The 116,268-nt window shown below is 38.8% G+C and overlaps 2 protein-coding genes across 3 annotated transcripts; one reads left to right on the top strand and one right to left on the bottom strand.

Moving 5' to 3' along the window:
* Nucleotides 1–1,608: 1,608 nt before the first annotated feature.
* On the bottom strand, nt 1,609–7,134 carry ASTE1 (asteroid homolog 1). Of its 2 annotated transcripts, XM_080340344.1 has the most exons (5): nt 6,048–7,134; nt 5,718–5,963; nt 3,560–3,770; nt 2,445–2,640; nt 1,609–2,171 (listed from the first exon to the last, which is right to left on the bottom strand). In XM_080340344.1, exons 1-5 carry the CDS (start codon nt 7,029–7,031, stop codon nt 1,877–1,879), a joined length of 1,932 nt encoding a protein of 643 aa, XP_080196470.1. In that variant the 5' UTR covers nt 7,032–7,134; the 3' UTR covers nt 1,609–1,876. The 2 variants fall into 2 exon arrangements, with proteins under 2 accessions (XP_080196470.1, XP_080196469.1); XM_080340343.1 differs by having other exon boundaries at nt 5,718–7,134.
* NEK11 (NIMA related kinase 11) lies at nt 7,092–98,231 on the top strand (the record flags this gene model as incomplete). The annotated part of the gene is made up of 16 exons (XM_080340345.1): nt 7,092–7,222; nt 10,697–10,952; nt 28,351–28,516; nt 33,368–33,486; nt 39,430–39,494; nt 39,994–40,120; nt 47,671–47,820; nt 47,903–47,981; nt 48,484–48,569; nt 52,440–52,559; nt 54,603–54,696; nt 55,545–55,683; nt 73,207–73,334; nt 78,736–78,796; nt 84,527–84,623; nt 98,033–98,231. The coding sequence occupies exons 2-16, from the start codon at nt 10,783–10,785 to the stop codon at nt 98,229–98,231; spliced, it is 1,800 nt and encodes a 599-aa protein (XP_080196471.1). The 5' UTR covers nt 7,092–7,222; nt 10,697–10,782.
* Between the last annotated feature and the right edge of the window lie 18,037 nt (nt 98,232–116,268).

Genomic DNA, 116,268 nt, shown 5'->3' with positions numbered 1-116,268 from the left:
ATGAGGTGTATTTCATTTTATCAGCAACAAAGAACAGCTGAATTCTGCATTGAGAACACAGTTCCAGTAGAGTAATCCTTGATCATCAAGCTTGCACTCTCAAATGTATTCTCAAAATACGATGTGATCATAGCTGCCTTTTTAATCCAAAAGTGGATAAACTTTCTGACTAATTCAATATACTGCTGCTCAGCAAGTCTCAAGAATTTAAGTTCTCCAGCATTTTCCCAGTGGGAGATTAAATTCAAAGTAACTTAAGATTTCTCTTCTCACAGCACTAACAAAGTGGAATCAAAGATGCCTGTGTTTATATACCTAAGACTTTTTAAATGTGACTATGATTAAAAACCATAAGGAACTATAAGCTTGGTGAAATTAATCACGTGGGATCATCATGGATCAGAGGATGATTTGGATGATTAAGGATGTAAGTTTTGGTTACTAAAATCAAGAACTTTAACCCCTTTCAACTTAAATTTATCTGATGGAAACATGATTTTGAATACTGCTGCAAATAGAAGTCTTTTCAGAAATGGGGTTGTTAAGTTCTAGTAACTTGCTCCATGTTTGGGCATAGGTGCCATCTGCTGGTAGTTTAGTAAGTTGCAGTTTTCATACTGGAAGATGAAAACTACTTCAAAAGTAGTTTCCTCATGAATGTAATAGATGTTATAAATCTATTCTCATCGAATATATTATGGGAGTATCAGGACTCAGCTGTATGATATCAGAGACCCTTCCTGTAGATTACAAGATCTACTGAGTTAGTTCCATGTGAATAATTGTCAGACCCAAGATAAAACCAGGACTGAGCACACGATGCAGGAATCAAGCTTGAATTCTGGTAAGTAATGGGTAAAACTTTAGTGATTAAAGGTGGGAATAATGATTTTCTTGAATGTAAGTCGTCTATGGATTCTTGAGGAGAAAAAAACAAATGTAATAATTAGATTTTGCATGGGGAAGGCAAATGGAGACCAAACAGTTTCATAAGAAAAGCATTTATGTACATTGACTAGTATTGCTGGAAAGTTAGCTAATACAAAGCACTGAGAAATACTGATCATGTAGGATTTTTTTTTTTTTTTTTTAGTTTAAATTGGTTTTTAGTATTACCATGTTTGTCAAGTAACTTGGTGTACATCAGGTCATGTTAACTGGTCTGTTAATTTTGGTATAGCCTTTAGAGAAAGGTAGTTGACTCAAAGGATGCCATTTTGGTAATGGCAGATAATCCTGCACAATTACTCTGAATGAGCAAGCCTGCTGTCACTTGCTACCATGTGATAGCTTTGTGTATGCACAGAAACATTGAACTCTTGCTGACATACCAAAGGCAGGGGAAACAGAAGCTGAAGTTTCTGAGTGTAGTTCAGTGCCTACAATAGCTTTGCTCAATGACAGCTAAGTATCTCTCTCCAAAAGTACAAATGCTTTACCTGTGAAGACCAATTCTACAATATTTTTAAACTTGGCAATTTTCATTTTAATCTGATCTGTAAGACTGTTACCACTGTGTTCCTCAAACACAAACTTACTCAGATTTTTTTGAAGTTGGAATTGTTCAGGGAAATGGAGGGATAGACAACCATAAATGCTTAGGAAAGGAATTCCTCTAAAGTAGTCCTGAACGATTTTCCTCTTATTTTTAATTAGACTGATAACTTAAAAGAAAAACAAAACACCACAACTTTTATATAGCACTTCTTTTATAAGAGTGTTAGTTACAAAAAATAAAAAAATCTCTGAAGCAAGAATTGTTGGTAAAGATTGAATCAGGAACTAGTGTGAAAACAGCTGAGCAAATTTCAATACGGTCACATATTTGAATGTAATTTCTTCCATCTGGGTGGCATTTATTTTGGGAATAACCTTTTCAGTCATCCACTCCAAGTGATGCAAACCTATTAACATTGCATAAATGCTGAGTTTCTGGTACAGCACACCTGCTGGCCTTTTTTTTCTTATTAGATGCTTTCTTCTTTTTGCAGGACTCAGACTTGGTCTTGGTCATCTTCTGAAAGAAGTCTGGAGATACAGTTGACTCCACTGTATTTAACAAAACCTGATAAAGCTGAGACATTTTTGGAGATAAACGAAACAGGTTTTCCACTGAAGGTGTTGATTTAAGCTCTTGATACAGTCTGTGCACAAGGGTCCCGCTGTAAAGCCTGCTCAAGGAAGGAGAGAATCCTCATTTAGAATTGTACCTCAGCAGGACAGGTATAGAAACATGCTGCTTCGTGGAAAAAAACACGATCTTAATTACATACACAATCCAAAGACACCTAGTCTACTCTGTTTTTCCCATATTATTATCTTTTAAGAAGGGAGCTGGAATGTAGTAAAAATGGCAAAGGGTGTCTGACACAGAGAATAAAACAACATATGAACACATTACATCAGGGGCTTGTGTGGAAAGCAGATCTCTGAAACATCCTTACCGACTTATGTCTGGCTCAGAGAGGGGAGTGCCAAGTAGCTGGTTGAGGTACAATCCCATCTGAAGGCAGCACTGCCACTGGCAAAAACTGTGTGCAGCATCTAAATCAAAGCCTTGATTTTGCAAGTTCTTTTCCTTCCATTTTAAAAATTCATTATATGCAACTTTGTCATCTTCAGCACATAAAACTCTTGGATCTAGGTTATAAATAAAAAGCAACATGCAAATAAGTGTTCTGCTGTGAACAGCAGGAAAGGTGTCTGCAATGCCTAGGTTTTCAAACCTCCATTTCTATTTTGGGAAGAATTAGTAATGTTTTCAAGTGTTTCAAACTGAACTTTAAGACATAAAATTGAGTAAAAAGTAAAGTATGAATATCCATGAGGATCTGAAATTGTGAAATCAAGAATTCTATTTCTTAGGTAATTTGCCACATTGTCTGCAAGTGGATCAATTCCAGACAAGATTTCCATCGCACTCCCATCCATTTGGGAAGCGGGTGGCAACCATGTCAGTTCAGTTTCTATAAACCAGAACTAAAGAAGCTATAAAGCCCTGGCATGCGTAATCATTGCCATCAAATGAAGGACTCCTACAAGAAATGCCACCATAACTCTAATAGGTATAAATATTACTAAAACAATTTCTGTGATAATTTAGTACTTTCAGATTCTCGCAAGGCACAGGCAGATAAAGGGTGCCTGTGCAACCCAGCATTTTTTAAGTACACAGGATTTTAGAAAAACTCATGAGAAAAAAAATATCAGAATGCATCCATAGTTGTTATTTTCTTGGTGCATAAGTATGCTAAGCTTATTTTATGGTAACTTTTCTATCTAAACTAATGTTTTAGTCCTAAAGAAAGCATTTAGAAATTCAAATTAATGTTTTAGAAGATGGCAAAGTACTGCTTTGCCTATATAAAATGTTAAATTGATGGCTGGCACTGTGTCTCTGCTCTCTATCAATGCAAAGAATATGACACCTCGGGATACAGAGTAAATCACTACTAATTCATTTGAATTTGGACAACTTGGCATAAATGAGGAAAAGTGAATTATGGTATAGATTTTCATAGAAGCTGAACATCTAAAATTGTATTATTTGGAGACATACCTGGCTCATTTGTTATCCTGTGCAGTTCTCCAGATACTATCATTAGAAGTAAAGCCTTTAATTGATGCAACTTAACTTTCGGTTCTGAACAACGTATCCAGTAACACGTTACAGCAACAGGGAGCTGTAAGTGACTGGGGATGGATTCTAGGAAACTCATTTTCACTCCAAGAGTCTCCAGCAAAAGCATCTGACGATGTGACATGGGAACCTGAAAATAAATTTAAAAATCAGAGTAGAAAAATAACAGTAAGATACTTTACTTGCTGTGAGCAGTTTCCAAAAGGCAAATAAGCTTGTGTTTAAACTAGCTAGGACCTTCATGTTTTTGATTAAAAATTATTTAAGTTTCACAGATATTTTGAACAGGAAATACTTTAAAAATACTACTTACGCTTTAAAAACCACAATTAAACGCTAGGTAGAAGGATAAAAGTCATTTTTTACAATTGCCTGAAGTTGGATTTTAAGAGGTTTCAGAATCTTCTTTAAATCAGGTGACTTAATTTAAACTTCTATTCAAAGCTGACTCACTTGATAGATTTTGTAACCATAATGCATTAAAATTCACTTTGCTATGGTAAATATATAAATACATATATAAAAAGTCACTCTGTGCCTCTTAGAAGTTACCCTTGCTTTGTGAGATGTAATGGTGATGTCTGTTCTTGATATGTTGAAAACACCTGTAATCTCAATGAAAACTAAAGCATGAAGCTTGCATTTTTCACCTGCAATGTATTAATTCCTAGCACATGTTCCATCTTTGTGCTATTTAACTTATAAAAAGTGGTGTTATAAGCTCTGTCTGTAACTTCATGCATGCAGAGAATCACAGCATGCTGTTTAATTGTAATCAGAGTGCTTTGTGAACCTCTATTACAATAGTTTTGCCTATTCTTGGGCAGACATGTCCACAGTAGAAGATAAACTGAAATCAGTTTTGCCTAGAGCACTTTAAATGCAGAATAACCTTTATTCTTCTAACCTTTTGTGTTGAATTGTTTAGTAAGGAGAGTTGTTATAACAGAAAAGCAAATTCATTAAACAAACCGTATATATACGGAGGGCAAATTAAGGTGTCATTAATGCTTCTTAAAAGCCCAAAGCATCATTTTTCAAACTCTTAAGTGTTTGCATATTGCTCATTTAAAAGGCCTGTAACAATAAACCTGTATAAAATAACCTGTACGTAGGCCTTTGGATCCATAGCTACCTGTAGCATTTAATGGTCGTAGTAGTGACAGGCTTGGTTCTTACATGAAACAGCCACCAGCAAGTGATAAAAACAAACAGCACAGCCCCCATGTACTAATGTGTTAACAGTTCATCTGAAAGCAAGAATGGAGAGAGCACGTGACTTAAATATGCAGTATTAAAAGACAAGAATTGTATTTCTGGATGTTTCAGAAATTACTGCATACAAAACCTCAGTTATGCAACTTTGAGAAGGGGAGATTACTTTCCATTCACAGCAACAGTTACAGTCTTAATCATTAGAATTTAAAGGATTGCTAATGGTGACTGGAACTAACCTAGTACAAATGTTAAAAGGAAAGTACAGACTTTCCTTTGATAACAAGCTGCATTTTAGATGCTGTTCTGTCTGGCAAGCAGCAGGGGTCCACGCTAGCAGGACACATACTTGCAGCAGGTAGAATTGCTGAAAACTGCAAGATTCACACATAAAATAATGGTGATTTTTAGTAAAAAAAACCATGGGGCAGATTTTGTTTCAGAACAGTGCTCTGAAACATCCATAGCTTGACCAATTCTAAACTAAGTATAGTAGTTTCAAATTACACTTTTCTAAATTTCATGAAACAGAGTTCTTTCCTAGAATTATAAAAGCGTTAGTGTAATAGGATGAAAGAAGGCTTAGAATGGAAAAATCAGGCAATACTATATAAACACACAACCAACTCTTCATATCATTGGTCTTGGTACACTTAGGGGGGTGGGGCCAAAGATAAAGCAATGTCTGTAGCTTCTCCTGTATCACAGGCCAAGCTCTGAGCCCTGTAGGTACCTCTGTATTAAAAGTTATTTACAGAAATGGCTTAGTTCAGGTATTACATTTAGCGACTAGTTGGCAAATGTGAGTCCCAGCTATTTTTTGTCACTCGTTAAACACTGATCTGTTGTGACAACCATTTACCTCCATTAACTTGTCCAAAAGAAAATGATCATCACAAAAGTCTGTGGGTAGGCTTGCTGCTTGAACAAATGTTTTTTTAAGTGTCTTTTGGAGTCTGTCAAATTCACATATAACTGGCAGCTCGTTGGTCTGCTTACTTGGAGAAGCGGCTTCAGTATTGGGCGACCCTTTCAGTAGCAGTCCATAGATAACTTGTCGAATGGGCAAAGCTGTGCTATGTGCACTAGGTCTCTGCATATTCTCCACCTGAACATGGAGGAAGGTACTTCTTAGTATCAGGGCATCGCTGATGAAGGGGGCCAGCTTACCTTTCGCCAAAGCATCGCGTACCCACTGCGGTAGGTCTGCTTTCCTGGCAGCCTCGCACTCATACTTCCCACTCTGAAAGAAGTCCTCGAGGTTCGCCTCAGAGGGAGCATAGTCCTCCATGGCGGTGCACAGAAGCGCCCTTATTTCTTCCCTCTGGTGTTTCCTAAGGTACTTCAGCACGCTGTCCACAGCCTCTGCCGGCTCGGCGAACTGCGCCAGCCAGCCCAGCAGCCCCCGGAGGCGGCCGTGCCTGCCGCCCCTGCCCGCCGCGCAGCCCCGCGGCAGGGGCGCCTTGCTGAAGAACGCCTCGAGGGCGGCCAGCTCCAGGTAGTCGTTGCCGTTCATGACGGCGAAGAGCGGGAGCAGCCTCCTGTCCAGCTGACCGAAGTGCCGGCAGAACCTGGCCGCGGAGAAGCAGCGGGCGGGCACGTAGCAGCCCTGCGGCCCGTCCCCCGCGCACACGCTCTGCCACTGGAAGTGGCTCAGCGGGCAGTAGCCGCCCGCCAGGTCGAAGACGCAGAAGTCGCTGTCGAGGGAGAGGACGGGGCAGCCCCAGCGGTTGGCCAGCCCGGCGATCTCCCGGTCAGCCTCGGCGAAGCACTGCACGAAGGGCACGCCCAGCCGGCCCAGCGCCTGCACGAAGGCCTCTCGGGCCAGCAGCGGCACCAGGCAGCCGCCCTCGCCGCGGGAGAGCCCGTGGGCCGCCCGCAGCCGCTCGGCGGCGCGGCTCCGCAGCGTGGGCAGCTTCCTGTCCTCGGTGCCGCGCCCGCCGTCCAGCACCACGAAGGGGGCGACGCGGCAGGCCCGCAGGCTGCCGAAGAAGTCGCGCACGGCCCCCGCGAAGAGGTCGTAGTCGCCGCCGCGGCGGAAGTCGGCGGCGGAGGCGAAGCAGAGGCGGTGGTAGAGGCTGCTCCCGTCGATGACCAGCTTGGTGTCCCGCACCCGCAGCTCGGTGAAGAACGTCTCGCGCTCCTCCACGAAGCCCGTCAGCCCCTGGACGCCCATGGCGGCACCGGGCCGCCGGAAGTGACACTAGAGCGACAGGTGGAGCCCTCCAATCAAGGGCTCTTCTCTTCCTCTTCCCGCCCACTAGCTCTCTGTCTCCTAGCGACGGGGCCGCAAACACGGGCCTGGCGGAGCGCTCGGGGCGGGCGGCTTCTCCGCGCAGCTCGGCTCGGGTCCCGAGGCCGGGCGAGGTAGGAGGTTGTGGCCGCTTCCTCTTTCGCCCCGGGCTGGCAGCGCCCTGCGTTATGCTGTCCCAAGGGGAGCCGGGGGATCCTGTGGGACGGTGGTCCCCGCCGCCCCGGCGCCCCTCTCACCCTGTCGGCCCTGTGGGGCCGGGCGCGGGAGGGGTGAAGTCTGTGGGAGATCGCTAAGTGTGCCGGGCAGAGGGGCCCCGGGAGCACCGCCTTGCCCGGAGGGGTGAGGAAAGCGGCCCGGATGGTGCCAGGCTGCCCTCGCCTGTCTGTGTGAGGGCAGCTGGGGGATGAGGCAGGGACACTGCACACCTATGGGTGCCTCCAGGCACTTGGAGCGGGAATTTTGCATCTTACGTGGTCTATTAACGACGTAATAGCATCTCTGGGGTTATCCTAGGGGATCTCTGCTTCCTGAATGTGTGACAGGTTGATATTAATTAGCCTCTTTGATAGCTGAGTACATTTGACCTTGTTTTGCTGCCACCTGCAGGATCCTTTGCTACCGACACTACTCATAAAATCTTAGGCGTTCTCTGGGAGCAGCAAAAAACTGAAACAACTGAGATGATGTTAATTTAGACTTGGTTAAGTTTATAAAGATGCTGCAGAAAATAACAGTTAAACTAGTTCCCATGAATACATCTCCCCCCGCCCCAAAAAAAAGTTTAAAGGAGTATGCCAGTAAAGTAATTGGCAGGAAAAATGTCAAAGTAGTAAATACTGAGAATATTTGCAGTTTAAATATAAAAATTCTGGAAGGAGTAGGGGGCAGCAAACATTGACGTAGCACAGGGGTTCTTAAGGAATACAAAGAAAACCTGATAGAATAGGAAAATGGCCTTGATTGGCAAAGATGGGTTTATCCTGGCGGCAGAAAATGTCAGAATATGTTAGCCATTGCTGAAGAAACCTGAAGGCTACATAAAGGAAATTAAAATCAGTATCTTTCTTACCTAAGCAAAAGAAGGCCAGGGGAAGAAGTGGAAGTGCTGTGCATTTAGCACACTTAGGTGCAACTGTGAAACCCTAAACAATAACTTTGCTTTCACTTACGACAAAAAAGAGGGAGGAGATTTAGATACTAGCCAAGGAAGAAGGAAAAATGGAAGTGATCCAGACAATGTAATTGCATTAGTTTGGCATTAATAGCCTGTCAGGCTCTGGAATGGGGCTTGGAAGGGGCGGAGAAAATTAAGAACATAGACTGTTTACCAGAATATTACCAGATAGAGTATACTGTGATTTTTGAGGAAAATGAGGCTGGAGAGTTGATTTCTTTGAGATATCTCTAGTTCTTCTGAGCTTTAATGAAGCAATTGATGTTCTGTTGTTCAAGAAGTACCTGCTCAGTGGGAAAAGATGGACAATGGTAAAAAATACAAGGAATGTTGGGCTAAAGGTTTGAGTGAGGTAAGAGAGGTTGCCAGTTCATATACTTCTTGAAGAATCAGTCAGTCTTGTGGTTCAATCAGGCTCTAGAGTCTATTAACTCTTCCAGGGTATTTCTTTCAAATACAGTGGCTTAGCAATCCATCGTTTCTGTGCCATTAAATTGTGCCTGGGGCACCAGAATGGCAATCACTGGCCCCTACCTTATAACACTATTCAGCAGTAGATATCAGAGCATTTCACAAAGTTATATCATAGTTCTTATCGTTGCTATATATAGAAGGAAATGAAAGTGTAGAGAGTAGCAGGTAGGAGGCAGGACTGGAAATAAAGCACAACAATTAGGCTACTTGATCTGAAGTGTGATATTGTGGTGTGTTTTCCTAGGGCCCAAATAAATATGAAAATGTGAAGGTGAGCATTGTTGAGTGATTCTTCTCCAGTAAAAAGGAACAGATAGCTCAGCAGTTCTTGTAGTGTAGCTATTTCTAAAGGTCATGTATTTCAAAGCTATTCTATTTGGAATTTATGAAGGCATCCATAAAACAGCAACTTCCTAGGAGAATAGAACAGTAAATTAAAAATATGTAATGGTAATTTCATATTTTCTGGAGTTCCTTTTCTTCACCTCCTCTCCCCCATACCTCAACATGATCCATTTATGCTTCTTCAGACAGAATCAGGAGTGCTTTTATTTAAAAAATATACAGGATTTGTATCATTAAGATAGCTTGTAGTAATTAAAATTTGGCTGTGTTTCATAACATAGTGACACTTCAATGTCAGGCTCTTTGGTACAATGTGAGAGCAGCTCAGCAGATGAGTATTTAAACACTGTGCACGCACGTGCACACAGGCACACACACACACACAGAGTTGTTGTAAGATACAAATTCGTAATCTTTATTTAAACTCTGCATTTATTAGGAAGTGAAGACAGTGACTTGGAACCAGCAGTTATACAGCTTCGAAAATTAAGCAATTTGTCTTTTCCAAAACAAATGACAAAGAAAAAAGCATTTTGATGTGCTCACATTGACATTAAAATGCTATGGTGAACCAATGCAGTGTAGGCACACTGCACTGGAGCAGGTAGTGCTGATGGAGTGATAGTAGTAGTTGCACTGACTGTAGGATCTTGCAATGTTTCTATTTGTTCCAAAGGATCCTCAAGCACAAATGGTGCAGGTAGCATTATATAAAGGCAAAGTAATGAAGGCTATATTGTTTTGTTATGTGCAGTGAAGCACCTACCCTTTATCATTTAGTCTGAGGAAGCCTGAGTAAACAAAGCTATTCTAAATTCATGTTCAGTTATAGAAAACCATAGTTTGCCTTTACGTTCTCTATGTTTGCAGAATTAGCACCTCAATTAGACAAGAACTTCAAGTCAGAGTTAAATTGTTAGAAAGGTAGGTCAAGAAAGAATTATTACAGTGAAGGAGAAATGAAGAAATTTTGGGAGAATTGGTTTTTATTGAAAGTCTTTTAGACTTGTGGGTAGCCACAAAGCTCTTAATTTGCAGAAGAGTTTAGTAGTGAATCATACAGAAGCTGTGAGGTCAGCACTGAAACAGATGGTGAAATCTGAGGGGCAAATGAAAGAGCAGAGAAAACAGCTTTGTAGTTACTGGTGGGAGTGAACTCAAATTATGTGTGGAGATTATGCTTCAGTATATACAAAACTCATGAAACCTGTATCCTGACATGCAGGTATTTTTAGTGTCAGGTACCATGGTGGTAAAAAGACAGGTGATAAGGAAGAGTGCCTTATCTAGGGGAACTGTCAGGTGAAACACAGGTATAGCACTTGAACATTTAAAGAAATGAATGTGTGGAATTTCATTTCCCTCATGTTATCAGTTCAGTGAATTCATCTAAGGTTGTTTTAGAGGAAGGCTGACTATATCTACTCGTTTTTTGGAGTTTCTTTATCAAGTCCGCTGCCCACATCGTAGCAACTAATGATTCCACTTAATTTGTGTTTTGCTGCAAGCTGGGCAATATAAACACTGCTAGAGAATTAAATGAAGATTTTAATAAGAATAATATATTGACAAATAATTTTTTTTCTATTTCAAGTTTTTCCTGTGAATACCCACAGAAGAGAAAAAGGATTAGAAAGCTACATTCTAGAGAAATTTGTGTAGTTCCTGTTACACAGAGAAATGCTGAGATTTCAAGAAACTGCTAAGCATGCCACTGTTGCCAGATATAATTCTACTTGCTCAGATGCTATGATTGCAAGAAGATACACTATTCGGAGGAAACTTGGCAATGGAAGCTTTGGAAGTGTTTATCTGGTTTCTGACAGAAAAGCAAAACATGGAGAAGAATTGTAAGTAAACACTTCACATAATTGAAATAAAAATGTTTGGAACATATTTCTTGCATTGTAGATGTTTTCTTTGTATTGTGTGTCTTATCTCACAGTTTGGTGTTATGTTGCAACCTTAACTGTTTAACTGATTGAGGACATGAGAGAGGAGCAGACTTTACACTGACTCAGCATTTCACCTGAATCTGGATTTGTTCAAAATAATTTATGCAACATGCCTATCTTACTATACTTTTATCTAAGTCCTTTTTAATTTACTTGTGCAAGACAGAGTGGAGGTAGATAGAAAATCTCAGACCCTCATCTCCATAGTGATGATCTCCACACCTCTCAAGCTTTCTAACAAATAATAAAACCAGTAAAGATACATATAACTTACCTATTCCCCAGTGACATACTTTGGACAAGTTGCTAATATATGTGCTGTGGAAAAGACCCTTGTATTTACTCAGAACCGAGGTCAATTTTATCATTGTCCTGACAAGAGGCAGGGCTAAGGTGTATGCCAGGTTTCACAAATTTGCTCCTCTTGTTTGTAACAAATTTGTTTGTTAAAGGCTTAAAGCTTTATAATTGCTAAGCTTTCATTGCGTAATTATGTCAATATATATGTGTGTATATTTGTATAGTTTATTTTTGAGGTCTTTGTATTTTATAGATAAACTCAATTCTTGAAGTTCTTTCTACTTACTAAGTAGCAGGCATTTACTTTCCATGCCATGCTTATCCAGCTTCACGAACACGATATTTTTATTTTTAAAAAATGTGGAAACAGAGAATCCTTAGTTGGATCAGTGTCTAGCTCTATAATGCTTCATTCAGTTACACATGCCCATTAAAGCATGGAATATTTAAAGGGAGCATGAAAATGTCAGAACTTCTGAATGTATTGAATATATCTTAATGGACTTTCCTCCTAATTTCTGATGATTTCTTATTTATTTACTGTAAGTAGGTTTTTTGATAACACTTAGTTGGGTGCTTTCAGGAATCGATTCTGTGTCATTGTAAGGACTCAGATTGTGGGAGGAGTCTCAAAAGAAACTGTACTTTATTGATGTCCTATTTTTTAAATGAAACCTGGGAAGGAATAGATACAGAAATTCCAGTAAACACCTTTCTGTTTGCTGCATATCTGACACCGCCTTGTAAGTTGCCAGCAAATCTTGATTTTTTTTATCTTATTTTTTCTACCTGTTGAATTTGGACAGGTCTCATCAACTTGGTTGATAAACCCTTCAGGATTCTGAAGCTGCAAAGGCAGAAGAACATTTTCAGAGTATTGACATTGCTGTGTGTTAGTTTGAAGTTGGGAACCTGGGTAATGCATCACTGGCTGGACTTCCTGTTGTGTAGAATTGTGTTTGTCTGTTGGTTTGATTTTTACATCAAGTGAAATTTAAATGTGAATATTTTTGGTTTTATCTGATCAGATTTGTGAGACTTTTTGTTTAAAGTCTGAACCATCTGGTCAATGTGCTTTTCAGCCAGATATACATTTTTCCTTTAAATATGGGGGTCTATTGGTCCTTATTGATGGACACATTAATGAGCACTTATATGATAAAAGAGCTTTTTCTGGTTCACTTGTGCCTCACTTTTGCTATTTATGACAATGCATTCTTGGCAATATTGCTTTAATAAATGTGCAGCCAAGACATAATTCTTTTGTTTGTTTTCCTTCTACATAAATTTACAGCTTCTCAGATCCTTGGATTAGGGTTAGAGGCTACTAAGCCCTTAGTTTTTTCTAGCTGTCTTATAAGACTCTCGGATTTCTCTCAGACTTGACTATGCTTTTCTGCAAACGTGTTCTTTAATGAAAACTTTCATCAAAAACAAGAGAAACTATTTTTCATTTTCTGTTGGAAAAAATTATCATGCAAATAGGGTGACAGGAGCTCCCTGAGCTTATAAAGCTCTTCAGAATTCAGCTATTACTGAACTCAGAATATTAACATTATGGTGAAACATGCCTCTTCACACATTTGCTGCTGTAGCACAAGCTGCCAAAACTCAAAACCAAATAATATGTGCTTTGCATTTAAGTGGTTAGTATATCTATTTTTTTCCTTAAGAATTTTTCTTTGAGAACTTTAATTCAGAGTGCTGAGTGTGTCCTCTGCCATCCTCAGGACAGAGGCTGAATATCAAATGGCTTTTTTTGTTGTTGTGGTTGTTGTTTGTTTTATCAGTCTCTTTTTGTGACTACAACAATATTTAACAAGCCCAAATGCTGGTGTAATACAGTAGTTCATCCTTTCAGCACTAGGTGGTACTTGAGTATCATAGTTATTCTTCATTCCTTCTGAGCCTCAAATGCAGATTGAAGAGGAGATTCCCCAGCTTTCTATAATTTATATGTTAATATATTACAAAAATACTGATCTGGATGAACATGAAAGCTCATGAGAAAGAGTGTAGATACATTATTTTATTTAAAAATACTTGTTTCTTTAGGTGGTAAAATATACCAGAAGTCACATTCTCAACACTACTTTCAAATCAGAAAATAATCTCTTATGGAACTGTACTGGTTACTGGTTTTGTCATACTTTCCATTGGGAAGTAGATATTTGCTTTTGAATGAACAATTAGGTGGTTACTTTTCTTAATCTTCAAAAAGAATACTTTTAATACAGCTCTGAAAGCACTTTGGCAGAAAAAAAAAAAAAAGGAATTGAGATATTTAGGTCATAAATGACCTCAGCAGAATTAGAAGTCTGTTTGTATTGTTTCATATGCGATCTAGAACATGCTGAGACAAACGTCATATACAGCATGAACTCAGCCACTGATGGTTTCCTGAATGTTGGTATAGTCTAAAGCACTGTGAAAGAGCATAGGAATAAATCGTAAGAATACAAATTCCCAAGAAGGATGACATCTTGGATATTGGTACAGAAGCCATCCAGGGATATCTTTTTCCATTTTCCGTTAGTGCAATGTCCACAGAATGAGTTAATGCAGAGACTAGCAATAGTTATGTAATTTCATGTATGCTCAGCAAAGCTTTTGCATTCTTTTAGAAATAGTTTTTGGGCATACTTCATTACCCTTCAAGGATCTTAGCTGTCGACAGCCAAGTGTTATGCACAGAGTTGCTTCACCTGGGGGAAAGAGTTGAGTATTTGGGGTATGCCTCAACTTAAGAGATTTATTTCCTCGTAAAACTCTCCACACAGAGCTGCTCAGGCCAGCAGCGCCTCCCTCTCTTAGAAGTACATGCTAGCTTCATGCTGACCTCCAGTTCTGTGTATGGATGGAATCAGGATGATTGACTTTCTGAAAGCACACTAGATCAGAGACATCCACTGTCATATGGCTGAGTTTCATACTCTGTAAATAATAAGGTTATGAAGTAGTACTACTGTAGTAGCATATGTAGGTTTCTGACTATAAGTCCCTCTTAAGTGTTATATGACACATTCCTTATCTGTTGCTTTAACTTCCTAATTTGTGTTTTTTGTAAATTATATTTTCTGGCAATCATATATGTTCACAGTCCTTTGTGACTTCTGTAATTTTGCCTTCTTTTTTATTAGATGACTCTGAAAGCTTTTTTCATTTTAATTTTGCACTCCACCCTGTCTCAACTGGAAAATTACGTGCTGCTATAAACAGCTGTGAGTGAGAGGCATAGCTAAACACCTGAATGTCTGAGCCAGGAAAATCCCTAGTCATACAACATCTTCTTGTGGCAATGAACTCTGTTTTCCTTTAGAAAATAATAGTTGCAAGTCATTGTGTATTCTTAAATATGCTTTCATAGGTTCTGCTCACATTTAAGTTTACTAAGCAATAGCTTCTCTGCTTGTATTGCTTGTGTTTTATGTTTTTCCAAGGTGTATTATCCACAGTGGAGAGGGAGAAAGCCAAACCAGTGATTAGTATTCTGGAGTGAGATGGTACCGCCATGAGGTTATTTCAGACTGGCTATTAGACTTAAGGATCGTGCTTACATTATTCTCAGCTACCTGCTTTGTGCAGATGTGATGAGTAACTTTTCCAAGTTTGATAATAATTTCCTAAAAGGAAAGGTGCAAGTTTTTGATTTGAGATAGGAAGTTATGCCATCTGCTATACCGCTTCTAGAAGGTATAGAAGGTATCATCCTGTTGGATGATTCTTACTGAGTATGACAGAAGGTTAAACATCTCACAGACAGAAGTTCCTGCAACTTACATGAAAAGAGGCAGCAGAGTAGAGAACAAAATGAATGCTCTCATAAAGAGAAAGACCAGAATCTGTGAGACTTGGCACTATGAAAGAAGTTTCTCATGTACTAGGCAATCCACATAGGAGAGATATCATCAGTTTCTTCCAGTTTTGGAAGAAACTATGGTCAGAATTTATATCATCTTAGACTCTAAAGTTAGTTAAACACAAGAGACATGTTTGTACAAAAGCAAGCTTTTTAGTTCCAGTTTACACAGAATGGTTTGGTTTGTGTATTATTTGATGTTTTCTCTGTCAGGTATTTGCAAATCTTCTTGTTTTGAGCTGGGTACTATATGTTCACTAAAACTGAGATTGGATTGCTTAGTGTTGACACTGTCTTTCCATTCTAGTGGTCTCTAAAATGAGCTTTGGCAAATCTTTAATTTAAATTGCAAACTGATTTAGCTAATATGGAACTGGAGTCCAAATAAGGATAGGATTGCTCCTGCAAATATTTGCTGTGTTTTTTAATCTTTTCCTGGCTTTGAATTTAGACATGATAGATGGGGATGCACATCCCTAGTTGCCCATTAGTAGTTTCACAAATTTTAGAGGCTTTGGGTTTGGCTGTTTTAAGAAGAAAAAACAGTAGCTTTAATTTGGGTAAAAACTACTTCTTATGAGTTTTTGTTAATTTCCCCTTGATCTTTTGTGAAGTTGTACCAATAATGAAGTTGGGCCTCAGTGTCATTTTTTTTTTCTTTACATTTGTATAATTCAATGTCACTAGCAAAGGATAAACAGTGCGACTCAGTCGCTTTTCTAGACCCGTGACTGCCCACTATGCAGTGCTGTCTATTAAGAATGACTCTTAGCATGTGTTTAGCACCTTTACCATTCTGGGATCTGAAAGCACTTTTCAGAGCTATGAAGTATTTTTATCCAGTTTGTGAATGGGCAATAAACAGGTTAAACAGTTCACTTGTGTTCATGTAGCAAGTCTGTGGAAAATAACTGGGCCAGTAATAGAGAAATTATTCCTTGATATCTGAATCTTGCTAAATATTAACAAGACCTTTTAGTTATGCTGTAGATGCGCAGTCCTCATCTAGAGCCTAATACCGTGAGGGGCAGTTCTATAGTTTGAAAACAAGCTGTTCTGCATGTGCGAAGAAAGAAGCCTGGTTTGTAGACTTGCATCTTCTGTTCCCTGAACTTACCACAAGGTGCTCTACTTGTTCAGTACACATTGTGACAGCATTCCTTTTCCTGGAATGCCCCCTGTTTTCTTCTGCTTCCCCTATTCATAGCTCAAACTTCTCTCTCCCTTCTTGTATCCCTCCAATATTTGTATTTTCCTTCTGTATTCCCTAATTAGTGGTTGGAAGAGAGACAAGTCAAGCCATGGTGGTCCCTGAGCACGTGCACAGGTGAGATGATCGGTACACATACACTGGCCATTTGGCAGCTCAAACAATGTGTAATTTTTGAGATCCAGAGGCCACTATGATTCTTGCACTTTCTACTTAGATAGTTCAATAGGGTCATCTTAAGATCTGTGAAACTGCTGCTCTTCTGACAGATTTGGTTGAAACTGGATGGTAGCTCCTGAAGCTGAGTAGTGATTGCTAGACAGGCAATTTTTTCCTGGGTAGACAAGGCTACTAAACCTTGGACAACTGGAAAAAATTGGAAATGCTGGTGGGACAATGAATTCTGCAACTTTCCAGTGTAGTTAATATTTAATATCTACCTTCAGGTCTTTGCTAACATGTAATATGTAGATGCTTTGAAGCTTATTAGATCTTATTTGATAGGAAATTCAAGTCACACCTATACGTGAATACAATGCCAATTTTGTTGGCAAAGTTACAAATGAAACTTACTTAGCAGCTCTGTAGTTATCAAGCCAGTACTGTCTTATAAAACTCTACCATCTCAATGATCTGTTAAAATGCTATCTCTTCTGACAAAGAGAAGGAAGCATTTCAATATTGTGCCTAGGAAACATTGTATGACTTTTGTAAATTAAGTGTCAGTGGAGCTTGCAATTTACTGGTAAATTCAGAGAAGACTTAATTTAATTTAAAAGTTGCCTTCAAAATGCATGGCATCTGCAGGGCTTTGGTTTGGTTTGGTTTATTTTTTTTGTTTGTTTTTCCCCAGATTCTTGACTTGCATATGATTTTGCAAAAATCTGTCTCAATTTTTGAAGACTTTGCTTTTGTTTCTTGACATCATGGACCTAGACCTACCCAAAATAATTAGGTACCTTGGTTTGTATAAAGAAAGTAGCAGGATTATACCAGCAATTTTACAGCAAACAGTAATATTCCTGCAGTCGCTTCTATCCCAGTCCCCCCGAGTAGTTTATCAGTTAATTATAAAAGGTAATTATGGTTAAAGACAAAGTCTTTTGTATCAGAGATTTCATTCAGCAGTAGTCTTGAAGGGCAGTGCTATCACTTATAGATAATGAATGTCCTAATCAATTGTGCCAAGTGAAGTTCTGAGTTAAGTTTGACTAATTCATAACCATGCATGGGCAAGCAGCTGCAGTACGCAGTAGGCAATAGGGGCTTCTAGTTCATAAATATTCACAAGGTATTTATATATCCCTGCGGTGGAAAGCACACGCTGTGAAGTGCCGAACTCCCTGGACTGCTCCTGTATGGGGTAATTGTGGGGTGTCAGCTCAACTTCTGCGTCTGACTTGCATTATACCATTAATCCAGACTCATGCTATGATTCCTTGGAAACTGTGGACTTAGCTGAATAATTTAGCACATGACTTTCAATTATTTATGGCTTCTTATAACAAATGAAATAAAATCTAAAGGTGGAAGAGTTTTGTAATTTAGGGATATCCAAGCGACAATCAGCAGATTGCTGTGTCGTCAAATCCCTGTTTGCTGCCTGTTTGCTTCCCTGAAGGTATTCCAAGGGAATGGTTGTTTGATGCTGAATTGATTAAAACAGTAACAAATTACTCCCTGCCAGTTGTTGTGTGCATATTCATCTAGTAGTGCTCTTTGCCCTTTTTGTTCTCCCTCATTTAATAATAAAAATTAGAAATTAAAACTAGAATCTGTTGGGTCATTTTAGTTTTGTGAACGGATATTTGTGATCTCCTTGGAACCTGAACGAAGGTGTGGTTCCTGTAGGACCTTCCTGATCACTGCTTATTTTTAAATAAACTTTTCTTAGTGAACTATCTTTGGCTTGGTTCAGTCAAGTGTGCCTCTTCTTTGTGTAAGGCTCAGTCTACCACATATCAACTGAGCTGGCTACTAAGGTGCAGAGTTGTTCTTGGCCTCCTATAAGAGACAAGAACGTTGACAGAGAGATCTTGCTGATTTAGCTAGAGCAGTTTGAGAAGTTCGCCTTCAGGAGCTTTCCACTTGCGTGGCTGAGCAGGACTTTCATCCTGAGGGTGGTGAAACACTGGAATGGGTTGCCCAGAGAGGTGGTAGATGCCCCATTCCAGGAGACATTCAAGGCCAGGCTGGACGGGGCTCTGAGCACCCTGATGTAGTTGAAAATGTCCTTGTTCATTGCAGGGGGGTTGGACTAGATGATCTTTGAAAGTCCCTTCCAACCCAAACTATTCTATGACATTCTGTGGACAATGCTACAGGAGACAAGACCGAGCTAAGTGTCAAAGTCTTTGCTGAAACCTCTGTAACAGGGACTGATGCCCTTGTGCCTTCATTTAAGAGTACACCGGCCAATGGAGGTTTGACAGAGTGAAACTGGGTGTGTTTGGTTTCAATTTTGGTAAGCAGTTGCGACTATGGCCACAATTGTTTCAGATAATTTCTAGCACAGATCATTATTGGTCCAGAGGCCAGGTTGGCAGCACTGGAGTCATTCAAAGCAGTTCTCACTGGAGACTGTGTGGGAAGGTGCATCAATCCCTACCTCCAGCCTCTGGTCGGTGCCCAGTTTTTCCTGTGGCTCAGCATGGCACTGGAGGGCTACTCCTGGCCTTTGGGACATGGAGTTAAGGACCTGCAGACCTCCCTTGGCAGTGGCAATGTGACAGTGCTGAAGTACAGTGCAGGTACAGAAGGCAGGAGCTACCGTCAAAACCCACTACAGCTCTGCGTTCCTCTCTCCAGTTAAGCTTTGCTTTTACACAGCTACCCCAAAGCTATGAAAATGCATACACATGCATCTTTGCAGAGGGATACTCTGCTGAAGTCAGTAGAACAGCAGAACTGATTGTTACAACACACAGGAATCCAAGAAATAGACAATCTCACACTGGAACTGTTTAGAGCTCAGTGGAAGGAGTTTGGGAAGTCCCTGTGCTGGGGAAGTCTCCAGTGGGGACTGCAGGACAGCTTGACACCGAAGCACAGATGTGAGATTTTATCCTGCCCATACTGGTGACAGGTTCGGCAATTTAAAGCTACAGCTATCCTGTAGACCTTCGCACAAACAATTCCTGAGTTAAAGTTCCTAGTTCCCTCATTTTCAAAAAATGTAAAACCTATATTCTGTGGGTTCTTGGAGATCAAAGGATGAGTATTCAGAACATCTCAGGACCTTTCATTCTGCTGGTGTAACATAGATGCCTGTGAAAATCCTCGGTAGCCATGTCTGATTCAACTTTTACATCTGCTTTTACACCTCTCCTTTTAGTGACTTTCTGTGACTAAGTAACCTACTTCTTCATTTTCAGTGGGATTTGTTGATTTGACTGGAGTGTATTCTAACTTCTAATTATTTAATGTACGTGAGTGGGGAGGCAGAATTCCTTAAAGAAAATATTGCTTGGGTTTACTCTAAATCTCATCCCCCCACAGAGCTGAGCTCTTGGGAGCTCAATGCTGCAGCACCTGCTACATTTGGATCTTACATGCACACAGTGAGTGATGCTCATGGATAAGTTAATTGTTTTTTCAAAATGTTTACAAGCAGTGCTTTCAACATGGAGCAGAGAATTGTGCTTAAGGCATTGTTGGTAAATGACTGCCATGCACCTCAAAGAATCAGAGGCAGAATTTAATGATTTTGTGATTAAGCAAATGCCTTGAGATCACTTCTGTCTCATTCATTTTGTTGAAACTGATGTTTAGCATTTATGCATTTGCAAGCTAGCAGTAGTAAGAAAATGGAGAGGTACAGCATTATTACTTTAGATTAAACTGTGACTACCTGCCTCAAAGATATAGTGTGTTTTTGCAATATTTGAATATGCCTGTCTATTGTATTTTGTTGCAGTTTACCCTTGTTGGCAAAGTGTTTTAAGTCTGCATCAAGGATACCATAGTTTTTTCCATGCAGTGCGAGACTTCTGGTTGCATTCAGTACATTTTAATTAGAAAACTGCTGCAGTGAGTGGAATGAATTCTGGACTTTCTGATTTGCTGGACAGTCAGTGTATTTTTCCTTCTCTCTCTCTTTTTACTTTTTTCTTTTCAATTGTGCTTACACAATGCATTAGTAAATGTAATTCCTACTTCACTGTTTCTCTTACATGCATGGTGTGCCCTTCATGTGTTCTAAAATAACTTCTCAGTGTTGCTGGGTAGTTGCTGTATTTTTGAATTGCACATGTTTCACTGATTTCTAAGAGCACAGTATCATACTCAGGAGGGCTAGAAAGTATTATAATATTTAATAGATGTTACACTCAATTAATTTCCTCAGTATTGCTTGATACCCTTTGCCTTTGATTGCAGACTATTTAGTAATATGCTTTTGTAAAGCCATAAACTATCCTTTAATCTCTTTCTCCCCCTGCCTCTACCCCTTTTTTTTGGTACCATAGATAATTCAATACATATCAGAAGCAAACACTGAAGGAGATGCCTGCTGGAAAGAGACATGTGGGAAGAGTGAGTTTTCTCATTAAAGTTGCAGCAATTAGTATTTAAATTACTTTTGGGAATTAGTTCCACTGGAGGGACAATACTATTGACATAAATATCCTTGCAGTGTTGATAGGAACATAATTTTGCTTACAAATATATTTGCGTTCAGGAAAGAACCAATTAAATTCTACATAAGGAAATGTTTTAGTTGAATTTCTATGGAATACATTCTTATAGCGATTATTAGTGTGTCTGGTTTCCCCTCACAACTTCATGTTCTACAAAATTGTATTGTTTTCTGTAAATGGATTCATATAGATCAGGTGATATGAAGAAGGTCTTTCTTCAAAATTTCTAATTGAAATTGATTTCAAAATTTAAACTCATTCCTATACAAGTGCAATTCTTTTTGGCAGATGATGTAGCCTGAGGCTGCAAGTTGAAAAAGTTTAACATGGCAATTGTAGAATGCTTAATCATATTATAATGCTTGAAAACAAAATGCTGCATCCAAGCTTCAATTCTCTAATGGTATCTCCTTTTCCTGAAAGGGAACATTAATTAGCAGAGAGCAGTTAACAGTGAAATGTATCAAGTATGCGTAATGAAATCGCAATGGAGAAATGCCTGGTTTAGATGATTTGCTGTTTGATGGAATTAAGTCTTCAAAGATCAGAGAATAAACAAATTATTTACTCCTTGTCAGATTTCTCTCTCAAATTCCATTTAGGTTAGTGGCAGCATGACATTTAATTACATTCTTAAACAACACTAAGCTGTAGAAAAAAGTATAAATGAACAGTAGATGGTGATAATGCAACACAGAAAGTATAGCTAAGAAAAAGGTACATTCACAGGTATTTAGTCTGTACTCTGTACTAATTTCTAATAGTTTTCCTGGGTAAACACAAATTTCTTCAGTCCAATCAGAGTCTATTAGTATTTGATTTAGAGCTGAAATATATTAATAGACTATAAATGTAATTACATTTTATGTTTTTATTTCAGTCAAGGAAAGTTTCAAAAATGTGGCTTTAGAGGAAAATTCTTCCTTTATTAATCAATGTCCTTTTTTTTTTTTTTTTTGTACTTTTAATCAGTGTAGATGGCACCCAAAAATGTCGCAAAGAATTATTCAAAATAAATACATTTGAATATCTAAATAAATGCTAATGTCTGCTTTTGTGAAGTAGTAATATGGCTTGCTCTGTTCTGTGAAGGATAACACAAGTACTCTGCTTTGCTTTATAATTATTGACTTTTTTCCAACATTGGCACATATAGTTGACCCAAATTAATTTGAAATATGCCCCTTTGTATATATGAGATTTTGCTCAGTGCAGAAGAAAATGATAAAAGCTGTATTCCTTGAAGCTAATTTATTTCAACAGTGTTCACTTTCATGATCTTGTCCCAGAAAACATATTCTCATTTCTTTGGGATACTAATTAGGAACTATTAATTTTCAAATAACCATAAACTCTTTACGTCATGAGCTGAACTGTTCAGTGTTAGTGAACATGTTAGAGAATTTGAAAATTAGATATCTCTGAAAATGTTTATAAGTGCTATAATTGTGACTTGCTGATGGAAATGAAATGTGAATCATCTGTTTCACTTATAAATTTACGAAATCTCGTCACCACTCAAAGATATTTAAGCACTGTTAAATTCTTTAAAGTGCTTATTCAGAAAATGAAATAATATTTAATCCACCTACAGATATTATAGTGTTCAAACAGTGATTGAATTCTTGGTGTTTAACTCAGGGATTAGTTCTTGATGTTTATGAATGTTCGTGAATAGCATGAATAGGCTATTTTGAAGGACAGTAAAAACCAATCATTGATTGTTATGGCTTTACCAATAAGTCAATAGTATTCATGAGAATGACAAAAGAAGCCCAGCATTTGAGGTAAGGAATTGTGCAGCAATTCTTAGGTTTGAAATGGATTTATGGCTTGAGTAGTAAATTAGTAACAGCCATGGGAATGATAAAAGGAGCCCACCATTTGATTTAAGAAGTTGTGGAGTAATCCTTAGGTTTGAAATGCTTTGGCTAATAAGTTTGGCTAATGAGTAAATAAATGTATATATATAAGTAGGAATAGCAAACAGCACTCATTTGTTTTTCATTGGAAGTGTGTAACGTTGATTTTCCCACAGAAATCAAGTGCTCTTAATTTACTGTGAGTGTTTTTTTCATTGACTAAAACTAAGTAGTCGTTCTAGGTAGGACTGATTTGTATATGCTGACTTGTTTTCATTTCATGGTCTCACCAGCTCCTTCTTTCTGTAACAGCTATATGAATGTCTTTAAATTATCTGAGCATGCAGATCATGGTGCTCCAAATATAATGGATAAAATATAAAGAATAATTATTTGAATTTTTGATACTAAGCTGTAAACTGCAGGAAAGCTGGTCACTGACACTAGGCAGAGAAATCTGGTTAAGATTATTAGTAACAGGATAGCTGTATGTAGACAGATAAGGACAAGGTGAAAATTAGAAAATAGAACTAGAGGAAGAACCTAGGTGAGGGAAGTAGATTCCAGGCAACAGGGTGTCATATAAAATCAGTAAAGTATCTTAATTGCAAATAAAACTGGATGCGCAAATGTGCAAACATGAGAGGTCTGAAAGGAAACATAAGGAAACTGTAATGCTTGACAGAGCAAGTAACTTTACATGAGGATGCTTTGTGTACACAGTAGAATGTCAATTCAAAGGGAATCTGTAATATCCGGATGTAAACTGTACAGAAAGGACAGTTAAAGTTGGGGGCAGGCAAGACTATATATTAAAAATTAGATTCCAGTAATATTTTTGTTGTGGAAGCTATCAATAGAAATTTAAAATTATTATTTTTGAACTGCGCTGCCAGCTGTAATGTGCAAATCTCATCAACTCTGTGATAGTCTACAAAGCCACTGACTGTGAGAAGCAGTAGTGATGAGTAACTTTGTCTTGTCTGCATGCAGATGGTGTCCTTTTTACAGAATTTCCCAAACAAGCAGTTTTAATATGGTGGCAGCTGGTTGTACAGACCGGACTTGTGCACCAGGGTTGTTGCCTGTTCTTCCTTTTGGTCTCTGTTTGTAGTATCATACTTTCTCTGTTTGCTGTTCGATAAATAGAACTTAAGAGATTATTAATTGGACAGGCACTCCTTTTATTTTATTTTTATGACCAATTTCAGATCCAATCACAGACAAGGTGAAACATTTTTACAGTTGCAAGTGGTCCTTGTAATGAGGAGTTACCAGGGTGAAGAGGTAGTGCTACAAAGGTCAGAGGGGATAGAAATACAATATGCAGTTATGGGTTATGCCACAACTCTCCATATTCAAGTCAGGATGACTTGGAAATATAAACTATGTGGAATGATAAATTCCCAGATTTGCACACTGATTACCTACTAGCAGGCCTTGCTTATGTCAGGCTGCAATTAGCTGAACTACTGCCTGTGTAAAATGAAGTTTCTTTTTAATTAAAGCTTTCAAATTTTGATCATATGTTCTTAGAGAACACCCTATCTGTGGTAATAAAGCCTATTTATTCGTGACATTTAAAGAGTTACATTTCTTTTACTTCATTATCAGCTAGCAAATGTACCTAGTCAGTAATTCCTTGTGTGGTTTACTCAATAAGCGGCGTGTGATTTGAGAAGGGCTGTCTTCTTTTAAGAATTGCATCCAATCCAATAAAGCAAATTATATAATAATAAAGTATGTCATGAATGTAAACAAATACCAGATGGGTTTAGAACATTTAGTTTTAGATCAGTGCAAATAGACTGAAATAAACACCCCTGTGGCATATTGTCAGTCCCTAGTAAAGCTCAACAAAAGGATTCCCACCGGGTGTTCATATCCTGGAGGATTCCACCTTGGTGCTTGTTTTCTCTTGTTTTGAGTCTTGCTCTGTTTATCCCCATTTGCTCCACATTATTGCACTTTTGGACATGGTGTGCTGGCCTGGCTGCGTGTCAAAGCGTGACCAAGCAAGCCAGTGAGATTTGGCTGACGGAAACCAGAAGATGTTCCCGGGCAAGGTCTGTGAGCCCACTGAGGGCAGCTGCTTTCCACAGCGTGGGTAGTAGGCTTGTCTCTTGGGGTTTTTTTTCCCTACCCTTGCGAGGTGGATAGTGTTACCTGTACCAGATCCAGCTTCCTGCAGGGTGGATGTAAATAGGGACAGCAGGCGCTTTTTACACTTAAGATGCGAATGCATTCACTAGAAGACTCTCTCAGTTGTAGTCAGTTCAAGATCAAGTTCAGGGTGTCTTTGCACTATTAAATTGCAAGGCTAGGGTTTTTTTTCCACACAGTTAAAATCTTCTGTCCTGTAGTTAGGATACCTGCTAACACTTCTGTAACAGTTTTCTAGTTGTGTTGCTCACTGACATTTTATCTTATTTTTAGAGGTGAGGTGTAGTGGTGGACTTGGCAGTGATACTTGATGGTACTTAGCGGTTGGACTCAATGATCTTAAGTGTTTTTTCCAGCCTAAATGGTTCTATGATCTGCTTATGTGTTGGTGTTCTAAATTAAGTGGAATTTATAATAATAAATAAATGAGTATATATGTTTTAGCATTATATCAAAAGGAATAGCTTTAAGTATTGCACTTGGAGGGCATCCAGATTTTAGTGGTGTTGCCTGGTTTTCTGTATGCGCTACCTAAATCTATGATTTCTTAGTTCATGCAAACAGTTTTTGACCTTTTAAATCCTGCCTAATACTTGAGTCCAAGTGGCAGAAAATATAGGGGCAGGTTTTGTGAAAAAACTTGACTTTCAGATGGACCTGTATACTCCAGATGGAGTCTTGACAAAATCTTAACAGAAGAATCTATTATTCCCAATATCCGTACTAAATGTTCATGTCACATGCTTCAAAAGGTTTGTTTAAAATACTTCTTGTTACCTAACTCTATGTTTCTAAACTGTTCAATGCCTGCAGATTTTCGACTGATGATGCACAAGTACAATTCCTAAATTATGAGCGCTCATATCTTACTCTTTATTATATACCAACCTTAAAATGCAGGTCAGATCATATAAACAGAAACACCTTGTCTCTTTCCAAGTGTAGAGCTGGATTATCTTGGTCGAGGGGAAGTGCAGTCAGGATTGTTTAGCTAGGAAAAGTTAGTTGTTTTCTTATGATTACTAACCTTTTTTTTGGTTAACTTATGGGTCTATTGGCCTATTTGACATCACCAGGGATGCCAAATTTGAGTTATATTAGGAGTCCTCTAAATCACAGAAAGTGCCCATTTTAGCTGCCCATTAGGGTATAAGTTACTTCTGTAAATACTGAAATGGTGTAGAGTGAATTTAAGCATTCTGTAAGTTTTTTGTGTATTGAGAAGTATAATTGATTTACATAGATGAAATTCTGACTGAAGACCTTTAGCTTCACTGTTTTTCTTCTAAAGTTATCAGAAAAGAGCCACTTTAGAAGGGGAGCTATTCTTCATTTTCTCTGTGAGACATCTGAGACCCTGCCGTAACTTCTTTGTCAGTATTTAATCAATGGAGGGTTTTTAAAATTTGTATTTTTAAGTGCATTTACTAAAGTAGATACCAAAAGCTTTGCAGAAAATATGAAGTTAGGTTGTCATCTTGAACTCAGTGAAATCAAACCTTATCTACATACAGAAACGGTACAGACATATACCAGTGGCATGCAGATATGCCTCATTGCAATTACACCACAAAAGTTTTCTTTCTAGCTGCAAATGGCTTCCAGTTCTGGGTATGAATTAGCATTGTGTTGCAGAAAACTGATACCTTATTTACGAAATACATTTTCCTGATTTGCTCTTCTGGGAATGAATTCAAATAAGAAAAACACCTGTCTTGTTGTCTGACAGCTGATGACAGCATCAAAATCACTGAGTGACTAAGATGACAACCTATCCCTACGCATCAACACATCAGGCTTTTATTGCTGTCTTGGGTATACAAGAAACTTGTAATCAGTGGTGTTTATTCTGTTTGTCAGTTCTGTGGTATGATCTGTACGAAGGAAGGAATAATGTCCCCATGTCAACTGAAGATGAGAAGATTGCAGCAAGCATTACCTGTCTTCAGAGTACAAAATTTGTCTGTAGAGATGCAGACAAATCAAATGGCATGTTTTTTCATCACACTGCCAGATGGGGATTAGGCAAGTTTATATAAAAAGTCATGCGTTGTTAGTCAGAAACTGTTGGCTGAGATTTAAGAAGAAATTTTCTTATGCAGAAATACAGCTTTTATTCCTTAGATCAGGTGAATTACTATGCTTTTATTGCTGTCATGTTTAACAACCGTGACTTTAGAACCATGCAGTATTGAATGGGAAATTACTAGAAGCCCTGTGAAGATATCGCTTCAGTGTGGAACTTACGCTCCGTGTATTCAAAAATTATTGGGAATTCATCACTGTTTCAGTAAAATACCATGATATTCTCTAACAGCCTCAAACGACTCTTTCAGATATAGACCAATGATCCATTCTTCAGCAGCTGGTAAAGTAGCTGGAAATGGCATGCCTCTGTGTGATGTGTTCCTTTTTTAAACATTTCATCAGGAAGATCCCAGCAAAGTATCTTTCCTCATAGTGTCTTGCGTTAAGGGTTTATTCCAGGACAGGTTGACAGTAAGTTCCCCAGCTCCAGGCACCATGTAGAGCTAAATCTGAACCCCGAATTCTGCTGTAACATATTTGCATTTTAATGTTCAGGAATGTGAAAAATCTCTTTAATTATTTAGCCTTAGGAGATTTAGGGCCTCCTGGAACAATTTGGAGTTCTTTGAAACAGTGGAATTAGGCTTCAGCCACAAATCCAGAGTTGCACTTTCCACTTAGGGGTTCAGGTGAAGGGCAGACTGATCTTTAGGAAAAAAATCAGTGTCCTGATTTTATCACCAGAAAAACAGGCAGAGGGGTATTACACTGTGTGTGATTTTTCTCATGCTTCCATGGACAGACTTCAGCAGAAGAAGCAAAACCAAACAGTTCCTTGCTACTCCATATTTAATGTCTGAATCTTGAGCATATGCTCTGAGTTGGTTTGAAATCACTTAGATTTGTTTTTTTTTATTTATGTTTACTGTTATACAGTAATCCATAGCACTGGAAACATGTCATGGAGAAAACAGTGCACTAGGGAATTAGTAGGGAAAAATACTTCAAAATAGTATTTTTAAATGTTGTTTAATTGCTATGGTAACTAACATATTTATTTGGATTTTAATGTGTTCTCTTTGTTTACCCATATTTGCCTCATCATTTCATGTTGCCAAATTCTTGGTTAATGTTATTAATTTACATTTAAAGAAATTATTATGCTTTTTAAGCATTATGTAACTTTTCTATTTTTCTGTTTTTACTAATATAAAGATTTTTTGTTTTCCTCTAGAAAGGTTCTAAAGGAAATCTCCGTTGGTGACCTAAAGCCTAATGAAACAGTCGAAGCAAATATGGAAGCACAATTACTGTCCAAATTAGATCATCCAGCCATTGTCAAATTTTATGCAAGCTTTGTGGAGCGAGACAGTTTCTGCATTATCACTGAATACTGTGAGGTGAGACTTGCAGATTACTTTGAAGAAACTTGACAGAATGCATGCGTTGAAATATGGTCTTAAAAAAACCCTAGCCCGGTTTTCTTTAATGTTTTAGTTTGAATTTTTCTCTTATTTCTTACTTGTATCGCCTGCTACTTGTTAAGCATATTTAAAACAAGCAATATTACCTGCTCACATGATACTCCTAGCTCACAGACAAACCAGAGAAAATGAATTTTTAAATACAAGTTCATTTAATTCACTATAGTCACTATTACAAGAATAGTATTACTCAGAAAGGTTTTACCGCCTATGTAAGAGAGGATGAAACTGGGAGTACAGGGGCATGGCATGAAATCTGATGTAAATGAGGAAGGGAAAAGTCTCTTGTGATTTGGAGCTGATTGCAAGAAGCTTAAGCCTGCTCATATGGATGATGAGTTGGGCAGGAGCATTGGCTTTATGAAGTGGAGAACAGTGTGAGTCAAAGATTAGAGTGTAGAGGATAGGACAGATATTAAAGCAGGATATACTACAGTCGTTACCAGGTTTTTTTACTTCAGCATTTGGTTTAAAAACATATTGCTGGAATCTGTCTTGAGGCTTTAAAATAAGAATTTATACATATTTCAGCCAGCTTTTGAAGAGTTTATATAAAACAAGTGCCTACTTTGTATTAAAAATAGATGTGCTGCTTTTAAAAATATAATCAGTTATACATACAGTGATCTTCTCATGAAACTGTGAAACAGACTTTTCAGCTGTGCTCTGCTAGACATTTGGAATGCTTTGGAAGCTAATGACCCTGGACTACTGGGTTACCTGTCCACCAATCAGACTTGTCTTAACTAATAGCATTTCTTCAAGCATTCAGCTTTGCTGTGAATAATTAAAGAAGTAGTATTCCGGCCATTCATTGCTTCCTTGGAACCTTTCTTTGATGACAGTTAAATGCCTATTTATTGCTGGGATTTTTAAAAATTAAATCTGAAATTCTGTTATGCAATCTGAATATTTGTTCACATATTATTCTAGCACCCATGTAGAAGTTCTTTGCATTATTCCTTGAACGTCAGACAGCTGGGGCTTGTTGGAAATGAGGTATTGCTGACTGACTCTCTGTGGAAACCCAGAGCTCAGGACTGAAGAATTACTCTAAGTGCCCAGATATTCCTGTGCACAAGATTAATTTTTCTCTCTACCAGTGGTAGAAAGTGGCCCAACACTAGATCAGCTAAACCTGTAGGAACTAAGTTGTTTTGGACCCTGTTGTCCCTTAAACTAACCTCGGGGTGCCTCTGTGACATTTGGCTATGCAGTTGAATCTTTTCAGTTTTGAGTCTTCTAGGTCAGGTCAGAATGACAGCGGGTCCACTAGGATGTGCTTCTGACTTTTTGCAAATGGACACACTACATAGAATCATTGCGTTTAAGCAATTATGAATGTTCAGACAAGAAAAGTACAAAGCAAGGTTTTGCATAGTGCTATAAGATTTCTTCTCTATTTTAGCAGAAGTATGTATGGAAGGCATACTTTTGTATTTTCTTATCTATAACTTGCCTTTGTATGTGGGATCTTGCGTATGTTTGTATGGGATCTTTTTACCTAGAAGATGCCTGTTTAAATTGCACATAAATTGAGACGGAGAAAAATATATTGCTACCTGATCCTTGTTTGGAAGTTTAGTACATTCAGTTTCTCATGCATAGATTAATTACCAGATTGGCAGTAATTGGCAGTCATGGGCAGAATCAAAACAAAGAATAAACATTAAGTTGGCATGGAAACAGAACTACACTCTGAGTCTTATTCTGTTTTCTCTAAAGTACTGTGACTTATTCATTAGCCACAGTACTTTGTTCATTCTTGCATGAGTAGCACAGAGCGAGCCTCCAATGCAGCTGCTCCGTGCTATACCTGTCCTGTGAGCAAAAGAGAACATTGGTGTCCGTTGCTCAGCTCAACATCTTTAATTATAACTTCATTAACTCAAAATTATAGAAAAGAAGTATATGTGTTCTGTTTTGATCTTCTTGTTGAGCTTCTTTGGCAGTTTTGCTGAATCAAAATCTTGTGGGAAATATAAACATTGTCAGATAAATCAGATTTCAAACAAAATTGCCTTTGTGAACCTTGGATTTTATTTCGTAACATAAATTAGACTTCAATAAAATACAGTTTTCACAAAGTAGTTACTTGCATTGTTTTAATAGATCATAAACCAAAAGTAGTTGTACTTTCCCTCAGACAATTCTTTCTGTCTCTTCACTGTGGTCTCAGCTGTGATGTGAGTATACATACACTAAGGATATCTGAGCAAAAGGAACAACTAATGCAATCAGTGCCCGTTCACAAGATCAGCTCTAGATGCTAAGCTGTTTTAAATAAGTTACTGGTATATTTGATACTCTTGACATTTAAATAAAAACTGCAGCTTCTGAACTCTGTATGTACTTAATTTGTTAAATTCCTTAGGAACTTCATTACACCGACCTTCCAAAATGCAAAATTGGGTTAACAAATTTCTTCAGAATTTCGTGGCGGCAGTATTTCAGCAAATCTTTTATGATATGTTTTTGTTTTCCTTTTTTAGACACAAAATCAAGGTTAAATTAATTGTAGGACATTAAGAACAGTCTTCTCTGCTTGAAGGTAAAAAGCTGTACAGTTACTTGAGGGCACGTGTAGTACTTTATCCAACTGCTTTTGTTCTCTTTAGACCTTCTGAAGGAAATGTCCCCCAACTTAAGAAAGTATTCACTACCCTAACTCTGTAGGTCCTACACTTCTTTGCACATTTTATGTGCACATTTTATGGCAATGTGTGATTGTGAGAGGGGACATATTGGGACAGGGAAAAATGGTGATTAGAGCCTGCTGCACTTCATGTGTCCTCACCTGGATAGTATGTAGTCCCTTGAGGCCTGTAGCCAGCTGATACCTGTTTGAGCAGCCCGTGAGACTTGGGCTGTTGCTACAGTTGGCTCTGGATGGTCTGGGGCAGCTGTCTGGAATAGGTGAGTCATTATTTTCAAGGTGCATGAGTAGGCTCAGACACAGCCCATCTGGTTGCCGTGCAGCAGAGTATCCAGCAATGCTTTTTCTTTCCTTCCCCTGCTCTGCTGCAAACAACCACAGGGAAGCTGTTGAACATTTGGAGTTGCAAAGGGGAAGCAGCTACTGAGAGCTCTGAGTTCCCAGAAGAGCTTCTCTCTGGGCTACAGTGGGGAGGCAGATGGAAAGCTGAAGCCGTATTCCCTTCCCTAGTGAATGGGATGATTCAGACATTTCAATTAAGATATTGCAGGGCATTGTCAGGGAACACTGTTTTGATATATGACAAAACATATTTTCTTCTTTTTTTTTTAACACTCTTACTCTTGAATGTTATAACTTGGAACCTCAAGGACCATAGAAATTACTGTAAATTCATGTTGGAGTACAGGACAGAAATATATAGATCTGCAAGGACAGAACCTCCTTATTTTGTAGCACTGTCGTGTTTGAAATTGAAAAACAAGAATTGCTGAGGAGGTCATAAAATGTTGAGGGCCAGCTGTGCAAAGAAGGGAAGGGTTGATGATCAGAAATGGTGGTACAGGTACACTTGTACAGGTTGAACTATTTTCTTGTATATGGCATATAAAACTTCTGATTTTATGCAGAATGGATAATGCAAAAGTAGTGATTTATGGAGGATAAGCTGTTCTAATGTAAGGTAATTAGTCACTAGAGTACAATGAGACTCACAGTCCCTTTTCTCTGGGATTAGTTACCTCAACACAGCACTGGCCACTAATATGCATTCTTGTAGACAAAATCCATTATTTTATTATTATTTTACAAACCGGATAAACAACAAGCTGACAACCATCTGTCTATTTTTTAGCAAAATGAACGGTTTTCACATGTCTCCTCAAAAACCTCTTTCATCGTGCTACGGTTCAACTGATTTTTCCAAATGTCTGAGTTACAGTTCTCAATTTGTCTTTTTCAGTATATGCTTTCTGTTGTTTGTTTTTTCTTTTTTCTTTTTCACTGCCTACTGTGTGTCATATTGCTCCATTTCTAGTGTTCAAGATCAACTGTAGTTTTAATGAAGTATTTACAATAACACATGCTACAGATTCTTGAAGCTTTAATTCTCCTTTGTTTCTGGCAAAGGTGAGTTTGGAAGAGGGGCAAAGTATAACTAAAGAGACTGTATTTCAATTCTTAAGAGAACAGTATGGTTTCTTGGATGCTGACATGGTTATTTCAGCATAATAAATGAGTGTGTCCCTTTACAGTGCAATGCTTGACTTAAGTGGAAGTGCTGTTCCCAAATTTTTGAACTTATTTGAACCAGTCGAGGCAGATTCATTTTACTTGATTTAGATGTCAGTCATTGCAGGCCATCATCATAAACCTTTGCAGAGAAACAGCATTTCTACAACACAATCCATCCCTTCCTAAGGTAGACAGCTAGACGTGAGGATAATCGCACTGTACAGGTGCCTGTTCTTCTGTGTTCACTATAAAGGAAGGTTGAGGTGATCAGCTTGGATGCACAGGTCTGACACTGGGTGACATGAAATGAGAACAGTTGAAAACTTTGATGATAGTATGTAACACTAAGAGAAAAATGACCTACTTTCCCTGTGCAGCCATACTGCTTGATCTAATTTTGATCCTCGATCCCATTGTGATCCTCTGTTGTGTATGCTTTTGGTGCCGTCAGAGTTCAGAATTCACGTGTAAGTGTTAAATTTATAGGGTATGTGGTAGGGAGCCTGAAAGTCTAAGAAAGTGGAGTCCTGTATTTTAATAGAGAAGAACATATTTAAAAACTTACTTTAAATGTACAAATATGTTGTGATATTTTTCAGGGTGGCGATCTAGACTTAAAAATTCAAGAATACAAAGAATCTGGGAGGATATTCACCCAAAGACAAATACTAGACTGGTTTATACAGTTGTTACTCGGAGTCGATTATATGCATGAAAGGTATAGTAATTTAATATGAGAGCATTTAGCTTGGGAGGGGAGTGAATAGTTGCAGATATTCAAACAGAAATGAAACTGTATGGATTGTCTTGTACTGGTATAAAGTCCTGTTCACCAATCTGCTGTCGTATACATCATATACCTAAAGTGTAATTAATTATCTATCCTGCAAAAACATAATGTATTATATCTTTTAGCAATACAGTGGTATATGTTTTTCTGCATTAGATACACTTTTTTGAAGAGCCAAGTGAAAAATTTAGCACATCAGGAACAGTTCAATTGTTAGAATAAAATGGATTACAGGGTTAAAACAAAGTGAGCTTTTTCAAGGGGAGTCAACAGGATCTCTTGAAGGTATTTAATGTGAAGAATCCGATATATATGCTTGATGTACTTCCACTAAAATCAGTGAAGTTACATCCATACATTATTTGAAAACAGACATTACTTTCAAGAGGACCTATAAAATTGCTGCAGGTCATCCTGACAGTGATGTGTGGAGATCACACTTGATTTGAGCAGGGACAGATACAGGTCAATACCTACCTGGTCATCTCTATGGGTGTATTTCTTGCCTGTAATGTCACTTAGGCAGGCTGACTCAAGTTTTAAATAGTTCCCTCATTGCCAGTCTACCAGACATGTGCACAAGCCCTGTCTGGTCCCCTTTCCACATCATCCAGCGTTGTCACCTTTAAAGTAGGTGGGACTATTTAACATGGTTTGAGGACTTAGTGCTGTGCTGATCCGGGAGCCAATGGCCAGGCACGCTGCATCCTGCACTGATTGCTGAAGAACAGCTGAGCAAATGGGAAGACCAGGTTCTTTTCCCAGCAGCTTTTCAGGAACAGTGAGCCAGTCAAAATGAACCTGCCTTTCAGCAACTTCTCCTTTCCTGTCTCCTCCCTGTTGCTTTTGCCTATTGACAGCTCTGAAATGTCACATTAATGAACAAGACAGAGAATCCTTTCTAAAGAGTGTTGTAGTGCAAAAGTCCAAGATTTTTCATCCTGCCAAACTGAACTATTTGAACTATTATTCCTACTGAACTTTTAGCAATAAGAATGTCATTGCTGCAAGGACTGGCTTAGCAGAGGCTAAGAATGCTTGTCTGTAACCACCTGCATGTTTTGGGCAAATGAGCTAATATGCCTAAAATGATGGCCTAAATTATTAATACAGCTGGAAGGGAGAAGATGTTTACATTTGAAAAGTAGGTTGCACGCAGAAACTGAAGATGAGAATTCAGTTCTTTTCAAACTGAATGTAAACTGGAATCCATAGTCTGCTATCCTGCATGAGTACTCTGAAAACAAGGTTATTATGTACTGGTTGAAGGTGAAAACACCAAATTGCTGTAGCTGTTTCAGATATTTTTCACAGCAGGGCTTGAGCCAAATTTGGTCATCTGAACTTGAGTTGCAACAGAGCAGTAGGTATAGTCACTAAGACCAACCATTTCTGAGTCGAGCTGGAGTACATGGGATACCTTTGACCTAAACTGGTAGATGCCTAATGAGTTTTTGCACCTATGGTGTCAGACTGTAGCAGAAGAAGAGCAGAGTGAATTGCTGGCCAGGATTCAAAAGCAAAATGCAAATTTATCAAGGGCTGGTACCTGATGAGCCACCCCCACAAACTGCAGTGCTGGGTGTCCAATGAAGGCAGCTCTCTTGGATGCTGTGCCCTTCAGCATTTACCTCAGGTGGAAGAGACGGGGCAAATGAAATTTAAAATCCTGACCAACCCGTGGGTTGGGGTTTTTTTTCCCTTCTCAAACTCCAATTTAACAATTTATCACTAAAAGTTTGGGTAATCCGGAAAGTCCACTTTTGGTGGAATCTTTTCTTTAATGTACATGTTTAGAGGATGAAGACTAATGCAGAATAATAATAACACTGCAGATGGACTAGATGATCATTGTAGGTCCCTTCCAACTGAACTGTTCTGTTTTATTGTATAAATTGATTCTTTTTGTCTTTCATTTTCTGTAGTTCCTCATGCCTCTTTTATCTCTTGTTTTCCCATATGTCCTTTTTGTCTACTCTTCTCTCTATTTTTTTCTCATCTCCTCCTTGTTCTCAAATAAATCTTTAAAAAAAACCTTATCAATAAACTTTATTTGGTAAATATGTTTGTTAAATTACTGGGTTTCCTGAAAAGTAGTTTAATTCTCCAGAAAGCAGCAATTTGATCTTCCAAACAGCATTTCATTTTCTCTCTTTGAATCGTAGCTATTTAATAGCACCTCTCCCGACACATACAAATGACTTGACAATTTTATTTTTGTTTGCATTTCCTCTATTATATTATGTGTTATTTGACTATATGCACATTAGAAAATTTAATCTTTATCTTACTAGTTTGTAGCCAAACAATAGATGAAATGGAAAAGGTTAGGCTTAAAAGAATTTAATACTACTTAGAGAAATTAATTTGAATTATTGAAACATAATAACAGCCCTCTGTTTATGTGTAGAGAAGTCACACATAATCTCTTCTCTACTTAGATGGAAAAAAGCTGTAATATATGTCTGAACTATGTTCTAATGCAAATAAAACTTTGCCCTAGAATTAAAAGCTTCAAGTGTTCATTACCTGTGAGCTGGACTTCCTTGTGCCATTCCTTACAACATCCACTTGCTGTAGATGGGAGTTTTTATTCCAAAGCAGCAAAAATTCTTATTTATGGTTTTAGACATAGACTATTCACTTTCTTGTCCTTCTTGCACAGCTTTCCTTGAACTTCTGCAATTTTTGAAAAGTCTTATGCTGGAAGCTTATTTTAAACTCGGACTTCTTCACCGCTCGAGATTGTTTTTGTTTTCCTGTGATAATAAAGGTTATACAGATAAGACATTCCTGTCTTTTACTTATGCTTCATAAATCCCAAAGGGGGTATGAATATATTATGGTCATTATGCAATCTACTGGCTATTTTGCATAATTGAAAGGATTTTTTTAATTTTAAACTTGAAAGCTAAATTATCTAGGATTAAATAGGTTCATTCCTCATCTGTCATTGATATAACCAGAGAGGGAAGTAAAGGAGCAGCAATGTATAATAGTTCAGTGGTTTTGTCTAGATGGGGACAGCATGAAACCATCATCTAGTATCTCTGGCACATTTGTAGCCTATTACATATCAGTGCACAAAATTGATTCCCAAGCAATCAGGCAATGAGGCCATTGATTCATTTAACCTCAATTTGAAGAAAGCTGACCATTATGTTATCCATCACTTTGCTAATCTTTATGAACAATATGCCAACACAGAGATTTTTATAAGGTTACAGCTTATGCAAAAAAATCTGTTGCTTTCACTCTACAAGACAGCAGGCTTTGCTCAAGTACTTTATCTGTCTTTGCTAGTACAGGGTTCAAATTTAACCAGAACTTTGTATTTCTCTTCAGATAGAGGAAAGAGAAATTAATTACTGAACATTTCATAGCAATAAACTGCTTCATCTTAAATCAGCTTCACTTGCTGGTGTCTTGCAGAGGAAGCTTTATTTAAGGAGGCTGCCCACTGCTCAGTGCTTTGTGCTGCTTTTTCCTGGCTCTGAGACAGGAAGCAGGTAGTCTATAGAACATAGGCATGGGTGTATTTATTGACCAAATTTGAAACAGTCTCTAAGTATTAATTTCTATGCAAAATATCAATAACCACTTCACTGACTCTCAAGTTATACTAAGTTTTACTGGAGTCCAGTTAATTCATGTTACTTTTATAGGTCAGTCTCTTGTTACAACAAAAAGTCACACTCTTTCTTAAACTGTATTTACAGTGCATTCTCAATATTTATGTCTTACTAGAATTAAAGTAGGCAAGGTTTCAGCTTTTAACTTGTTTGTCTTCTGACACATCCTGGCAAAAATAAGGTGGCTTGCAATGAGAGACATCATCATGGGAAGTTCTGAAGAATCATCCCAATTATTTCTTAGGCATATTAGTATATAAAAGCATCTTATAATTATTGGTAATGCAAATAATTTGCGTAACATTTTCATTAATATATGTTGCAAGCATTATATTCTAATTCAAACTAATGTAATCCAAACGTCTTCTTTTGATCTCCTTGTCAAATAATATATTACTGAAAGATTTATGGATAGTTTTTATGTATCAAGATACTTGTTATTCAAATCACAGACATACAGGAAACTTTTAGGTTCAAAGATTCTGCGGTTATATTTCTACAAAGTAGTAATAATAATAATAATAATAATAACAATAATAGTAATAATAACAAAAAGGTTAAAACCCCCCAACACTCAACAACAATATGCAAGAAAAATCTAACTCAGTGAAGTGAAATTCTTTCAAAGGCTCCATGTGATGAATGGTAAGGAAAGACTTTATGAATCTAAATTAACAGAGCAAGATTTATATAAAACTATGTGTATATATAGGCTTATGAAATAATAATAAATATCACCTTAGCTTAAATTCCTTACCGATGTAATGTATGATGAGTGTACATGTATTGCTCAAAAAAATTGACAGAGAACAAATTATTTATAAACATCAGTGGAAGCAGGCTTTCATTTTTCCCTATGTGCAAACCTTTCTCTACAAGTATTACTTTCAGCGCAAAACTGCAAAGATTCCCATAAGAAGCATAAAGAACTTTTTAATGTCCCATAAAAATAGTAAAGTTTCCTTTTCATGCTCAGTGTATGTGCATACTACAATGTCTTCTAGTAGTTATTTTTCATATTTTTCTCATTTGTGAACTCAGTATATTGAATTTAATGATATTTTGTCTTCTTGCAAAAATTATTTTCAAATGAGTTACAAACTAAATTGCTTATTTGTGCTGTGGAATGCATATTTTCTAGTCTTAATATGGAAACTATTTTGGAAATCATTTCAGTATCTCAATGCATAAGACTTTAATAATTCAATAAAATTGGACATAATACTTGAGGATTGCTCAAGAAAAAATAAAATCTTTTGCTATATTTGTTTTTCCTGCCCACATCTCAAGAATCTTAAAGCACCAGATGCTTTCGTCACCTGTTCTAAATGGCTGAATGTCTATGGTCTTTTTATTAGCAAATATAGTTTCTATAGCCAGTATGTACCAAATGCTATTCTAACCTCCTCCTGAGCGGAGCTGATAACTGTGTGTTATCAAGCTATTTAAAAGTGGATGAGTTCTTGTTTAGATGAGATTGTAGGGAGCACTTTTGGAAGGATTATTAACAAGAAATAATTGAGAACGTGTTTTGTATACCATAGAGATATTTTATTTTCCTAAGGGTCTGGAGAATTACTACCACATTAAGATTTCAAGGAACTGAGAAGATGCTGTTTGTCCCCACATGGTGTGTTGCTGATGATGTTTTTTCAGTCTTTGATGGAAAAATAAATCTGTAAAAGCTAGTTGTTCTTTTCCTTTTGATCTCTGTCTTTGTAAAGTTCTTTTATCTCCCACACCATTACTTTAAGAATTTGAACTCCTAGCCTAGTCTATGTACATATTTGTCTTTCAAGTAATAAATTTTCTCTGAAGGCGAGTTCCATGAGCTTTGAGAATCTCTTATTGCTGTTTTTCTCATCCCTTGTTCTATCCTGAGACAACTCATTCTCCTGGCAGAAAATAAGATTTAATGCTTTTAAGAAGAGTTGGCTAGGAAGACTTGCCTTTCTCCCTTCCTCTGCAGCTCATGTTAAGCCCGTATCTGTGTTCTCAAGCTGGGATCCCTGGGTGCATTTTTATTACCCTGGCTGCATGTGGGTGTCTGTGAATGTGTCTCTGTTTTTACATGAAGCTCCTTAATGCCACCATCTGTGCATTGTCAGTTGCAGGGTTAGACTGTAGCGGTGCTGGGCTGGTGTTCCTAACAAGGTATGAAGAAAAATACTTGAGGTACTTGATGCGTGACTGTGAATGCTTCAAGGTGGATGAGGTTGAATTTCCTTTTATATTCTAGGCGAATACTTCACAGAGATTTGAAAGCCAAGAATATATTTTTGAAAAATGATCTTCTGAAAATTGGTGAGATTTCCATAGTTTTAAAAGATATATTTTAGTATGATAGGACTGTCTAGCTGACATTTTGTCAATAAGGAGATTTAAATAAAGTCATGTTTGATATAGCTTTTTGTTTTGTGGTCAAACATTTATTTGACAGTCAAATGCAGGAATAGGGGCCTTGAGAAGCAATGAAATCTCCAGCTTTGAGGGTGTTTCAGGCTTGACTGGACCTGGATCTGAGCAGCCTTCTGTAACTTTAAAGTTGGCCTTGCTTTGAGCCAGGGGTTTGAATTAGGTGACCTTGTGAGTCCTCTTCAAACCTGCATCATTCTATAGTTCTATAATATTCTTGTGGTTCTGTTATGAAGAATTGTAGATTTTTTTCCCCCCATATTTTAAAATTCTGGCAATTTTTTGGACGTACGGTCATTTTATTGTGCCTAACAATAAACACAAAGAGTTTATATTAATAAATATAGATTTATATATTTTATAAAGAGATTCTACTTCCTACTTTTAGGGGACTTTGGAGTTTCTTGTCTTTTGATGGGTTCGTGTGATCTAGCAACTACATTTACTGGGACACCATACTACATGAGTCCAGAGGCACTGAAGCACCAGGGATATAACACAAAATCTGACATTTGGTGAGTAGTAAGCATGCTATTTCGGTTGTATTAGGCATTTATTTTCCAGGCCTCTGTTTAGAATATTTAGATATTTGACTCTATTTAGAAATTACTTTATTTTATTTTATTTTTTTAAATGGCTCTGTCAGTAGGACGCTCACACTACTCCAGTAAAACTATTCAGGGACATTTGTGTCATATGTTGCAATTTGAATGTTTTCTCTTTGTGTTAAGAAGCATGTACTTTACTGTTATTCTGGGTTATCTCGGACTTCAAAGGAGAGTAAGGTTCAGGTCCAGCCTCTGCCAAGACACAGGGTGATTGTAGATCAAGTTTTGCTAGGAAGGGAGAAATCTTCTTCTTTTTCATACTGAAAACAATGAATGCAAAGATGAAACTTTCTGTGAAACTTCCCAGTGGTCAAGGAAATAGTGATTCCTGGCTGAGAGGGAAGCAGAGGAAGGACCTTCTTAGGAGCTGAATAGAAAAATACTGGAGAGTGTGAAAAGGAAGAAGGTACTTGGGAGGGCAGCTGAAAATGAAAATAACTGGAGTGTTAGGACAGAAGCAAAAAGACACTCTGTTTTATAAAAGGCTCAAAAGTAGAAAGAAAAGTGTCAGTTTGGCACTTGGAAGGCACCAATTCTTGAGATGAAGACTTTTGAGATGCTGATTAGAGAATCAAGTTGAGAAGCTGAAGTCTGGTGAGAGACATTGGGAAAGGATTAGGTGTGCAGGTACTCTTGCAAGCTAAGATGAAGAAAGATTTTTGGAATGGGGAGAATATCTGCCTTGTTTATATGTGTGTCCTAAAACATCTCGTTGTGTTTTAAGATGACAGTAAAAACGATTGTGTTTTTTAATTCTGTCATAGTACTTTTGTGTAAAATGGGCTTTGTTTCTTCTCTTGAGAGATTTTTTTTTCTGTAGGTGTGCGTATCTGAAGGTTCCTTTTTAATTAATATTTCAAATTGTAAAATTTCCTTCTTAAAACATTTGACTACTGGAATGTAGCTTCTTTATCTGACAATTTGCTCTAGCTCCTGATCAGTTCTGCCTTTACAAAATGTATTTGTGACTGCAGGATATAATTATAAAAGTTAAGAACAGTCATCTATACTCTCAACTGGTAGCAACCATTTTTCAGAGTTAGCATGTTCAATTCAGTCAACAGATGTGTCGGGAATCTCATCTCATGGTCTGTGTAGCTGAACTGAGATGGATTTGATGTCAGATTCTCTCTTGTTCGTCCGTATCAAAACAAGTATCAGTTAATACATATAGTCAATAAAAGTATATGGAGAGAAGATTTCAAAATATGTCAAAACAAGTGAGCAGACAGGAATAACAGCCTTTAGTGCTCTTTTACTCTAAAGAATAATTTATTTTATTGCAATTGAAATGCAATGTAAAATACGCGTTTCAGTTCTGTTCATGGTTACAAGTGTTAATCCATGTAAGTCATTAACGTTGTACAGAGTAAATGAAAGCAGAGTTTGGTCCACTATCTTTATAGATGATATTTTGACCACCCTTTCAAAATTTACAAAATAGCAGAAAAAAAAGCTTCCCCCCATGCCCCTCCAACAAATCACTAGCTATTAGATTTCTGCTATACTTTATGCATTTTGTAACGTTTCCAAAGCAGTACCCAGAGCACTCATCTGAAGGTGGAGCTTGTTGGCCCTCGTTGTAGGGGCACTAAAGAGCAGGTGTGCCCTGACTCACTAGACCCCCAGGCCCACAAAACCCTTGTCTTTCTTAGCCACGAAACTCTCTTTTGATCAGGACTTGTCAACTACCATGACTCATTAATTTGATTGATACGTGGGTCATTTAATCTCTTCATTTAATCTTTTAATAATGATTCTGTTTGATTTTTTTTTTTTTTCATTTGCCCCATTTAATGGGGGCTAAAAGATGAGACCCAGGGGAGCCCACTCTGGAGGCTCCAGGTGACATGAAATACTTGTGCTGCTTTGCAGGACATTCAGTTGCTCATGAAGAAGTTGCCCAAGTCTTTCATGCTCACCTGAAGTGATGTTCTCTTTTCAGGCCTGTCCTTCTGATCCCTAGTAGGACTCAAAATATTATACAGAAAAATTCAGAATTACAAGTGTTAAATGTAAGAAAATGTAAAGTATCTTCTAGAAAAGGCAATTATTGCTAAGTTATCATGGTCCTCTCACTGTTCTGTCCATTTAATCATTGTTCATTCAAAAGACCTTAATTTTCACTGCAGTAATGATGTACTCTAAAGAGACATTGTGCTTTTCAGGTTCACTGAAACGTTGTGCAACTGGCTTTTCAAAACTGTCTTGAATATCCACAGTGCAGCAGCTGGTACAAGAAGCATTGTCCTTTATAGCCCGAGGTCAATGGATGTAAAAAGCTTCATGTTTTACAGTTTTTACGTACGGAAGAAGTTCTGCAATTAGGTTCAGAGAAGCTGCAGCATTTAAATTTGTCCTCAGTTAAAGTGTCAGGGCTGGAGTTCTTTGCTATTCCATGTTTTATACCAAATCATAATTCATAGGAGGCAAAATTGCCACCCATGTTTTTCTTCCCAGCCCTGCGCCTGGACTGACCGGGCAGTGAGGCAAAGCCTTTGCAGATGATGCAGTCTGGAGTTTCCTCCTTTCCAGGCGAGGAGCTTCCCTGGGCGCTGGTGTCAGCTCAGGAGCTCCCCAGCCCCTCTGCCCGTCGGCGCTTCCCTGTCGGGCGGCAGACGGAGCAGTCAGGGCAGCGCCGGCAGCCGAGCTGAGGCAGCGAGTGGTTGGAGAGGCCCGGGCGGGTGGAGGATCAGCAGGTGACGTGTGCGCACGCACACATTTGGCGCTTGGGCCTCACTTTTACACGAGCGCAGTGTGACCCAGGGGCACCTGGGTGCCGGGGTCCTGGTGACCCTTCCTGGCCTTACGCACGGCGTGGTGGGACTGGCATTCCCGTGCCGCCGGTGCTGTGGTGCTGCATTCGTGTGTCGAGCAAAATGAAGAATCTGTGGGTCATTTTAGGGCATTTCTTGTGGTGAGGAAAGATGAAATCACATGGTGGGACATGGTTTCAGTCTGTTTCTCTGGGGCAGTGCCTATTTTGTGCTTTATAGAAACCAGGACCCAGAGGGAGCTGTATGAAATAGCCAGTAGCCTGTGGCTAAGACGGTCCCTGGTGGTGTGAGGGACCAGAGTTTGTGCTTCTGGTCTGAATCAGAGCAGAGACCTCGGTCTGAACCTCTGATGTCCAGGAGGAGCAGCTGGGTTGTTCTCAAACCCTTCCAGGCAACAGTTTCCTCAAACCCCTGTGGCTCACAAAGCCACCAGTTCATGTTCCAGAGACACGCTCTTTCCCTGGAAAATGTCTGACCCTCTCTGTGCTTATAGGCACACAGCAGGTGTGACTCATCCCCTGTGTTAAACCACATGTGCTGGGTATATATATTAGATCATTTGGCTTACGTGGTTTTTATTTTGTTATTTGGAAGGGTATTTTTTAAAATATCTTTTTGGTAGCAAGTAGTGGGTCAGAATCTGCCCAGTTTTGTGTCAAAGTCATCCAACTAAGACTATTGAAGAATCATGGCAGAACACATCTCCCAGCACCAACAAATCACAGATGGAGACCCATCAGCAATGTTATTAAGAAAGCAATTAGAGATCCATGAGGATTACATGAAACTCTACCAACCAAGTAACAATTTTAATCAGCAACAATTTTTAATCAGCTTTTATTTCATTCCATTCCATGCAGTGCCTAAAAATCATCACTCCAGCCCAAACAGACTTGACATTAGGCTGAGAACAATTGGCATCCCCAATCTCCCAGAACTGTTCAAACAAAATGAAAACATTTCTTTCCAGGGAGGAGTAAACTAAAAACAGGTACTTAGTGCATTTAGGGCAGTCGTGACTACTCACTAATGCACTAGGTGAACATTGGATTTTTATCTGAGGTTTTCCAAACAACAGGGGCACCTTTGTACTTCCATTATCTTCATGCAACCTAGAAAGCCCAGACTTACCAAATAGGTTAATGATAACTCCTGCAGTGGTCCTAAAGTGGTCCTAAAGCTAAAGTGTACTGTTGTATCTTCCTCAGAGTTCTGTTTTGTCCCACAAAACTCATTTTCCCTTCATACAAGGATTCTCAACCAGTTTAGGTCCTGTGTTCTTCATACTGGGAAGTAGGCATCACTCTTGCCCATCCCAGTGGAAACAATCTCCGTGCTCAGCCTCTGAATAGCATTAACAAGATTTGCTTGCCACTAGTTGTTACACTACATTTCACCTGCAGTTTTTTGCAGGTTTCCTAACTGTGAGATCTTGGGGTTTCTCAGGTGAGACTCTGAAATCTGTACTGGCTGGGAATCTGCCAAGGATCAAGAAAGGTCCTTGGGTACAAATATTGAGCACCTGTCTGTGCAGTGGCTACTGGAACTGTATTGTATTTTGTTTGAGTGGATGACGTAAAGTGTATGAAAACAGTTATCAGCAATAACATTTCTCTCTTCTTTTCAAAGCTATAAGCATAGAAGGCAAATTAAATCTGGAACTTTTCAAAGGATTTGTGCATAGATTTGTGTTATAAATTATCTCAGAGGCTGGCATAACAGAAATATTTTAGTTGAAAAACAAATGTTTTTCACTTAGAGACTTAGCAAATTATTTGCAAGGGAGATATAATTTTCTTTTTGTCTTCCAGAGACACAGCAATGTCACAGTAACTTTTAAATCCGTTGTACTCTGTCTTCTGTCAAGTATTGTCAGATTTTGACAGATGGTTTGTCTGTAGGATTTGGGTAAATTTGGCTCCCTACACCATAGATCTTGGGATTGTCATTTTAATTGTGATTGCTTGTCTGTACTTTCCCCCCAATTTGTATTTCTCTTTACTATTAACAATCCAAAAATGTTTTATTTTTTTTTTTACTGCCAAATTTTATGTAGAATAGTTGCAAAAAATAGCAGTAAAACAGTGAAGACCTGAAAAACAGTGGCTGAGAGAGTCATGATGTTATGTGTACCCATGTACGTATTCCTCATAGACGCCGGAGTCAGCAAATCCTTAAGACCTTCTGGTATGATCAGACTGAGAGATGCAAGTCATGAAGCTATCTGCATTTAGATTATCTGGCTTTTGGAGTTTAATTTAAAAGCAAACTTGACTCTTAAAACCTTCGAAGAGCTATAACATAGTTTGGAAAGTTCTACAAAAGATCAGAAGATGTCAAAAGGATGGCAACGCAGTTCACAACACAAACCTCACAGTGTTTCTTCCTGAGGAGAAGTTAGAGGTCTGCCAGTCACTATCCCAGAGAACAATCTGAAGCCTGTCCAGATGCTCCCTTTTATATTATAATTGAGCCTAAGTGTCTTCAATGTGAAATGGTCATACATCAGTTTTGCTGAAATGAAGTGCTGTTTAGAACCTTTGTCAAACCTATTCGCAAACACAGGGAGCCATCAAACCTAATGCTCTGGCTGGGTAGCTTAACAACCATTTTATAATTTTCTAACACTGGCAGTTCAACAAGCTATGATTATAAAAGTAATTAAATTATATGGATGGGTCATGTGCAGATTGCTTTATGGGAACCAGGAAGCAATTTTTGCTTGCTGAATATGCTCCTTACAAGATGCTTAGACCAGGACTGTAGAAACACAACTGAGAAACGCAGTCTTGAGGCAAAAGCTTGGCACTAACTCCCTTGGGCAATCGCAGCTCAGGAGCTGTCCTTGGGAAGAAATAGCCTTGCTTTGGGACCCAGGGCAGCATTTCTTAGCTCAGGAGGTATTTATTTCATTTCAAATAATATCCTGCAGTAAAAAAATTATTATTTTTCCTTGTTTTTCTTTTCTTTTTTTCTTTCATTTTTTTTCTTTCATAGGACAGATGGGGTTTTCCCTGGGTAGCCTGTTCATGTCTCCGGCTGCAGCAGAATGCCCTGGGTGTTCTTTTTGTCTTCCTCCAAAGCCTCAGGTGTAGTCAGAGTACTAAACTAGATGAATAAATAGGCTTCCCTGATGTGGCAAATCCTGTGCTCCTAATGGCTCATTAAGCAATTTCTAGCTGCCAGAATCAAGCAGCCTCCAAAACAGATTGATTCTGCAAAAAGCAGTCATAGTACAGTCTGTCAGGATGGGATTTTCCTTCCTTTTTTCTTCCCTCCGGCAGGTTTCCATTTTTGTTTGATGCTTTCAGAGGCCATGTGTGCAGGGGACTTTTTTGTTCTTGTAAAGTATTTTCTCATGTAGGAATTATCTTGTTTCAGAGTTTGAACATACATCATGTAGATAGTAATCTGTGTGTTACTGTTTACTGATTTTGGAAGTTTGAAAGTTGATTGACAGTTAAATCTTTAAAAAAACTAGGCAATTGTTTATGTACCTCAGTAACTGGTCTTTATGCAGTTGTTGGCAAAAATGCTCTGCTAACTGTTTTTATGTACTGTTTTGAAAAGTACCAATGAGAACCCCCCTATTCTATTTCCTTTTCCTAATTGCCATTTTATGTTAGAGCCTGGGTTTCAGATTTAAATTATTTCCTTTGTTCTTTCATTGCCAGACAGACTGAATCGTTTCATGTTCTTTAACCAAAATGAATAACTGAAACTTTATTTATTATTTGCTTTCAAAGATAATGTTTATACCTTTTTCATCAAAGCCATTCACCTATACTTACTTCTACTTATTATCACTACTCTTTATTTTCGTGCTGCTTCTGTAAATTATAAATACCACAAACAAATACTACATTAAGAGTAAAGTTGCTCTGATATTTAAGTGGGTTACTTAGGTGGGTCTGGTCCTAGTAAATAACAGCCTGATAAATAAAGTGATGGTAAACCAAATGCCCTTTTAAAATTGTTTGTAATCATTCTTCTCAGTTTTTTTAATAATTTAAAGTTGACTTTGGTTCTCCACTACATCTCCAGACCTGCATATTCAGTTTTCTTCTCCAAATAAAATGTTGAGGAAATTTAGTTTTAGATGTTGCAGTATGATGCTGTCATGTGAAATTTGATAATTCTTTGAGTCTAAACCAATTTTGGAATCTATTTGAAACACATGACCGAATGAGTGAAATTGCACCAGAAGACACTTCTGTTATTTGAGACTGGCATTATTTAATTCACACGTGAATTTTAGCCTCAGTTTATTGTCAGAAATCGATTTGCAAAAATAGTTTAGACAAACCTATGTCCAAACACTACTAAACTACTTTGTCAGTAAGTCACTAATTAAAATACTTCTTTCCTAACTTAACGAGTAACCCCTTAAAAGCTACTTCATACAATAGTGTTTTACTTTATTTATATATTTTTTTTATATATAGAATTTAAGTTTGTGCCTGCACTTATGGAAATAGAATGACGATGTCTCCTATTTATAAAGTTACTAATTTGTGATTTGAATAAAAATATTTTGGATGAAAAGGATAGCGTGATAATGAAACATCCTATTCCCAGGAGAAAATGACACACAATTGTAATTGTACTTACTGTAATGTCACTATGCATGCTAATTTCAAAAATATTGTTTATACTATTCCTGTTATTTTATTCTTAAAGGTCTCTGGGATGCATTTTATATGAGATGTGCTGTATGAACCATGCATTTACTGGACACAATTTTTTGTCTGTTGTTTTAAAAATTGTAGAAGGTGATACCCCTTCTCTTCCTGATAGATATCCAAACAGACTGAATGCTGTGCTGTGCAGGTATGTTATTTTCTTGTTCAGCAGGTTTTTAATTTAATTTGGAAAATCACTTATTTAAGACTTTTGTTTTTTAATGTTTCAGCATGTTAAATAAGGATCCTTCATTGAGACCTGCAGCAGCAGAGATTCTAAGAATCCCTTATATTGATGAACAACTAAAGGTATATAGGAGCGATAGCTGTACACTTACCATTTGAGTATGTGTTTTGCAAAAGCAGAATGGAGGCAGAGAAAATGTGATGATAAAAAATAATCAGATAGCAGTTCATGGGAACACTAATCCAGAGGACTTTCAGAGCTAAATTACAAATATGACTGAGGTAGTGAGGCAGTGAGTAATGAAGCCCTTGTCACTTTACATGCTGACTGTATTCCCTTTAAAATGTTATTAGAAATACAGAGAATGGGCATTTATGCGTAATAAGTGCTGATCATTTGTGCCTATCATCTCTAAACTGTTCTGGTTACTCATAGTTTTAATGAAAACCAGTGCATCTTGCTCTTGTGATTCCTCCTTTAGTGTATATATTGTTTGGGTTTCTAAGAATGTGGGAAAGAAAACTGCTCAGTCAGATTTTACATTAGGACTGCATTGAGTCATAGCTGAAGAGTCTGGATCACTTTAGCCTCAAGTGTTGACACTTCTATTTTATTTCCTTGCAGAATGTACAGTATAAGTTCGCAAACATGACTGTGAAAGACAAGGCACTTAATTGGAGGAAAGAAGCTGCCCCCATTTTTGATGCAGTGTAAGTATTTTTAAGTGTTTTATGGGCAGCAGTATATGAAATTACAGTGTTACCAGATAATATCATGTAGCAACCACTTGGGTTAATCTCATAGTGCTTCATTTTCAGAGGGACCCATTCCCCAGAAATACAGAAGAGTAATCACATTAGTGAGAGGCATCATTAAGATTTAGGGGAAAAAAATAATTTGTATATCAAATAATTTTATTATATAACTGTGTGAATTGTGCACACATGTGTAGTATATGCATATGTTAATTTAGGACCTTTATATTTTGAACGTTGAGATCATCATTCTAGTTATGTCATGGTTATTTATAGTGCTGCTGCTTGTGTACCTACTAACTATTGAATGTCAAAGCTATGTTTCCTAAATGACACCAAACTAAAAGTCTATACACTTAAACAAATATTCAGTTAATATGTCCATAGGACACTATTTTATTTGTCTTGTAACTATAGTGAGAAGTTAAGGCTTATGATGTTTATTTGCTCTCATATCAGTAGTGCCTTTGTAGATGATCTCTCTCTTAGACACTGAATATATATTAAATTAATTAATTACATTAAATTACAATGCTGCAATGATTAAAGCAAATGTCAACATGGGCAACCTCATCTTGCCTTTGTAAATTAGCTCTGCAGTTTTGATGGCAGCTGGCCCCCCTTTTTGCTTCCTCTCCCTGAGTTTTCTGTATGTGGTTTTGCTCTGTTAGGAGCTAAGATGCTCAAAATCAGGAGTTTGTGATCCTGTGCAGATGCAATGGATGTCCCTGCTTCATGTTTCCTCTAAATAACTGTCAAGACTTTAACAGCTATCTGAAATTTTGTTTTGCATTATTAGGTAACAGTGATAAAGGACTCCATGCTCCAGTCCAGAATTAGCGCTGCCTTTGGGGCAACAGGCCTTTCCCCTGCATCTTTTGCCACCTCTGCTCTCGGAGAGGACCCTCAGTTTTGCAGCTGTGGTCACTTTGCCAATGATGCCAATTTTGCTGTTTGCAAGCATCCCTTTAGGAGTTGTGACCAGCTTCAGCTTTTCTAATGACAGTGGTGTTTAGTATCAGTGGTAGGAAGAAAGTGGAGCGAAGACAGTGGAATTCAAGACAGCAAAATCTGTATATCTTTTTTTTTTTTTTCCAAGTTTAACACTGGGAACCTATCTGTAAAGCTGTCATCTCTAGGAATTGTGGTTTGGGTTTCTACCCTGTCACTTCTGTTCTTGTATCTCATTGCCAGATAAGTCTCTGTCTTTTAATCAGACTAAAGTTCTCTGTTTTGGTGTAAATACATACCTTTAGTATCAACAAATTGTTGAACTTTGCAAGTATAGAAGTAAAATGCAACAATAAGTGATACCTGTATTGGCTAGTAATAACCATCTAATAAATAAGAGCAAATGGAGATGGCTGTGGCTCCTCTCAGGTTTTTGGCTTTCTTATTATTCTACATGATGGCTTCTGCTAGAAATAGCCCTTTGCTAATTTACTGGAAATACAAGAGTCAGGCAGATATTCAATAGGGAAATATTAGATGTATATTTTGTCGGCAGCTGCTGTTTTCAAGTTGATTCAATTAACTGTTAGTGGATTCCTGCCTCTTCGAATGAAATATAGTTAACTGCAGAGGTGTTCCTCAGAGATATACCTTAAACAGTTTAGGGGACTGAAACCTTGCCCAAATATTATGCCGACTCCATCTGAATTATATTGAGAGTTTAATGCTTATTAGAACGTAAAGTATGCGAATCTTTCAGAAACTTTTAATCCGTGGCTTTATTTTGTGGGTACAGGATTTCAAATTATCTATATGCACCAAAAGACTGTAGATGCTTTGAGGAAGCAGTATTTTTACCTGCAAAATATATAATTAGACTTCAAAAATCCACAGGCTTGTAGAACGGACTGATCAAACCAGTTTTGATTATTAGTAACAAGTGCGATGTTCCATCCCTGATCCATTTTCATTAGCTCACATGTATTAAGTCTTATCACCTTCCAAATGAACCTCTCATATATTGACAGAGCATGCATAGGAGGAGGACATTCATGTACATCTGAGAATCTGTAACCATTCTTGTTCAAAAGCAAGCCTGAAGTCTCTAAGATGAAGATCAAGTTCTAACTACTAACATTATGACCCTATACTTTTGTTAAAAGGAAATAGAAAGTCAGCTTCTATTCCAGAGGTCCTAAAAATTGAGGAGCAATGTATGGCAACAGTTTCTCTTTGAGCATGGAATTTTACCTTGAGGTTTTCAAATTCAGGGCATTAATTTGAGAAAAAAATCCCAGGAGAAGCTTCACTATAAATTATCTTCAAGTGTGCCACAGTCTGATTATTTTTAGCTAAATGTTAGGAATATGCATAGAGTCATAATCTTATTATGACTTTTATTAGGAGAACATTCACTGTCTGTGTTGCTACTGGTAAGCAAAATGCCAGATCTAAAGTGATAGGTAAAACAAAACAAAAATACCTGGAAAATAGTAGAGAGCAGAAAAATAATTTAAACATAGTGAATTTTCTACATCTGCTGCAGTGAAGCAATACTCTCATCTGATTGAGTGTACAAGGAGCTGCTTGTTATGGTGTCCTCCCCAGTCATTGCTACTCGATATCTATGATTTTTCTTTCTCACCAGGAATTATTTTTGCCATGTACAGCTGAATCTAGTTTCTTCTCATAATGTCCTCTAATGGCTTACTTTATTCCAGTCCCATGCAAGTCATAAATTTTAAATACTTAAGTAAGCATAAAACTGTACAAGTTCGGTTTCAACTTGGATGAAAAATGTCTTCTTTTTCCCAAGAGATCCTTGTAATTTAAATAAGAGTTTTTTACAGGGGACAAGAAATATGTCTAACATTATTCATACTTGAAGAGTTAGTTCCATTCTTATGAATAATTGAGTTCTTGTCTTTGTCCTTAGTCTTTTATATTTCACACTAATATTCATATCTTTACACCGTTTCCCTCTATAGTCAACGTCTAAAAAGCATAATGAAAACTTCTCATTTATTAAAATCCTGATTTTTAAATGATAGTCCAGAAGGAGTGTTGTAATTTATATGGTTACAAAACTGGGTTCTCAGATGATCAGAAATGAATTTTATCTTATATGAGCAAAAATAGTAATTTGAAATGAATACTTGGTATCATAAATATAAACAATAGAAAAAGTTATGTAATTGAAACATGAGTGCCAAGGCATTGTAAACTATAGTTCTATCTTTGTAATTGCTGTAGGATGTGAGATAAAAATCTGAGATTAATATCGTTTTTCTGATACAGGACTAATATTTCTCTCCCATGTTGATAAATACAGCTGAGATACATATGTCAATAATTCATGCTTAGCTTTCAGAGGTGGTCTGTGGAGACCATTTTACCAGTGAATTGTTATTATTGATTAGGACTAGAAATTCAAGAGGAAACATTAAAGACACAGTATTATTCTCTCTTATTCTAGACAGCTTGTAACAATCAATGTAAAGTGCATGGGTAATATTCCTTTTTTTCTGTGGTTCTCATTTAAAGACTGCCTTTTTACTTGGAATATGCTCAATAATGAAGCCTGGCAGGGTAAATATTTCACTGTGCTTTAACATTTATTCTTTTAAGAAGCTGAGTTTACCTTTTTCCATTCTTGCCTGAAATAGTTCACATTCTTCATGAATCTAAGTCTAAGTTTAAATATTTCAGTTTAAAAGAGGCATTTGCTTTCCAAACCAAGGTCTATTTAGTCTGTTACAGTACCTGTGACTTTCTAATTATTCCATTTGAAATGTCAGTACGTTTCAATATCAAATCAAAATACTGATATTTACATTTTTATATGAAGATGGGTTTGCATGCATTCAATTTCAGGCATAGGAAAATTCATTTGCAAACTCTGCAGGAACTGTCTGAAGTACAGAAAATGACACCGCGGGAACGGATGAGGCTGAGGAAGTTAAATGCTGCAGATGAGAAAGCAAAGAAGTTGAAGTAAGTTGAGCATAACATTTGTATCATGCCCTAACCATGCAATTTTCCCCATCCAAAAGTCTGACACAAGAGTTAGAACTGTCAAGGTAAAAATAAAAATAGAAGGCATCTTCAGCTACTCAAAGTGAATAGGGATTTTGGATTAGTTAAATCACAGTAATTATTTATGTAGAAAAAAAAATCAGAACATTAGCCCAAAACTGGCATTTTGAGGATTGTGTTTCTGATTAAATAAGTGTAGGAGAGATTTGTTACGATAGGATGGCTTGTCATTGTAAGGATTGCACAGTCTGAGAAATTGAACATTTTAGTTACAATCCCGCTTTTATCAGTTGTTTTGGCCTCGGAGACTAACTGGTAGAAATTAATAGCTCAGAGGACAGTCTTATGAAATGATCAAGTGGGGGTAATGGATATGTTATGAAGGCTTTATGGTTTATCTTTTTTTATTGAGACATAATAAAAGAGGGAATTTGAAGAAGAATAAGTACCGTTTCTGAGTGGAATATGAGAAAGAGCTGGAAGGCTGTGTGTCTATGTATGAATTCCTTTTTTAAATAAAAAGAAGAATATATTGTTTTGATCACTCAAGCTTTTCACACATAAAAATATTCAGTGTTTTATTTGGTATGAATGAAAATCAGAAAAGCACTACATTCATTTTTAATTCATTTAAAATGTTTTAATCAAAAGCATTTTTCGAAGTGCAATGGAAATTAACAAATGTTTACTCAGTTATTTATAGAGGGAAATAGAGGGAATAATTTTTTTTGATCATGTGAATCTACATCTAAAGCCTATTGTGCCAAAGCAAGTTAGCAGTTCAGTAAGGCAATGATGTCCTAGTACAGAAAAATATTGCAAGGTGACATGACGGCTGAATTTATGGCCTCAGAAACTCCACAGCTACATATATCTGCAAATCAATAGCAATTGCAGTTGAGTGAAAATGCTCAGTAAAATCACATCCTAGCATTATTTGTGTGAACTTGTGATGCCCACACCTAAAAGCTACGAACAAAAACCTGAAGGTTTTCATCTCCTTTTGGAAAATATGTCTGATCAACATGTGTCTGTCTGATGCTTATCATTGCATTCGATAATAGAGATGGACTGTAAATTTATTCTAATTTAAAAAAAATTTCCTTGAATTGAAGCCGCTCTATAACACCTCTTATGCATGGTGTTTTCAATAATATGGCAGGTCAATTTTTGTGCTTATGTGAAATTTATAAACAAGAAGTCTGTCTCTCTCACTTTTGAAAAATGAATGGAGATTAGGAATTAAAACTAATTGCAGGATAGTTCTAGTTTGTTTTTCATCCTTTTACTTTCTTGCACTTTAGTGTTTTCTATTTAGATTTTCAAGTTGTTTTTTTTTTTCCCCAGGAAAAAAAAAGTAATATAAAGGCAACATATTAATCTTCAAATCTTGTTCTTAGTAATGAATCTTTAAAATGGATCTATAGCCAGCTCTGGGTTGTTGCCGTCTGCCTGTCACTGAAAGTGTTTGAAACAGTACAAAACCAGTACCTTCTCAGACTGGAAATCTACTGGCAGTGGTGCAACCTAGAGATTAATGGGAAGGGAATGTAGTAATGGAAACTGGAAGAGCTGCTTAATGGAGCACCTGGCTTACATAGTCACGTACAGAAAAATGCAGTTACCAACTCTTCCTCAGGTGAAGTGTTGATAGCACACGAATGTTGCAGGCCTGTCTTCAGCTGCAAGGTTCTTGGACTACATAGCAGAATGAAGTCCAAAGTATTCAAGATCTTCAGAAGAAGAAAAAATAATGGGAATAATAACTTATTACTTCTCAATTATATTATGCAAGTTGTGAAAGAAAAATATAATAGTGCTTGGAAATTAAACCTGAAATCTCTTTGTTCACTAAAACTAACCTCACTTGAATAGATGCTATGAATGTTTGGCATCATGGCAGTCTGATTATAGAATTTGCTTTTCCACATGTATTTCTAGAAGATCCCTTTGTGCAACCACTGATATCACATCCTAAACACAAGTATTCTGTATTTACAGACAGCTGGCAGAAGAAAAATATCAAGAAAATATCAAAAGAATGCAAGAATTCAGGTCCCGTAATTTTCAGCATCTGAATGTCAACGTCCTACATGTAAGTATGGGCTCTTGTTTCAAAGGCCTCATTTGTGCATATTCAGTGTACAACACTTTTTCTTTCATGCTTTCTTTAACGCTAGAGGCATAGTCCTGTTCTAAAACTAATAATTTGGAAGTGCATCAAAGTCTAGACTGTGTAGCTGAACCTGTGGATCTGTCATGAGAGAAAGTGCATTTGGTTATTCAGCTGCGATTCAAAAAACTCTCTAATAATTGCACAATTTTATTTTATTAAGTCACACTTAAATCTAAATCTGCTCTCTGAAGTGTACTTACTGACAGTCTGCATGGCATCAGAGTTCAAAATGCATTAATTTTCAAGATAAATTTAGAATTGTAATTCTTTAAACACTCATTTGGCATGGCTATGGGGTCTTTTCATTTGATTAGTTAAGACTATTAACATTTCAACTGACATTTTAGTAAGAGTGAAGTCTTGGAGTGACTCCCGGTGTAAGCTGTCCTTTGATTTTAGGCAATCTACAACAGAAGATAGGCCTGTTCAATTTTAGTCTTATTGTAGAGAGAATGGTGTCAGTTTGGAAACAGTGAAAGCATCACAGAAATAATGAGGTTTTGGTTACTGCTTTGTATTCTATCTTTTCTTTCACATACAGTCTAGTTTCTATTTACCATTGTGTCTGGAGAAAATAATATGTTAAATCTGTCTCTACTTATGGCTGATTCACTACTGATCATTTACAAAAAAGTTAGGAGGTCTTTTTTAGTGTTTGCCTAATACAAGTCCCAGCAGTTGTGTAGATCAGGGCAACCATTGTGTTGTGATCCTGCTATGAAAGCTCTAACTGTACCTGTTTCTCCATGCTGCTTCGTTTGACTAAGGCATCTGATGAGCAGACTTCAAAACCCCTAACTCGTTCTCAGCCAGTCATTGCACACGACTGTGTGTCCTTAGGACATGATGAACCAAGTAGAAATGAGACATCAAGTCAGCTCTGCATGTCTGAACTTACAGACCATGGTAAGAATTTGAAATTGTATGTTGAAATGAAACTTCCTATAAACAAAGCAAGATCTGATTTTGTCCCTTGTAGTTAATTTATGGTGGGGAAACAGCGGTATAAAAAGCAGTCAGACTTGTAAGGCAGTCAAAAGATTTACAAAGAGAGAAGAAGAATCTAGGTGTATGTGTGTACAGCAGACGTATGGCAAGGTTATGTGGCAGGAGGCCTGTGTTCCCAGAGCTGGAGTGACCTGTGAGCAGTGATGGAGATGAATGCACCTTCTCCACATGAGATACTGAGTTAGAAGGAAATAGCTTGAACTTTGCAAATATGAAGTGACTGGTGTTAGAAAAACATTTCCTAAGTTATCTCTCTGGTGAAAAAATGAGTACAAGAATTCAGAGCATTTGCACCTTTGGTACACTTTGATGCCATTTTCTTTATCTATAACAATGAGAGAGGCAGATGGAAACTCTTTAAACTGTGCTTATCTATACTGTCCTCAAATACTTAGGTACTGTCTAGAGGTTATGAAGTACTATATAAACATGTACTTTTCTGTAGATAGATGAACAATTAGTCAAGCTTTTCAAAAAGGGTCAGACTGTGGAAATGTACTCAACGAGAAAAATATTTTTAAGAATTTGTCTGTATTTTTTTTTCTAAATTGTTCTGGAATAGTGTTGTGCTTTTAAATATTTAAGAATTATTGTGTAAGCACTATTGTGGTGAAAGATTTGTAATCACAGTAGAATCTTGCAAGTGTGCACTAATATACTTTTAAGTATGAGAACTACTTTTCTCTAATAGCTCTGCCTTTTAATATTGGTTTATGTGCATCTGTGAAAGTATACATCATTAAATCAAAGACATCAAAGTGAGTTTGTTTGCAGTGGAGATGGGTTTTTTAATAGCAAATGGATTTTTTTCTTTCAGTGTAGCCTCATTTATGTCTATGTGTTTGGCTTACTGTTTCACAGTATAAGGAGGGATGATCTGTGTAGGAGAGAACCCAGCTGCTAGAAATACATCCTGGGAGGAGGGTGGGGAGGCTTGCAAATAAAGGACCAAGAGAAAGCAGTAAATGTGGGTGGGAGATGTACCGAGGGAAGCATGCAAAGATACCTAAATAGAAACAGATCAACATGCATGAAAGGAAAGAAACTGATGTTTCTGCCTTTAGAGGTCATTACGCTGTTAAACTGTAATGACAGAAATTAGATGCATATATATCTGTGATGCAAAAGTTGGGTCAATCCATTGTACAAAACTGAATGCATGTTTAATTGCTTTTGCTGGAGTCTCTGACACTGAAGTGGTGGGTTCAGGAGGAAAAGGAGTTATGGATAGGCAAGAGAAATTACATGGTGTCTCTTTGCTTTGTGAATACTTTGTTATGCCTGAAGCTGATGTCAAGGCTGTTATTAATACTTACTCTATTCAGTATTCATGCTCTTCTTTAAACATTTCAGTGCAACCATGCATGTCCTGCATGTCTAATTATGAAGTTATTAATGGCACCTTTATATTTGAAAATGTAAAACCGGTTCCAGCTATTGATTTTTCAGTAGAATTTCATTCTTGATCAGTGAGCTATACAATAGAAAACGAAGAAAACTAGAAGCAAGGTTTTAAAGGGGTTTTATAAAGTTGTCTTACAGGTCAATAAATCTTGCTAACCCATACTAGGTTATCAGAGGAAGTTAGACTAGGAAAACCAGACTAACAATCTCCCTAGTTATAACTAATAACTAAAAACCATTGAGGAAGAGGAGAAAAAGCAGGACAGCATTCATGAACGCTGAAGAGCCTCAGCAGCAGCCTTTAGGTTTCTTCATGGCAGACCTAAAAAATCTTCTCAGGAATGGGAAAAGCTGGTGGGGAACAGGTTAGGGATAGTACCCCAATCCCAGTAGGTAAGGAGGAAAGTTCAAACTATCTTTGCCTCATATCCTGCAGTTCTTAAAAAAAAAAAAATTGCAACATGAGCAGAAGAGAAGAACAGGGCTTGGAGGACTCAAAAAACAGGATTAAGGAGAGGCATAGGGAATAAAACACCTTACACTCTGCTCTCACTGCAAATTATCTAAAGCATCATGGAACATAATTCTATGTTATTAGGGAAGGTGTCAAATACAAAGCTCAAATTTTAGCTTTTGTAAGTAGATTTAAAAACCATGGCATCTTGATCCAATTTTGGCAGTAGTAGTTATATTTACTGAAAGCTGGAAGTTACAAGGCAGTATAGTTAGATAAATGAAAATCATTATGACAGTTTGGGACATTGGACTTTATGGTGAACAAGTTTCAGCAATGTCAGAAACATTCAACTGCTGTAGACTTTCCTGGGAAGTTTTAGGTTCTCTCCATGTTTGTTTTATGTAATGTTCTTCTGAACATTTTTCATTCTAATTAGCACCCCTGTGCACTTGAGGAACATTTAAAAGAGTTGTCTGAAATCACAAATTGCTGACCAATTTGTTAGTCTTCAAGCGGTTTTTATTTTTTGGAATATGAAAGAGATCTGAGTGCACCCTGTGCTTTTGATGTTGAGGTGAACTCAGTCTATTATGGAAAAGGTTCCTTCAGATTGTACATGGCTGGTACAAGTTCTTCAGGAACTTAAAAAAATAATATGGTTCTTATTCTTACAGAGGAATGCTGGAGGCAATGTAAATACTATTTTTAACAAGAAAATTCAGTTGGTTCTTCAACATTAAGTTCCTTACTGCACCATCCAGCTATACTATGCAGATTTACTCTTTTTTCATACTGACTGGGAATTCTGCTGAGTTGTATTGGACTGATTTAGAGCATAGTTTTTAAATCTGACTTGTTCAGATGTCACTTGCTAAGCCAGAGCAGCTTGCGATGGCTGGCGCACCCTGGCATGCTGTTGTCTTTCTCCCTGTTGGCTTTGTGGATTCTGGGCATCGGATGTTTGCAGCATCCTCTGTGCCTCAGCAGAAAATGAAGAACTTGTGGAGTGTGGGAGAGCAAAGAAACATGAACTTTTGCAGACAGAAATCGCTTTGAAATTTTTTTGTGCTTGCGTTACTAAAGCTCGAGAAGAAGAGGATCCCATTTTAACCTGGGAGTGGGCAGCAGTGAAAAATTGTGAATAGCAAGTTATGGGGTTTTTTGCTTGTTTGTTTTAATGAGCTAAAAGAAGAAGCTGTGCATTAAACACATATACTCCAGAGCCGTTATCTTGTCTTCTGTTGGTGCTTTGCTAAAGAGGAAAACCTGTCCCCTGATCCCTCTACTTCCTCATCATTTGCTTCTGTTCCTTGAAAAGACTACAGGCATCAATTTGACCACTGAGTCCAGATTGTATCTGCCATAGGCATCTATTAGCACTGCCCCTTTCCTAAAGAATATGACCTGGTTTATACACTCTGGGCACCTCCCTCTGCTTTTCTGCATAGAAAGCTCTTCCTGGGCCACACTATTATAGTGCTTGTGAACCGTCTTATTATATTTCTGGCTTAGATTTTCTTCTGGATGTTTCATTTTTGAGATCCACTGCCTTATTGCCTTGCAGCTTAAGTGCTTCTCTTCCTTCCTTTGCTTATTCTTTTCATATTTTTATAGGCAGCAGTAATATTCTCCTGTGTAATACCTCTGTATAATACTTCTGTATTATTTGTATGTTTTAACACTGGTCACTTCTAGTGTACCTGAAGCTTCCTCCCTTATTCCTTCCTTAAGGCACTTCCAAGCTGTTACCTTCCAATTTAAAATAGATTATTTTGGTTTTAATGTCTAAAATCCTGACTCTGTTCTTCGAGTTTTCTCCATCATTCCAGTTCTCGGGGTCACCAAGTGCATGTTGTTATACTGCCCTGGTCCTGCATTGTATTGGAGGCATACTCCAATTTAGTTCCCGGAACACATGCTCACTCCAGCAGATCAAACCTCTCCCTGGCTGGTTGTACAGCCAGTGACGTGTCGCTTCTGCGTCCTTCCCACCTTCCTCATGGTCAGCATGGTTGCAGTGATGGGAAGTGTTTGAAGAGCTGCTGTGCCGTAGTGGATGAGCCTGCAGGGAAATCAAGTGTCTTTTGCAAAAACATCAGCCTAGGTGGTCAGGAGAACTCATAATCACATAAGCATGGGATGTTCTCTTGGCATGCAGTGGCAGCAGGGTAAGTAGGCAGACACACTAGGTTATTAAGAAACATCTCTGTAAATCTTCAGGTTCTGGGACTTTGTCTTGCCACTTCCTTGATTCAGCTGCATTTTGCAAACATGATAGAGCAAAGGATTTTTCTGGTTTAGCTATTACTGCTCTCATGGTAGATCTTCTGAGAGTCGTGGCAGGTGGGTAGGGAACATTCCTTGCAAGAGTGAAGGTTTAAAACCATACTTCATGTTTCTGTTTCTCGTAAGTTACTATTATAAATTTCTTAACGGTTTTGCATCTCTACTCATACAATCCGGAGTAAAAAATGTTCTCTTTATTTGTAAAAAGACAGGAAACAGAGTTGCTAAGAAAGAGTCAGCTAGAAAAATTACTTTCATAATTATTATTAACAGATTAAATTAATGGCTGAATTGGTAGGTCGAGTGTATCATTAGAATGATACATACTCTTACTGTATTGTTTCAGCTAATTAAACCACTAACATATTCCTTGGAAATGTAAACCTTTGTAAATATAAACCAATGAAAAATGGCTTTACTCTTTTCCATCTATTTTATGTAATAGTTTTAGCTGCATTCATTTTTTTAGATTGGTTAATTGGAAACAAAACTTAAAAGAAATTGTGTCTTGATAATGAGATATTTATGGAAAAATATTTTATAGTTTTGTTTAATATTAATTGAAAAATGTTGATGTCTCCATCTTATGTGTCCAGGAATTTATGGAACTGTCATTATACAAATGATTTAAAACTAGGGTGGGCAGAGCAGTTAAGAATATATTGTACTACTGGCAACAGTTTTGCTTTACTATAGATATCTCCCTATCTTTTCCATCTCCAGCTTCTCCAAGTACAGGCAAGAGACAAAAGAGCTGAAGGAAGTTTTGTACTGAGGTTGTACTCAGTGAAACTGAGCCACTCTTAGTGTTAAATACAAATATTTTCGTGTTCAAAATATATGTATGTGTATCTATACACTTCATTTATTTTCAAGGAAGAACAAAAATTTGCTAATGATTAAAAACTAAATTCTCTTTGTATTTTGATTTGGATTTTTTATTTTCTGCTACATTTCTCCAGCTCATTTTACTGATTAATTATTTCTGAATGTTGAAAACCGTATTTTGCAAATCATGGTAATGAAGCAGGAATTGACAAAGCAAAAGGTATCAGGATAGCCCCGTATCTATATTTCCTATTTTTGCTGATACTTACCTAGGAAATAAGTCATTCATCTTCTTTGATTATCATGAAAAAGAAAAGCTACCTGGCAATAATGCATTGGTTAACATTACTTTCCCCCCTTGTCCCCTGTCTCTTCATCTATTTATTTATAGAAATTATCTCCATTTGGACTAGGATAGATATTCCAATGTACATTTTTCTGGAGATTACTGCATGTTCAGTGCCTGTACTTAGTTTTAAATAGTAGTTTTGTGAAAATAATGGTGAGGCAAATTATATTGTAGTGCTGGCAACTAGCTGTCAGATTATCTATAAGATTAAAAAACGCTATAAAAAAGAACTGTATGTATTTAACTGCTCATTTCCATGAGTGATAATGAGTGCAGCTGGAATGATTTATTTTCTGAAACATGAGCAAAAATTATCAAACAAAAAACAGAAGTATCCGTGAGCTATACCCAGACTTGATGTTATGGATGAATATGGTCAGTCCCTTCCTATGCCACCTAGAATAAGGCTGTTCCTGCTAGGCAGGTTCATTAGATGTTTAATGATGTAGCCTCCTAAAATGCTACTGGAACCCTCATGTAAGTAATGCATTACTTTCCAATATAGCAATATTAGTTCATCTTCGTCTACTAATTAACTTTATTGATCTCGTAGTCTACTTTTCTGATTTTAAATAAGTAACCAGGAGAGCAGATGCCTGTTTTTTTTCCAGAGAACTGGATATTGAGAGAAGCTTCACGTGCTGAGCGTTATCTTTTCCATGGGTTTTGTAGTACTGATAGACCACCACGGCTTTGCTGTGTGGACTACCAAACATTGGGCTAGGTAGGATGGAAAATTGCTGCTCAGTCACTACATCACATCAAATATTTGAGTGCAGGTCCTTTTGCTTTGATTACAGTCTCTTCTAATGAAGCCAGATTTTACAGCGTAATTCCTCTCAACTATGCATAGAACTTCATTCCTATTGACTGGCTCTAAGTTTGCGGAGGTATTTAACAAATAGAAAACACTAGTTACGGGGATGTGCTTGTAAAGAATCCAGAGAAATCTTTATCAGGACATGAATTGTACTTATCCATGTGGGAAATTAGTGTGCAATATCTGAAGTTTCTTAGTTTACTCTAGGTAGAGAAACTCAGTTCCTGCAGTTGAAAAAAGCATGAAGAGCAAGGCATAATCCTGTTATACAACTGTAGTAGCTAAATGTTCAAGGTTTCTGATTCAATTTCTACAGTAGAACTTGCCTTGAAATTGGCTACAAAATCGTAAACTGTATCTAAAAGTGCTTCCAGATAGCTCAGTGCAATTACAGATGCAACAAAACCAACCATTTCCTCACCATCATCTTTGATCCTTCTGATTTGCATCAGGTTTTACAGTTGAAAGATACTGGGTTGAAAGCTATCTCCATTACCAAACCCCCATGCTTTTTACAGGAGCCATAAGGAGTGTTAAATTCAACAAACCACAGTCTAACAGGCGTGAAAACTTAAAGCCACACACTGGCATTCGTGGCTTAAAGTGCCACTTTATATTCATATCAATTTCACAGCTGATGAGACATGGTAAACAAGAGTGGGGAAGATTTTTTTTTTTTTTTTTTAAGTATTGAAGAAATTATAGATGGAAATACATCCATATTTCTAAGGGCTTGTCCTCATTGCAGCACGTAAGTGCCTGGAAGGGAAAAGGCGATGTGGGAAAACAACACTGGATGTAAGGGCAACCAGTAAAATATTGTCTCTTGTATTTTTGGATTGCCAGTACATTATTAGTTGAGGCTTCACCTGCATTCACATTCATTTCTTTAAGAGGCCTGGGTCTGCGTAAACTACTACTCTACTTGTAATAGACATGGTTGTGTGTGGGAAGGGGTCAAGTTACAAGGAGCAAAATAGCTTAAGCTAACTAATCATGTTATTTAAATTCTTTGTACAGAAAAAAAAAAAGTAAAAAAATAAAGACAAATAAATTAAAGGAGCATATATGATCTCTCTGATCTGCATTAAATTCCTTTTTATTTCTGTATACTGCAAAGATTATAACATGTTAAATTCCTTAGCTTAATGTGTTGCAGTACATTACATCTGGCAAACCCCTGATTTCATTACAATTCCAAAATAATTGAGTACGTTATAGTAATTGCATACATTATTTCTACATTTCCATTGCTAATTGTAAGTTATGGATATAATACTTTGAATTTCAAGTGGGCAAAGTTCAGTTGACTCTCAAATAGGAAATGTTCACTTATTATAAAATATTGTGGGTTTGGGTTTTTTTTTTTTTCTACTCCACTATTTTTACAAGCTTTGTTGAAGAATTTTCAAGCTATTTTTTTAAATTTTGGAAGGTTAAAAAGCCTGTAATGTTTCTGAGCACATCTTTAAGCATCTCTGCACATGCACATTTTGTTTAGTGCCTGTAAAATGGTACTTATGCATACTGATTAACTGAGTAACACTCCAAAATACGATCATACAAGCAGTCACACTGCTCAAAGGCTTTTAGGAAAATCACGTCTTGTTTTGTTTTCGTTTTCAGTCTGTCAAGTCAAAACAGAACAGAATAAGATTTATATTAAGTAGCCTTAATCACCTTTCTGCATTATTCTTGTTACAGTATTTTTTGTAACCAGAACTAGATTCAATTAAGCCAACAGTGTTGCAGGGACTTCTGCTGTGGGTTACCCTTTGGTCTCCTCTTTCATGTGGTTATCCCGTTTCCAGGATCACAAGGTGTATTATCTGACTTGCCACTTGCTGAAATGATACTGTGGGATGTTTGCAGCGGGAAACTTGCCTGTTTAGTTCTGGGATTTGCAGTTTCCAGTCCTTCGCTTGTCCTTGGCACAGGGGGTGACAAAACTGCAGAGACTCTCACAGGGTTTGAGAGTGTAGGCATGTTGGGAGCTTGTCCCTCTGACCTGCTCATCTGCCTCGTGTTTTCACTGCTCTGTTTCCTACTGAGATCCCACCTTCTCCCAGATTCAATTAAACCAAGAGTAAATTTGATATATTCTAGCAAAAGCAAGGTTTAACAACATTTTCAAGTTTTAGCCACAAAGAGGAAAATGAATCAATGCTCTTTTAATTTTTAATTGACTGAAGCATTAGTCCTCTTGTTTAAGGAGTTCTTCCCTAGAAGTATTGCCTTTGGAGATCTGATTTTTTGCTTTGGTTATAGCTCCTTATAGCTCCTTATTTAAACCTTTCTTCCATGAGGGCAACCATACAATTAAAGAGATGTTAAAGGACTTTTATGAGATTTTGGAGTCTACTGTTTACAGGAATTTAGAAACCTCTATGTAGATGTTACTATACATTTTCCGTTATCTTCAAGTTTCAACTTGAATGCTTTAGCTTGCTTGAGGACCATCAGGAATTGAACTCTACTCATAACCTCCTCAGGAAACCTTTTCCAAAACTATGTTCTGTTTGGTATGCCTAGCTACTTAAATCTTTTCATAGCTTCACAAAAACTCACAGCTGACTTCTTACAAGAAGTCTCGCTCTTACAGCTTTGCAGAGGGAAGCTTGCAGAATGAAGTCTTTACAAAGCAGTGATGTAGAAAACCCCAAACACTTTGAAAGTGTGAGGAGAGCAAATTATGTTACTCTATAGCTTCTGCTTTTTTTTTTTTCTGATGTATTTTTCATACTGATTTAGATTGGCATTGATGGATGGGGCCTCTCTCAAAATTCACCTTGGTGAATGACTACAGTTGAAGTTATTCTGGCCAAGTCTTTTTAAAACGTACATGGGAAGTCCATTCTTTCCAAAGGATTATGTTAAAAAAACATTTAATATACACTGTGTGAATTTAGGAAGCAGTTAGAAGCAAATGCATCATGATCGTATATGTACAAAAATTACCATATACTAGATTCTGTAGCAGATACTTTCAATGTTTTAAGTCTTCCTTAGAAAGATACTGATTTTTATTCTAAGTTGTCTTACTTATAGGGCAATATATCTTTACACTGAACTTTAGACTCAAGCTTAAACCAATGTAAATAGAGATGCACCAGGCATTTACTTGCAAACAAAGCAGCTGTGAACAGGACTGTGTTGAAAAATATTCAATAAGGAATTCCAGTCCACCTCCCAGTCAGAGTTTTCTGGATCACTTATGAAACTAAATAGCACTTCTTTGGAGCTGGGCCAAATGATACGGTGATGCAAGAAGCTGGAGCCAGTTCCAAGTGAGGGGGAATTTGCTCAGCAAGTAGTTGTAAATATGGAATTAGTTTGCAGTTTCTACCAGTTCAGCTTTCAGTGCATGCGACTGTTGGATAACTAGCTGGAGGAAATGAGAAAGTGATTCCAATGTAGATTTTGGTTTACGTTCTCCTGCTATTTTATCTTCTCCATGGAACAAAATGTGCTCCTGTGGTTTAGTAAATACGTTGACTTTCATCAGTTAGTTTCTTCAAGGTCTCAATACTATTTTTTCCTAGATTTGCTCCATTGCAATCATTTATTTTTTTATTTATTTTTTATTTATTTTTGTACTTGTTTATCATATTACTTACGTTACTGCTTATATCCAAATGAAATGTGTTTTACATCTCTGCTACATCCAGACTCTCATGCGCACAGCCGCTTACACCACGTTTGGATCTCAACTATTCCCATCTGTTTTCTACTCTTTCGGGAAACTATGGTTGTGAAAATATCCCAAATTTATGTCTTAAAAATGGCATTCTTGACCTGAATCTCAAGGAGAAGGAAGTGACTGTCTTAAGGGGTGGGTTTTGTATTAATACGTAGACTCTTTCCTTCCCAACACTATTGTCAGCCTGAAAGGTAAAGTATCAGGCAGTGTCTGTCAGGTTCAACAGGAAAACTGAGTTTTTGTTTGAAAGTATATTTGGCTAATCCAAAAAGTTTAAAATAACTCAAGGGCTAAGGTAGTTTTAAATTTATGTCATAAGCTGGCTTCGTGGTCATTTTCCCTTTAATTTATAGCTCTTGCTCTGTTCCTGCTGGAAACTTTGCAAATAATAAGGCAGCCTTTACAGTAATAAGGCCTCTTTGTGCATGAAGGAAATGGCTTCCAAGACTCACTAAGTGCCCCCTCTTTTTGACCACATCGCTATATTGTTCTTTGTCTTCATTCACCCATCGGTACTAAAAAGATTTCTGAATATTTGGGAAATTTTTAGATTTCCTGAACTTTAAGACGTGCTTGAAAGGCAGCATGGCTTCCTCTTCATTGTCATTGCCTACCAGAGTGCCCAGTTCTGTGTACGTGACAATTAGAAAATCAGAAGAAAAGAAAACAACAACAATGACAACAAAATACACACACAAAAAACACAAACAAAAAACCCCCACAACCTACCAACCAAAAAAACCCACAAACAAGCAAACAAAATGCCCAAAAATGTGATGAAAGTGTTACTTATTGCTGTTTATTTTTGCTAACAACTCCTTTTAGCAGCTCCTTTCTTCCTCATGTATTTTGTCTCTCTGCATACTGATAAAATACCAGGAGGTGAAAGGTTTGGGAAAAAGAACTGTGTCCTTCAAATAAAATACATATTTTTAAATTTAATTTTGGTTAAAAAAATAAAAAATCCTTCGAAAAACATTTTGAAACTAGCTACTTCCTTTCTAAGATCAAATAATAGATGATCCCCATAAGGCTACTCTGATTTACATCCTGTTTATCTCTGTTTTTCCTAGACATTTCACGATAGTAGACTATCACTCAGTGAAGCCCACAAGTGAACGAAATGTTTTTCCTTTTAAAAATGCAAAAAGGAGAAGGATAAACTATTAATGATTAGCTTTTCTTATATTTCTAGTTCTTATTTAGAACAAGCTATTTTACTTTATGTCTATGCTGTACATGGCCATGTCAGGTGATTCTTTTAGTGACTTCATAGTCCTTTTGTGCTTAGCCAAAAGGATCGCACAAGGTTTTCATGGGCACAAAAGTCCTGTTACATCCCTTAGTTAACTTCTTAAACACATTTTCTGAGACTTTTTTTTTCAGCCTAGTTTAGAAGAGCCGGACAAAAGCTTCCACTGACTTTCTGAACAATGAAGCTTCAGAGCTTAATAATGTGTATCTCATCTATAGCTGACCAAAGAATGGTGAATCTCTTTGGGGGAAACTTTTAAAGTTTTTTTATTTATTTGTATTGATTTTGCACTGAAGGAAAAACAAACAAACAAACCAAACCAATCTGAGTGAGCTTAAATTATAATAACAGAATTATATTATTTTTTCCTAATTTTATGAGTATTGACCTGTACTGCAGATGTGCACAGGACCCTTCCTCTCCTTTGCAGTAGAATTTCTCATTTAGGATTATGTAGCTCAGGGAAACATATCTGTGTGCTTCTTGTGACAGTACTTCAGCTCTTTCTTGTTTCTCCCTTGAAGGGAGAAATCCCTTTCTGTTTTCTCCCTCTGTAATCACTGATGCATTTTTCTGAAGAGTGCTGGCCAGCTTTGTTCACCATCTCCTCTGGCTGGTGACTTGTGAGAAAGTGTGCACGTTGCAGGGGAATACAGAAACAGGCAAGTTTCTGCTTAGCTTATGGGTGTGTACATTAAATAGATTCACACACACAAATACATCTGGAATAATTCAAAACAGTTTATTTATGGAGCATCATGTATCCTCAGAATTATAAAATAATTTAGGTTGGAAGGGACTTGTGGCAGTCTAGTCTCATCTCCTGCTCAGAGCAGGTCTGATCAGATCAGGTCCCTCTTGTCTGTATCTGATCAAGCCTGAAACACCTCTGAGGACTGAGATCCTACAGCTTCTTTAAGCCTCATTCCAGTACTTGATCACTCTGGTAATTTTTTTTTCCTAATGTCAAACCAGAATTTATGATGTTCCAGCTGATGTTCATTGACTCTTGCCCTATCCCTGTTACACAGAATCACACAGAATCACAGAATGTTAGGGATTGGAAGGGACCTCAAGAAATCATCTAGTCCAATCCCCCTGCCGGAGCAGAAACAGTTAGATGAGGCTACACAGTCACTTCTGAGAAGAGTCTGGCTCCACCTTCCTTTTGTCCTCTGAGCACAGTAGCCGTAGACAACAAAAAGGTTTCCCCTTTACCCTGCCTTCTCAGGGCCGAACAGACTCTGCTCTCCCAGCCCCTCCTTGCACACCAGGCTCTCCAGCCCCATGCCAAGCGTGGGGGCTGCTGCGATGCTCCTTCCCACCTGCTCAGGTGGGATCAAACCGGAATTTGCTGCTGCATTTCCACGGAAAAGAAAGGACCAGGTGCACCTTCGTGTTACAGATGAGGTCCTGCTGCTGGGCTGTCCTGCAGCCCCGCAAGAAGGCAGAGGAATGCTTTTCTTGGCTCTTGGCCCAGCAAGGCTCATGTCCAAAGCCTTGTGAGGTGAGTAGTGCAAGTGTCCGTGTCCTGGCTCATCCCCCCTCTTAATTTTTCAAGCTTTCTGGAAGCGTGTGGTAGCAGAGATGTGGTAGCCCATAACAGTCGCTGCGCAGCACCGCTTTTCAGTGTGTTGGTTCATGTCACATTGAGAGTGCATCATACCTGATGACACTATGTTTGTCAGAGCAGTCGCATGCTTTGCTCCTCACTTTGCTGTGTGTAGGATTGTGCAGACTGAGGAGTGTAGCCACATGAAACTGCAACAACTTTTTTCCTTAAAATAGGAAAGTGACAGCTGAGAAAATCTGCCTTTTTTGCAGAGATGCAATGAAGCTTTGGGATTAAAAAAGTACACTAGTCTTTAAGAGTAAAACTCTTAGAGACTAGTGTACTTTTTTAATCCCAAGTGTGACTTTGTTACTGTGAATACAAGTGGTGAAAATGATCATAGGTTATACTGTTCTGTTTTGTTTTTTCTTCTTCTCCTTTTTAAAAATAAAAGTGGCCTTACTTATTGTCTTCTGCATGCACTGAAATGCGAGAATGCTGAGTCGATGCACCAATTATGACTTCAAGGCAAGAGAAAATTAAAGATATTTATCAGAGTATTTTCATCTCTTTGGAGAAAACTGTTGTTGCTAAGTTATCACGCTACCTGAAACAAGCTCTTTGTGGATTTAAGCAAAATATTACAAGTATTACATTCCTTTGTTTTCTGCATAGCTTGTCTTCTTGGGAAATAATCTTGCTTTTATGATTTTTTTAGATAATGGGTTTTTACCCTTCCACTATTAGCATCATAGTAATATATAGAAAGAAATCTAAAGAGGATTGCTGTTGTTCAGAGCTCATTTTCTTTTGAGTTTCTAAGACCAAATATCAAGTGTCTCAATGCTATACCTAGCTGCCTAGCAGTACCTGAGCAATAGCTGAGTTTGTTCTGAATTAAGTGCTTAGTGAGCAAATAAAAGGTACCATTGCTAGCCTTAGTGCAATATGCACACCTAGATAAAATTTAATGTGTTTTCAGAGATCAGCTGACAGATCGGAGGGTGTTAGGTGGCAGAAGCATCAGTAGAAACCTTGCTTTCCACTCCATTATGAGTGTACCAGTCTGATGTATCAGAGGCATAACAGGCATCTGAGGGGCAACGATATTACAGCAATATTGCAGCCATCAGGTTGCGTGTTCTACCAGCTGGCACAGTATTAGAAACCTTTGTATTGGATGTTACCATTGCCTTTCTTCTCCAAGGGTGTGTGAGGAAAGCGGGGTCACATGCAAGGAGAGGAGGGTGATTTGGGCTCACTGTGCTGGGGCAGGTCAGGAGGTCTGTGTGAGTGAGGGGGTCCAATGGGCTGCAGATGGTGTCAGGACCTTCTTAAATCTGCTGCTGCTCTCCCCATCAAGCTGTGGAAGTGAAGAGGCTGGGTACCCTGGGTTCTGCAGCAGCAGTTTCATTTCCTCTTTCGATATGATAGAGTTGATGTTCACCTCGCTAGCACCACTTTTTTACCCAAACACCTTCCAGGCACAAATAAGCTTAATTTCTATTTTATTTCAGAATAAAGGCAGTGTCAAGGTCCTGGCCTTGGAATCCATCCTGGGCTTTGCAAAGGTGTGCGAAAAAAAGACCTACCTCAAAGAGCAGCATTTTTATTAGAACTGCTCCTCTGAAGGTGCAAACCAAGGAGTTTTCTTCCATGCCACATGGCTAAGGTGTGCAACTGCACCGATAACGTTCAGGGATGGTGGCAGTAACTGGCCTTTTGCTACCTGATTAGTGGAAAGTAGATGTGTATGTGAAATATCGAGGATCATGCGAAAATTCAGGTAGAAAATATTCTAGAGAATGGACTGCAGACGTGGAAATAGAAACATATGGGGCCCAACCTCCCCTGACAGTGCCTGCCCTGAGCTGAAATACCAGCTCACTCACATTATCTGCACTTAGATTTTACTAGGCCAGCATGGGTACAGCTTACCATGTTGATTTATGATATCCACTGTGCTAAATCCAGCTTATGTGTTCTTGAAATTGGGCTGATCCTTGGTCTCAACTATATAAGCTGTTCTCTACTCAGATTAATTCTGCAGAGAACCAGAGACATGTCTCTGCATCTGTAACACATGGAGGACTGGGACTTGGATCTACTTAGTAGTACTGAAGGAATTATCATATAGAACCAAGTAGTCTAAAAGAATGTGTTGATGTTTTGAAGGCACTTTCTTTAAAGGTTCTTGTCATAAAACCAAGGAGTTTTAAGGACCTCAAGTTCTCATCCACTGTCTTCTTTCAGACGTGTCACTTGGAATAGTTTCTGAATCAGGGCCAGTAAACTTGTGTACCCTGGAATGTCTCTAGTGTCTGAACTAGTGTTTAAAATCGTATTGCTGAGCTCAGATTAACTGTCACTATATGAACAGCTGTCGAAACAATTTCACAAATGGTGAAGTGAGCAATTCTGACAAGGATGCAAAGGCTGGCATGGAAGTGGGATGTGTCCAGTGCCAGCGTGTCCGCATAGTTCAGAGGCATTAGCAGTTTTGGATGGTCATGAGCTACTCACAAAGTACAGAGCTTTCCTGTAGCCAGAGCAGACATTTTGAAGTTACAGTTATGAGTAAAAATACGATTTTGATACCTTGTTTGTTTGAGAAGGAGAGAAATGATTTTTTTAGTACAACAGTAAACAAACCCAGAATGTGGGAGGAGAAGATGACTCAGAAAACACTGGCGCAGTCCAATGTTTGGTTTATAGCATAATAAATAGTCTGTTTCATATGTATGTGAATGCATATATACACATAGATAGAATGCAAATGAACCTAATAAAATTGTACTAATCACAGGAATAACAGCCTCTCTGCAAGAAAGAAAAATTAATGTTTGCTCCAACTGGAAAATGAGATGTATCTTAATTTTGTATTGTTTTTCCCGTGTAAAAAGGAATGATATTTAAGATGTATATTTTTTAAATGAAGTGTTAGACTTTTCTGTCAAATGGCACTTTGTAGAACTCAAGCAATTAAACACAATAATAAATGTTTTATTTTGTGGGAAAAAGTTTTTGGGCTGGAGGGGCTTCTTTGCCTGGAAGGCCACATATTGATTTTTTTTTCTTTTCCCTCAACTAAGAAAGGTGAAAACTAGAAACAGAAAAAATTAGAAATTGTGGCAGCGGAGCACGGTGCTCTTATGCAGCTTCCCTAAATATTTTAAAACAGAGAAACCTGAGTGAAAATGTGCCATGTGTCAGTATTTTTGAGGTCAATCAAGTTTATAAAAAAATGAAATATTTTTTAAAAAATACTTTGGAGACAGTAGATAGTAGAGATTGTATCTCAACAGGAGAGCTTCAACTACCTACTGGTCACTTTTTTCCTACGTTCTCTTTCTTATGCCTTAAAGATCAGAAATATTCCTCCTGCCCAAACTCCAATGGATTTTAATTGTATTTCCCTGTTTAAATTATTTTGTTTTCTTTTTATCCATGTGAACTAAGTAAAAAAAAAAATCCAAACTATTTAGCATTTTTATGTCCTATTGTTTGAAATTAATTTCTCTCAATGTAGTAATATTTAAGATAAGTCACTTTACATTTCTTTGAAGTGGTAGATTTAATTGGGGAGAACGGTGGAAATCAGCAGTAGATAAAGTTAGGAATATGGTGATTTATGACAGCTGAATATTAAGCAATTTTTACATTCAACCAGCATTTCTTGTAATAATAACAGGCAAATATGGATCCCAAACATTTTCTCTTTGAAAACTGTTACCATAAAAATATTCTTCCTATGCTTGGATGTGACTTATCTTGATAAATCAGGAAGGGAATGCCTAAAATCAAAGCATGGGTGTTAGCTCTCCTGTAGCCTCTCTCTGTGTGAAAGAGATGTGCAACTCTTTGCCTTGCAGGTTTCTGTCTGGAAAAGAGGGGATTCTGCTTTTTATTCAAATAGTCACCACAGTCCAGCTTCTACTTAAAGTTCAACATATGCCTAAGTGTTTCTGCTGAGAAAGGGCAGCTCAACAAAGAAGGTGCAGTCATGCCTTGAGCCGTTTCACTAATTCCTCGCTTATGGATTCTGGGATGCTGAAGGATTTAATCTGAAGCAGAGTGACTGCAATGTCTTTCCATGCTGTGATGGATATGTTTAGTAACGATTGTTGTACTTCATAGGCTTGTTTGCTATATTAATATTGCACTTGCTGCTATTACTAAAATTGGTATAGTAACAGACTGAGGAAGCACAACACCCAAGTATGTGTAGCTTGACTTTACACCAGTTTCTTTTATTCTGTTATGCTTTTGCTTCAGGAGAGTTTGGAAAAAGATACCGATCTTTATTTCTTTTGTCTTTTAAATGTGTACCTGGTATATATTATTTTCCATTTTAGCGTAGCACTTGTATTTGCCACAGGTTATTTGTGTTAGAGAAAACCAAACTGAGGCATGATTTCAGGTCACAAAAGCTGAATTCAGTTCAATGCTGAGCCTTCTTGGACAAGATGATCCCATGAATTCCCTTCTAGTCTGGGTTATTCTATGGTTCAGTGATTTCGGACTAAAATCAATACAGACCCTTTGAGGTCATTAATTTGCATATGATGAGGATCTGACCTTTTGCCAGAGACAGCTTTAACACTGCTTATGTCATCAAAGATGAACATTTTAATCTGAAAACCTATCCCTTTATTTCAATTACAGAATGCATTGCTAGTGACATAACGTGGATGGTATAAAATCCATTTTATCTCTTTAACATCATGCATATTGTCTGTCTCTGTACTTTAAACTCATAATTTCCTTTAGAGATCCCTGAAGACCCAGAAATTGCAGAAGAATATTATAAGGATGAGTTTGAATCCTGTTCAGAAGGCAGTGAAGAGGAGGAGGAGGATATGGAAGTGTCACAGACGGTCTTTAAGACAAATCACCAGGTATATGTGACCTTTGAGAAAGCAGTATACGCTTGATGCTTGTTTTCCATATGAAATTAAGATTCTTCTGAGACTTTATCCTACTGACATTAATGAAATTTGTTTTGTTTTGTTTTTTTAATAGGGATGTGTGTGTATACAAATACCATGAATTAATTATATGTTTATGCATATGTAATTCTTCTGAGACATTGCTGAGAAAGATTCTTGCATCCCTTCAAGATTAAGGACAACACTCCCATAAATGCCATAAGCTGGTTGTTGTCAGTAAACTTCCTTGTGACTGTAAAAGACTCAGAGTGGGGTTCTCTCACATCTTAGCATGGGTAAATTAAATTCAAGCTGAAAGTATACTTCAAGCATAAGATCTAAGTTCCAGTTCTAATTCCTCGGGAAAGATTGGCACTTCTACTTGCCGCTTCTTGCTTGTATCAGACATATTTTTTAGGGCAGTGTAATGAACTATGAGGCTAAACAACTGCAAGACTTGACCAGCAAATCTGTAAACTTTCCCAAGAATCTCAGAAAGTGCCAGTGAAGAGAAAACTTATTATTGAAAGGCTTAAAGTAGCTTTATCAGGTGAGACTGACAGAACAAAATCTTAGGGATTGTAGTGTGAAGAAGGTTGAAGATTATTGGAAAAGGCACGTAATTTAGATCTGATCAGAATGAGCTGAGGTGCATCTTATCTCCAGTGATCAAGTCTCAGTGAAATCAATGAACCTAAATGCCCAAGTCAGTTCTGAAAATGGATCTTCCTAAAGTATTCAAGAACAATTCATTTCTCCCCTGGGCCACTAGCTTAAAGCATTGCATGCATTGCCTCTCAGTAGTGCTGCCTGGTTCTGCTTAGGATCATATATATTATTCTGAGTTCATGTGCAAATTTTGCAGAACAGTGTGATGTCTCTTGCATTCTAGGGAACCAACCAAGTATGCTAACATTCTTCCCTAAATTATAAATAACTGATACTGATTTTTGAAACTTTTGAGCTAATGGCTTCTCTAAGATGTAGTTTTTAAGGTGAAAATAACGTTGGTGTGAGAAATCAGAATTCTACTTCTACCATGGTAGCAGAGAGTCCTGAAACTCTCTCATCAGTTAAAGCTGAAGTTTACTCAAAAGCAGCTTCATTCCATCTAGAAATGTCCTTCCAGGTTTCAAACTAAACAAGCAGGATGCTTTAAAATTCAGGATCAGTGTTATTCAGTAGTGGTCTAAATAAATCGCTAGTCAATTGTAAATCAGTGGAATATCTAAGACAATGGTTTTTTTTTTCAGTTTGCTAGGTCTTGTGTTTACCCACAACACATAAACTTGCAAACACTGTGTTTCCCAGAAAGTCTACCACAAGATATTCTCGAAAATAAATTATTGCTCATTTTCATCAGACTCTGAGATAATTATTTTTTTTTTTAGAACGTGTTTTGAAATTTTCATTCAACTTTCATTGACAGTATCATTAAGTGTCAATCAATAGTGTTTTTGAACAGGCAGACTGCTTAGAATTAGCAAAGGGCAGAAGACAAAAATAGATTTCTCAATAACACAGAATAAATTAGGTGTTGGCTGTCAGATCTGAGCAATGACATTCCTTCATTTTGCAGTGATGCAGAATTTGGTGACAAGAACTGACTCCATGGGCTGGCAGAGCTCTCCCACTGGCACCCTCTTGTCTGTGTCCAGCCCAGGTGGCCCTTGGGCTTTACCAGCAGTTTGTGTGCACACAGAGCATTAACCTTCTGTGACCTGGCCTGCACAGGCTGACTTGGAAGCACCCCTTGTGACTAGATGTCTTTTAGGGCTTCCTCTACCAAATTAACTAATTGTCCATCTTTGTTTTTTCTTGTGTTGATCCCACCTTAGATAAAGCAGACGTGTTTCTGCATATTGACACAGTCACCTTTTCTTTCTCTTGGGAAGTGAGCATAATTTTCAACTTTCCCTTTCTCAAGTGAAAAATTGTGCAATAAGTCGGAGGTCAAAGCAGACTAAATTTAGCTGCACAAATATGGACAACTATGTCTGAATTAACTGAATGGAAAGTCTGTACAGTAAGGAGAAGTAAGCAAGAATTTGTAGGGAATAATGTTATCTTGCTGTAAACATCTAGTATAAATTAGATGGAATATGCTGGGTGGTCTCTCTGGCAATTATAAAGGGATCTACAGTTATTAGCATGTGTGGGACATCTTCATTCTGGATGTCAACAGTTGAGATGAATCCCTCTCAAAGGTAGGTGGGATCATGCTCAGTATTAATAAGCTTCAAATCCTACCAGAATAGATTTGATCTTGACAGTATATATAACAGCAGGGCTTTGCTTCTGCAGTCATTTACTTCATACCAGAACACCTACTCCTCTTTCTATGGTAAGATTCATATTCTTAGACCCTTTCTTCAAAATTACATTCATAAGTTAAGCTTTTGGAGGTGTGTGCTAATAAAGAAGTCATTCCACTGCAACACAGGATAAGGACTTGTAAGATATTTACCTTCTTAATCTGTGCAAATCTCTCAATTTCCAACACCAAGATTGCCTTACTAGTTACTTTTGTGCAGAGAGTGTGGAAATGCTGCATCTGGCGGTGCTCCCTGGTGACCCCATTACTTCAAACAATGATTAAAAAAAAGTTCCAACATTTGTGCAGTAGCATGGGGTCAGAAAAGTAATCTCATTGAACAACACATTGGGCTACCTGATGTAGAAAGAGATCTGAGCTATTTGTTCAGGCTGTATTAGGCTCCCACAGATGTCAAGACAGACTGAGAAGTAGTGGCCCTATGTGGGATGCAACACCTCTTCAGTTAAGAAAGTAGAGTTAGGCACTGGATCAGTATAATTTTAAAGGTTCAGGATGGGAGCTGAGACAGCTATTTTTCCCATGTTGACTTCTTTCAATACAGCCTGTGTGTTTCCAGCTATTTTGTCCAGTTGCAGATGTGGAGTTACCACCAGTTTCAGACCCTAAGAGCATCTGGACCTCTCATCTTGGTTGTAGCCTTGGAGTTTAGTGTCCTTTGTCCCTTTCTTTTGGAGCAGAAATGAAAACAGGCAGATTTCAAGCAGCAATTTGCCAGTTACTTTTCCAGACCTCTACCTCTTCCAGATAATGTCTCTTTTGCTTTTTTTTTTTTTTAGAAACACTGGTTTGTAATTAGAGGGAAAACATGAAAGAGAATGAGGAACTGTTTCTCTAAATATCAAGAAACATGAAGCTCAAGAGAGGTTTCATCCTGAAAAGTTAGCATGCAGTGAAGCTTTCATTGGCTTTCATTTAGCAGAGATGCTAATGGATAGTTTTTACTGCAATTCATCACCTTATTCCTTGTGTTTTCTTTTAGTGACAGTAATAGCAAATTCACCCTCTTCATTATGACAAAGTCTACTAATGTGGTACATTAGCTTTGTATTTTAGTTTTCGAGGTCGCTTCTGAGATTGTCAAGCCAGATAATCAGCAAGCATAAATTATCATAGCTCCAGTGCCTGTGGGTGGTCTGTGTGCTGTCACCCAAAAAATGCTCCACTGGATTCCTAACACATGCCTTGTCATGTCCTGTTGCTGCTAGGAAAGTTTTGTTCTTACCACATTTGAAAAGTGGGAGCGTTCATCCATGCTGGCTCTTACACATAAGAGTGCCTCTCTTCTGCGCGTTCGTCAGAGTCCCTTGTCTATTCTGTAGGGCTTTGCTTTCTCTGAAAAAAGAAGAAAAAAAAAAAAGAAAAATTAAATACATTAACTAGATAAGCGTAATAAATAAACCATCTAAAATTGTCTTGGATTGCTAAACCCAAGTGGAGAAAAGGCATAGGTAGTTTCTACCTCAGTGTAAGTCGATTAATCATTTATTCAGCTATTTACCACTGTGTTAAAACCACATCTTTTCCTCATTGAAATTTTATTTTAAGATAGCCAAACTAAGCCAGCTAGTTTCTTTGAAAACCAGTGGTGATGAAAGTGGTGAAAGTGTATCTTTTGCCTTAGAGCATAGTGGGAAAAAAAATCACCGCTGTTGTGATATTTGAAGTAAATACAATGTCCTCTTGTGAGAAGTCAAGGGTTTGGCAATTACAGTATTTATTCCATTAAAAAAGAAGAAAAAGGTTTTATTAAATCAATTCTGTTATTATTGTATGTGGCCATTTACCATGTTTGTGTTTTTTTTTCCAGAAGGGCAAAGAGGCTCCTTCAAACCTATAATCCTTTGGGTTGTTTGTTGAAACAGCCAACAAGGAAGCTGATTCCCATCTTGCAAACCTCAGCTAAAATAGCGGAGCCTGTTTCAAACATAAGCCTATGTAACAACATAGGATAATGAAAGGTTAGGTCATGCTCATCCATAGTAGCACTCACTCGCACTGAAAGGTCACTAACTAGCTAGCAGTCATTGCCAGAAATTATTGTTGTCCTGTTAAGGTATACTGGCAGTTCCTCCATTCGAGAAATTTAAAATGAGCATTTTGAGTAAGGTCACAGAGAAATATAAAGCAGATCGTCCATTGTAGAAGCTGAGATCAATACTGATCTCGGGTTTGCTTTTTTATTCTTTTATTTTTTTATTCCAGTGTTTTAAATTTTAAAGCCATAGGCTACACAGTATTTTTTAAAATAATAATTTTTGGCAGATTCTTCAGCAAGGGCTGATTTTCAGTTTTAAATAGTCAGGAAATGTCATGTTGTCAAATGTGATATGGTAGCAGCTTCTAGAAACTCAGAGTCCACGTTTCTCTTGGATTTTAATAAAATTGTGATCTACCTCCTGGAGCACAATCATTGTTTAAGGGCCAGATATTTAAATTTCATCTGTGTATATGAACAGCATTTCACATGAAAGATATTATGGCAAAACTGTTAATCATCTACGTAGTACCAGAATACTTGAAATAGAAAAGTACTAAAATATCTTCTTAATTCAATTTTTTTCAGTTAGTCATTGTTACTAGATATGTAAGTAGATGTAATTACATGAAACATAAGTATTAATTTCCAGTGGGCAGCTATCATATGCATAAGAAATTTGGGTATACTCAGGAAGTACACACTTGCCTTTTTCAACGTAATATTGGTTTAGCTATTCCAGACCTAACCGATGAAAAAATGCTGGTGTGTTTTTCAGAGATTGCACACTACCCTCCATGATAAGCATATCTTCTTTAAACTCCAAGCACAGTTGTTCTACACAATAGTATTTTGCAAGGAATCTGATGTAAATAATTGTATATAACATCATACCCAAGCCTGGTGGTTTAGGGTAAAAAAATACAGAAAAGGTCTTGAGCAATGTAGACTCTCTGTAGTCCTTTATTTATGTTTGTGGGATCGTACCTCTGGTACATAGTGTTTATATTTAAGTTTGTCCTCAAACTAATGCTATTCCTTATTTCATTTGTCCTCAGGACAGCGATATCGAGGCAATGGTCAAGTATTTGGAGAGTGTCCTGAATAATAGCTCATGGGGTAAGATGATAGCTCTTCTTTAAATGTAACAGCAGCAGTTATTAGCGGTCTGCATTCATCACAGTCCAATTATTTCCATTTTGCAATAAAATAAAATTGCTTCTTTAGTTTACTGCAGAGAAATATAAATATGCCAAAAGAAAAGGCATAGGCAGTGAAGTGCTTTTGTTGAAAATAACAGAGCCATGAAGTATGATGGTCAGAAATGTGGAATGTTATAAAAAAAGCTTTTAAAAACTTGGATTCTGCCATCTTTTTCCAGAGGAAAATATTTAAGGATATGTAGGTTGTTTTATAGTTTCTAGTACTGGTAACAATAAGACAAAATAAATGAAAAAATATATATAAATAAATAAACGACGATCCAGGTTTGGATAATATCTTATTTTACAGTGTCTCATTACAGGCACAGAAAAATCACAGAGAATTTCAGTTTGCAATTTAATCCTAAAATCTCCTGCACATTCTGTCTATAAATTTAGAGTTTGAAAGCCTGATTTCTCGTGTTGTACTTAAGAAAAAGGAAGACTTAAATGAAAGAAGGCTGTCTACTTAGGCTGGCATAGTCACTGTCCTTGAAAGCCCAGTTGAGTTCCCAAAGGCTCCCATGGGAACCACAGTCTCGTGTAGCTGCTTCATTTACACTCATTCAGTCAGGATAAACCTGCCTTAGTATTATCTTGTGGCTCTAACACAAGAATGTAGGGGAAGCTTGGAACATTGTCCTTGTAGAGATTCCTTCAGTGCCAAGCCCTGTTTCACCCCTGCTCATGAACATGGACTGATGGAAAGAGAAAAGCAAATAAGAAAAAGGATGTAAAGGAGTAATCAAAGCTGTGGCCGTCATAGTCATGTAGCCACTGAATCGTGTCTGGTCACCTTCTGGGTCCCACATCAGGGAGATCTTTAGGGCTGAAGGAAAGAACAGTCGTGTCCAGTTTGTCTTCAAGTTCTGCACTCATTTATACATTTGCAGCATCATTGTCTGCTGTGGGTTTACAGAACTGGAAATAAGGACAAAATTTAGCTCTATGCTTTAATATTTTGCTGTTTTAATTAAACAGAGGAATTGCCATGAGGGCTTCTGGGAATAACCCCAGAGCATTAGCCAAAGACAAACAGTGGTATTTTTTAAAAATCCTTGAATTAAAGAGACTCCTGTCCTCCTCTTTTTCTTTCATTATTAAGAACAAGAAGACGCCGTCTAAAATTGTAATATTAAAGAATTAAATTGTGCTCTAAACATTAAAAAAATCTCTACCAGTCTGTGTTGAAACTTAAAGCCTTTCTCCAAGCTGAGGTAGTAATTAGGTTTGTATGATCGGTTCCAAACATGATGATAATAAGAAAGAAATCTGCTAGGTTTCCTTTTATCTTTGTATGCTCGGTGTCACTGAAGAAGTTAAAACATTTGCTTTTTAAATGTCAAGCTACAAAGCTGCAGTTGGGGTTATTTTTATGTTTGCTAACATTCATTTATACCTTGCTTTTTCTTCACTGGGCTGCAAATTAATTTTACATTGAAATTTTCTGTATATGATGCATTTTACATAGGTTAGATACGTGTTCTCTTTGTTCATCCTACAGCTAGTTATGTCTACTTTCAGGTCTGCATTTCTTTAACCGGTCACGAGCACGTTGATTATAGCCATGGGATTGCCAGTGCCAGCCTGTGCCCCGCCTCGTGTCATCCCATACTCGTAGTCCTTTACACCTCATCCTTTGTCCCCACTTTTCAAAGCATCTGCTGTTGTACCAGGCCTGTATTTCTCTACATTAATTGAATTAAATTAGTTATAAATGTGTCATTCTACACAGAATACTACTATCCATCTAAAAATGCAGGTTGTATGATACAAAACCAAGTGGAAATAAAACAAAATAGCCACAACTATCTGGTCATTGGAAGAACTACTTTTTCAACTTAAGCAATTAAATTAAAAATTAAAGTAAAAAAAATAAATTAAATTTTAAAAGTTTGTGGCAGGTCAAGACAAGTTCAGACAGATCCTGAAGCATTGCAAACTCAAGTCCAATTTTGTGACCTGGTACCAGCAGTGGCAATATCATATTACTGGGCTACAGAACTACAACAACATTATAATGGCTACTCCTGAAAACAGTATGGATTTCATGGCAATAACAGGGCAGATGCAGAAATCTGGCCTGGCCAGAATTTCTTGTGGTATCTTTCATTGTTGAAGATACTGAGAAAAAAAAATATATACCATTTCAAGCAGATGTTAAAGAACACCTGAGTAGAATAAAATTAGAACTATTTGTGTGTCAGCAAGGGCTGTGATAAAGATGATGCAATAAATATGCATTGTTTTTCCACAGGTGAAGTTTCTTTAGTATAAACCTCAGTGTTGGAGGGTAAAAGGACTTTCGAAGTAACTACCTGAAGAATTCCCACTGAGTCACTATGAATACCAATGCTTTATTGTGGTACAAGGTTCATTTTGAGTTTGCTATTCAGTTCCATGTGGACTGTATTTGAAATAAGAGAGTCAGTCCATGCTGATAAAGTGTTAAAAATTGGGAAAATCAAAAAATAAAAAGAACTGCAAGATGAATGGAAGTTTGAAAAACTGGTTTTGCAGTTTATTAGATCTGCTTATCTCAAAGGAGGAGATGGTCAGAGGCAGTTGGGTCGCTTTGTATTATTTATAACCTCAGGAAAATACATCTGGTTCTAAGGAGTTTTTTAATCTTTCAGAAAAAGACATTGTAGGATCTCATATGTAGCAGTGAAAGCTGAAGAAAGAAATGCAAATTCCAAACAGAAGTCTATGATTCAGTGGAGATATCTTCACAACATATAATGGCTTACCAAGAGATGCAGTAGGTCTATCACCAGTTAATTGTTCATCTGTTAGCAGAAATCTTACTAGGAATGTCTTTGGGCCATAATGTACGAACAGTCTCACTAGATAACCATAATCACCCATTTTACATGCAAGTATCTGTGAGTAAATGTCAGCCAGAGGATTTGTTTCCCTACAGATCCTTTCATCTTCAACAGAGCAGGAAGGATGCAGTGAGAATCTCAAACTGGTACTCCATGACCTCAGAGGATAAAGATCTTTTGCCCTTTAGCCCTATGTTGTTCTCTGCAGTACTGGGCAAGACACTGGGAGAGCATTTGTCTTTGAAATACATTTAGAAAACCACGATACCGGTTTATGAGAAGTCAGTGCTCGTGCTGTTTCATTTGATTTTGTTTAATGAATCAAGAATTATATGTTGCAAAAAAAAATGCAGATAGTTATTTGGCCACTTTTTGAAGAAGCATAGTTCCTTTTTCTATGTTGATGTATGGGTAAGCAAACTGATTGAACAGGGTGCAAAATACGTTATTAATCAAGTAACTGCTTCTAAGAAAATACCTCTGATGTGGGTTATGAATCACCTCAGGAGTAATTTTTGAGGCTTGTTGTAGCAACAACATGAAAAGCTTGTAGCAGTTTTCACTGAGAACTCATTTTTTATGACTAAACACAGCTTTGCAGCATCCTACAATCTGTAGTCCTTGCAGCTGCATCATAGTACCCAGAAAATCATATTAAATGGAGAGACAGATACTAGTTTGCATGTAGAGAACAAGTTTTGCTTGGCCAACTGCAAATGTGGAGGGTAGAAAAAGTACAAATTATTTAGCCTGGAATCCCCCCAAAAAAAAAACCCAAGAAGAATGTCTTTAATAATGAAATGTCAGAGTAGAAGAAGATATTGTAGCAATAAGTAGATTGAAGCCACTAAGCGGAAAGAGTATACTGAGCTTTTAGTACAGTGATATATCCTGTAATAACAGGAATACCAGAATTTAACTGGAGCCTGTGGTTAAACATACTCTTTCTTAAGATAGTGCAAAGATTATGTTTTCCTGGGACCACTGGTGCTCAGGGCATCAATTTTTTATTGCTTTTGAAGCTCTAAATCCCCACATCTGGACCTTGATTCTCTGCCAACTCAAAGAGGAGCGTGCCACCCAGTAAGTCATGAGTATTGCTTTGCACAGTGCCTGGGGTTTCCACAGGGCCACCCTCAGGATATCTGAAATTTCCAGTGCTGCTAAAGTAATTGAGTGCTTACAGATCACATGCATAAACGTAAGGATATGCATATGTAGTGTTCCAGTAAATGATCAGGAAATGTTTTTTGCATTGATGGGTGAAGTTATTGGTTTCAAATAAGAACTGAACTTGTCATTTTTCATAATTTAAACTTTGTTTACTATACATCAGTTGTAATACTTAGGCACCAGACAACTGTTAACCATTAGGTGTAACGAGAAGTTAGGAAAATATAAAAGTAAATCATCTGTTCATAGACAGACAGCAGAGTCAGAAATCTGTTTCTTCTGTGATCTCTCTCTATGCCTGCTCCCTGTCTTCTGAATCCAGCACACCTCTGAATCCAGCAGACACTTACTGTGAGCAATTCAGTAGAATCCCTCACAATGGAAAGTTTTTATCTCAATACTCGACCTTATGTGATCAATATCTAGCATCATGTAAGACATAGGAGCTTCACTCCTGGGAAAGCAATGATTACACATTCCAGGGGAGCATTTAGTACTCTGGGGGTGTCTGTGCTGCTCGTAGTTCCCTCTGGCTGCATGTGATCAATGCTAATGCAATCTGAACTAAGCCTCAGCTGAATCCAAGCTAAAAAACCTCTGCTAGGAGAGGAGTGTGTATGCATTTAGACAAGGCATTGTGTTAAGTGTTTGTGTGACTTTTGGCTTGTTCAAATCCTATGCAGAGCCCTCCTGTGTCTGTTCAGAACTTTGGTTCTGTGTGGCGTAACACACACAAGTATGTGGGAGATAGCTCCACCATGGTACATATTTTTCTCTTTTGGGAAGTGAAGTCCTAATGCCAAATATTTTGCAAGAAGAAACTGTTCTGGGAATTAGAAAAGAGATTTTAGCCACCAGGTCTCATTGAGGCTCTGGGATTGTCTTCCAATGGGAACAGTAGCGGCAATAAATAAATAAATAAATTCCTTAGGTTAAGCAGGGACTTGTGTGATGGAGTGGCAACATGAAATTACAGGATATTTGAGCTGACAGCTCTGGCGGTCCTCTGTGATTCAGCACTTCTCTGTTCCTGTGGATGAAGACCACAGCAGTCTGTGAGCCTTAAATATTGCAACAGCCCATGAGACCTGTAAACAGAAAGAGTGTGTGTGTGTGTATTTCTCACATATATATGTATTTGCATATACAGGTATGTCTTAATATATATATGCAGAAATAAAAAGAGTACCTTCCTCTGAGGGGGGACGTGATGTCATAAGTTAAATACTTTTATTTTACAATAATGATCAAGCTGATGCAGAGGCATACCTGTTAGGGAGAAGATTCTTGCTCTTATAAATAAGTGCAAGAGCAATGGAGAAAAATGCATATTGTCTAAGTAAATTTCCTTTTGTTGAGTATTTATCTGTCCCAGAACTTCCTCAAGTGACTGTCCTTTCTCTTATAATGTAATTCCCCGTATGCTACACAGAAGCAAAACTGCTGTTACAATTCTGGTGCATTTAAGCTATAAATGTACTTGTCCCTTAGAAAGGAGTTGCCTTTAATGTGCATTTAATAATGTAATTAATCTCTAATTAATGTGGCACAAATATAGTCTTCCTCCTTCTTACTGCCCTTGACTCTGCAGTGGATCTCAGGGGATGAAGGTGAATAAGGTTATGTGTCTGTGCATTGATTTGTAGGTTCGAGTACTGTCACCAGAGTGTCTCCAGGGGTGCCCCAGGGATTCAGAGCTCTCAACAGCACTATGGCTGAGACCAAACTGAAACGCATGAGAGAGTAAGTAGCATATTTATGTGTTACCAGTATTCAGACAGAGGGGATGGATTTGAAAAATGAGAGGACACAGCAAAAAAACCCATGTGTTGTTTCCCCACCCCCAAAAAATCTGTTCGACAAAAAAAAAAAAAGTGGATTTAAATTGTTCTATACAGACTGGATTCCTAATTGCCTCCACAGAGGATGGAGGTTGACTGTCAATTCTGATTGTTTTCTTGCAATCTGCACTATCACTGTCATCCTTCCAGGACCTAGTTTGCCTCTGCCGTCGGTGTCATTCAGAACTTTGTTTTCTTTGTTAGCTCAGCACATGTCCATAAATCACCTGCAGATATCCATGTGCCCACCATGTTTGCTCCCTCAGCCACACTTCATTCTTGCCTGGAATGAAAGACTAATGGATTTGTTTCCCATGATGATACGATGATTTAAACCAAACATGATTGCTGTTGGCTGAAATTTTCAAATGAGACAGTGGAATTTACGTGTGCAGCTCCCTTTGAAACACATTGTCTAATTGCTTTCAGCATCATTGAAACCCCAGCTTTATTAGTAAACATTTCAGTGTCTTAATAAAATAAAGAGTTGTGCTTCCATTTTAGAATGTACTGGTTAATGTACCTTGAGCTTTTCTCTTGATTCAGTAATTTCTGGCCTTCCAAGATTTATTGCACCCTAATTTAGGTACTGATCTGATAATCATAATTCTATGTATTATTTCTGAATTTATATTTTCTTAGCAGTGTTGCAACATTCAACTGATCTCAGATCGTAAACTCTTTCAAAAAAGGACAGTTGTCTCTTGTGTGGGTGGACAGTTCCAACAATATGGTGGATGTTTTCAGAATACAAATAAGTTCAGTTAATACCAGTAGTTATTTAAGTGAATCCCCTAAAGAAAATGAATTCAACCCCAACAGCATTGATGCCAATCACTGTTTAGAGCAAATTACAGTGACAAATGCATTGTATATTCAAGGAAAATACCAATCAGATTTACTACTGATAGAAGATGTTCAGTTTTATGATATTTCTAGATGCAGCAGGTCCTAGGGTTTAACTTCATGGTTTAGCCTTTACTGTGCAAACAGTCAGCAGGTCTCACAGCCTGCCATGCTGATTGCTTTCCATTCCTAATTTCCTAATGGAATTCTTCCGTTAGCTCTTAAAAAAAGGTATATTCATGTAAAATAACACGAATAACACCAAAAGAGCCTTCTAGCCATTTTTAATTGACACGTGAATCATACAGGCTTGCAAACAACTGCAGCAGGACAGTCACTTGACAAGATGTGATGTGCTCGTTGCTTGAGTCATCACAGTGTGCTGCGCTGAATATGTTCTCTGACAGAAGAGAGACTTGCTCTTTATCAGAGAGCTGATTTAGCTGGCTTCTACTGTATTCTTGTGCAGGGCTTTTAAGCTATATTCATATGAGAGGGAAGTTGTGCTAGAAATCCTTACAGGATTGTAGGAGGAAGACATGGATGTTCTTGAATATGGTAGGTAGGAGTCCCTTGTCTTCTCCTCCTTTAAGTAAAAAAAAAAAAATAAAAAGCTCAGGGTTTAACCTACAGACAACCTGATAGTGTTTTTGATTCCGTCACTAGCTTCCTTCACTACAGTCCCAAAAAGCTTTTCCTGACATCTTCTTTCCAGTTCCCATTGCATTGTGTTCCAGCATTTTTAATTGCTGTCCTCTCAGTAAAAGTCATGATAAAATCACCTATACCAGTGACAACAATTTCTAGTTTGTTATGCTTTGTATTAGTGTTCATTATAAAATTTGTAGCAGCAAAGATTTAACTTTACCTTTCACGTGGAGTTCATTCTCTCTGCAAAAAGTCTACTTCAGTGCTAAATATTTTGGTATTGGGATCTTCTGCAGGTTTGATAAGAAATCTCTGTTTCTTGAACTAGCTCTGTCGAAGGTTATCTGAGATTTTTCTCATTATGCTCCTTCCCAGCCTTGCTCATTAGCAGTAAGAAGTCAGGCAAATGTATACATTGGAGTTGTGTGACTTATATTCCTCATATTGGGATTTTAGGCTGAGGGATCATGTTAGATGCAGGAAACAGGAGGAGCTGTTTCTCAGAATTTTCTGTCATAGCCACCATCTAATTCTCTTGATGGTTCCCATCCATGGTGCACATCTCAGTTTGAGAAGCTCCCACATGCGCTCCAGAGCCAAATTATCTTCACCAGAGAGATCCATGAAGAAAAACTAATGTTAGTGCCACTGATGCTCACTTATACAGACTTTCCAACTGCGTATTTCAGAAGAGAATCACACTGTTCTTCAGAAAGAACTACTCAAGCCAAAGATTTCTTTTTTTCACCATCAGATAAAATTGCTGTACCACCTATTATTTTTTCCCCCCTGAGGCTCACACAGCTTGTCAAACTCATCTTTACGAGATGTCAACAGCTTTGGCAGTACACATGGCCTGAAAGATTGGCTTTGTCCCTAAGAAAAGGCTTTAGAAGAGTCACTGTAGCAAATGCTAGCTTGTTCTCTGCCAGCTTCTGAAAAATTTGCTAGACAAACCCAAACTTGAGACTTGGACTAAGCACTGAGATCCAACTTGTTTAGATCTCCAGTTGAAAGAAATTTTCTGCTTCTTTTCAGCTAACTCTGTTGTATACTGAGACCCTTCTTTCCAAGTTTTTGACCACCTCAGCCACAACTTGACCACAATGAAGGGTCTGGCAGGAGCACAGAAGCCTGTGGAAAGTTTTATGATGCATGTTTGACACCTCAAGTCTGTGCAGGTTTCACGATCTAAAATGAAATAGCAAAGGTGAGAAACAAGACGAGTATGTGCAGAAATTTGTGGAAGAGAACAAGCCTTATTAGCAGTGTTGGTGCAGTTGGCTGTATTCAGATTGCACCTCCCTGTTTTATGAAGTATTCATATCCCTGGTGTCCAGTGAGTGGAGGCTTCCCTTTGAAGCCTCTTCAGCACCGTGGTCAAAATTCATTCCTTGGCTTTGTAAAATCAAAATTTGTGTTTTACAGAGTAAGGCTAGTTTCTGAAAAATGGAATAGCTATGGAATAAAATGGAATGGAATAAAATCTTGTTCTCTCTTTCCTGAAAACATAAAAAGAAATGAAAATGTAGGAAATGAGGAAAAAAACTTAGTACAGAGTGTTTTGTACTCCTTTGTGAAGGTATCCATGAATATATAGAATGAGTCATTTTAAGAGCCATGAACTTTAATATGCAGTTTAGAATTCAGTAAATTGTATGTCAGTAAAAGAAAAGGCTTTTATGTCCTGGATTTTAAGTAAATTAAAATCCTTTAGCACAGCAGTAAGCACCTCTTACTCAGTCCCTGAAGTCTTACACACAGCAGCATACCATGATCAGGCAAAAGACTTCGTCATCACCTGCTGAGTGTAAGTAAAGCCATCTTTCAGAAGTCACAGAGAAAAGGCATTTGGTGATATTTTTATTCTGCTCCTGTGAATGCTCATAATGCTATTGGTTTAGACTCAGGAGCAGTATGCATATATACTTCTTGTGCTTGTGACATTGGCATCAAATGTATTGTTGATCTTAAAAATTCAGAAAGAAAGGTCATACTGAAGTCATTGAATAGGCACTAGATATTCTTTAAGAAAATTAGTCCTAAAAATGACTTTTTGTACACTTATTTCTGCACATTTTTGAACTGTTGCTGTAAAGAAATGGATTATTTGATTTGGTTTTACTAGATATTGGGTAGACCTTCCTGAGGGCCAGCTCTGAGCCTTCTGAAACTGGTTGGTTATTGACATCGTTGAGGGTGGCTTTAGGTGAAGGCAAAAGCAACAAATATGGAAAAGCTAATTGGGATTTTAGACTTCCATTACAAAAATTTTCAGTGACTTTTTAATTGCCATTGACTGTCATCTTGAAGGTGTCATGATGTAAACATGCATGAGGAACAAGATGGCCTTTCACAGACAAAATGCATATTTGGTGAGGAAGTTTATTGACACTGTCTGCGCTATGACTGTTTTTTTTCAGACTAATAGAGGACAATATTCTTGAAGGTATTGATCCTGAAATGTTTTTAAGCATGAAATTTCTTCTTACACATGCCACAGTTGTCCTGTTCAGCACTCCATTTTCTGGTGAAAATTTCTGTCTTGTGATGCTAAGACATCTTACAACATAACTGTAGCTTTTTGCTTCTCGTGAGCTAAGCCAAAATATTACTTACATATCCATCCTCCTTGTTACAGTCTTTCTCACACTTCATATTTAAAGACCAGTCTCCATCTCTTAATTCTTTAGGGCAAGATGATCTCACTACAGAAAAACATTAAACATCTGAGCTCATGAGTTTCTCTTTCTTTTACTGTTAATCTACTTCCAGATAATTACAGTTACCTTTCACGCCCAGATTTGAAGGTCTGAGGTATTTTCGTTTTGATATTTGCTTTACAAGCCAATGAAGTGCGAATACAGTAAAACCAAATAGGAACACTAGCAAATTTGTAATTGCGTATAGGTCATCAAGCTAGGAACTCAATCAGAGAGAAGTGAGTGATGTACAAAAGCCTTACACCAACAGTTATTTGTGTCTATGTCAATATATATTTTATATGTATATACATGCATACCTGGTGAGGGGCCTGGAGCACAAGTCTGATGAGGAACAGCTGAGGGAACTGGGGCTGTTCAGCCTGGAGAAAAGGAGGCTGAGGGGAGACCTGATCGCTCTCTACAACTACCCGAAAGGAGGTTGTAGCATGGAGGGTGTTGGCCTCTTGTCCCAAGTAGCAAGTGAGAGGATGAGGGGAAATGGCCTCAAGTTCTGCCAGTGGAGGTTTAGATTGGATATTAGGAAAAAATTAGTCATGGAAAGGGTTGTCAGGCGTTGGAATAGGCTGCTCAGGTTGACCAAAAAATACATATAGAAATATGTAATATTACGATTGTTTCACTGAAACGCGTAGTGTGTATCTTTTCCTTTCTCTGATGGGCGAATTGTTAGTTTTATAAATGTCATTTTGGTGTGAGACCCTAAATCAGAAGAGGCCCCCCAAATTCAAGCCATGTAAAAGGAAATCAGCATTAACTCTGAATTACCACAGAGCTGAACAAAAGATATTGCCATTATATTCCTACTCTTAAACTCTTAAGAGAACTGTATGTAATTATTAACTTTTCAGAGATAATGACTGTATTCTTGCACACCCACATTCAAGAAGCAGCAGTATTTGTGCTGCTCTTCAGACACATCTGTCTGAAAATAAGTGCATTGATAAACAAAGTAGATGGCATCAGGTGTGTGTTAAATGTGCCTTGAATTTTTGCTTGATCCTGATCAGTGATGCTGTATGAGTTAAACTGCTGGCTTTTCAAAGACTCTTTGTATGCCATGACAAAGAAAAAGATGATGTTTAAAATAGTTTTACCAAGGCTAGGAAATCTCAGAATGTGTATAAAGAGATTGCAACCCTGGGAAACATGTTTCAGATAGTTCTTCATGGGCCCTAAACAGTGTCATTTTCACCTGTCTTACCTGCTGAAGAATAACTCTATATGAGCAAACTTGTTTCCTCTCTCGTTTTTAGTATCAGCAGTAAATTTGCTGATACAGGAAGACTTTAAAATTGCAATACTTGGCTTTTATGTAAATGACCATGTTTTGTTGTGACTTGGGGTTTTATCTGTGGGAAAAAAGGCAAACAAACAAAAAAATCTCCTCTTATGACAAACTATATTCTAAATCAGTAGTAGCTAGAATTCAACTAGCAGCTCTAAATTCCAATTCACGCTTCTTCCAAGAGCAGACGTCAGCTTCAATTACTATTTTACAAATTCATTTATCTCAGCAAATTAAATGCATAGAGAATATTATTGTTGATATTTCTTCAGCTGTATGTCTACAGCTTTTAATAATAAGATTCTGCTTAGCTCATGGGAAAACATGTCCTAAATATACTTTAGATTTTGCTGGTCTTTGAAGTAGGATATCAGAGAGTTCTGTTTGCAATCAAATTAAGGTGCTTTAATTTAGAAATTATGAAGTAATTAAGGATGAATTATGAGAATTATCATTGTGTCTTCAAGTGAAGAAATTTTCATTCAGTAGTAATATGATGAAGGTCAAAGTCCACTGAGGCTTCAAGGTGAAGGTAGGGGCTAATATTAACAATTCAGATTTTCTTTTACTCAATTTTATAGCAACTCTTTCAATTTATTTTCTTTTTTTTTTTTTGACTTTGCCATACTTTTAGAATTCCCAAGACTGAAGATTGATCAGCTGTCAGAACTAGAAAGGTATTGCCCTACGTTTAGAAATAAGTTCCCCAAAAAATAAATCATGGAACTTATAGCGCACTTCTGCTAGCATATCTCAAAGGGTCTTTGTAGAGCAACAGACAAGCTTTGTTGTAAATGCAGTTTTGAACCCAGAGCAGTTTCTTTAACATTTCAGAGAAGTTTTAATCATTCATAGTCAGTAACACCAACATGTCGAATGACAGGAAGATAACTTGAGACAAAAGGGACCTTTTGTGTTGCAAATGAGATAAATTTGTTTGTTTACTGAACCATGAGATGTTGTAGCAAATATTCTAAGATTTTCTGGTACAATTAGAAAACAATATTTTATATGAGATCAAAGATATGTAATTTCGTGATTCTTTTGCAGAGTCATTTCAGGAGATAAATGTAACAATCTTTTTCACCAAGATTCATCTTACTACTAGTAAGCTGCAAAGTGGCACAATTGTACTCTGTTTTAAACAGAAACAGAAGGCTAAAAAATAAGAGCTTAGAAATAGTATGTTCAGGGACAAATCAAAGTTGGATGTATAGATGAGAATCCTAAGTAGTACTGCTGGACTCCATAGGGATACCCTTGAGTCACAGAGAACAGAACTTAGTGAAATCTACTAAAATTATTATTATTTTGAAGATCCCTGCACTTGCTTTTGTATCCTGTGAGCTCTAATCATTACAGTTTTGCCTCCTACTACAATATGCTTGTCAGTATAGGATGCAGGTGGCTTGGCTGCATCCAAAAGGATAAATAAATGCCCACTGGAATGGATATTCCATGTACAGAAAGCTTTTTTAATTTTTTTTTTAAGGTTTACATTGAGTTAGCTGTGAATAACATTAGTGTTCTGCAATAACTGGATTTTCTGTGCTTGGCTTAGGAGACATGTGCTTCTCATCTGCTATGGCAGTGGTGAGATGACTGATCCAGAGGGACCTTCCTGGTGATATTTGGGGGTGCTCAGCAGTGACTTGGTGTCTGCAAAACTTCTCCTTGCTCCCCAGCACAGACCACACCGCAGCTCCTAGGAGACACCACTGAAAACTCTGTGTTTGCGAGCAAAAAGTGCCGCTTCCCTTTGGAAGAATGGTTTTAAATAGTTGCCATCATGCTGAATGACATTTGAAAGTGAGAAGCTGAAAACCTCCTTAGCTGTTGGTTTGTGTTGTAGTTATCCTTCAATCCAGGCAATGACAAGCTGTTGAGAGATATTAACCCAGCTGCTAACAACCACAGAGGAGCGCAAACTTAAGCATTAATCTTGTTTTGTGGCTTTTGTCGGTGTTGCATAAAGGTAGGTGTATTCTAATTGATCTCCAGACCAGAAAGGAAATGTTAATAAGTAGCTAGTAGCAGAGCAGTCAAAATAAAGACCTGTGGGACAACAGACAATTCTTTGTTCACTCAGGGAAAGATTTACAACTTCCTCAGCCAGTTGAGAACACAACATTATTATATTGTCAAATTTTAGTAATTTTGCACTGATGCGTAGGAAATCAACTGCAAATCACCAGATAGCCTGATAAATTCACTTGGGCCCACATCAGCTAAATGACTTGGAACATTTTCTGACACCCTGAGTATAAAATTGTAGTTCTGAAGGCTCCTATTTAGCTCCCCTCTAACGCTGCCAGTGAGTCAAACCAGTAAGTGACTTTGATTTAGCTGATATTCATACTGCTTCTCACATGCTCAGAAGTGCCTTCCCCCTGGCGCAACCAAGCCCCTATCGTATGCCCAAACCCCATCATTATCCACAAACCAGATATCTTTCTGCTTCTATGGCCTTTGGGGCTTGTTCCAGTTAATTTTCTTGAGGCATGGATTATGAGCTGCACAAAAGCTGGCAGCAAGAGGCATTTTGTTGCAGACTATGTCTTCCATGGATGACTGGCAATATCTGCCATCCAGCCAGTAGGTTGGTGGCTCCAGCGTGCCTCCAGGCTGTGGAAGTCCCCAGCCCTGTGCCTCCTCTGCCTGGAGCACTGGGACTGCTCTCTGCAACCATTAGTGAGGGAAGTTAGGCTCATTGTTGAACCTCTTGCAGTTTGCAGTGAGAAAGCACACTCTCTGGACACTCACCCACGTGTGGTAACCTGGATTTCAGTCCTGAGGACTGAAGGGCTCTGAGGACTGCTCATACTATTTTATCCAGGGACTGTTCCATGCAAACAACTTTTGTACATACCTCCAGCATTGTCCTTGGTCCCCAGTCTATCCAGAGTTATCCTTCGTTGTTGCACATTCTCTTCTGGCCCAATACAAATGGCTTTCATACAAATCAGAATGAAGGTGAAGGAGAGTCCTTTGTTCCCGAGTCTGACTGAGGATTATGGTACTTCTCTGGGAGATGTGGGTTTGAATCTCCCTCTACCCCCAAGTTTCCAGCTTTCTAAATGAATGCTCTAACCATGGATCCTAGGATAAAAGGGGACAGCTGCGTACCTGTGTGGTCATCACAGAATCACAGAATGTTAGGGATTGGAAGGGACCTCAAAAGATCATCTAGTCCAACCCCCCTGCCAGAGCAGCAACACTTAGATGAGGCTACACAGGAATGTGTCCAGGAGTGTTTTGAATGTCTCCAGAGTAGGAGACTCCACAACCCCCTGTCTGTTACCCTTACTGAGAAGAAGTTTCTTCTCAAATTTAAGTAGAACCTCTTGTGTTCCAGTTTGAACCCATTACCCCTTGTCCTACCATTGGTTGTCACTGAGAAGAGCCTGGCTCCATCCTTGTGACACTCACCTTTTACATATTTATAAACACTAATGAGGTCACCCCTCAGTCTCCTCTTCTCCAAGCTAAAGAGACCCAGCTCCCTCAGCCTTTCCTCATAAGGGAGATGCTCCACTCCCTTCATCATCTTTGTTGCCCTGTGCTGGACTCTCTCCAGCAGTTCCCTGTCCTTCTGGAACTGAGGGGCCCAGAACTGGGCACAATATTCCAGATGTGGTCTCACCAGGGCAGAGTAGAGGGGAAGGAGAACCTCTCTCCACCTACTAACCACCCCTCTCCTAATACACCCCAGGATGTTGAATTGCTGTGAATCCTGGGTGGACAGAGGTGATTTTACTAACGCCAGACAGGTGTCAGATTTAGGATACGCCTTTCTTCAGTTGTGGTGGGCTGTTGTTTTGAGTGGATGCCTTTCTGAGGTGCCTGAATTATAGAGGGAGGTTAAGGTTCAACCACAGGTCTGTGAATTTCATTGCATGAACAAGATTGCATTGATGAAGGGAGTGGATCTGAGGAAAAACAGTGCTGAAATGCCAGAAATGAAGCCCTCTGTATGTCTGAGCCTTAGTAACAAAGTGAAACAAAAGAAAGAATGAACTGAGATATGACATTTAGGCACATTAGTGTGTATCATCCTGGGTCAGACCCTTGGATGGTAGAGGCTATTGTAACTCCTTTGATTTCAGCATAGGAAAACAAATATAGGGCAATGTCGGATAGGGTTCTGTCCCACAAAGCTTGTCGGAGTAATGAAATTGTAAATGTCAGGTATCCCCTTTGCTTGTGTAGTCTTGGCTGAGAAAGTGGTGATGGCACATTTCTGGGGGAAAATAGCAACTTTGTAGGTGACTGAGCTGTAAGATACCACAAAGAGAGTAAATGCCAGTCAATCAGAAAACAAGGCAAAATGGGAGTGTAAATGGGCACTGTGTACTTGTTTTTTTGTAAGGCTTTTAACCATTAAAACCTGTAAATTCCTATGTCCCATATTTCATGTGAAATAGAAATATCTATAAACAGAAGGGCAGCGCAAGATCCATAATTGTGCTTCTGTAGGACTTCACAGGAATGGAAAAATATCACTTAGCACAGGATTGGGGCCATAATGTGCAAAACTCACTTTCCAGGAAGCCATTTTCCCCCTCCCTTCATCAGGATGATAGATTCACTCAGTAACATCTATTTGACATTTACTGTCTTAGGTCCTACATTTCTGCCTCTGGGACAGAAAATGCATGATGTGGAAGCAGATTCACCATTAATGCAGATCTCAAGTCCAAACACAGCCTGATATCTTCTTTTGTGTAATAAAAGCAGGTTACAATTTTTGTTACCTCCCCCTTAATTTTCAACCTATGAACATTTTTTCTCCTCATTCTGTTGTATCAGCTGTTATACAGCTGAGCTGATTTGCATGCTCTGCCAAGCTTAACTGAAAAGATTCAAGTCTGCAGGTCACATTTATTAGCAGAAGTTATACTCCTGAGGTATGTATTTGCTTAATTTTTCATCTTTAAATAGACACAACTGCCAAAAAATTAAACATACTTGTCTAAGAGGGTGAGAAGAGCCAGTAACAGCGTTGATGAAGTAGCAGTAATTTCAAAGTAGCTTCTCATGTATGGATTTTTAACCATTGGAGAGAAAAAATTGTGATATTTCTGATGAAGTTTTGTGAAGAAATGTCCAGTATTTGCCAAATAAATCCATACATAGCTTTTGGTGCTAAGATAATCCCTAAGTTTCCAGTGTCTGGGAATTAATCACGTCCAACAGTTTTAGTTTTCCCCTACACAGCACTGTTGCTAGAAAAAAGAAAAGAAAAAAAGGGCCGTTTCTAGTTACAGGAAGCAGGACTGAGTCAGGTCCGGACCTGCAGAGATTCCAGCTTGGCCCTGTGGCTTCTGATCCTGGGTCTTGGCTTTCTCTGCCCCAGGTTCCCGATCCACCTCAGTGTTAGGAGCCAACAGGAGAAGTAACATGTGGCCAAAGGGGGGAATCACAGCTGGGCATGACCAAGCTGCAGAAAAGCAAGGAGCAGGGGGGAAGCGAGGAAGAGTGTTCCCTCCTTGTGAGATAAGAGCAGTCATCTAGGATCTCCTTCAGGCAAAAATACCATCTTAAGATGTATTGTCCATTTTTACCAGCAGTAATTCCTACTATAAATGACAACAGGATTTTTCAGAAGCCTCTTGTGTGCTAGTAAAGTGGTTCTCTACTGCTGAGGAAACTGTATGCTTTCATATCAAATGAAGTTTGAGAAAAAATAAAGTAAAATTCTTCACATCAGTTTTCGAAGAATGGAGGAATTTACATAATGTGGAAACCTTACTGGCTGTAATCTCACTATAGCAAAGTTATTCTTCAGCAGTAACAGGATCAGCACAGATGAAAAGCAACTACCCCTTTAGATGAATTATGCTGTTGGGATAGAACAGTTGGCCTTGCACTGGTGTTAAACACATAGCAAAATCAGTATGAAATCAGAAAAAGGTGTCGAACTGGAGTATGTGATGTTGTTGTGGGCCAGTGTGCAGGTTTAACCATTTAAAGTGCTTTTGGGGAGTCTTGTGCGTGCTCCCTCTGAAGCCAACTGCACAGTATTAGAGTGCTAAGCCTTAATGCTGGCACCAGGAGACAAGTCTGCCCCCTTTCTCTTCTCCTGTACCGCTCAGAAAGGGCGATCCCTAGCATGGACAGAAGCTGAGCATGTCCCAGCTCCCTGCTGCCCTGTGCCCGTGGGCAGCATGAGCCCAGGGCCCCGGGCAGCTTCCCACAGAGAGTGGGTGCGGCCCTGCAGGCAGGAACATGCACCGCTCATGCCTGGGGACCTGCTCTGCTCATAGAATCATTTTGGTTGGAAGAGACCCTCAAGATCATCAAGTCCAACCATAACCTTACTCTGGTACTAAACCATGCCCCTAAGAACCTCGTCTATATGTCTTTTAAACACCTCCAGGGATGGTGACTCCACCACTTCCCTGGGCAGCCTGTTCCAGTGCTTCACAACTCCTTCTGTGAAGATTTTTTCCTAATATCCAATCTAAACCTCCCTTGGTGCAACATGAGGCCATTTCTTCTTGTCCTATCGCTTGTTACTTGGAAGAAGAGACCAATATCCTCCATGCTACAACCTCCTTTCAGGTGGTTGCAGAGGGAGAGAAGTTGTCCCCTCAGCCTCCTCCAGGCCAAACAGCCCCAGTTCCCTCCATTATTGGTGAAATAAAGCAACAAGGATGAGGCTACACAGCCTGGGTATGGTCAGTGTTGCACTGGGGTGTGGTACCATCACATTTGCCAGCTCCAATAGTCCACTGGTATCCTCAAACTTCCTTGATCAATGCCACTCAAGGAAATGCTTTGAGACCCATTCAGTCCCAAATCATCTCCCTCACTGTTTCAAATTCTTGCAGATGAGCGCCATGCCAGGACTGACCAACAGTACAGAGCACACATGCCAGCAAACCCTCTTGCTTGGTGCCGTTCAGGTCCAAGTCCTGCCATGGACTTTGTATGGATGGACCCCATTGAGTTCCAACAGAAAGCTGGAGGAGATGGCTGGTATGTGTGACAAAGCAGTTTTGTTTAAAAAACTGTGGTAAACACAGTTCTCGTGGCAGATAGTTTCTGATATGCTGAAGGAAGACTGCTCTGATATTTTCATCAAAATATTATGAACCCATCACTGAGCGGGAAATTTTATGTTACCTGTGGCTTGTGATACATGGATTTAAAGATGTTTGCCTTAAGAAAAAGAAGTTCTGTTCACTGTCTTGTAGTCTGCAGATGGATCGTCTTTATAAATCAACATTAAGATTCTGTGAGTGTGTTCTTTGACACTGAATTACAGATCTGTCTTCTGATGAAAAGAGAGCGCTGTAGGAAGAGAAAAAAATGTCAGTTAGTTCATGCTGAGCTTGCACAACAGTTTCCTTGTTATTTGATAGAAGCTAAAATAAAGCAAATGAATCCTGAAATGTGTTTGTTCGCATAAATGCTACCAGTGTACGGTTGACTGTGGTTCTTCCTTTTCATTTTAATGAGATCCAGAGGCACTAATACATGTGTGTATTGCTGTAGATAAACTGGTATGTCAGATTCAGCGTGAAAAGGAATCTTGGTTTCCAAAAACAACAGTGGCCGTACTACCCATGACTTTATTATGGCTGGATTTTTACTCCTGGCCTCTTTGTATAGTAAACAATCATAGAGAAATTCCCCAGGAAATTTTAGTTCCTTGTGCTGTCAGACAAATTAAGTGCATCGTTATATCATTTTAATCAAAGGTAGCTACAAAATTTAAAAATATCAGTACTAGCTATTGCTTCTATTAATATAGAATGTGAATTAACTTTTATTTGACCTTTACGTCATATATATCCCCAGATCTGCCACTGGAAAGCTGGGAGCAGAGGTATTTGAGGCTGTGTACAGCTATCTCAAGCAAGCAAGACAGCAGAATGCCAGCGAGGAGGAGATCAGGAGGCATCTGGAGAAACAGGTTTCTAGAGCAAGTGATTGCTTTGAAGTGGATCAGCTTCTCTACTTTGAGGAGCAGCTACAGACTTCAGAGTCACATCTTTAGCTGTAAAAGGTGTGTCAGTAGCAGTGCTGGAAATGGCAAGGAGAAGTGAAGGTGCTGAGCTGCTTCTTCTGGCCAGCAAGCAAGTATGGGAGGTATTTGGAGGAAACTGCTGAAGGTAACATAGTGCATAAGCATGTGGGTAAGCTCTGTTTGAGCATCCTGACTGCAGGGAGAAGGGGGTAAATACGTTACACATAACAGGGGCAGGAAGAACAAATGTTTGTGACAGTGGAGGGGAAGCCTCACTCTTACCAGAGTCCCCTTTTTTCACCACTTTGAACATAAATAAAAGTGTTCTCCTGGGCCTTGGCCAGGCATCCCTCCTGCACTCAGAGCATCACTGGCAAAGCTGCTTCTGGTGGAAATGGTGCAGGATTAGACTCCAGCTGCTGTTGATTGCTGCACAAACTGGTCCTCATGACATTTAAGCCCATATTTTTTGTACTTTGGCAGATTTACCCTGGAACATACATGCAATGTACAGCTCCTCAGCCACTAATTGTCTTGTTATTATTCATTGTTCAAAATGACTGCATTTAAACTATGTGATCTTCAAAGGAACTGTGAAAATACATGCCTATGTGCATATTTATATGCATATATGCATGCTCACATACACAGAGATAGGTATGCATATCCATATAGGCAGAAAGATGTCTGGACATACGCTATGTGTGGGCATGTATAGAGACAGTCGTGAGGCCTGACCTATAGCTATGTTAGGTAGGAATCCTTAATGCGACTTGTGAGAGTTTTGGATCAAATTCATTGTACACAGATGAAACAATAAACTGTTTTTCTGGCTTGCACGTGGTTACCATTAATGGATTTTCTTGGTATTAATGCTCCCTTCTTCATATGCATCGCACTTTTGCTGTTTTCAACTGTATATTGTGCTCTGATTATATACCTGATGTTTTCTTTCTACCTCTTTATTCTATATTCTGAGCTCCTTCATCCATCTGTGTAAAACACTAGAGGATAACAAAGTGGTAAAATCTATAAAGGAATCGCAAATGAATTGTGGACCAAATTAATTTCAGGCATCCAGCCATTATCATAATCCTTATTGTTTCCTGCTTTTGTACCACAACTCCTAAAGTACTCAGGGACTGAATTAAATAAATGAAAATAAATTCATAATATGAATATCAAAAAACATTGCTATTTGACCTGAGTTATTTATGGCTAAGGAAGCTGGTATTGATAGCAAATTGAGCAGGGCTACTGATCCACCTCTGGGACATGTATTAAGAGAGTCAAAGGGAAAGCAGAGCCATCTTCATCTATCCGAGCAGCAACACAAACTGAGGAAGCAAAGGACATGTCCAGCTACACAAAATGTGGCATTATACTTCCAGCTCAAAGTAATAGGAGATTCTGGCATGTCTGATTTCAGCTTTTATTCAGAATACACAGTGTTACAAACTGGAGGCCAAAATCCACTGTGATGTTCACTGGGGAAGGGAAACTTTCTTCTGTGTGGTGGTTCAGATCACGTGGATAGAGAGACAGTTTGAAGCACAGATTCTCAGTCAGGTTTCAGTCTCTTTCCTGTTTCTTCTTGTACTTACCCTCCCCATTCTTCTCAATGTTGTGTCTGTGTACTTGCTTCCATATTTTTTGCGCATGGCTTCATTTAAGATCCTTTCAAAACAGAAGTGCCAAAGTCCATGATGTAGGAGGACTGCTTCGATGTTGCAGGGACAAAAAAGTTCACAAAGCAAACAATAAGTAACTAACACATGGTGAGAATAATGTCAGAGGGAGGTAATCTTGACCACTGCACTTACCTCTGGCTGTGATTCGAAGTGATTTGTCACAAAAACTTCAAAAACAGCCTTTAGTTTGGAGAAGAGGAGACTGAGGAGTGACCTTATTAATGTTTATAAATATATAAAGGGTGAGTGCCGTGAGGATGGAGCCAGGCTCTTCTCGGTGGCAAACAATGATAGGACAAGGGGTAATGGGATCAAGCTGGAACTCAAGAGGTTCCACTTAAATATGAGAAGAAACTTCTTCTCAGTGAGGGTGCCAGAGCCCTGGAACAGGCTGCCCAGGGGGGTTGTGGAGTCTCCTTCTCTGGAGACATTCAAAACCCGCCTGGACATGTTCCTGTGCGACCTCACCTAGGCGTTCCTGCTCCAGCAGGGGGATTGGACTAGATGATCTTTTGAGGTCCCTTCCAATCCCAAACATACTGTGATACTGTGAAATCCCAATGAATTTATGTTCTGTTATTATGCCTTCTGTTCTCTGGGGGAGGACATGCATTAGAAGTTCCATAGATGGTTTTTCATTTGTTTTTACTGGTGTTTAAAGGTCTCAGAGTATTCACCTGTATTTGTGCAGCTGCGCTGTAAGTAGCTTTCAGTAGAGATTTTGTGTGTTATCACCACGTTTGCACAGATGGGCATACAGTGGTATGAGTTTTAAAGGTAACAGTGTTTATTGAGATGCCATGCTGCTCATTTCTCTATATGTTTATGAGATTAATTATTTTTCTGTAATCAAGTTTAGTATAAAAACAGAGTAGTAAAAGTAGAGTATGAAGAATAGTACAAAAAAAGTAAGGTACTGAATCCTTAGAGATCCATAGGTCCTTAGAAGTGCAAAATGTCTCAAGCAAGCAGTAGTGGTCACTAATCATAAAGTCCATTAAGCAACTGTTGAGCCCAGTCAGGCTTTAAATAGGCCTTACTCTTCCATTAACAGGTCCAGCTACAAAGAGGGAAGTGCAGAGTCCTTTTCTAATCTAATAAAGCCTTGATGGAAGGAGAGAAACAGATCAAATTCATTACATTATCTAATAGACAAAAGCAAGGACTTGACATAAAAGAAAAAAAATATATCATCTTCAAAGATCAGATCTTATATAAGATACATTTTAGTTTTCAGCTTTATTCTGCTTACTGGAGGGAAGGAGATTAAGATGAAGACTAAGTCCTGTCTTTTATATATGAAATGTGTGTCATATGTGAAAATATAGAGGAATACAAGCAAGTCCATTTCTTGCAAAATCGTATTGCTGGTGTTTATTAGTAGAAATCTGAAAGAAAAGAGGATTGTTAGTAAAATCAGAGTATCATAGAATAGTTTGGGTTGGAAGGGACCTTCAAAGTTCATGTGGTCCAGTCCCCCTGCCATGAGCAGGGACATCTTCAACTAGATCAGGTTTCTCAGACCCCCGTCCAGCCTGGCCTTGAATGTCTCCAGGGATGGAGCATCTACCACCTCTGTGGGCAAGCTATTCCAGTACTTTACCACACTCATTGTAAAGTATCATGCATCTTCAGTAATAGAAAAATCAACAGAGCTGCTGGAAGTACATGTGAGGGAATAGATGTAAAGACATTAGGTTGCTGTGGATAGGGCCTCATAAAATATCCAATTTAACCTAACATGTTTGTACCAAAAGATTCACAAGCATCAGGCAACCTTGCTGCTTTTTTATTGACTCTTCTAAAAACGCTACAAGCTGTATTACTTGATGGAGCGATATTGCAAACAAAGGAAGTGAGGTGAGTAATTATTTAATGCTTTGGGGCCTTGAACCTGGTAAAAAGGTGCTTGAACTATAAAGGGAAAAAGAACATTTGAGTTTTTTGATAAGAAGTACGACTGTCAGCATCTTGAACACAGCTGGATTAGGAGGCAGAGCAATTATATTTGTCACAGCTAACAAAAAGTAAGTCCTTTCTTAGAGATGATTGGCCTGCCAGAAAATCCTTAAGAAGCATCAGAGTCGCCCTGCTATAAGATGAACTAGAGGTTTCCAGCATCTGAAAATCCTGCCTGCAGGGAAAGACCATCCTTCCTACAGGACCTGCCTCTGTGGTGCTGCCTTGTGATGACCAGCTCTGAGATACCCTCAGGGCCAAAACACAAACCTGCAGCTGGCATGGCCAGAGCTCAGCCCTGACCATGGCTGGCTCTCCAAGTACACGTGTGGCTGGGGTGATGGAGCATCGAGCAGGTACACAGGTGAAAAAAGGTAGGAGGCAGCAAAGTAGGCTTACAGATAACTCTAAGACTGATCTTTCAGTGTACTGTAGCTGCAATCAGTTTTATTTGAAGGAATTTACTCAGCAAGAGAAGAAAGACTCAAACATGAGATTTTTGTAGACAGGAGCAATAGGTATGCAGTCATACTTGATTTGGTATTTTGTTTGTAATACGTGTTCACAACACATCATAACCTGGAAACCCTTTCATATGTCTCTTCTGAAAATTGTGTTTTTCATGAGAGAGAACTCCAGCAGAAAGTTTTCTGCATATGATTTTTGGTAATAAGTAGAAGTCTCATGAAAATACAGTCCCCAGCTGCTGATTTGGCTGATGCTCATTACTGCTCAAGAATATGACTGACTTGATGATAACTCTACTCAAATGTTCTGGGTATGTGTACAGAAGAAGAGCTGGGAATAGCAAAGACAAATGTATTTATGTACAGACTTGTCATAGACAGGGGGTGAGGAATGGATGGAAGAGGAAGAAAAGGGTTGTAGATTCCTCCCTCTTACACCTTCTTCTGGTAAACATAATTTCGGCATCCAGTACTAGTTACTTTTGTTGCTTTTTTATGGTTCAGGGAATGAAGGGAATATGATTGGTTTTTTGAATGCCATTAAAGTATCTGTAAGGAGACTAGGAGTGAAATCCTAGTAGGAAACCATGACCTCAGGTCTAATGGTCAGAGAAAGAGAAGATATGCGAACACTTCTAGTTTCATACAACTGTGGGTCCAGTTTTCTTTCACCTATCTAGATTGTAATAGGTCCATCATGTCTGGAAAGATAATTAGTATTTACAGATTATTTGCCATGTTAGCTCTGCAGACATGTTTCAGTGTTGAGTTATTCACAAATGGCTGGTTACAGCCACCTGATTTTCAGTGTTCCCACACTGTGTAGTTGGTCACTACCCCATCATGTCAGGAAGCAGAAATCAGGTTGTGGGAATAAACTTTCCAGCAGAAAAATCAGTTGAGGAAAACAGACCTTTAGTCAGCTGGTTTAAAAGTACACCTCTTAGGTGAGTATTTATCCATTCCACTTGATGACACCTGGCTGGGGATTCCCAATGTTTTGCAAGGTACCAGAAATGCGCACACTGTAACTACCATCCCACAGATAAAATGGTCTCAGTTGTGGGTGTCATCCCTTTGTACCAGTATATTTTTGCATTTAGAATCTGCAGTCTGCCTTAGGGAGCCTAAGAATGTTATACCCTGTATATGTGTCTATATAGAGAAATGAATTGTGAATCTATCATGAATTCTCTATCATCTATCTCTACACCTACAGATACACACACACACACATATATACCCATATAGGCATGTATATATCCTTATGCACAGCATGTCACGAAACCTTCAAGAATACTTTTTCTCTCTTGACAAACAAAACATCTGCCAACTGCCCAAAAAATTCTTACAAGCAGGTAAATGCACAGCTGAACACACCCGGAGGGGAAAAAAACCCAGAAGTCGTGATCAGCTACTGCACCAGCAGGGTACAAAGCAGCCCCAAGGCAATCCTGAACTCAGAGATGCCGCAGCTGAAGTTCCAAGCAGGAAGATGAAGTAGCTTGAGGATGTGTAGCGAAATGCAATGGGCAGCCTACAAAGTGGAGTGCTCCTCTTGCTCTTGGCCTGATACCAGAAGAAGGTAAGGCATAAAGAACAATGCAATGTTTACTGAGAGGTGAAGTGAGTTTTAACACAGAAACACGTTATTTCATGAAATACGATTCTGTGGCAGTGCAAGCTCTGCTTCCTCCATTGCTCTCTGCTCATCCCTCAGGGACTGCCTTATTGTACCATGGCCTGCGGATGTTCCCTTGGGCTGTATTATTTCCCCTCAGCATCTCTAATATGAATTCTATTTTAGTTTCTTTTCATATTGAAGCCTTCTTTTTCTGTCAGAGGCCACTATATTGATCTGCATCTGTAAAGGGTCACCAATGTGAGGGTAGTCTTAAATAATGCATTGGAGTTTGCTCCCTTAGTGAGCTCCAGTGAAATGCTCCTTAGAGCTGCTGTGGCGCCTTCCTAGCTTGAATTGCCTCAGTTGTCCTGTCTTGTCCTCTCTCCTCCCCACCTCATCAAGGACAGAAGGCAAAGATGCTCATATTTTGGAGAACAGATGCTGTTATTTATTGTCCAGAGGCAATCCTTATAACCGTGAGAGGCTACTTCTCTTGTTTTGTAAGACAATTTTTGAGTGTGAACATTATTTTATCGATGCCTTTATGCATCTGACAATCAGTGGCATACTCGTGCCATCCTATCTCTGCCAGCATGTTTTTTTTCCCCACCTCAAAATGAAGCTTGTTTTTTTTTGACTGCTCTTTTGGCAGGAGCTCGGCTCCCAATGCTGACAGCCAATGCTCCTGACTCCCTAGAGGCCTGATTCTGCCAATTACTCATGCTGAGAAGTGTGTCCTTCTACAAGCATTCTTGGCAGCTGGGGGGCTCTGTGTCTGGGAGGCGTGTCAGTCAAGCCAGTGTAAGTGAGGGTGTTGAACTGGTCCTTATCATAAAATCACAGTATCATAGAATAATTTTGGTTGGAAGAGACCCTCAAGATCATTGAGTCCAGCCATTAACCTAACTTGGGCACTAAACCATGTCCCTAAGAACCTCATCTGTATGTCTTTTAAACACCTTCAGGGACAGTGAGTCCACCATTTCCCTGGGCAACCTGTTCCAGTGCCTGATAACCCTTTCCGTGAATAATTTTTTCCTAATATCCAGTCTAAACCTCCCCTGGTGCAACTTGATGCTATCTCCTCTTGTTCTATCACGTGTTACTTGGGAGAAGAGACCAATTCTCTCCATGCTACAACCTCCTTTCAGGTAGTGGTAGACAGTGATCAGGTCTCTCCTCAGCCTCCTCTTCTCCAGGCTAAACAGCCCCAGCTCCCTCAGCCGCTCCTCATCAGACTTGTGCTCCAGACCCTTCACCAGCTTCATTGCCCTTCTCTGAACTCTCTCCAGCACCTCAATGTCTTTCTTGTAGTGAGGGGCCCAAAAGTGAACCTAATATTCAAGGTGCAGCCTCACTGACTACAGCGGGCTTATCAGTTCCCTAGTCCTGCTGGCCACGCTATTCCTGATACAAGACAGGATGCTGTTGGCCTTTTTGGCCACCTGGGCACACTGCTGGCTCATGTTCAGCTGGCTGCTGACCAACACCTCCAGATCCTTTTCCTCCAGGCAGCTTTCCAGCCACTCTTCCCCAAGCCTGTTATCACTACCTGGGGTTGTTGTGACCCAAGAGGAATGACTGCCAGTGTGCATCAGTCCCAGCCAGGGAGCAGGACAGGACCGGGGTCAGCCAGGGCAGGCCCAGCCCCAGGCCTGGACATCTCCCTGGTGGTGCTGGAGGAGCCCCAGGGGTTTGCTGCATGCCACCCAGTGGGTGTCCAGGAGGCAGCAGAGCACTTGTGCCTGGGCCAGGAAGCTGGATTCACATTCACATCATGCTTGCTGTTTTGAGCTAATACTGTGGTGCAGGGATTCAGGGAGAGCAAGGAAACAAACTCTCACGAAGACAATGAGTCTCCAGACTACCTAATGACTACTTAATGAGTGTCTAAGCACTGCACCATTATTGAATTTTAATTGCCTTCTTTCTGGCTTTGTGCTATAAAATGAAAAAGGAGCAAATACTACATGTAATGAGGGTGGTTGATTAAAAAGTAATACCTAAGAGACACCCAGGCATTTGTGGAAAAGACCACAAGAATAATGTAATGAGAGAAAACAACACTGCTGTGTGCCTGCCATGTCTTTGGATAAAAAATACCTTTTTACAATTGTTAAAAATTGAAGTTGTTTTCAGCATGATCTGGCAGAAAAATACATTATTGTATATAAGTAAGGTAATTACAGTTATACTGAATGGAATACTGGTTAATTAGCAATACATGGAAAATCCAATCCACCTCATCAGGTCAGTGCAGATGGGCTTTTCAGAGGTTGTTCTTTAGTGTTGTGCCCTTTCTGATGTCTGCTTAGATTATTTTCTACCTTATTGAATGAATTTGGAGCAGTACACAGCAGGAAGGCCCAAACGAAAGGGGACAAAATCAGCCCTACATCCATCACGCATTTAAATACATGGTTAGCTTTGAGTGCCAGCCCCACTGCTGCACAATAGCCAAGAGAGCAGAGAACACAGATCTGTAGTACCGAGTAAAACACAGCACAGGGACTTTTTGCTCATAAAAGAGGCAGGTCGTCAGAGCTTGAAGCCTCAGCTTCAAAATAATAGGCATTTGGCGATTTGAGAAGATCTTGACAGTGCCACAGCTTGGTAGTCCAATCAGTTGAAATAAATTAATAAAGATTTATATAGTCAACAGATAAATTAAATTAAAAATTGCATAGATTAAATGGAGTCCTATAAACAGAGATTTTTTTCTTTGTGTGTGTATGTGTGTGTGTGTGTGTGTGTGTGTGTATGTGTGTTCATAATTTGTCTAAATGTAAAATGCAGCCAAGTCATGGAGAGCAGGCCACCTGTCTCAGCTGGGTTAGCTCCCTTTGGCCATCTCCCCTGACTGGACTGTGGGGCATCACAGGCTGATTTTTTTCTCTTCTGCTCTAACAAGCTGTAGTGTTTGATGGTGTGACACTGGGGACTCCCCAGTGAGCAGTGGAGGAGCTTCTGGTTACTCAATGAAATATTTTAGGCTCCAAAGTTTTCATAAAGTATATTAACTTCTTTTTTGTCCCTCCCCCTTTCTTTCTCTCTCTGTCTGTATTTGTTTGGCTCTAAGAAGCTTTCTCATGAGTGAGTTTGGGGTACTGACTGTCCATGTCCCTGTAACATTTCAGAAAATTCTCTCTCCACACTCCTCACAGGCACAGGGATCATAGGTAAAATTTTTCAGAAACTTTGGATCACTTTTTTGCTTTCTATTTATTTAGTAAGGGCCATCTCTTAAATGACACCAGAACTATATTTCTCTCACATCCCCTCCTCTTGCTTTCCTTTCCTTTTTAAGAGCTGAACTTTTCCTTTATGCTTTTCAAGCGTTCCCTATGTTTAAAACTAGATTTTTAACTTTTGGAATAATTACAAATAAGAATTCTTCCTAGAGATGAAAGGCAAGAATCAAGCAATACTTCACAGCAAGATGAAAATACCGTTCCAGCTAAAGAAACACTGCAGAGCAAAATATCAGAGAGAGAAGTCAGGAAAAGAACCAAGTTTTCAGCTACCAAAAGAAGGAAAATGTTTTCAGAATTCTTGCCACGTAATGAAATATCTGGGAGGTTACAAGAAAAATGGGAAGCATGATTTATGCCTTATTCTTACGAAATAAATCTGCAGTATTTTAGTATTATCAGCACCTGAATCTAATTCTTTACCATCAAACACTTTTTTTTATTACTGCGTTTATAGTCAGAAGAGACAGGAGAAAGGTCATCCCGTTATTGTCATCTAAGAAAATAGACAGTTTTTCATCTTATTAATCAAAAGTTTGGCAGCAAAAAATGTAAGAGACTAAAAGCCTGAACAGATGACTTTGGAGAAAGACACATCTCTTCAGGATTTATATCTTTTTTTTTCTAGAAAAGTAAAAAGAATTTGAAAATGTCTGAAGTGTGAGCTGCATCAGCTGATTGTGTGAAAATGAGCTTCAATCAAACAGGCTTTGATTTCTCAAAGAGAATGAGGCACATTTTCAATATATTCGTTTGCAATCAAAAAGAGTAGACAGATTTTGACTCTCTGTTTTTTTTTTCAGCAACAGATTCAGGGATTTGCAGAACCTGAGAATGTGTTGATTTAATGACAATTCCCATGAATTATAATGAGTGGTGTTCTCACACCTATGAAAATTTCCATTTCTCCACAGCTGAGCACCAACTCCGTTCAAGCTGCCCAAGACCAGGGGGAAACTATTCCTTGTGCCGTCATTAACTAGAAGAGCCACAAACATCCTTGTGTGGACCATACCTCAGGTCCATGGTGGCAGAACCTGGAAGGAATGAGTAGCAACAGGATCTTGGGCCAAAAGAAGAGTCTCAGTCCCATCTCTACGTGGGAGAACTGCAGGTGCTATGGTGATACAAATGTGGGATGTTGCACGGGCAATGCTACCACTGGTGGCACTGCTAAGGTTGAACATGATCCTGTCTCTGCTGGGAGGCCTCGTTGCAGTCAGTGAAGGGAGATGATCAAGGAACACGTGCTCCCAAAGGTGCAGAGAGTGTGATTTTGCTGGATGGTGGAGCAAGGAGACTCAAACTCCAAGTTCAGATGGTGAGGATGGGGTGAACTGCTGCCTGACAGTCCCGAGCCAGGCAGAGCAGGTCTGTGCAGCCCAGTACCCCTTGTCCAGGGCCAGCCCAGCAGTTTTCAGGGTTTTTTTTTTTCTGACAGCCCAAAGGGTAAAACCTCAACACTGGTGCTGCTTGTGTAAAAGGAGTCTGTATGACTGCTGTGCAGTGCCTGCCCTTCCCAGCTGCTAACATCTGTCCATAATTCCAACAAGGCAACGGAGACTCATACAAATGAAGGCAGATCTAGTACTGAGATGTGAAGGGTTATTGTTGCTATTTAGTGCTAATGGCTTTCTGCATTATTGTAGCCATTTATCCCTATTCCTTGTGCCTTTGTCATTTCCTTCTCACAGATATCAGTTACTGTCACCGAAGACCGGAAGCAATTTGCTGGTGCGGCTACCTGTGCACAAGTTGCTAATTACAGCCTAGGAGCAGGCAGAAGGAGCCAGCTCTGCTGAGGGTTCCCAATTATGCCCTGTATGTGAGCAGCAGATTTGCTTGTAACCTGGCTTATGTTTTGGGAACCAGTACAGCAGTCCTGCTGCGCAGATGCATGCTCTCAGTGGGAACTGGACTAGGATTGATTAGTCTGCGGGTATGGAGCTCTGAAAGCAGTACACCATGTGCCTGAAAGCCATGTGCAGTTGCTCACCGATTTGGCCTTTAAAACACCCATTAAAACTCACTAGCCTGGACATCCACTGTGGAAAGAAGACAAAAACTCATCTGGTGGTGAGGTGAGCCTTAGGCATTTATTCTCTAAAAGAAATCTCACTCTTGGATTCATGACTTTCCACTTTTTCTTCCTTCTCTGTTTTCGCTGCACAAGCACTGCAGAAGTTGCTGGCTGTCCAGGCAGAGCAGCAGTTTGTCCATCCCCACTGCTGGGCGGGCCACCAGCTGTGGGTTGTGTGAGAGGGAATATTTAATTTCACTTGGGCCATGCAGCCCCCCTTGGACTCAGTAGATGGCTGTGTGTCCAAGAATTATATGGATGAAGACATGTGAGGAAACTGTTTCTGGGAATGGCATGCATAAAGAGAAATACAGAACCTGCACAAGAGGAAAGGATAAAGAAGGGAAGAGAGAGAATGCCTTGAAGAGAGTTGTAGATCTCAAACCCAGCCTGGTAAATAAGGATGTATGTCTGCCCTCAGCAGGTAGGAAGCCTTGGAAAAGGGATAAATTTATGAAGAGAGAAAAAGGACGTCCTACTATTACAAACATTTAAATTTATCTTCTAAACAAAAGAGCATTTAAGTCCTTTGAGTACCAATAATACCATAAACATGCTAGCCTTTGGAAATTCAGATGGGCCTGACACTGCTGACCTCACATTTCCAATAGCTGAGGTCATTACAGCCCATCCCTTAAGTCATTTGATTTCAGCCAGAGCAGGGCACAGGAGAACGCTGAAGAGAAGTCTGTCTTCCCCACCCTACCCAGCAAATCAAATGTGAATAAGAGATTTCACAATGTCAGGCCTTCTTTAATATCTGAGTATTGCTAAATTTGTCTGAGTTTACCACTGGGTCTGACAAATTTAATATCAGCCATTAAACATAATAGAGCAGACTGCCTGAATTCCCTTCCAGGGATAATAACGTACATTGAAGTAGGAACAATTATTTTCATGTTAATAAACCATCTGAGTGCCTTTCATTACGTGGGCACTGTGAGGAATTTGAACTCAATTCAGAATAAAGACCTTGATCTGGCAGCAGGCTGACTGTAGGCCATCTGAATTACTTTTTGTTTTAAGATTTACCAATGTGAAGGTGAAATTCATGGTCTTCAGCAAGGAGTCATTAATGAAATAGCTCCTTCATTAAGGGAAATTAGGAAAAAGGTGCCATGGATAAACAGTGCGCTCTGAGATGTTACTAAATAAGCTTTGTGTTATGGTTTTACCCAGAGGCTGGATCACCAGCAGTGCACTTGTTTGGCAGTGGAGCCATCTCCAAAGGGTGTAGAGGTGAGAAAAAAAACCAACAACCCTAAACCAGGTGGCCAGGAGAAATAAATGAGAAATGATGTAGCAAGAGAGCAATCCAGTGGGGTGCATCAGCACGGGCAAGCCCACATGCACCACTCATCTCCCAGAGAAGCACTGACTTATTCTCACATGAGAGCATTTAGCGCACAATGATGAAGCTGGAGGGAGTCAGAAAAGAGATGTTTGCAATACAGAAAGTCAAAGAAGCTGGCTTGAGAATCAGACAAATGCGACTGCTCTCCTTCAATGAAGAAACAAGGCAAGAAAATGATGTGATAATGGGTGACTTGAGCTAAACTCAAGAACTTTGCAAGAGGAGGTTGGAGTCTGTTGTGCTTTACAGGTTTGTAAGGCCAATAGAGGCAGAGACTGTTCTTCAGTCGCAATGTGTGTGGGTGTACATGATAGCTAATCACAAGTATGGTTTGACTCAGAAAGACTTGCACCAAGTGTGTCTTTGCCTACTGGCTTGCGGGTAGCTCTGTGCAGTATCCACTCAGCTCGTTACCTCTGTGAGAAATTGTGTTCACCACTTGAAATTACATGTCAAGACCCTTTACACTGGTTGTATTGGGGTACTGGAAGTTAGCCGCTGACACTCGATCATTAACACAGTATGGCTTAGGGGTAACTGAGCTGGCAGAGCACTCTTAATGCCATTTTGCAGTCCGTGGGCTTAGCACAATGACCACCCATTGCGGGAGCTCTTAAAATGGGGAGCAAAGGGAGGTTTTTTTCTAAGACTCATCTGAGGAGAGTAGAAAGGTGCAAGATTCCAGGCCATTGAGAGAATGGGGCTTTAGGGTGGCCAGAGAAGATGGCTGGGAAGAGATGAGACTGGCAAAGAAAGCCCCCATGAGCGAAGTGTGGGCAGGGTCTGGGGACAAGCAGGCGTTTCCATGCTGAACCAGAAATTAGTTTGTAGTCCTCCCCCTGCTCCCACCACTGCCTGTCTCAAAACCTCAAGTCTAATTTCTGTTCTCACAGAGATGATCCCACATTATTGATTTCCTGAGATCCTATGGAAATCACAGGAGATGATATTGAGCTGCATGAAGAAATGAGCAGTTTGCAGTATCGCACCCCTTATGTGACTTAGAACTGCCCAACCAACAGCTCAAAAACTACCTGTCAGTGGGGAATTTTCATCCAGGTGTTTTGGGTTTTGTTTGTTCATTTGTTTCTGTGGTTTTTGTGGGTTTTGGTTGTTTTTTTGTTTGTTTGTTTTTTTTTGTGTGTGTGGTATTTGTGTGTGTGTTTGTTTGCTTTTGGTTTTTGTTGGTGGTTTGTTTTGTTTTTTCCTAGTGGGGTTTGCAAGTGTTGGTTGGTACAAGGCCAACACCACTCTGTGTTTCCATCAGTCTTCTGAGCATCATTGCTCTGCTGACAAAATGTGACGGCACAGCAATTTGTAATGGCTCTCGGTGGGAAGCAAAACGCGCCTGACAGAGGTCAGTTCCTGGGCTACAGTTGGTGGATGCAGAATCACCTCACACCTGGAAAGGTTCTTGGGCCTCTACTGAGCCAGCAACTGAACGAGCATTTTTAGTGTAGTGGTGTGATAAAACCTTCGCTGGCAGAACTTTTAAAGCTGTAAGAGGAGGACTGGAGCATATAAACAGGAAGGTGGGAGATACTGACTGCCTGTCCTTCGTGTATCACATACAATTTAGCTCGTCTCATTTTGAAAACATCTGAAAAAATGGAGAGGAGCAGAAAAGATCCATGAAGGTGTTCAAGCACATATACTGAGATACATAGATTAGACAGGTTACTTTAACAAAGCTGGAAGGTTAAAAGATGACTTGTTGATTCCTCATGTTGGGGAAAACACCAAGTACCAAAAGCTCTCTTTTATCTTTGAAACAAAGCACATACCAAAACCTACAGCTGGCAAGGACTCCAGCCGTGTTCAAGTTGGCACATTTAACCATGAGGACAAGGGAAAAAGTTGATTCTCAGCCTCTGGTGGTCTGAAAATTAAAATCTAGAAGACAGGCTCTAGCCCTGTGCTGGTATGGGTATGCATAGTGGCATATACGATGTTCAAGTTACTTGGCTCAGGGTAGAGGTCAGTTGGTGAAATAAGGGGACCTATACAGGGTAGCCTGTATATCACAGTGGTAGCCTTTCTGACTTCCCAGGCAGGTCTGCAGGTATGTTTTTCATGCAGCAATACAAGTAAGAAGTTATTTTCATCAGCAATGGCTTTTCTGTGTTGGAAAGTGCTTGGGCAAAAGTATGCTGATTGGAGAGGTGTACTCTTAGGGAACATCACACTGGGAGTGTCAACTATATCTGTTTTTCTCTTCCAAGCAAAAAGATGCAGACTGACTGTGTCTTTCTGAATTCTGCTACAGTATCATTTAGATAATCAGGGGAAAAAAAATGGTTCAGAGGTGTTGCTACGTATGATTGCAAAAGTAGAAATCAGAGTCTTCTCTGGTTTCAGTGTATTTGCTTCTGAAAAAAATGTTCGCCTCTCATTGATAGTGCACCAGAATATGAAATGCTGCAGTATTCAGTTAGAAAAAAATTGCTGCTGCTCCCCTCTATTGAGTTTTCTCCAACTCAGCTCATGTCACTCAAAGGACTTCCACTGAAAGGAGGGGATACCTCGGAGGCTTTGCCAGATTGCAGCTTAATTGGGTTTATTCCCCAGAGACTGAGGCTCAGAAGTTTTCAAAGTTGAACTGACAATGGTGCAAGAAGCGGTTTCCTCCTCCTTCACTTTAGCATGTCTGTGTGCATGTTCCCTCCCTACATAGAGATCACCAGCAGATTTGCTTGAGAAGACCACATGCTGAGGAGCATTCAAACCTTAACTCCAGCGGCAAGTCGGGAAGGGATGGCATGCAGAGGTGACAGCAAGTGACGGTGCTCTTTCACAGAGATGCAGATGCTCTGGAGAGGAGTGATTCCCAGCCAGGGCAGGAAGGTGTGTCTGGCTTGCCCAGAACTGAGGGGAAAAGCAGGTGAGTCTCAGCAGGGTGCCTGCAGGAAGACCTCTGAGCAGCTGCCCTCTGACAAGCTGTCAGAGACAGCGTCCCCTTACTAACTACCATATCTCTAGTATCTGCATGCTGTGCAAGACTCAGACTTTGAAAAGCATTTCAAAGCCACCAACTGGACTCAGATATGCAATTTCTATTACTTTCTCATTGCTTGTTTGAATTATCTGCTTAAATTAATTTATATTTATTGATTAGATTTAGTGTATTCAGATTAAGACAATGTTTCTTCTGATGTCTTAGTTCCAGTGATTCAGACCAGCTATCTACAACTGTCCCCAGCTCAGTACAAAAACAGTGGAGGAAGGATGTAGCATCCACCATGGAAGTCAAAATGGTTGTTTATAATAGCTTGCCAGAACAGGTCTGCTACTCATGGGCAGGCTAAGAAACTCTGACTAAATCCACAATGTGTGGCTATTCCTTGAGACAAGATCTTGACCAGATTCTGGGAGCTGAAGTTGTCGCTAACCCCTGGCACTCATTGAGCATCTCATTCAGCCAGGGATAAAGACTACCAGGGAGTGGAGCACCTCCCTTATGAGGAAAGGCTGAGGGAGCTGGGTCTCTTTAGTTTGGAGGAGACTGAGGGGTGACCTTATTAATGTTTATAAATATATAAAGGGTGAGTGCCATGAGGATGGAGCCAGGCTCTTCTCGGTGGCAAACAATGATAGGACAAGGGGTAATGGGATCAAGCTGGAACACAAGAGGTTCCACTTAAATTTGAGAAAAAACTTCTTCTCAGTGAGGGTGCCAGAGCACTGGAACAGGCTGCCCAGGGGGGTTGTGGAGTCTCCTTCTCTGGAGACATTCAAAACCCACCTGGACATGTTCCTGTGCGACCTCACCTAGGCGTTCATGCTCCAGCAGGGGGATTGGACTAGATGATCTTTTGAGGTCCCTTCCAATCCCAAACATACTGTGATACTGTGATACTGTGATCAGAGTGGTAGGACACAAGGATGTGTGGGAAATGGCCAGTACTTGGGAAATATACCTTAGACATTGTAAATATTTGCTGTCTGTACTCTACAGGTGCATCAGGCTACTGGAGGCAGCCCAGAGCAGGCTGTCTGCCACCTGTCCTTTCTTGAACTATGTGCATTTCAGTCCTTTCTCAGCCTCATGATGCTACTCCAGAGAAAGGCAATGGTCCCCCTTTCCTGACTGCCTAAGGAAGGAGGCTCTTTGTGGTGTAAAACACACTAACAGTCCTCCCTACTCTGATATCTGGGCTTGAGGCAGCACATTCAAAACTTCCTCTGGGCTTTAACAAGTCTATAGGGCCTTCTGCTTGGATTTGTCTGGCTGGGCAGGGGATCTGCTGTGTGTCTGGTCTCCAGGAAGCAGCATCAACTTTGCTGCCTCACACTGTTCCAGTAAAGAACAAGGCAATCTTTAACGGTGACATTGTCCAAAAGATTTAATGCCTGCTTCCAGATTTTGGTGTTCACACTCTTTCCTCAGTTGCTGCTTAGTTCTGGAAACCTCAGTTTCCAAGTGTAAACCATCTGCCAGAACTCAACTGGCAACAACAAGGGCTGCACTCAAGCTGCAAGCCAAAAACAAGGAAAAGTTCTACTAAATTTTGTTGTCCTTGGTGATTTTATTTTCCCCACTTTCAAAGATAAATCAGATGGCTTAATGAACATTATTTTTTTAAAGGGAACAACAAAGCTCTAGCAGGATATGTAAGCAGTAACCATTGCAACTATTTTCTAAAGTAGAGCTAGAACTTAATTTTATTGCATTTTCTTCTCATAAGGCAGCTGTTAGGCCAGATGATTGTTTCCCTCTGCTTTCTTGCACTGACCTTAATGAAGAAATTAAGATTTACGCTTTCGAGTTACAGGACTTGCCGTGACCTGTGGAACTTGACTCTGTGAGCTGCTCCTTGCTCTGCCAGCATCCCTCTGTCCAACCAGTCACAGAATCACAGAATAGTTTGGGATGGAAGAAACCTTCAAAGGTCATCTAGTCCAACCCTCCCGCAATGAGAGGGGACACCTTCAACTGGAATAGGTTGCTCAGAGCCCCATCCAGCCTGGCCCTGATACCTGTGGAAAACAGGTATGTCCCAAGGCATACCGGCTGGTGCCCATCACCCTTCACACTCTGCTTGAGCAGATGTCAACAGACACATTCTCCATGTTCCCTCCTGAGGTAGTCCTGGGGAATGGTGGTTTTGGAGGGGCTGGAGCTGGTGTGGAAAGCTGAAGGGAACTCACAGAGCTGTGCTAGTGTGAAGTGTCTGATCTGTGTGTTGCAGCTATGTGAGGAGATTGATATGTAGCCAGCACAAACCTCTCTTCCTAATCCAGAGGGAGTAATAAGCACTGGGTTCCCATCTGAAGATAAGAACAGTCATGTAATTAAGGACAAAGTGCTTGGGCAGGGTGTACAGTTAGGCAGATGTATTACCTCTATTTTATTGGAGTTTTTTCATTTATTGAATTTATTTGATTTATTTGCCACTTTCCAAACAACTGTTTGGCAAACTCCCTGTGTCCTTCAACCCCTTTCTCCCCCCAGGTATTTCCCATAGCAGCAGTTGGATGTATGAACTGTTACTAGCATTATTGCACTACATCTGTTCTCAAAAATAGAGAAAAAAATATGAGGCTACAAAGGCAAGCAGAAGCCTAAAACATTTTTTTGGTTTCAGGGGAGAAATGGTTTGTCCCTTTATCTGGGTCACCAGAATAGTAGCTTTCAGCACTG

This window comes from Nesoenas mayeri (genome assembly GCF_963082525.1).
Source record: "Nesoenas mayeri genome assembly, chromosome: 2".
NCBI classification, from domain to species: Eukaryota; Metazoa; Chordata; class Aves; order Columbiformes; family Columbidae; genus Nesoenas; species Nesoenas mayeri.
Note: the sequence above shows the minus strand (reverse complement) of the source record. Positions and strands in the feature narration are given on the sequence as shown.

Excerpts from the sequence above, each read along its gene's own strand:
- ASTE1 (XM_080340343.1), bottom strand. The coding sequence starts at position 7,031 with ATGGGCGTCCAGGGGCTGACGGGCTTCGTGGAGGAGCGCGAGACGTTC. Across the intron at positions 3,771-5,717 it reads TTTTGGACAAGTTAATGGAG|GTTCCCATGTCACATCGTCA; the intron begins GTAAATGGTTGT and ends ATTTATTTTCAG. Across the intron at positions 2,172-2,444 it reads TCTGAGCCAGACATAAGTCG|GCTTTACAGCGGGACCCTTG; the intron begins GTAAGGATGTTT and ends TTCCTTGAGCAG.